Raw genomic sequence first — 144,179 nt, forward strand, 5'->3', positions numbered from 1 at the left:
AAGGATAGTTTATTTGATTATCATGCGGGTACACACTAAACAGTAGATGGTTAAATTCGAACCCTATAGGGGGTTGGTACAGTAGCAGGAGTAGCACGAAGGAGTACTAATGAGAACATTAATTGTGCTCATAGCCTAAAAGGGATGGTCCGGGCTGAAAATATTCATATCTGAATAAATAAAGTAAACTTTAGAAGCAAAGCGCTGAAAATGTCATCAAAATTGGAGAACAAATAAGGTTATTGAATTTCAAAGTTTGTGAAAACTGTTATATGAACATCGTCATGAATATTCATTAGGTGGGCTGATGATGTCACATCCCCACTTTCCTTTGTCTTATGTTATTGTATGAAATGATTAATGTTTCATTTTTTTCATACATGTGTAAATCATGTGTCTCCATTATGACAAAATAAGTTGCCGCAGTAAATAACGAATGCACTTAATCAGTTTTAAATCCAATTGTTTGAGTTCATGGTAGAAAAATGTTGATTTAAATCTAACTTCATATACTACAATACAAAATAACAAGTGGGGATATGACATCATCAGCCCACCTAATGAATATTCATAAAGACATGCCTAGAACTATAATGTGTTTTCCGATTTTCATTTTTACACAGCAAACACTGTGGTGTTAACTGATGTACATAGAGGACCACAGCAGTTATTTTACACCGGTGTTAAATTTGTGGTGTTAGTTTTACACCTATAAGTGTTATTACAACACCAATGGCTGTTACATTTACACTCTTTGGTGTTATGTTCAATCTCTATAGGGTGTTATTTTAACACCTCAGGGTGTGGTCCTCTATTAACACCAATTGGTGTCAGTTTTAACACCACAGTTTTTACAGGGTACGTCTGGGTCGTAATAGGATAAATATCTTTTCAATCCATGCATAACAGAATCTTACTCCTACTCGGATCGCACGTCGGAAGGAGGCTCGGAAGCTGTGGGTAGTCTGAGTAGCCCCTTTCAAATCTTTTGTTTGTGGTTAGCTAATCACAGATGAGAACCACATAGTCCATTAGCTTTCAATTCGCAGATCATGCTAATGGGAAATAAAGGTTTCATCTTTATCAAGGTGTAGATTAAGAAAATCTTTATAATGATCTTGTATGCACCTCCCACTGCCTAATACTTAGTTTGGCCTTCGGGAAGTATAGATTTCATTTTTTTTTGTTCTTCTTCTACAGGGTAATACTTTCGCCTCATCCTTACTCGTCGTTGATTTCTTGTAATATTGTATAATTCGTGATGTATTGTTATATTTGTGCTCCTCATCTTACTTGACACCCTCAGGGAAACATAATTACGACATTACGGTTAATGGGTATTGCTCCACATCTCACTAGGATTCTTCAAAAGAGAGAAAAAAATTGTAAAATTGGGGAAAGAAAGAACAGAATAAAAGAGATTATTTTAGTATCTAAAAAAATGAAATGTTGTTGTCAAATTATTATTTTTAATTTGTTTAAGATATGAAATTATTTTAGGAAAAATGACACCTAAAATATTTTTCAGCTCCTGATGGCAAAGCAATGGGATGAAGTGGCATGACATACTCATTTGTTTGATATCAAAGTCGTCGTGATAGCACAAATAATATCTTATGAGATACAGTCAATTTTGTGATGTTTGGCAAGTGTATACTTTTCTTTGAATTTCCTGGGTGAATGTAAACTTCTGGCCTCAACTGCATGTGAATACGTATGTGGTTCAGAGACGTTACAACAACCGGAAGAACAGAATGATGATGTCCCCTCCCCCCTTTTCTTAACCCTCTTGTACTCCACATCGACATCGTTTAAAAAAAAGCTCAGATTTTCGCGGTTTCAATATTTTCCGATATCATATAAATACCAATGATACCCATCACCAAGCACAATAGTTCGAACTTTACGCATAAGGTATCTCTTGAATAGCTGAGGGCGTTTTTTTTATATTGTTATAAAGGTATAACAAGCGTGTATACTTATCAAAATTGCTGGTCAAATTATGCATTATACTTCTTTCGTGACATGAAAAATTAGTTATAATTGATTCTTGCTTTTTTATAAACCAACCTCATCTCAAAATTTTGACCGGTCGACTGAAGCAAGTGTGTGCATAATGCCCAAGCAACATGATATACACGATACCTCTTTTATGCGTGGTGAAAATAGAAAATTGTGGTGTTTATTCTCTTGTGTTTTATGAACCAACCTCATCTCAAAGTCATGACCGGTCAATGGAATTACTCATTTATACCAGTCAATACCAAAATTTTCTGTACGCTAAATGAATGGCCAGTGATGTGTTAGATGTTAGTAATCAATTCATTTAATTAGGATCTGTATCCTCAAATTACAATTTAAAGTACGATCCACAAACTATCGATATGTGTACACGCATTTATCTAAATTTTCTAAAATCATCTCATCTAGGAGGCTTACATTATAGCCGATGTATTCTAGTACGCTGGTTTTAAAACCAAACAGTGTATGTAGGGTTAAGTGACCATTATGATTTTGAACAAGTTTGTCTGAGGGTTTGGTAGCGTCTTCTTTACTCACGTTATGTCCAGATATGAGCCTGGTGAGTTGATCAGTCACATACTTTAGTATAGGCATGTAGTAGGTCCATGGCCTATATGAGACCGCAATCACACGTCCCCAATTCAGAAAGTAATGATAAGTGAGTCTCCGATTGTGTGGGAGAGGGTGTGTGGGTGGATGTGTGTGAGAGAGGGGTTTCTGGTTTGCGTGTGTGTTTATGTGTGAGGGTGTGCGAGAGGGTGGTGTGTATTAATGATGAGGGGTGTGATCATAATTGATTCGTAATGTTACTTGAAACCTCTCGTTAATAAGATTGCCCTGAACTTGATTTCTGGACTTCATGTGGGAAATGGGTGGGTAAGGAAATAAGAACTAATCATGGCCAGCATTATTTTTATTATTACCCCTATTCCATATATTCCATTTATATTACCTCAAGAAAATAGCATTTAAAAAAGGTTCGTTTCCAGAAGAAATTATGAAAATATATTTGAAAAGAATGAAGATGTTCGTTCGGGTTACATTTCCATTTTAAGGTGCCGATATTGCTTCCTCAGATTACATACTGTAAGTGTTAATCCTCGAGCCATGTCCATGTTGGGCATTTGCACGTCTCCTCGACTTGTGCCATGAATAGAACTGGACGGCGGTCAAAGTCACCGTAACAGGCCGTGTCCGGTAACATACATGAATTCAGGCGTCTCGCGAGGGAGGGCACGATAGGCGGGAAAATTCTAGCATAAATCGATAGGGCACTGGAGAAGCAGGCGATGCACGTCGACACCGTGTGGACGCGTCCCAGGAGCTTAACCGGTCTCTCGGTTTCAGACCTTGATAAAAACTCGCAAAAACCTCGGAATCTATCATGGCCGGAAATGTCAGCTGATTTAGAATGAAGCCAGGAATTTTCGATAAGTTGAAATTTACCTTGAAAGTACACTGTACCTTGAAAAACAAATTTTACAGAAGGAAAAAAAAAGATTTTACAGAAAGAAATAACCAAATCATTCTGTAAATTGTTATAAGGAAAGATTTTCTAAAATTTTACATAACAAGTCTGTTTTTAAAAGGGGGAAACAGTCTTATTACAATAAATTGTTTAAAGTTACATACACCAAATACCAATTTTCTGTTATTTCACACAAATGCATGAAAGATTACACAGTGCAGTAAGCTTACGGGTGTTCTCGAGACTCTGCTGCAGGTATTTTTGTTTTTTTAGGTAGAAATTTTCAAACAGTGTATACAGTGGTTTCTCCAAGGTTAAGGCAGTTTTACCCACACTGATCGAGTATAGTGCCATAGTGGCAGACTGCTCATGAAATCTAGAAACATACCTTCTTTCTCCTGTTTAAACATTCTACTCGGCACTATACGAATCGAGAGATATTTAACGGATTTAGAATATAATATCATCACCATAAATATGCTTCAAGATCGGGATTTTAAAACTGAGATAAGAATCCCTTATAATGCTCAGAGGAATCTCCCTTCTCCATCCCCCTCTCTCTCTACCCCCCCCCCCATAGCGGGGGGGGGGGATGGGGGGATGCATCCCCCCAGAATTTTAGGTGGGGGGGATGGTGTGTACAATCATCCCCCCCAGGTTTCTGTGGGGGAAGAAGCAAAACTATACAGTAATAAAGCAATGAATGCTAGTTAAAATCAATCAATAATAATAGCAGTAATAATCACAACGTACAGCAATGACAAACATGATCAAAATTGGACTTTTATTCAGAGTCAATCATCTTATATGCATTTACAACTTGCAAGTTTTAAGTAATAACAACTGTCTTGTGTCGTCATATACATTTAAGGATCGTTATTCAGAGTTTCACCAAGTACATTTCCTTATAATAATTATGTATTTGCAAAGGAGATAAGTTCAAAATATTTCATTACAGATTTAAGAAAGTGTCGCTTAATCACTCCCTTTCAGAGCAATTGCTTTCATAACACATTAACACTGTTCAAACGAATTAATAAGAAATTACCTATACACATACACTGACCCTTTTCCCTGCTGGCCATGTCCTCAACCCCTACTTTGCAAAGAAAAGGTGAATATTTTCAGTCTCTAAGGAGCGAATTAGTAAATGAATGATTTTGGAATGAAAGTGCAAATTTTGCATGGCCTCAAGTGATATCCGAGGTTTTTTTCACTCAATATTTTTGGCGCAATGTATTTTGGAATTACTTATACCAGTGATTTCTGTACGTGCGCAGTCTTCTAGGTTTGAAGGTTATAAACTGTTACATTTCCTTACCTATGTTTTTATCATAATCATCATAACAAGGTACATAATAAGAAATGAATCGAAATTATAACAAGTTACTATCTATACAGTTTACTTCCGACAACCCGGTGAGGTTTATTTCATTTCCATACTTAATTCAATCAAGCCTTTGTAATCATGGTAATTTTAAACAGAGTGTGTTTATCATTTTAGTGTCCGCATATCTGCACGTGGATAAGAAATATAATGTTGAGCTTTTTTTATTTTACCCCTATTACTATAATTGTAATTGATATTTTTTTAGTTATTTGGCTGTTTATTTGCTTATTCCTTTAGTTGTTGATTCATTCGTTTGATCATTAACAATATCCCTACTTTTAAAAGAGTATACTACTATACTAGTAAAATAAGGAATACTAGTTATTCTAGATCATGTTTAGCAGGACTGTCATGACCAAGATGATAACTAGACATCCGACAAATGACATTTCTCTTATAATCATCTTTACTCATTGTCATTAATCAAACAAAAGATTACTGCCATGAAAAATGTGCAAGGAAGTTTGTTTATTACTGGATGCCCTGTTTATTGCTGAAAGCAAAGTGATTAAAAGACACACGAGATAATCCATGAGGCAGATCGTGTTATTTTGTTATCTTTAACTCGTCTGCTTTGGCCCATGATATTTTGTTTTTATCGAGTACGTTATCTCCTTCATTCTTTATATTTATATATTATATATATATATATATATATATATATATATATATATATATATATATATATATATATATATATATATATATATATATGTATATATATATATATATATATATATATAATATATATAATATATATAATATAAATACATATATATATATATATATAAATATATATATACATATATATATATATATATATACATATATATATATATATATAGTAAATAGTGGTAGTAAAATACGAGCTGTGATTGGCTGGATTGGTACCACGTGACCTCCCTTCAAAAAGTTATATTGTACATATGTACAATATAACTTTCGATTTTTGGATGGCAAAACCCGTGTTAAATGAATGGGGAGAATATCGATTAATTTGTTTTCAATCGATATATTTGTATATCGATTTCCCAAAGTAGCATTTTTATAATTTCCGATAGCAGATAGAAATACAAATTTACGTGGTTTAACCCCTTGCAGCAGACGACAAATTGAACATCGTGTTCAATTGGAATTTCACAAATATAAGGTAAGAAGAACGTATGCCATCTAGATCTAGACTATGGTGTTTAAATCAATGATGGGGGCTTAGATTGAGGGATCTATTTACTATAATAAATAGTGAACTTCTATCATACAATATTACTGGACTATATGAACTCCAAATATAAAATTATCCCTCGTGCAAGCCTATTTCACCTCGGCCTTCGGCCTCGGTGAAATAAACCTGCACTCGGGATAATTTTATATTTGTCGTACATATAATCCAGTATATTGTACAATAGATTGTACACTATTTATATAATATATATATATATATATATATATATATATATATATATATATATATATATATATATATATATATATATATAAAGTATGACCCAGCTAGGGATCATGCATCCCCCCAGGTCTAAGGACCTGTCTACGCCACTGCCCCCTTCACTCACTCTCTCACTTTCAACCAAGATCATTCCCACAAATATATACACCTTTTTACCAAAGAATGTTTTACGTCTTCATGGCCGAAACATGCATCTTCTACCATGTTTACGACTGCTGAGGCCTTCCTTTTTCCTTATAGACAATGCTTCCAATTTAGCAGACATTGATGGAAAAGGTGGAAGAGAAAACGGAAAATCGGATACCTGCGGGAATCTCCCTACCTCTCCATCCCTAGAATTCAAAATCAGTGACCAAACATGTTCTCATTACCAAATATGTAGAAACATCCGCAAAGTATGTTAGCAATCTCTAACAAGTATGTTGTCAGACACAGACTAACAAATGTGTTTAAGAGTAGACCTATAATCATAAATATGTTTACAACTGTCATATTTGATAATCATAGCGCGTCCTGAATGATTCCTCTTTAATGTTGGAATCCCATTTGTTGTCCAGTTTATTGTATTGTCTTGTTGTTTCATTGTCCAACTTAATGATAATATGCAACATTTTGTATGTTCAGCGCTGCATACTATACTACCCCGGCTTTAGCACGGCTACTCTGATCGGGCGCATCAAGCCTTCAGGGAATTCCTTCTTACCACGTACCCATTTACTACACCTGGGTGGAGAGTGGCAAATGTAGAAAAACGTCTTGCAAAGGACGTGAGTGCTGCGGTGGGATATGAACCCCGGACCTTGTGGTTCAAAGTCCGGAGACTTATCCACTGAACACTTCTAAATAGAACTTCTAATGGAAATTCGTTTTGTTTACATGCAAACATACAAATTACAACACATAAAGAAAATATACATAATCAAGAAGAAACAAAAAAAAAGTATTGACGTGCACATAATAAATATTCATTCTTGTACATAAGTTGATTAAAAATGTATAACGAGATCATTATCGAAATAAGAACAATAAATAGTCATATTCAGTATCAAATTTTGGATCATGTCAGAACTGTTAAATGAGTAAAAGTATTCGGTCATTCAATTTATTTTCTTTTTGTATTACTTGAATCCTAATAATTCAAATATAAATTCACAACTCTACTTTGACCATTACCCATGTTGTCGATGAAATTATCATTATTATTATTATTGTAGTTGCGGTATACTTAAATTACTACTACTGCTACTACTACTACTACTACTACCATTAATATTATCATTGATATTACTAATACTTAAATTACTACTACTATACTGCCACTACCACTGCTACTACTATTAGTAGTAGTACTATAGTTGCGGTATACCATTAATATTATCATTGATATTACTAATACTTAAATTACTACTAGTACTACTACTACCACTACCACTACCACTACTACTACTAGTAGTAGTAGTACTATAGTTGCGGTAAACCATTAATATTATCATTAATATTACTACTACTACTACTACTACTATCATACTCTTTACATTTGTGGCGTTTTTATTGCATTTACATGTATAAGGAGACCTAGATGGCAATATTGAAGGATAAGAGTAATTCTATAATTTAGTGACTCGTTCTCTATTCTAATGGTTCAGAAGTCGAACTAAGTAATTAATAAAAGAATTTCCGGTAAGGCTTGTTATTGCCTTAACCACCGACGTTAACTGATTCACATCTTCTTCCACTACGAGGCAGTTTGTGTTTCCTGTTTAATGGATGGGAGTGATCGCCGACTATTACTAGGTCCTTGTCAACAACCTTTCCTTTTCATCTATGAAAGGTAATTGGTAACCGGTTAATAATTATTCACCCCTCCCCTTTTGCACTAATCGTATTACATAAAGGCGACAAAAGTAAAAGGTCAAGTCCACCTCAGAAAAAATGTTGATTTGAATCAATAGAGAAAGATCAGAGAAGCATAATGCTGAAAATTTCATCAAAATTGGGTGAAAACTAAGAAAGTTGTGACATTTTAAACTTTCGCTTATTTTTCACAAAATAGTTATACGCACAATTTAGTCACATGCAAATGAGAGAATCGATGATGTCCCTCACTCACTATTTTGTTTTTTATTGTTTGAATTATACAAAATATCAATTTTTACAGATTTGACAATAAGAACAACTTGACTGAACCATAAAATGTTAAACAATGGTAATTCCACATGTTCAGGGCAAAATAAAACTTTGTTTCACAGGACAATGAGGAGAAAATTGAAATATTTCATATTTCATATAATAAAATACAAAAGAATAGTGAGTGAGTGATGTCATCAGTTCCCATTTGCATACTGACCAGGATGTGCATATAACTATTTTGTAAAATAAAGCGAATATTGAAAATGTCACAACTTTCTTATTTACCACCCGATTTTGATGAAATTTTCAGTGTTGTGCCTGTTGGATTTTTCTATTTTTATTCAAATCAACTTTTTGTTGGTATGGACTTTTCCTTTAAAATCTATTAATTGGTCATGATCTTCATGGCATATCGAGACACTCTGCGTCATAAAAAAACAAGGTGGGAGGGGCGATTGTGTCAGCATACGTCGTGTGCAAAACTAATGTGCAAACAATCACGTAAATAATTTAATTTGAATCCATTTATTGATTCCAAACCAACATATCCTAAAGATATGAGATCCTTGAGTGACTCCTCCAGACTCCCGTCTTTGTTCGCCATAATACCCCCATTCACGTATTCCACAATTTGGGGGTGTATTGAATTTATCCCGAAACAAGTGTTTACCCTATAACGATTTCCATAATCAGATTTTTTTTTAACGCATGATAGGTTTGATCAGTGCATGAGAAAGGGTAAAATAAACACGAATGAATAAACTTCACAAATATCCTGGATACCTCTGTAAGTTTTAATGATTTTGGCAATAGACTTCACAAATATATAAATATTTGCTCCTTAGAATAATAAATTTTCTAACATCTATTCTTATATTTACTTTTAGAACAATCTATAAAAAACGAGCCAACGAACACCTCGTCTCAACCATCAAAGCTATCATTCTTTATTATTTTTTCTAGTCGCTCTTGCTTAAAATACACTGACGATTCGTTGGTTCTTAATCATAGTAAGTAGAACAAATAAAGACAAATATTGATGAAGGCTACACTAAAATCCATCAAATAATAAGAAAGTTATATGATGTTTTAAAAAGTTTTTAATTTCTGACATCTTATGCGATCAGCTTCCCCATATACTGTAATATAAATTCATTTTTTCTAATGGAATGTGCAGAATACAATAATAAACTTAAAGGAGTGGATGAAAAAAGATGAGTCTGATGATATTTTCCAGCACAAAATAAAATCACCATCAATTTCTTTTGAAAAAAATGACATTTTTGGAGGATAGTTCGCCTGTGACGTCACAAAAGAGAGTTATGCAAACTTTATTACTGCTGTCTTTTCAATTTTTTTTATCAAACCTTAACCAACATATTCTGTAATTTCAATGATAATAATGATAATGATAATAATAATAATGATAATAATAATGATAATACTTATAATAATACTATACTAATGATAATAATAAGGCGCCTTAAAGGTATTGTTTAACTTGGTGAGCAGCTGATTTAAAAAATTCTCAAACCAAGATGAAACATGTGTACAAGTGCATGTATTGGAACTAATAAACCCCCAAAACAACCATTATTGAAAATGAAAAGCTAAAACTACAATGCAAACCCCGATTTTGTAAATAGGCGTCTAAATAGTACACATAAGTGTATGGAATGAAATTCAGATGGTGTTTCCGGTCACTTTATATTTCAATTTTTGAAGCACTAAATAATTATTTTCGAACGCAATTTTTTCTGGGCTTCATTGTTGTAACATATCACAGACAGAGGTGACAAGTGTGACCTTCCAGCTCAGATTTTTAAAAAGTAAAACCAATTAATGTTAACCAATCACTTTAATATACAGATATTTTTAAGCGCTCATCCTCCAAAGGAGGAGGGGCGGGGATGCTAAACGGATTTTCGTTGGAAAGATGAATATTTTTCAACGACAAACTCGGTCTGTACTCTGTGATCACCTTTTTATATTTAAATATCTATGAAAGGGTTTCCTCAGTTCATGTTAGAACTCTGAAGAAACTGACAGGAAAATGATTGAAATGTTGATTTGATAGAATGACTCCCAAAGGAGATTGAAGTCTTTGGAAATGCCTCGATTGGCCCTTGTATGAGCTAGAATATCATAAAATACTACAAAATGATCGATAGCACAAGTGTCATTGATCATCTAAAATATAATGATATCGAATATAATCATGAATAAAACATCACATCACTCACTCTGCGAAGGTCAGAGAAATTTGTCTCTAGACGTGCGCGTGCTATGTATAACGATGTAAAAGTATGGCTTGATGAATGGATCTGTCTTCCAGTAACAAACAAATCAAATTAATAATCTGCTGAGAAAGTTTGACGACCGCGTCCTCTGCACGTAGTATAGCCTATAGCCCATGGCCTTGTGAAAACTGATATAGGAATTACAATTGATGAGAAAACGTGCATGCTTTGGGAACACCTTTCTCTCCTTTTCTTTGTATTGTTTACTATATTGTATATTGTCTAAAGGCGTATCCCGCCACAAGCCTTAGCTTTTAGGGTATACGCCTTCTTTATATCCATCCATATCAATTATTTTATCAATTATAAATGTTTGCGACTAGACTTTAACAAAGTAACTTTCTATAAGACTGTTCAAAGGAAGCTCATTTTCACATCTTTGACAATAAATGATATGGTCATAGTAATTTTTTTTTTCCAAGTACAACTCAATCAAAACACATATTTAACAAATACTTCCACTAATCAAATTTAAGAAAACAAAACTCAACTCTATTTCCATTAGTATAATTTTATGCCCAATGTGTGTGTCTTCTTTGACTTGCTTTGAATTGCCCCGTATACTCGGACGGGAGTTTTCGCAATCGCAACGGGGACAGATTCTGCAACATAGAAAATCTATTGTCAAAAGCCCGTCATGAGAAAACAGCCACTGTCGAAAATCGGTGAATCAAAACAGACGGACTTGTCGGACGATTTATTCGACAAGTCCCATTTTATTATCCGACAGTTACCATAGGAACAGTGCCTCTCAGCCAATCAAAATCATGGAAAGATGTCAGATCTGACAACTTGTCGGATGAAAATATTGATGAAACGGTCCCCAGGACTGTGGACAAGCGACATATAATTTGCATTTTTTTTGTCATTTCTGAATCTTCCAACGATCAGCTTTCCCGGTACACCAATTTTCGACAAAGACCTGGCAGTTAATCTTTGGGATTTGGCGGGCACTTTTGATAGATTTGTTATGTTGTTGTAGAACCCTTCCCCGTTGCTATTGAAAATCTCACTAATGTATCTGTTATAGATTTTTAAAGTCTAGACCTAATCGTCGTATTTTTTTTAAATATTTATTTAGGTAATATTTTTCTTATTGTGCATGCTCGTTATTGTTACTACAGTGGGTCTAAACCAGGTCTAAACTATTTAACATGTTTAATGTGTGGTAGAGAGGGTGCTGAAATCTTGTCAAATGAATGACTTCAAAATTGGGAAACGGGTCATCACCAGTGATTGAAATCTACTATCATGACTATATAAACAGGGGGCAAAAGAATTATGGCCTATTCCATTTGTAAAGCCTACGCGATTGGAGCCCCCCCCCCCGAAAAAAAAAGAAAAAAAGAAAGAAAAGAGGAACAGAGTGAGGTTCATTCGCTCTCACAGATCCTCCACTGGGTATAAGGGAATTCAAGTCCCTCTGATGGCGTCAATTCTGCCATTTAGCGCCAAAGTCAAAGTAAACGCGAGTTCTCGTTAAAGGTATTGTTTAACTTTGTGAGCAGCCGATTTAAAAAATTCTCAAACCAAGATGAAACATGTGTACAAGTGCATGCATTAGAACTAATAAACCCTGAAAACAACCATTATTGAGAATGAAAAGCTAAAACTACAAGGCAAGCACCGATTTTGTAAACAGGTGTCTTATAGACGCCTAAATAGTACACATAAGTGAATGGGATGAAATTAAGATGGTGTTTCCGGTCACTTTATATTTCAATTTTTGAAGCATTGAATAATGATTTTCGAACGCAATTTTTCTGGGCTTCATTTTTGTAACATATCACAGACACAGGTGACAAGTGTTAAGTTCTAGCTCAGATGTTTTAAAAGTCAAACCAATGTTAACCAATCACTTTAATTGTAACTGCAGCTTGCCCAATAGCAAACATCTTCCAAATAAACCAAAGCGATCGTGAACACTAGCGGGTAGCCTTGGCCTGTGAGTCGCAAAAAAATACGTCTTTGTATCCTTATCTTCTCGCGTTATTTCTGCGAATTCCTGAGCATTCTTCCTCTTCAAAGTGAAGATAGAAGTGTCACAATTCAAGAACTCTTTCTTCAATGAAGCCTTGTTGACAGTAACATGATAACTCTTCAGCCCTTCATTCGATGACCGTCCCATTTTTCAGCAGAGGAGAGGTTCGGAAATCGAGATATAAACTAGATCTTTACACTTTACACCAATGTCGATAAACTGAGTATTGTTTCTATTGAGGGTTTCTCTTCCTTGTCAGAGAAATTGGTCAAGGCTATGACAATTCAGAGCTGCTTCTTTTTCTGCCATTGTTTAAACCTAAAGGTTGTAAATGACACTTCAAATTGAAATAAGATCTGCGGTTGTTTCAAAAGGATAACTCATGACTTTACGAGGATTTGATTTTGAAGTTCCAAACGAGATACGAACAAGTTTTCTTGAATCAAAATGGGGCTCTCTTAAACCCTTTATTTTTAATTCAAGGCAATCAATGCATTGACTCTTGTTTAAACTATACGTGATGATGTAATGTGCATCATTGGTCAGCTTCTTAAACCCATTAGAACCGGGTATTTGGACCCATCTCACAACCGTGGGATCTATTTTTTTTAGCAAGTCAAAATTAATTGGGTTTAACCAGTAAAATTAATCATAAGGATAGATTAATTAATTTTGATCAAAATGCAATGTGCATTTATCGGATTTGTACATAAATTAACATTATTGAACAAGTTTGTGTCTGACAGGCACTTAAATTTTGTTTGATTTCGTAACTGCGTTCCCGGGTGTTGCCAAATTTGTCTTGAAAATAGCGCGAGATTTGTAAGTTAAAAAAAATCAGCACCTCGGAAAAATCCGCGCTGGGATTTATTATGAAACATGTCCAGGAGAGTGTTTCATGAAAGGACTTGTCAGACGTTTTATCCGACAAGTCCCATTTTATCCGACAGTTACTATAGTAACAGTGCCTCTCAGCCAATCAGAATCAAGGAAAGATGTCAGATTTAACAACTTGTCGAATGAAAATATTGATGAAACGCCCCCCAGGAGGCCAATTTCGCCCCGGGTCTTTTAAGGTTAAAGAGTGGATGCGATTCAGACACCGTAATTGCGTTGTTTGCCGGCGTTCGTATAACATAGAATCAAAGGTTGACGAAAAACTTCATTGCCATTTATTGATGTCTGCCGCAAACAAAGCAAAATCTCTAGTAACAATGCTGCAGTAACTGAAAATTGTATGTTTTCGTAGAAAAATCGTGTACAGTCTGTTGTGTTTTAATCTTCCATTGAGTGTGGGCGTTGCCCGGGGTTAAAATCTGATAATGACCGAGCGATCTTCATCCAATGCGGAGTATCGTTTGCGCGTCAACTACGCAATGGTGACATTAAACCCCAGATGGTGTTACTTCATAATGAAATAATCAGACTTGTATTCCAAGAAACCAAAGAGTACAAGAAAATACAAAGAGTGAAAAAGTTAGTAAAAATATGTATCACACGCACACACACGTCCTCACAATTACACACTAAGAAATAAAGGTTCAAAATTGAACCCCGAAAGGTTGATGCAAAATCAGCTCCCTATGGGTTCAAAAATTTAACCCCTGATTTGGGGTTCAAAGATTGAACCCTGCGATAGGGGTTCATTCTTTGCACCCTGCGGGTACAAAGCTGCACCGCTAGGGGTTCAATTTAAAATTTAGGGTGCAGTTTTGAACCCGTAGGGTGCAAAAATGAACCCCAACCGCAGGGGTTCAATTTTTGAACCCATAGGGTGCTGGTTTTGCATCAACCTTTCGGGGTTCAATTTTGAACCTTTATTTCTTAGTGTGTACCCCCACTTTTATAGTTATGTAAGCATAAACATATGCACACACCTTCACATACGCAACCCCACGTCGACAAAGTATCGGTCGATATTATTTCTCGAAGCACAGCATAAATGCCTTTGTGTGCTCTGTCTTCTTATTAGTTATAATTCTGTATAAAACTCCAAAATATCATTCGAGCATTTTATTGCCTCCGCTGGCTTGGTCATATAATATTGGACATAAATACATGTTTCCCTTTGTTTTTATTCTCAAACGTTATGAGAGTTCTCGTTACTAGCCCTTCCTTATCATAAAAAAAATGTTTATGAAGTATCAATACGACAAAATATTGAACAAGTTGAGGCTCTGTCGGTCTTTTCCGAAATTAGCCCATGTCTGTCACAATGCACTGTAAAACTGTGGTGCTGATACCAGTTGGTTTCTATAGAGGACCACACCCAGAGGTGTTAAAACTACACCCTAGAGATTGAACATAGCACCAAAGAGTGTAAATGTAACAACCAAAGGTGTTGTAATAACGCCAACAGGTGTTAACTAACACTGTCAATATAACACCGGAGTGAAATAACTGGTGTGGTGCCCGGTTAACACCACAGTTTTTGCTACGTGGGGGATAAATTTCTTCGTGCTTTTGTACACCGAACTGTTGTTAGCAATGAACACAATGAGAGAGAAAAAATCTGACTATCTGCATGTCATTCATTAATACAATAGTAATATCGACATCATGGTCATGGTCAATGCAGAGTTGTGGATTTTTTATATGTGAAATATGCTTCAAGTAATAAATAAATAAATAAAATAAAATTACCTGATACTTTTACTCATTTAACAGTTCTAGAATGATGATAATGATAATTACACCGAATATGCCTACTTGTTGTTCTCAATTTAACAATGATCTCGTTATACTCTTTTAATCGTCTTATGATATGTATAAGAATGAATGTATTGCGTGCATGTCAATATTCTGTATTGATTTTGTCTCTCCTTGATTATGCATATTTGTAATTTGAATGTTTGCATTTAAACAAAATGAATTTCCATTAAGTTGGATAATAAAACATTATGTTGTTACCAAGCCTTGATTATACGGAGAAGCAAGGATCAACAAACTTTACTGTAGATGACTGCATTATTTACAGCAGGTGAGATGCAAGCTTGCTCCGGGTGACCCGGTGTTTGTTTTCAGAATTGATATTTGTCCTGTTTATCTGTGATTCAGCTTTCAGTAAAATAACACAATTCTAAAGGATAACAAAATCAGAGCATGCCGCCTACAACCATGGAGAAGTCAATCAGCTGTTGTGATATTGGCCCCGTTGATAATAAAATATCAGGTTTTATTTTCTATTTTGTTTTGATTTGTTCTGGGTTTTTTTTTTTTGGGGGGGTGTTTCTACTATTCGCTTTTGATCGGTCAGATCTATGCCTGCACACTAGATCTATTTGGCCATCCGTGTTTTAATGTTGTTGAATTTTTATCTGTCGTAATGATATACATTAATAACATCCATTGGTGGCGTCATGATATTTTGATATATAGGTGGAAGATGCACACCTGGAGGTGATGTCTTTTTTCAGCTCAGATGACAGGGTATCAAGGAAGATTTACAAAATACAAGCATCGAATGAGACTTTTATTTATTTTCCTTTCCTTTTCTACCTCTTTTACTCATTTCGTTTACTTTTGCATTACGTGTACAAGTTTCACAAATTCAGATTTTCCCTATACATGCTATAATAAGCACGATAAGAGTACGAAACTTGTTTGTGAAGTTTTCATCTCTATTGCGTGTTTTATTTTCTTTCAAACATTCTAAACATTCTTGTCTCATGTGCAAAACAAATAAAACAAAAAATAAAAAACAAACAAATACAATCAAAAAAATAAATAAATGATTAAAAAATGAATCACCTGATGATTTATGTAACTGCGCAGGCTAAGAAAAGAATATCAAAACGTATTGACTCGACGACCGTCAAAACAAATTTTCTTGAATTTATGGACATGCTACATATAATAAAATGTCATTGGACTAATCCTATCAATGCGACATGTATGAAAAAATAATAATTTCTTCAATGAAAATTTGTTTGTAAGAGAAGAGTACAATATGACTTTCTTGTTTACAAGCCGATTAATATTGAATACTTAAGCATCTTATAGCCTATACTTACAATTCATGCAACCTTTTCGCCCCAAGTGAGCAGGGTCAGAATATTTATTTTTACTTTTGTTTCTCTCTCCCATATTTTATTCATTTTATTTCTTTAGGCTTTTTCTTTTATATATAATTTGGTGATTTATTCGTAAAGAAAGAGTACGACATGCACGCAACAATGATGTGCATATTAAATACACACTGTTATAAATAATTTAGACAACGCTGTTTACTGTGAATCGCACTGTAGTTATTTGAACAGTTTAAAAAAGTGTGTAAAATCTTAAACAACCTTGCTTAAATTATTCATAATTGAATATTTGAATTTCTTGTTTAAGATTTAAAAAACTTGTTCAAAATGTTTAAACAGCTACTGTGCGATTCACATAACAGCGTTGTTATTAACAGTGCAGGCAAAAAGTGGGTTATTTCTTATTATTGATGAGACAACAATTCTATTGAACAGATATAATGATATTATGTTTTGTTATGTTTATTATGTTTGTTTAATAAGACATGTATTTCACACGGCAACAAATACATGTATATTACAGGAGGTTGCATTAACAAGATAGGTACATTTCCAAACTTTCGCGTTATATGTTCATTGTTCAATATTCTTAACAGATGTATGACACAAAACGACACAATCGTTAGCATTGGAAATGAAAGTGCCTGTTGATTAATTTCAAAATGAAACTGACGAACAAAAGTAAAGAATAGGGAATTCGATAAATTAGCTTAGCCAAGAATATTATCGGATCAATAAAAATCTATAGATTCGTCAGAAGCATGCAGGTCTAAGAAATTATTGTTAAGGCTGAAGTAAAACCATTGTCAACCGTTTAGACTGACTTTGGATGGATCTAAAGTTACATTTGATCTTTGCACATCATGGCAATCGATACAGAATTGAGTCAGGTGTACGAGGATATCATTTCAGTGGCGTATCTGTGGAATTATACACCTAAGGGATCACACAGCGAAACCGTCTCCACGCCGACCTAATATAGTATTATTTTTTGTAATAGTTAGTTCAAATCATATACAATACCCCAATGCTCAATGATTAATGAAATTGAATGAAAGTCAACACATAAAATAGAAAGGACTTACGTTATATACCATTTTTTTATTGAGAGGTTTTTTATTTGTCAACAACTTCAATTCATATCCAAAATAAAATACATAAACAAATAAGATATCATCTCTTTACAAAGTAGTATATAGAATCGAAAACTCATCATTTAACACTTTTCATTTTCTTCTCTCTTTTTTTCTTGAGTGCCGGCTAGAGTAAAACCTAATAAACTCAACGTATACTCGAATTTTTTTTTTCTAGTGTCAAATATTCACAACGAAAAAAGAGATTTTCCAAATACATAGAACTAAAACATTAATAAAACCTCGTCGAATTGAATCCATTAACACTATTTCCATACTTATGGCATACTATCGGGTGTTTTGGGTTGATTTAGGCTTACTTTGTGTGGCTGTAGTGAACAGCTCTGTGATGTACTGCTCCTTTATATTGCTGCCATCAATAAATGGAGGTGCCGTGGCCAAGTGGTCTAAGGCGCCTTGACCAGACTTTAAGTTTGGGGCTCGATTCCCCGGCCACGGCACCCATGGTCGTGAGAAAGGCATTTAATCGACAGTGCTATTTTATCCTACATTAAGATAAATGGAAATCTTATATTAATTCTTGGTTGCTACGTATGTACTTGTTTGAAAAAATAACAAAAAATAAATAAATGAAAACATGCAAAAAATGAAAGTGGATATATTTGATTAAGGTTGAAATGCCTTTTTAGGGGCGGGGCTTTGCTTTGAAGATCTTTGTTGAACTCTCTGAAAATGTGTTCATACGTATATCCCTTGCCACCTCCTATGCGACATTGTATATCAACCACTGAAATAATTATCTAACTCCATATTCATATCATAATTGGGCCGTATTCCACAAGGTCGTATTTGAATTTCAAATCAAATTTGATCTATATCATGTATATTGGATCCATGTAATTAAAGATATATTTCATTTTCACAGTGAATACAGCACGGTGGATTTTAGCTTCATGAGGATCACAATATGGGATGATATCTTGCCAATTATCAAAGTTCTTGAAATGGTTGTTTGCATTTCCTTGTCTGTGTATTTTCTTGAAATCCATGTTGATTACTTTAAAATGGTAAAAAATGCAAGTTATAAAACGGAGTGAAAAAGCATGGTTCTGCACTCCTTTCCGATGAACAGTGCAAACTTTTGATAGATGCACATTTTATTAATGAAGACATGTGACAATAATCATGATAATAGAGAAAGTGGTTATCGAAAACATAGCTTGATATAGAATCTAAGAATCGGAAAAAGCTTACTAATAAATGAAATTGATTAAACGTTAACTATGCATGCTGTATTGATATAATTGTATTATTTGATTTTTAAAGCAAAAGTAGGCGTGCATGTATTGCTAGGTTTTATATCTGTCATTAATTATATTTTTCATCTTATTTATCATTCATGGCGAGCTATTCCGATATTCTTTCCTTTTATTAGCTTTATTCATTACATCTGGTTTGTTGATCCTCGATATTTTTATAATTAAGTGATTGCTGTCAGCTCTCGACAAAAGAGCCTACTTAGTTGCATACTTTCATAATTTATTCCATTATTGGGCCTGTTTCAAAATCGAAAAATGTATCCTTATCCAGAAAAAAATTATGAAAGCACAATATCTGGGACGAAAAACGCTGCAGTAAAGGACTCGAAAGGACTCGGAAACTCTTAAGAATCAAAAGACTTAAAACAGGCATTCAATGTTCTTAAACACGTCATATGATATTTCTTTGATTTCGAGATGAAACAAAGGAAGAGCCTTTATTAAAAACATGGAATATATCAGCATGATCAGAGGGATTTTGTAACTTTCTGAGAAAGGGTATATAATTACAAGTGCTGCCGGCAATTCTTCGCGTTACAAGGCTTGTACAGATATCATAAACCACATGTTGAAAAATTACCCGTCCACTGCGTGAAATGTGAAGATTTGATCGATTGAATGTCCATTATTTATTTTTAAGACATTTTCAGAAAGGCAAAAGTTATATTTTCATGGTGTGTCTATGAACTTTCATGCATATAGGCCTCCTGCAAGCACGATGGCTCTTAAATCAGTTAATCTCAGAATCACATTGAATGAAAAGATATACATTTGAATGATTTATCCCAATTGATGTTTAAAAGCCAGGTTTATTCATATTAGTTATGAAATTAAACAACCAACTCACTACGTGAGCATTTAAAGGTATTATGTCCTCTCCCATTTTTTTCTTTCTGTCGTTTGTCTTTATTTCTTCCTTCATTTCTTTTTATCTGTCTTTCTCCTTTTCTTAGTTTTTCCCCCTTTCATCTTTCTTTATTTCACCACACAGGTTTTTAAACAATATTATTTCGTCCTTTTTGCTGTGATACGCTGCTTATTTATCATTGTTACTTATTTTAGCCTGTCAAAACAGATGACTTTCATTGTGTCAGGTATTTTATTCTATTTTATGTGGGGAAGGGGGGGAAGGAATACAGAGTTGGGATCTGTTTCATCCCCTCCTTCATCTTCCTATATCGACACTGCCGCAGCCACACCAGCTACTAAGCCGTCTCCACACGATAAAACTGTTACCGTTTTTTCTAATAACGCGGGTTATAATAAGAATATCAATATAAAAATCATGGTTCGATTCGTCGATAGGAACCTGTTTTGTGGGGTCTGAATGGGGCATTATTATATATATATAAAAAATAGCATGCCATGCATGTGTAGATACACAGCATAAACTGTGGTGTTAACCGATGTACATAGAGCACCACACAAGTTATTTTACACCGGTGTTAAATTGGTGGTGTTAGTTTTACACCTATAGGTGTTATTACCACACCTTTGGTTGTTACATTTACACTCTATGGTGTTATGTTCAATCTTTAGGGTGTAATTTTAACACCTCAGGGTGTGGTCCTCTATTAACACCAATTCAGGGTGTAAGTTTTAACACCACAGTTTTTTACATTGTAGGAGCACGGTTTCCTTGGTGTGAATATGACATTATTATTAAAAAAAAATTAACGTAATTATAATTATGCATACCATTGGTTGGTTTGAATTAGTGGCTTCGTTGGTGTAACTGTGCCTTCAGACCTGTTGACTGGCAGGCTAATGTGTCTGCAATTTAAACTTTATTGGAGCAGGTATTGAAGTGCCTCTTCTTGTTTCAGTAGAGGATTTCTCTTTTTATCTGTTAGCCAATCAGAGATCTTGCTCGGCTCAATTGCATTTATATCCACGCCATCTAATTTCGGCGAAACGCCATGTTCACACGTAAACAAGGTTCGTTGGAAACCCTGAAGTAGTGCTATATCTGATGAACGCAAATTGGTTACTTTCCACTGTTCGTGTTCGCGCACCCTTATTAGTTCATTTAAATAATCATGTCTGATCTCCTAACTGTCTGAGGAGATAGAAATGGAAGAAAGGGGGCATAAAATGGTGCTAATATCGAATTGTTATATACCACTTAATATTTACTTTGTGTTTCTATGCGCTTTAGGATAAACTCGATTGGGGAAGGGGAAGGTTTAAAGCCAAATCCATGATGAATCCGTGCAATGCTAATAAACACCACACCCAAATGCATTTTCCAGAAGATCTCTCCTTTTCCTCTCAAATCATACTTACAGCGAACTCAAAGATTTGATTTCATCAATACATTCTGAAGCAGGTTTAGTCAAAATTTAAACTCCTATACCTTTAAAGCTAAACGATAAATAATGCAGATTGCGCCAAAGGTCCCTCGAAACGCACGATGGGTATGCCTGCCACAAACAAGGTAAAAATATTGAAATGGAATATACGGTACTTTTGAAAACAAGATTTGCCCTGGAGATGTCAGAGAGTCGGTATAACCACAGCACCTGTACGGTGATCAGATATTATGACGTGGGTTGAAATGTTCATGTAAACTAAAACGACCTGTTTTCCTTGATCTTCACTTGGTCGCCACGAATTATGATGATGCATTTTGAGTATTTTCTTCTTTTTTTCAAATCTGACCCAAGTCCAAACAGCTACCCTTATATCTCTAATTTTTATGCAATAGGTAACCTTAGAAAGTGGAAGAAAAAGGCGTGATAATAGAAATGGGGTCGCTGGAGAAACAATGCCATAAAGATGATGGAGAGGGCAAGAAATGGGAGAAAACAAAGGCTCCACATTGATCCTGATATTGTGCTAATTATGGTCTATTCAATTTGTTTTTGTACTCATGTTTATGATATTCAAAACTACCAACGAACCACTTATTCTTTTGTTTAAAGGGGAAGTTCACCCTGAAGAAAAGTTTGTAGTAAAAATAGCTGGAAAAAAATGATATAAAAAATATTGGTGAGGGTTTGAGGAAAATCCGTTAGAGATCAAGAAAAATCAAAATTTTAAGTTTTGGATTTGCGACGTCACAAACGAGCAGCTGTCCCATATAACAATAAGTATTTAGTTTTGAATTTGATTTTCTTTTCTTTTACAGAAAATTGATCATACATTAACCAACATAAATAAATGATAACGGTTTCACATATCTTGAGGTGTTGATTATAATCCCCAAGTTATGATAGTCCAGTATTCAATCCAAGTTGGTTGGCGAAGGTTCCGTAAATTAAAGTTCACAATGATGGAGACGATGAAACCGATGTCGAAGCAGAATGAATAATAAGAGTCACTGTAATGAGTTGAAATGTCCGTGAAGACGATGTTGATGATGATTAACAGTCAATTTCAGCAATCCATGGGTTGAAAACCGTTCATTAAAACAGGTTGATGATCTCGATGAGAACTGAGAATTCCTCTTTCAAAGTAACTGCAAAAGTTCATTGATGGCGTGCAAATAATTCCACAGAAGATAATATTCGAGGTGGAAATAAAGTCTGCCGTGACACAAAGTCTGGCGTGAAACTCTAAGTTCTGATCTGATATGATATGATGTGTTAGGATGAAGAAACTGCCAGCTTCACTATTCTGGAAGTTTCTAGTATTCACTATTCTGCATGGAAGCTTCTGGTATTGTCTTTAAAAAGAACATTCCCCTTCTTTCAGGAGCAATCACATTCTAGAAGACTCTTGAATGACCTCAGTAAAATTAACAATTGTAAACAAAATAGCTAATCCTATTGTTCATTTCCACTACAACTAGGAATCTCTTTGTGTTGCAGTCTATTGTCTACATTCCACAAATAACAGAGATTACTCAGCCTATTAAATAGACATGCATAACAAAGCCTTATACCATAGAGCCTTACTGATTCTAGAATATTATTAATCATTTTATGCTATGAATATCCTTAAAGGGGAAATAACTAAATGAATGAATGTAATTGCTCTTACAATTTTACTTATAGATAACAATTGTCCTCTGTAGGAAATTCCTTTCACATCGGGTTTTGGCAAAAATACAAATATTATGCTCATATACAGAATTAAATAGACTTACAGTATACCAATGGAATTGCATGCAAAATGCCGTATACGTTATTTCCAAACACATAAGTATACGATTTGTCATTCAGTTCAAAGAATGGAATTGATAGAGCTTAAAAGAGTATCAATTGGTAGGTAATTCCAAGTCCAGCCCGAAAACTAAGGTTGGTGGAGGGGGGGGGGTGGAACGAGTATTGAGAAGGGGGGGGGGGGGATTTAAGGGCGAAGAAGTATGATAAAATGGGGGTTTAAGACCGTTTCATTGTAAGTAAAGTGCAATTCAACAGCCTATCTGATAACTGTACTATTAAACACATGCTGAGAACTTGGGACGAATGATTGCCTATGCTCTGTTAGCATGGTTAATACGGGAGACACAGAGGCTGACACCAGACCTATTGAAGTTATACTGTTCAATTCAATCAATTCATTTATTTTCTCTTTCAATCTTTTTACATTGACAATGATAGTTCAATATACATATTTACAAAATATAACATTCAAATGATTTTTATAATACAATAATACTATGAAATCGACAGAGAGGAGACCAACTAAAAAGCAGAGCTTGTAGGGTGAAGGCCCCCTTTCATAAGTACATTTTATGAATAAAAAATAAGATAAAATAGAGAATAAACAATTTCTCTATATATAATCAATAAAAAATAAACAAATAAAAATAAATGAATAATAATGAAAATAAATGAATAAGTATACACTGTATACAGAAATCATAAAACGATTAAACATATATACAAGGAGGAATTAATGAACATATTTATATGTTAAGTTCTGAATTACATTTCTTTTTTAAGAAACGATAATCTAATATGAATTCAGAAGATATTTTTTAAGTTTTCCTTTGAAATTTTGTATTGAATTACATTGTATAATATACAATCATAGGCGGCGGAAGCGGGGGGGACAGGGGGGACGTGTCCCCCCCTAAATTTGGGGAGGGGGGGATGGCCCCCCCTAAATTTTTAGTTGATGACCTTTTTTTTTTTTTTTTTTTTGCTTGTCAATTTATTTTCCTACGCCCTCCCTGAAATTTTTGGGTTGAGAATCTTTTTTTTTTTTGCTTGTCAAAAAAATTTTGGTTGTCCCCTCCTAAAATTTTTTGCTTCCGCCGCCAATGTATACAATATATATATACATTATTATATAATAATTAATAATTTACTGTTATAAATGATAGCAGTGTTGAGGGTGAGATGGATCTTTTAAGATAGTTTGAACTTTAGGACAATTATTTTCTGGGAAATTATCCGTGGACGTTCGATCCTTTCTTTGTTCGATTTCGTAATTTATCAGGTTGCTATACAAAAGCATACTACATGAACATTACAACTGACTGGAAAATAGACTTGTTAAACATGGACAAAATCGACTTATCGAAACGGAGTTATTTGAGTAACGTTGGCGAATAAAAAATAGTCTTTGATTTGTCGTCTTTTGAATCGATATTGTGCATGTATACATTTCAGTCAAGAGCGTTCGTGATTGTGGTACCAAGGTCTTTGTAATCTTTGACCTGGTCAATGGGCTTCCCGTGTATTTCGAGTGGCATGCGTTGATGGTAATATTTCTTTTGTTTTTCTAACATTTAAAAACAAGTGATGTGAGTCACACCATTTAACAAAATCTGATACTACAGAAAAGTAGCAGTTTGCGTCCACGGAAAGAAACCTAGATATTTCAGTATTATCAGCGTACTTGTAAGCAAACATATATGTGCTAATGCAGTCGCTTGTGTATATTGAGAACAGAGCTGGTGACGGAACATATCCTTGGGGTACCCCGACATTAATTGATCTAACACCTGATTTAATCTGACCAACTTTATCACCTTGTGGTCGCGTCACATGGGAGTGACTTTTTTAATTATTTACCAAATAAGGAATACGTAAAACTGATGAATATAGTTATTAAACGATTTAATCAAATCTCTTCAATCTTTCTTTTGTTTGTACATGAAAATTTACTTGCATAAAGGTTTTAAACTCTAATGAATCTAAGTGAACATCTGTTTGTTTCAACAGATATTTCAACATGAGTTTTTCGAAACATTTCATAATACTGCATGGTTAACGCAATCAGTCTATAATCATTCATATCAACCGGGTTCTTGACTTTTGGAATAGCACTTTCAAAATGTTATCAATCATTTCACACCCGATCATGAATAGAAAACACAAATAAGTCATCAGAAACCATTAAAAAATGAAGTTCATGCATTTTATGTTTTTGTTTTGTATTCATGATCGGTCATGTGAAATGATTTGTCCATTGATATCCAAAAGTTAGAGTGAAAACATTTTCAAATTTCTGAGAAAATGACATTTCCTTGAGGTTTTACCATTCTCTCTGTAAGAATGCTGCTACTCGCATGACGCCACAAATCAAATGATTAGAATTCTTATAGTTTTTTAATTCTTTGATGGATTTACGCACTTACGGATGCAAACAGGAGGTAAAACGGAAAAAAGTTCTTGCCATTTGTTAAAAACGCTATGCATCTTTTTTTGTATTCATTGTATAGATATTATGTGTTTCATAAGCTCCATTGAACATCTGTCCACTGTGATTTCATTCGCGCAAAAAGTTTTGAGCTGCGCAAAAAGTTTTGAGCTGCACAAATTTTTTTTTTTTTTTGGGGGATGAACAAAGGTGGTTAGGTTTGAAACCATAGTTTTTGTAAAAACCTCCTTTGTGAATTCGGGCCTTACTGTCCACCGTGTTCGATGTAAATCCACAACATATACGAGCAACAAATGTTCCATCTCCGTTATCATCCGTTAAACGTCCGCTGTTTTGGTCACATACTTCGTTTGCCTTAAAGTGGACATCAATGCTTAATCTCCGCAACACAATGAAAATCATAGCATATTAAATTTCTCAATGTTGTATTTGCATGATGTGGAGTCATGAAATAAAGATTCTGAATTGGTTTGATATGGAATTACAATTTTTCTCACTCGTCTGAGTGGTTGAATTTGTTTATCCATATTATTTTTATCAGAAAGCAATACCCTGGTAGTTTCACCAATATTTGCCAGTTGCCAATACTTGTTAATTGTTTCATCATTTAAATGCGAAACATCGTAGACCTAGGTCTTTTTTCAGCTAAAAATCGAATCAGTGTGGTAGGGTTATTAACGTTACTTAAGTTTAAGAATGAATTTGGAAACAAAGCACGTACCAAAATCGTGTCTGGAATTGTATAATAATTCTTGACAGCTTTTAAAAATCTGCCGCCTACCACAAATGCAACCGCGAACACATTCATGAGGCTTTTGTGAATCTCTTTTTCGTCATTAAAAAGTGATTGAATACAGACGTTGCATGGCAGAATATGTCTTTTCAGTTTATATCATGTTCGTTCGCCAAAATTATCATCATACTAATCATCATCGCCACCATCATTATCACCACCACTATAATCAACTGCATCTTCATCATCACTATTCTCATCATTATTATCACCATCATCACCAGTAACACCTTAGACACCATCATCATCATCACTATTATCATCACCATCATCATCACCATCATCACTATCATCATCGTCATCAGCATCATCACCATGACCATCAACATCACCATTACCATCACCATCACTACCACCATCGAAACCATCGTCATCACCTTTCTCATCTTCATCATCGTCATCATTTTCGTCATCGTCATCATCATTATCATCATCATCATCATCACTATCATTATCATCGTCATAAGCATCATCACCATGATCATCAACATCACCATCATCATCAGCAGCAGCAACAGCAGCATTTTTCTGTACAATTAAGGGCTAGACACGTTTATAACTTGTACACAAGATGACGGCTAAGTATTATCATGATTATGGTATTCCATTGTTCTAGTCTCCTAAAGAGCGACAGATGAGTGAATCGTCAGCTGCAGATTTTATAACGCATTGGTGTGTTTCCGCCCAACAAAATTACAATGGCAATTAATTTTAATGTGTTATTCTGTTGAAATTCACAAACCACCATCATGACCATTTTTTACAAATATAAAGATGAGAGAAGAATCTGGAGAAAATAAGAAACTTTATTCCCGATATAACATTCTTTTTTTTTTCTTTGCTTGTTTTGCTTATACCTCTTTTGAGGGGAAGGACGATGCGCTCGAGCACATTGCGGTCCCGTAGCGGTATAGGTCACATCGAATAATCGGTCAAGTAAATCAGATATGTTCTCTGTGGATTCAAGGTTCCTGAGCTTGCTCGGGTAAAAAATAATTGTGGCACATCGTGGCGCATGGGCAAAACAATTAATTATGTATATATTTTTTTTTCTTCTATGCATTCTCTTTTTTTTTATATTTATCTATGTACGTTTAGGGAAAAAAAGAAGCCTAACTTTTATTCCCTTCTATACTTCTCTCCTTTTAAATGTAAAGTATAAATTTGATTATCTTATTGCTGCAAAGCGTGATGAGTAGGCAGCACTCTCAAAAGTCAAAAGTTTATTTTTGTTATCCAAATTATATAAAGCTGTTACTGTTTCTTGTGAATCAGTTTTGAGTACCCAATTAAAAAAATATATATACGAAAGACGTGAGCAAGCCAGAACCTTGACCCTCGGGTCAGTATGTCTTTAAAAAAATATTTTCAGCTTGCGCTTTGCACTCTCATCATCATGTTTAGAGAAACAAATTATCCTCAATAAGCTACCCTCTTTATAAGTAATAAACGTGGATCCCATTACCCCCACCCTTCGTTGCTGGCACCCCTACCACTATTGTGCCTTTTAACATAAAACTCTGGCTAAGGCGCAATTTTGTATCACGGACTTCCCCCCCCCAAAAAAAAAAAAAAATAAATAATAAAAATTAAAAAAAAGCAGAACTCGAATATAGATATTCAAAATAATTTTATCCAGTCGAATTTGAAAAGCATTTTTAATCCTGAAAAACCAAGGGAATGTGTATAAAATATTTTTTTTTAAAGATGAAGAAAATAACTACACTGATAAAAATCATGACGCTCTGTGCTCTAAATATAAAGGCCTAATGTGTTTCTCCCTCTGGCGGTGGAATTAAGGAACAGTTGGAAGTAAAAAATTTACTAGTATCTGGACACCTAATATTCTACTTCTACTACTTTTTTGTAATTCTTGTTTTATTATGATCCTTTTCATCAAAATATACATAACAAAACATTCATGAAATAATGGATCACATATACAAGTTAAGATGACATTGGCATATAAAATAACATGTCTAATATACAAAAATAGTATAAGAATTAAAAAACATATATGTTTGTTTACAACAACAACAACAACAAATCAGGCACTTGGCCATAACAAAAAATAAACACAACCAAAACAGCTTCTGCTTATCGCCTCTTTAAAGTATTCAGAATGATAGCCCACTTGCCATCATGTTTTTCTAATTTGCTTTTCCTTTGTGCTATGGTATGCTCAACAGTTTCAAATGATAAAAGAAAGTTACAAAATGGGGGTTTCGTTTCGTCACATCGACATCTAAAAATATATTGTTTACCTGACAGGAGCAGAAAGTTCAATATAAATATATTTCTGGGAATTTGGGGCTTACTGATACCAAAAAGAACATATCTTTCTGAGAGGAAATCAGGAAGATCTAGTGAAGCAAAAAGTGTACCAACATTATTCCAAAATTGGTCTACTACTACTACTACGACTACGACTATACTATTTACAAGGACAGTGCGTGCACACGGGCAGGGGATTTGTTTTTAATTAAAGAACTATACCGACGCTAAAGTTCAAGTTTAATTTTTCATTTCCATCATGGAAATTATAAAACAAATGCAAATCAAACATATTTCATATACACATATAAACAATAAAGAAACGCTAATAAAGTAACCCAATTGATCTAAATAATAATTGGTGTATCTGTAAACTGTTGTTAATCAATATTTGCTTATTTTCTTCAATTCTAATTTGGAAGCTGACTAATGAGCGTCATACATATTTTCATTATATTGCAGTATCAGTGCAGCCCTTTTCAACGTTAATTATGTCTCTGTTAGACGAAACTTTTAATAAAGGTCAGATCTATTTAACCGATCGGTAATCATAATGATTTGAGGGAAACGGAAAAAGAATAATATATTGATACAACCTTGACCATCAGGATAATTAAGTTATATATTTGCTTCAGATTTGATTGCTCAAAATTATTAAAGGATGCATGTTGCAGATAAAGGAATTCGTGCAGGTTGTAAACCAGCCGCCATCCTAACCTCTATAATAAAGTATATTTGGGATTGACAGGATTCCAGAGATAAACATATGATTGGCGGGCAAAAGCGTACCTAGGATTTTCCACAGGGGGGGGGGCAAAATCGTCCGGCAAAAAAATTTGAGATGCCAAAAAAAAGGGGGAGGGGCCTTCACCTATAAGGACATTTCGCACCAGAAAAAAAATTGACAACTAAAAAAAAAAAGTTTTCAACTTAAAAGGAGGGGGTCACTGGCTCCTCAGGAATCAGTTGTGACTTGTCAGGGGGGGGGGCAGGGATAGGTCCTTTGCATGGGTGGTGACTCGTCCGTAGGTACGTTAGAGTTGGCGGGGTAGTGGGGTAAGGAGTCGGAAATCATGAGGGGCTTGAGTCTGCGCTGATCCGGTGCACTCGCTATTGGCCCGAATCTGCAAGAGAGCGAAGTAAACTTAAAATTTCACATTTCCTTGAAAAAAAACCTGAACTCTGTTATAGATTTGGCAATTCCGAATAAAAAAAATCTGCCAAACGTTCAAAAAGTGGTCGATAACAATTATAATGTTGGACAACATATGATACAGATCTTAAATGATTGAACAAACCATTTTCCTTTTAAATGGAGTCTACAGGCACATCCCCCCCCCCCCCGTATTCCTTAACGGTCGAACTGCACTATTGACCTTGGCTTTACGAATGCAAGATCGAAAGCTAACTTGCCTGGCCCAATAAAATGATATACCAAGATCTGAAATCAATTTCGCGCTTGGCTGTCTTTATTGCGTGAAAAAAAAGACACCGATAAGAGAAAGTATCCTTATTGGTTTTTAAAGTGAATGGGTCAATTGAAAACGTATTTTAGAGGTAAGCCTATTCCGTAAATCTAGATTACTTAGGGGAATGGAGGGGAAATGGATTTCAGTGTGGCAAGAGTGACAGCGAAAGTAGAAAAGGCAATTACTGATGCATAGGCATCAGATATAAATACATATATAAAAGGTTGGCCTGTTGAATAACTTAGAACCGTTTCGCTATTAGTCTCCTGAGCAGAAATACACGTGAAAAAACCCCGATAAATCACAGACATAACTTCACCCTTTATAGATTTAGATAGGACTCTAAAAATTCTAATTCACACTTCAATATTAAAATTATACTTTATCAAACGATGAACACGACAAATGGAGGAAGAGAGGAAGAGGAAGAAAAGAAGGAGGGAAAAGAAGAAGAAAGGGACAAAAAAGGACAAGGATGAGGAGCCTCGAGAGTGAGGAGGAGGAGAATGAGACGAAGAAGAAGAAGAAAATAGAATGAGAAAGAAGACGAATAAGAATTACGTCCCATGCTGAATTGAAGATAAAAAAATCGCTACTATATTTGAAGAACATGAAGGGCCTAATTCGCTGAATTACTTGGGTACTTAGGTATGTAAAATGTTTGAAATAGTATAGTTTTTTTTTTTTTTGGGGGGGAAGTTTGTAAACTGTAGGTATAATGACACAAATACGGAGCTATATATAGGGACAGTTAGTCGACCCCTTTGTTTTTTAAAATAAATCTATAGGCCTATAGAGAATCGAACTTTTTTGTTGCGTGTACAAACGTGATTCACTTGCATCAGCTCTCGGTGCAAAATCGGCAGGTTTGGTCTTTGAGCAGCACCCCCCCCCCCTTATTCTGGCTGCATTTGTGACGACACAATAATATCGCGCAAAACATGCATTACGTCATAATCATAGAAACAGTTTGACCCGTATAAAGGACAGACTAGACAAGATCAAAAGAAGGTTCTAAACATGTAAGTTTAAAAGGTATTTTCATATTGTTTTTTCCACATCAACTTGATAAATGGGTGTACCATTATTTATAGATTTCACGAGTCCTAGTTCCAGGATCTACAGTAGATGTGAAGTGACTGGTTTTGACTTTTGCCACTGCTATTGCCAGTTACCTCGAGCGAAGTTCGTGCAGGCTCCACTCATCTTCACTAGCTACCGCTATCACTGGCACTGCACTATACCCGATCGAGTTCACGGTCTCGAAGTTTGGCGAGGTGGAGCGTACGGTAGTGTAGGCTAGCTAGCGGTAGTGAAGTGGAGTGGAGCCTGCACGAACTTCGCTCGAGGTAGACTTTACTAGAGTTAGACTCTCGATCTCTCTAACTCTGAGTTACTTATAAGTCTAAGTTTCCAAACAATGAAATGGATGTTTAATTTCGATTGTCCAGACACGCAACAAGTGGGTACCGTACTCTGAGTCTGTGAGTACGGTACGGTATATGCCTTTATATGGGGCTGGCAGGACTTAATTTCTTAAATACAAATGAAAGACGAATGTAGGCCTACATCATGTAGATCTACCACCAGTACTGTAGGATGGGGGGTCGGGTGTCCGGACACTTTATCTTTTTGAAGCCTTCTTTTTTGTCTGTGGATTACACTAAAAATATGAATCCATTACTTGTAATCATTTTCTATTTTGTTCTTTATAATATTTCCTAACATTTTGTACTAAAAACTAATGAAACTTCGGTGGTAAATTTTTCCAAATGACATTCTAAAATTGATCGTCCGGACACACAACCCGTCCGGATACACAACAACAGTACTGGGTATACTAGACTAGAGGTTGTAGACCTAGATCTAGGCCTAGATCCGATGTAAATAGATCTAGATATAGTCTACTATTTAAAGTGACATGTTTTTTTTTTACTTTCTCGATAAACTTTATCTTAAATTATTTTTCATGGGCCTTGCCCTTATTCTTGTCTTTGCCTGTTGATAGCAGTAGAGTCTAACTTAGCGGCCTAGATCTTAGTCTAATATTTCTGACATTATTACTTTCTTTAGGGGTCTAGAAGAACCTAAGCTATGACTAGGTCGACATGTAGATCTAGATATGATAGACCTTCATGTAGATCTAGAATGGATTTTTTTTTAATTCTAGACTCTAGGCCTAACAGTTTGATCTAGGCCAAGAACTAAAATTTAAAAAAACTGTCCCAATTTAACTTCATTCTTAACATAGATCTTACTAATTCTAACATAGATCTAGATCTACAGCCGTATAATAAGTCTACGTCCGATCACTTAATCCTAAGACTAGATCTAGGCATAGATCTAGTCAAGTTAGATCTTGGTTTTTCTTGAGAACTCGAAATAAAGCAAACAAAATCTGAATATTGGTGAACATTAGACTGGGGAGCATTTCATCAACATTTTTCTTCTGACAAGTTGTCAGACTTTTCCATGACATTATTTTGCTCCAGCTGCAATTTCTCAAATGGAAAATATGCACTTATTTAGCCAGACCTAAACCCAACATCCACATCTGATTGAACTTATCCTTATCTTTTATTCATAATAATAATAATGAAACGTTTTGTATAGCGCAAAATACATAAGCAAACTGCATGTCTCTAAGCGCTTTTTACAAAAGGAGTGGAGATGAAGGGGAGAGCACCGGGTTCTTACATTGATTGTTTACAAAATGGTAAATAAATGTGTTTTCAAGCTATTTCTCAACTGGTCGTATGGTTGTATATTTCTAAGATATTCAGGCAGATTATTCCATAAAATAGCAGCTACTCGTTACAATCCTAAATCTAACCCTCTGCCTTCTGAGATATTTAAGACCGGAGCAAATGTCAGCAAAGGCAGATGTCATGTCACTGACGGGGTCGTAATAAAAAAATATATATATATATAAAAAAATAAAACTTTTTTTTTTACGATTTATAAAATAATTTTTAAACCTCAAAGAGTACGATGTCAGTTTTACAGTCTATTTGTAATATGTTATGCTTGTGCAACACTTCCGTTTTATAATTCATTCAAGTACTACTATGTTTTTGAGGTTATTTTAAATAGTGTTTCTTTCCCTGTCAAAAGAGTGAGCACAACACTCAGATATACATATGTTTGTTGAAATGAGAATATTCTTAATATGGATAGATGTGCACAATTAAACTGGAAAAAGAGAGGAAAAGGACAAAGAGATGGAGAAAGGGAGAAAGGGAGAATAAAGGGGGAAAGAGAAAGCTGGGAGGGAAATATGAAAAAAGAAGTAGTGTTGAGAAAAAAGTGTTTTAATTAGTTAGAAGAAAATAGTACACCACTTTATAAATAAAAGTATGAAAACAAAAACATCTAAAATCACATCCATGCAAATTTACAACACACAAGCGTATGGGGTGCTTTAAAAGGCACGTTTTATAACGTGTTTTAAAACACACTGCTTAAAACGTGCCAACCCTGGTCACTGAGCAGTCAAAACTGATGATTGTCCTTGATGATTGGCAGAGCAGCAGTTCCTATGGTATGTGCATGTATGGTAACTGTTGAATAAAATGTCCGGCAAGTCTTTTCACGAATCGCTCCCCACATACATGTATGAAGCATAGAGATTAAAGTGTAGTAAACTGTTAAAAAAAACCTGATTTTACAGAAAAAAAATTTGCAGAAAGCAATAAAAGAATCATTGTGTAAATTCATAGAACAGGAATCTTTCTACAATTTAACAGAACAGTTATGTTTAACAAGGGGAAAGGGTGTTAAATTTGTAAGATTCAATACACCAAATACCAATTTCCTGCAAATTTACATGATATGTACATGTATAACGCAATCTGGTAAGATTGCAGGTGTTCTCGAGACTCTGCTGCAGGAACTTCTTTTATTTTAAGGATACATTTTCTAACAGTGTACCTGTCAGGCATTGGCCTTGGCAACTAGCACAGTAGCAGTTTCTTTAAAACCTTAATGAGTAAAACTGTGTTTGACTTTTTCAATACCTTTAATATTTGAATTTGTATATTCTTTACTTTTCAGATCTGGCAAAGCCATTCTGAAAATCGAGGGTAGAGGCAAGGGCTAGTCAAGCCATTGTCGACATGGCAAGCGGTCAACGCCTCTCTGTCATGTCCATGATGAATATGGGCCAGCTGACTGAAAGCGTGAACAAAACGTTTCGTTTTGGTCAGAGGTGGGGAGAGGCTAAGGCCTTTGCAGCGGACAAACCTAAGACGGCTCTTTTTCTCCTTGCAGTCTTTGTAACATTCAGCATCCCTATTACCTCATTTATCATCGTCATTGGCTCATCACTGTTTGTCGGATTGACAATGCTACTCTGGATTCAAGGTAAATTATTAAGTTTAAGAGGTCATCTGACCATGTTCTGCGTATCGTACACGTCAAAGACGAAGTGAAAATATCGATTCTAATTTCACCAAAATCCATGAATGATAGTTAAACAACAAACGAAACATTGTGATGAAATAGACATCTACAAAATTAAAGATCTTTGATGCGATTGTAGATCCCTAATTGGTAGTGTTTTTATAACATTGTATGTAAATGAACACTTTGGACATGTCTTTGATCATAGCTTTTATTGTCATCTTGCAATTCTCTTGCAAAAAAATTGATCAATTAACAATCCTGACATAATCACTATTGAAAAATGTTTTGTGGTTGTTTTTTTTTCTCACTTTGTTCGTAAATTTCATGTATCCATGGTCGTAAAGAAATCTTTAACACTTGGAATTAATTTTGATCTCTTTTAATACATGTTTGCAAGTATTTTAACGCTCAGTCCTGGATCATGTGGATGAAGGAATAGTGTAAGATACTGTCTAGTTGAATATTGAATTGTAGTGAAAAAACGTGTTCACTGTAACGAAGACCCCGATGTCTGAGTATTTGAGAATAGCCATGCACTGCGATTTTAATGAGATTTTATACCTTCATTCATGCCAATAACTTCTGAGAGGGCCTCTTTCAAATTGTTGCTAGATTCAAAATTTGAGGGACCCCCCCCCCCCCCGACATCGCAACTCATGAGAATAGGAATATATAATTTTATTTCAATAAACTTTTCTGATCTCTTTGTTTTCAGGGGCTATTCTGACCACTGCCACTGCACTTCTCCTCCCAACACTGGGATTCTGTGCCCTTATTGCTGCTGGGGTGACCGTCGTCATCCATGGTTCAAGATACATTTTGGAATTCCTACTCTCAGTTTGGCAGTTCATTTACAGCGTCGTCTTCCCGTACATTGTCGCTACGCTTGGGGGACTCACTAACCTTTGGGGAAAGCCAAGAATCAGTGTAAGATTAGGTTCATTTACTTAGATTTTTTAAACATCTATTACATTAAGAAAATATATTTATATGTTTATACATTTTATTGAGTTTAAATGATACCATAAAATAAATATGGATCCACTTTCATGCTATTTACAAAATATGTACAGTGTATACAACCACATATCTACAAAGAAGAAGAGATAGAAAGAAAAGAAGAGGCAGAAAAAGAGGAAGAAGGGGAAAACGAAAAAAGGCAACAAAGGCAGCTATGATCGGATCATACGTAACATAAATATAACATTAATCACACGTTCATCCATTGTGACATCATACTCAGAGCGTAAATTTGCGCAGATCATGATGCGCACAACCATAACTGAGGAACGTCCATTAATAAAAAAATGTATAGAATAAATAAATAGATGAATAGATTTATAAGTAAAAGAAATGAAATAAGTAATCAATTACTAACTGAATGAATGAATAATGAATGAATAAATAAACAAATAAATACATTAATGAAAATGAATAAATGAGTAAAGAAACGAACAAATATCATGATACATTTCAATGATGTAGCTTTTCAATAATAGGCATGTTTTTTTTTTAAATAAGTACATTGATGATAACGACGGTTTTGTTTGTCATTATACGCATTATCGACTACGTGTCTATGAACTAGCTAACCTATTTTCCAGCATGTTGAGTGCCCATTACTCTTGAAACCCGTGTTTGCTTACAAAGATTTAGACTACTTTAAGTCTAGCATGCTTTCTACATTTTCTACGATATCGTATTGCAATTCTCCAGGCTCCTCAACAAATTGATAGACATTCGCTTCTTGTCTTAACTTCATTTTAAAGCAAACCCGAGAGTCAAAATGTAGTTTAATACGTATATGGGATTATTGCTGACGATATGGTAATATGACCCCCATGATGTAGGCATTCTTAACTGTTAAAAAAAGAGTAAAACAATGAATGGAGTGAAGTTTAAATATGAAAAGTAATGATCAGGGGTCCGTTTCATAAAAACTTGTTATAACAACATATTTACAATAACAGTTATAAGCTATTGAAATCCTTCGATCTGATTGGCTGATAGTAAATTTGTTAGAGAAATCTTTATGAAACGGGACCCTGCATAAAATGCAGTGATCGAAACAAATATTGAAGTGTTTTAGAAAAAATAAGAATAAAGTAAAACGGTGAAAGTGGTTAGTTTGGGACATGTGGGTAATGATCTGAAGAAACCTTGTATAAAAATATAATTGTAAAAGACTAAAAGTTAATGATAAGATAAATGATTAAAGGAATTCTTGTTGGGGGTAATGATCTGAATAAATTGTGAATTATATAAAAATAAGACGATGAAATTTGTGAATTTGGGAAATGAACAAAATGTTTTTCAGGATAGAGAAATCTTAGGGGAATAAATCAGATCAAATATGCAGACATCACTTGGCCCTATCCTCATTCGTTAAAAGCCATTCCTAAACAAGAAAGAGTTATTCTATACATGTATGTCATCGTCAACATCATTTTTTCATTGTGGTTGCTATTTTGGCCTGTATGTCATTCTGATGTCATTACAAAAGGCCAAAAGGTACACATGCAGTTGAGGCCAAAAGTTTTTTTGAATTCAGTAAAATTTGCTTTCCAAACATCGTAAAAGTTAGTACTAGTATATCTTCAGAAATATAAGTACTACCAGGAGGAATTTGGTATCAAATAAAGAACGTATGAAGCTTTCTCACATGAATGGGATACCGTTGGGATTAAAGTATGTTTTAGGTGGAATTTTGTTTGAAGAAAAAAAGGAATATTCGTGCCAAATGTATATTTTCAAACATCGTTTCATAAAAGTATATGAATGTAAAATCTATGATTCATATTGCATTTTCTACATGTAACATGATATGTCACCACTGAACAAAAAAAAGTGTAATCTGAAATGTTTGTGTTGAGAAGTAACTAGCATAAATATGAAATGTTTTTGTTCTTGTTTTTATTTTCATTTTGTCTAAAACATGAAGATTGTTTGGGAAAAATGACACCTAAATATTTTTCAGATCCTGTTGACAAAGCAATTTGATAAAGGGACATGACAGACATACTCATTTGTTTGATATTAAATTTGTCATGATAGCACAGATATTTTATACACTAAAAGGGCCAATTTAGCACTTAAAGTTCAAATTTAAACTAGAAAATCAGCACTCGTAGTGCAGTCACTATACAAGCACTTTAAGTGCTAAATTAGCACTTCATATTTTTACAGTGTAAGAAACAGTAAATTTTATAATGTTTGGCAAGTCTTAAATTTCCTAGGTGTATGTAAACTTCTGGGCTCAACTGTACATGTTAATTTTCAAACATTGTTTCTGAATAGCCCATTTGATGTGTAGTTTATGTTTCTATCATGTGTGCCCCCCCCCCCTTCCAGGAGCTTCAGAATGAGGACTAGGACAGACAGCACCCGGAAGGATCAGGCCACATTCACACTCATCATCCTACACCCATTATTTCATCGAGTTATCTTTACGATGTGAACCGAGGTCACTCAACGCATATTGGAGAGGGCAGCACAGGCTCTCTTCACACTTCAACATCCCTTCAAGCAAATCCATCACCACGACAGCTCAGAGAATACATGCATACTACCTCTCGTCAAGACAGAAACCCCTTTCTCACCGATTCACTCATGAGGCTTCGACGCGAAAGTACGAGTCCAACCCCTGCCCACACTGAGGACCCCTTTCAATCCCATTCTCGTTATCTCGCCAATATGAACGCAACAGAGAACAGAAGTCAAAGCGATTTTGATGACTATTCACGACTGAAGTCCAACGCATCAAATATCGATACCTGTTCATCAGTGCTGCTTGGTAACGATTCCCGTGTGAACACGCTATCTATCCAGCGGGACACAGAACAGTTTCCATTTCCACTTATTTTGCTTCTATGTGTTGCTTTGGCTGTTGTATCCTTTCACTTTGCTCTGCCTTTCTTATATGTAATTGCATGGTTATCTGAGCCCTAAAGACTGACTTTTTTTGATTGATTTTGATGAGTAGACCTCGAGGTTGCATTGCTATCTACACCTATAGAATATTATCGTAGTCTCCCACATATGTAGGCCTATCAGAATGATCAATTTTCATAATAACATATGACGTTTCTGTTTTGTTTTTTACACTCTTTAACGCAACATTATTCAGTATTCTTTCCGGGTGCGCTGAAATTGGAAGTCAGATGTCGATCTGCATCTTCAGATTTTGTATATAGATGTACATGCTACGCCATAAGCTCTTTGCCCATGTCTATATATTTGAGAACATAAAAAAAATCGTTATCATTCTACTGGAGGCAATTAAGCTCTCTATTACAAAATGAATATTGATTAATTACTCGCAACTCCTTATGACAAATCGATTTCCTGATTTCTATATATATTTATCAAAATATATATGTCACGTAACCCACTGTCTCGAACTACCTCATTTTCTTATTTGTTACAAATTTTGAATGAAAAGGATAATGATTATCGATGCCCTTGTTCGAAGATCGTCTACTTTATGAACTTAAGCTTGTTTATCTTTGCCATGTTTGTAGTTTTGGCCTTTATTTGGAAATAGAGTTAAATAAAACTTTGCTGAAATTTTGACATTAAAGGTTTAATTCATCTCATGAAATGCTATAGATTGTTTTTTTTATTTCGTTGAATAAACTTTGATACTGTAATGGAATTGCTTATATGGCTTGTAACGAACTGAAAAGTTTAATAACAAATGGAAAAAATTGCAAACTAGATCTAGAAATTTAAAGAAAAGAAAGCATAAAAAATGTCACATTTGTGATATCATTGTGATGTAGGATAAGAAAAACTCACAATTTTCTTGAAAACACAGCATCACTAAAATGGCCTTTATTCAAAGATGATTGTTCATTCGTACATACATGTAATAGATACAAAGTAAAGTAACATTTGACCTGAAAGTATATGGATTTAATGGATAAAAACAATCAGACAAACAAAGCACTGATAATTTGATCGAAATCGGACAACAAATAACAAAGTTATTAAAAAAAAAGTTATAGCATAATAAAGATTTGCATTATTCCAGTGAAACATTTCCAGACATGTCTTCATGCATATTCAATGATCAAATTCATCATGCCGTATCCCCATTTTTTCTTTTGTATTTTATCATATAAAACTAGGTTTATTCAAATTTGTTCTTTCAAGAACTGAACAAATTGGATTGACAACTGATTTTAGTGCATTTGCTGCACCTTATTACCTTATAGAGGAGACACATTATTCACACATGTATGAAAAAAATAAACAATTATAATTTCATGTAATAACATAAGAGAAAGGCAAGTGGGGATGTGACATTGTCAGACCACCTAATGAATATTCATGATGACGAGCATTTAACTATTTTCACTCAATGCTAAACTTCAAAATTTCAATAACTTTGTTTGTGATCCGATTTTGATGAAATTTTTAGCATTTTGCTCTGTGAATTGTACTCTATCTATTTAGATATAAATATTTTCAGCCCGGAGTACCCCTTCAACAGTAATAAATGCCAGAGTGGCATGAGGTTCAGAGTTCATGAAAGAGAAATTCTTCTACATGTATATTGCCCGTATGCATGTAGATTAACCCTCAGAATTAGAAAAGTTCTAGCTTCGTGATACCTTGGATGATGTCTCGCAGAACCTTGCGATGACGCTTGGCACCACCCTTGCGAGACCCTTTCCTCCCTTTCCGTGACCTGAACATCTTGATGAACAAGTATGCTTTATATATTATATTTTTCTTGAGGCAAAGTCTGGGAAAACGGGCTAACGAGAAATAAAAAGTAAAATCTGATTTTAAGTACATGACAAATATTTTCTGTCCTTTCCGCTTAATCTAGTCACCAAGTGGCCAATTTGAAATTCACATCTCCGCCTTGGTTTTTTGTTGTTGTTGATACATTAAACTTTCTTGTCCGATTTCTTTTAAACTTTCTCCATTCCCTTTCTCTTAACTTTCCCCCTTCGCACATATGTTTCATTACCTTAATAGATTGTATTCCCCTCAGTTTTATGTACCTCACTATGTATATGCGTCCCCCTGCAATACGAGTTCCCTGAAGGAAAACTTCGTAAATGATAGTAGAGTTTTACTATAGGTCATGAACGTCACAAGGAGATGATTAGATCAGTGCCACGATGATTAGATCAGTGACGTCACGACAGTCGTGCGCTTTTTCTCCACGATTCAAAACCAAAAGTTTTCCTTGTTCCATTACTCAGAAATTAGACGCGACATGATATTCAACCAACATCTGTAAAGTCATTACATGCGTTCGATTTCTTCAGTTGAATCAAACCTTTTCATACCTGGCCAACATTCACGAGGGGAATTTTTTCATCTCATCGACAAGGGGGAATGAATGAAGATCGAGGTCACCCCCCTCCAGCTCCCCGAGGTACATGTAGAATATAGTGTAAAACACAGGGTTTTTTTTTTTTTTTACTTTTTTTAATATTCATGATTTCATTTCATTTATTACCACAAAATTAAAATATATACAAAGCAACATACAAATACATTTTAAAATAGCGGTGGACCAAATGAAAGCTCATCAGGCTTGTTTGGATGGCCCAAAATAACATTCATAAGTGCACATAGTACGTAATACATAAAACATAATACTAGTACATACATACATTGCTAATTGATAATGCCGTTGCATATTTTGTTTTACCCAAATCGTGTCGCAGAGTGTGAGATTGAGTAAAACTTAAACAAGATTCAGTGACGAGGTCAATGAGACAAGTCAGACAAGTATGACAAACAAAACGGACAACTTTGGTAACTTTGCCATAACCGTAATTTACATCACAATGGAAAGTTAACACACTCGGGAATACATACATATCATCGGCTTTTTTATCTCTTTTTTTTACCAAATTTATATCGTTATCAACTACTTTTGCCAAAAATAACGACAGTTATCGCAAGTTTTTAAAGGTCATGTTGATAGGGTTTCTTGATTTGAATGGCATAATGTAATAAAGCGAACTGCTAAAATGCCAACATTTTATTGCTATTGATTTTATTTTGATCTCTGCTTATTTTTTTTTTCTTATTTTTCATCTTTTTTGAGGGGGAGTGGTATTTTTTCGTTGTTTAAATTCTTCTGTTCTTCATCTGTCCTTCCACCCACTACATCTACTAAGTCCGTAATCCGATAGTCCATATTTCCCTTTTCTTCTTTTATGTTTCACTCGTTTTCCGGCCTACTTTCTTCTTCTCCTTCCTCTTCTTCCTTTTTCTTCTCCTTTCTTCTTCTTTTTTCTTCTTATTCTTCATTTTCTTTTTATTCTTCTTCTTTTTCTTCTTTTTTTTCTTCTTCTTCGTCATCTTCTTTTTCTTCTTCTTTTTCTTGTAAAATGATTTTAATGAAATATTTCATGTCACTATATAAATCAGCGCTCGCTTTGCATGTTCGATGAAATGCATATCTTGCTCAATATGCTGATATGGAGCTTAAAATATCAACTTTTGAAGTCAATATACAATACAAATTTCAGCTCGGACTTCGAGCTTTCATTATTTGATTTTATTTACAAATTTATTTTCAAAAAAGTGTTCTGTAAAATGTCCGTTCTATTGTCCGAGTATCAACATTTACAGCTCTCGCTGCACGCTCGTATCATTTTATTTGTGAAAAAGCTATTCTCTTCGTGTACTAGTATTCTATAAACATGATAAAGTTATCAAAATATCACTTTTCAGGTTTGATTGCGGAGCCTAGTGTTGCGCGCTCGCATTTTGATTGGTGAAATATTTATACCTCTAGTAATTTCATAACAAACTACTTAAAATCCACTTTTTATGACAGTTTTTTAAGTTTAAGTTTCAAAAATTTCGGCTCTTTGCGCTCGCATTATTTTAAATCTTAAGTTTCCATGCTTTAATATATACATGTTTTGCGGTCTCATTATGATTATAGATTGATAAATAAGATTTTTTTTATGAATTCCTAATTACTAAATTGTCCCTCTTTTCAGAAAGTAATATTGACACGTTTTATCTCCCACTTAGGAAGAGGAAACAATCCATATCTTCTTCACAATTTTCCTGCACAGTGCTAAAATTTGCCCTTTTCAGATCGGAATATCAAATGTTTTCAGCTCGCGCTTCGCGATCGCATTATTGATTTTCATGATAAAACATGCATTTGGAATGCCCAGATTCTAGGTCTTATTCTAAAACCATAGTATGAAATATGCACCCGCATGTTTATTGATGTGTGCAGTTTGTTCTTTATTTTAAAAAAATGCTTGAATTATCAAGTTTCAGATCAGAACATCAATATGTTCTGCTTGCGCTTCGCGCTGGCATTACCAATGTATAGGAGAATGCCTTACTGCTAATCCCCTTCATGATTTACAAAATATGAATAGAGTGTCCCGTTTTTTGGTCTAATTCTTTTTTTTTTTCGCTTGCATTGTTTAGTCATATTACTTATCCTATTCCTGATAAAAAAAACATATAAAATATCAAATTTTTTGGGTCGGAATGTCAAAAATGTTCAGCTTGCACTTCGCGATCGCATTATTCGATTGTTGAAATGTGTATCGCCTTCTTGGCTAATTGCAAAGTTCTTCTTCTATCAGGCCAGAATGAAATTTCATAGTTACGCATCTTGTTCAAGATCACAAACATTACCCAGAATGTATAATTTTCAGAAAAAAATAATACATGAAATTTCTAAAAAATTAAGCACGCGCTTCGCGCTCGCACTATTTAAATATGTGATTTGTGTTGTTTTATAAGAATATAGCTAAAGTGACTAGAGGTCTATCCCTTCAACGAAAAAAAAAGAAATCATCTTTGAGCGGCCGATCGGGGAAAAGATAAATATTTTCTCCCCCCCCCCCCCCTATTGGCAAAAGCTGGATCCGCCTCTGCAAGTCAAGTCAAGTGAACTTTAGTGGTATACATTAGGGTTATTATTGTTCGGCTATTTTAGAGAATGTCTTTCAAAGTGTCATTAGGAAATTTGAACATGTTATTCACCTATTAATGACTGCTTTACATTTTCGTCATGTACTCGTGATTTCCCTGGATATGTTGAACTAACCGCATTACGTCAAACAGGATGTAATAACATGTTTTTTTCTAAATTTTGTTGAATATTTTTCGGAGAGACTTAAGACCCAGGCTTCAAACATACACAGTAAAACAAAATTATACAAAGCTGTTTACTATATGAACCTTACAGTAATTGTTTAAAGAGTTTAAATAAGTGTTTAAATCTTAAGCAACAAAGTTTAATTTTCAATATCTAATCTTCAATAAATTAAACATGATTGTATGAACGGTTAAACAAATACTGTATGGTTCATATAGTGAACAGCGTTGTATAAAATTTTAAACAGCGTTTTTTTTTCTGTGTAATGTTTTTTTTTTGCAACCACGAAATATCATATTGTGCAAGACACATTGAGCCGTTTACTACTTTATCTTCGGCTTTCGGAAATCGCCATTACCAAGAGCAATAGCTTTGGCATTATCATTTCGCGTATGTCGTTTGGAATATCGTCATCACAAACAGTCCTCTCTTTCCTCTGCCCCTCCCTCTTTCTTTCTCAACTCTCCCCGTTTACCCCCCCCCCTCCTTTTTTGTATTATTCCATTGTCTACAACTTATTTTGGGAATTAAATAATTAAGTTGGAATGCATTTTGATAAATGCAATTGCGGGCACCTGTTGTTTTTTTTTAGATAGAATTTTTTTAATGGACAAAGGGTAGGGAAAGAAAGGAAGGAAGAAGAATATACGATAGAGGTGCATGGTCCATGTAATACCTCATCCATGTTTCCCCTACGGCGGCCGTACGGGAGTCGAAAACTGCCGTTTTAACATATTCAGCTACATATAGGTGGTTTGAATAAAAACTCAATAGAACGGATGTTTTCGACACGCCGTACGGCCGCCTTAGTGGAAATGTGACTGAAGTATAACTCGAGTCGTCTTACCACCCTCTCCACCACTCGATTTTTTTCTTATTTTATTTTTTTACGAAAGCTGGCGCTAAAGTCTAAAGGAACACGGTTTGAAAATATGCAGCAGCGTATACTGTGCACATGCAGGCCCGTTTTACTCGTTTCATATTTTCTTTGTCGTTTGAGTTGTCCGTCGACTTAATGATAAAACATGTCTAAATTCCATACCCCAATTAATGGCAATAGTGACAATAATAATAACACCAGCAACAACAACAACGGGTCGTGTGGTCCAGTGGTTAGAGCATTGGACTCATAATCGCAAGGTTATGAGTTCGAATCCCAACTCTGCCATTGTCTCCACTTTAATAAAAAAGGCCCGAGAGTGATATATGTCGTCTATAACGTCAGCCATTATGACTGATTTACCTAGACGTAAGATGTTTCATAGGTAATTGGTTATATACCAGCTTGGCGTTTACCAGCAAAATGCTGTCCTGCCGAGTTCCTACGGGAGTTACCACAAACAGAAACAGAATAATAATAATAATAATAATTGAAAGAAAGTCCCGAGACTGGTTTGTGTACGTGGTATTTTGTTTTATTCCAAGAAAAACAGCATCGCTGCAGAGACATAAATAATAAAAGTATATTGTAAATACATATTGATAAAATAAAATCATATGACCCATGTACAACATTTATTCCATGTGATAATTTCCAATTATTTCAATAAATAGTTTATACAATATGGTGATTATAAGTCTCAATGTAACATTTCTTTATTCTTGCTTCACACATGAGGTTGATAAAAATATACATATATATCCCCGGGGGGGGGGGGGACTTCCATTCACGAGTGGATGCCATGCGCGACCATGGGGTCTCGAAAAGCACCCGTAACACGTAATTTCCATATTCTGAAAATGCACCCCTTAACAAGTATTGGCGTGTGAAACCCTACCCTTAACAAGTATTGGAAACAAAACGATACTCTTGGCAAATATTCCCTGAAATGAACCCCTAAACAAGTACAGGAATGTTTTATTGTTACGGGTCCTTCGGTCGTCGGCTTTACCTTATTTGGTTTAGTACGACCCCACCTTCTACACCTCGCGCAAATCGGACTCTAAACACGTAGTCATGGTAGTGTTGGGGCAAAAGGACATCCTTTATAAAACATTTTAATTTTGTTTTATCATCCCCGCAAATTCGACCTTAAACACGTAATTTTCCTAGCGAAATAGATACCCTTTTTCATTACTTTTGTGTTTTTGACACCCTTATCACGTTACGTACGTAACGTGCCCTATCGTGAAAAGGACATCCTTTTTACGTGTTTTTTTTTGGTCGCGCATGGTATCCACTCGTCAATGTAAGTGCCCCCCCCCCCGGGCATCACCTCCATCATCATAATCATCGATATCATCTCTCTTTCATCACCAACAGCAGCATCACCAGAATCATTTATCAACACCTGACCAATTACTGCCATGACCATCATTATCACCAGCATCAATATCATCATAATCAGGGTTACCATAATCATAAATCACGGGGGGGGGCACTTCCATTGACGAGTGGATACCATGCGCAACCATGGGGTCTCGAATAGCACCCTACTAAAACGTATTTTCCATATACTGAAAATGCAACCCTTAACAAGTATTGGCGTGTAAAACCCTCCCCTTAACAAGTATTGGAAACAAATCGATTCTATTGGCAAGTATTCCCTGAATTGAACACCTAAACAAGTACAGCGATATTTCAATTAGACGTCGATCGGTTGTCGGTTTTACCTTTACCTACATTATTGGGTTAAGTACAGCCCCACTCGCGCAAATCGTACTCTAAACACGAAGTGTTGACTCTTGGGGCATTATACCCTCTCAGATTTGACCCTAAACACGTAGCTTTCCATTTCGAAAAAGACATCCTTTTTACGTGTTTTTTTTTTTGGGGGGGGGGGTCGCGCATGGTATCCACTCGTCAATGTAAGTGGCCCCCGGGCGTAAATCATCGCCATCACAAACACAGCCTGTATTACCTTTATCGACATCTTCATCACAAGCACAATCAGTAGTAACCCCACAACCGTCATCATCAGCATGATGATTACCATCGCCATTCAGTTATCATCGTCACCGTTATCACCATTATTATCATCAACACCATCAACATTATCATCACCAACATCATCTTCTTCATCACCATCATCTTCATCAGCATCATCATCACCACCATCATCATCAATCATCATCATCATCACCACCACCACCACCACCATCATCATCATCATTATCATCATCATCATTATCATCATCATCGTCAACATCATCATTCCCATAAGCATCTCCTTTTTCTCATATTTCCAAAAAATTTAGATTAAAAGCTTGTACCGTGTGTATTCTTCTCATAACCAAAATCATTTTCAAGCTAAAGAGGATATATCACAACAGTAATTTAAAATCAACAACTTTGATTCGTAATGCAGAAAAAAATTAGTGCTTTTTAATTTCCGTCTTTACAAAGAGGGACATGTACTGAATATACAAACATAAATATAAAGTAATGCTGGAAGAAAATAATAAGGCGCCATCACATGGCCGAGGTTGCATAGGCATCATGTCAACTCATACAAAAGTCATAACTAAGGTTTGTATATAAAAAGGGGAAAGCAATGTAGTACCGTTTTCCGTAGTACTTTCCAAATGATTGTAAAAGTTACGAACTTAAAGATTGTAAAAAGCGAAAATAGAAAACGGAAATGCAATGATTATATTTACAATTTCAGCACATTTTACCTAGAATCAATGTAATGATAAAGGAAATGTTGACATGTTTTGAAGAAAGGGGTTTCACTTTCTTCCCACAAACAAAATTTTAAAAAAAAGAAAAAGAATGGTAGATGAAGATGTTATCTAAAACAAAAAAGGAAACGTTTTTTAAAAAAAAAGAAGAAAAATAGTATAACTGAATAATCTGCCTTGAGCAGAGATTCAAAGAAAAAAAGGGGGAAAAAACGATATTTTTTTAAAGACCATCATCTTTATAATTTCCTTTTCTTTTGAATTAAGGCACATGGTGATTGTATAAAGTACTATATACATGGAACATAGATACATCAGTGATTGAAAATCTGCCTAAAAAAACTACAGAAATTCAAAACACAAATTCAGCATATCATAATTTTTCATCAACAATTGGAATACATCTGAAAGGGAAGACAATAGTATTTCATGTGAAAATAATGCTTGTTTTGCATCACCAAGTTTTGAACACATTTGAATATTTGAATAACTTACACCCAAATTTTAATTCAAATACATATCAGGAATTCTCATAAAAATACAGTTATGGAAAGTCAGAAATACGATTTTTGTCAGTAATTATTTTCCGAGTATCAAGGCTTAAATATATTCTTCATAATGCTTTCAATATTTAACTTCAATAACTTAAAATTTGTGTCATCTCAATTAGCATAATATTATCTTTACAAACAGGAAATTCATTGTGATTATCCAACTTACAACAAATAAACAAGGCTTGTTCGAAAAGAAAAATTCCATTACTTTAAAGTTCCCAATTCAATCAAATTCTTTATCAGTCTGTATCTATCTGACTGTCCAAACTGACAGAAATCACAAAATGTACCACTCAGTACAATACTGCCAATTTAATCTGAACATGAATCTCTTTTTGCAGTGTAATAAACATCTTTTTCTCAACTAGTCTGAACTCACCAACCCTCATCAACATTAAGATCAAAATGATATTTGGATCATTCAGACATCATAAAAAAAGCACCATTGATATGGAATGATTATGCAGCATCAAAGGAATGTACACAGATTGTGGAATGCTCATGAAATAGTGAACAAATACTTTTTTTCTCCGATTGTAGCTGCTAGAGAAGAATTCTAGATTTCTTCTATTATAAGTGTATGCTCTATACACTCAAAGAATAATGATGAATGCAGTGTGTAATATACAGGAAATTTGACTATTAATAAAGTCGATTCTAATGGGACGAGAAATCTTTCCGACTTAGATAAAATCTGACTCACAAGAGGTAAACTATTTTTGCATATTGATACAAAATATGGTTTAAAAAAAAATGCTTCGGTTTGGGCAAAAGATTGATATAGTTATTTAAACATGTACATGAACTCTACAATTTACAACCAATTAGAACAAATATTTTTTTTATGAAACCATAGTACATGTACGTTTAAAAGGACAAGTAGGTAAACGAGCACCAATGCTGTAATCCTTGATGCACAACATGTTTACTTAAAATTTTGTGGAAACTTGGGTCAACTTGCCACTGTACAGAAATATAAAGCAATCATTAATAATGCACTAATTGGATTGCTTCAGTCGCTGCTGGTACTAGATTACAATCACGTAAATGACAATGACGGGTGAAGGCTGGATGCCTGAAGCACGAGACTGCATACATCATTGTCGGCTACATGTATGCATGTGTGAATTCACCATAAGTAACAAAATAAAAGATCCTTTGCTCTTTAGAAAGCCGGTATTAATCGACTCTCATTCACAAATCTCAATGGTGCGCTATTTCAATCAGAAAAATGTGAAGTTTCTTTACGTAAAAGGAAATGAAAGCTCTATTTGTGCAAAGTTGAACATTCCTGAGACAACTAAGATATAAAAAAAATCATCAAAAGAAAATAACGATACCCATCGTCACATGAAAGAGTATATAAAAATAAAAGTACATCTATGAAATTGAAAATCATACATTCATGTTGGTTGAAAAATTGATTTAAAAACCCTTCAGTACCTCAATAGGGTGAGAATAGGCAATACTGAAACAAAGATTTGAGAACAGTACAAGTATGTAAATAATTTCTGACGGTTTGTATGGCAGAAAACGCATTCCAGGTAATCAATCAAAACACTGCTTACATGTAGCACCATGCTTAACACTGTATATAACATCAATATTAACTTCCAAGGTTCAAACTACAATATATGGTGAAAATTCCTCAATATTGATGATAGAATTATCAAAATTATTATCCATTTTAGGTTTCATGTAACATGACCAAATATATTCAAACCAAATATTGTCTGCATTTCCTCCACAAATGGGAATAGATATTGACAAAGAATTTGACATTAATAGAAATCTGAAGGAGTAGTGACCTTTCAGCTCTCAGCCAATATGTAGTGCAAAGTATCTGATGTACCCATATGATACTGTATGAAACATTTCAAAATGACAAGAGGTATACCAAGATGCAGCACAAGATGAAAGCTGGGATAGGTAGATCAAGGTGGAGGATTACATCAATTCCAGAGAGAGCATGTTTGAAATAAGATTGGAATGCACATATTTTGTGAATAAGGTCAATTCATCCACGGACCTACAACATCGGGAGCATTTTATGGCCACCACCTGTTTCCAGCTGTCAAAATGCTGTCACACAGTTAACTTTCTCTTAACGCTTTTTTTACGACGAGCGCCTGGGGCGTTTGTTCACGTAATCCCTTCTCAGACCATGACAGTTACCACTCGATCTCTGGCCCTCTTTCGACCAGATACAGTCGTGTAAGCTCGATCGATGCAATCAGGGAAAGTCCCTGCATCACCTATAATGCAATGCGCAATTTATTTCCAGTTTTCAATACATTATTTCACACTGTCAATATTGTGCAATTGTCGTTTGATCATCAGATAAAATTTTGCCAATCCTGTGGGATTTTACCCTCAAATGAAAATCAACTTCTGACAGATGGTATGCAAGAAAGATGCATTTTCAACATTTTTCCGCACATTTCTTGTCTAACTTTTACTGTTTTTTTGCTGTAGATATTCTGATCTGCACGGTGATGTCAATGCATTATGTGAGCGGTCGTTAGCGATGTACCTAAAAATACTTTTATACACGCCGGTTTTCTTGTTTCTGCAATCGTTTTCATAGCGCTAACGTTCGCTGCTGTGTAGGAGCAGCGCACAATTGATTTCCGTTGTCCATCAGTGACAGCGTGTTTTACTACCGCCTTGATGGGCGTCAGCTGCCAGCACTCTGTTTATAAAGGGAATAGCGGTGATGGTCTTAGGCCCCAAGGATCGTTCAGTTGTTATAGGTCCATGAATCATCAGTCCAATTCCGACAGAAGAAACAAACTGACTATTCATAACAAGCTATTAACAACAATGATCATGAAAACCTCACATATCAAATTGAGTCAACTTTCACTGAAATACAAAATTTGCTCACAACTCTTGCAATATTGTGATCTTATTCCCTCTGTCAAGTTGCATCACAATATATTTCTCAAAGTCGACCATGATACAGTAAGATCATAGCTTCAGCTAAGTGAAAACTAGCACCAATAGGGATGCTAGAATTAGCTGTAACTCCTCAAAAACCAGAAAGACATGACACCTGTGAGACTGTAGCCTTTGCATACCGAGGTCAGGCCAATCCCATATTTAGATATAACTCCTGATGAGGCAGTATTAAAGGAAGAGATAATCAAAGCAGGTCTTGAGATGATTACATTGTTATTTTGGTATTGGACTCAATGACCAGCTGCCCCTTCATCGCTTGAATCATCCATGCTCTTGCGCTTCACGGACTGCACAGGCGTCCTCTGTCTGAACTGGTACCTCACTGTGCTTGAGGGCGTGCTCTTCATGCTGCTACACTGTGGAATGCTCCTACTTCTACTGCTCACGGGGCTTGCCCCGACCCTCCGAGCTTTGACTTTCTGCTGACATAACCTCCCGCTAGCGCTGATGGTGTATGCTACCTGATTGTTTGACTTCGCCGACGATGAGGATGTCGATGATGAAAGGGAGGTTGATAGAGGTAGGAAGCAGTTGGTGGAGCCGGCCATATCCCCAGATGTCATCGAACAGGGTTTTGATGATGACGATGGAGCCGATCTTCTTGTTTTTACCGAGACGGACTGGCTCTCGTCTAAAACAACCCACGAGGCCGAGGATCTTGTAGAGACGGGGTCTTTGTTGTTCTTTGGAAGAACCTCTTTACTTGGTTTTTCTGCAATGAAGATTAAGAATAAGAATGGGGTTCTTCAATATTTTATAACAAACAAAAAAAATAGGGAAGGGAGGTAAAAACAGAATAAGCAAAAAGATGGGTGGGAGCTACGAAAGAGGTTCTCCTACCCCAAGAAAACTCTTATCCTGCAATGTAATTTGTTGCAGAAGAAGGGTTTCAAACCAATTTCTCCACCACCATCAGCATGCATCAACAAAAGCGAACTAAAATGATAAATGAATTCATATTTCAGAGATGTGTGATTGGCAAGGCTTGGTGGCAAAAGAAGTCAAAACGATCACGAAGCTTACCAAAGATCTGTGGATCAATATCTGACTCGCTGATATCGATAGGATGGACATCGACACCCAACAATGGCTCATCATCTTCAGGGAATTCATGAGTCGGCGTGGAGACACGGTCACTACGATCATCATGTAAACTATACTCTGCCGCATTGGGCTTACTGTGGATCAAAGAAATGAAAACATTTAAAGAAACTTTTTCATTGTGTGAGAGCCAATCTATTGAAAGTTCAATGTACAGTATGTAAAGTTTTGTTATCTGAAAAAGAAAATCCCATCCCAGGACCGTAACACCAAACTTTCAGTTTTCTGGATTTTTTTTTTTTTTTTTTTTTTTTGGGGGAGAATCTCATCACATCCGGATAACAACTACAGGGTTCCAAGCTTTTCAAGAAAACAAAAAGTCCCTGAATTCTCCCTGATGAAGTTTTAAAATTCCCTGATAATTATTTAAGCCCATTTCCCATTTCGCATGTTTTCGAAGATGTTGCAGTGAATTTATGCATTTTCAGTACAAAAACAATAATTCAAAACCAATTAACAAGTACTATCAGGCACCGTACCCACCACAACTACATGTAGTCATTCAATGGATGTTGTTTTGATATGCAACAAAATATAAGAGTCTGACTGACTACCATGCTTTTGAGTTTTGGGCTGATCAAAATTCCCTGAGTTTCCTTCATTTGAGGCATTTTCCCCTGATTCGAGGTAATTTTTTTTACAAAATTCCCTGATTTTTCCCTGACTGGAAAGAAGTATAATAATTTTCCCTGATGGGCTGGGAACCCTGAATTAATTACAGTATAGTAAAGAAGAATATCACAATTGTGAAATCTAGCACAACAAACTCATATTCCCTCTCTCATGACTGAAAAGTGTTTTTTTAATCCTATCCCTATCACGGGCCAATCTGACTTGCCCTAAATTTGCGGCTGGGACATTTGGGCCTGTCACGTCAGCTATATGTTTGACGGCTGCACTGCCATGGGCAGTGCTAGCTAGATGAAAACTCATCTGTGATTGCTCACTTGCTTGAAGAATACAATTAATGCTGTATCAGCACATACCATTCAGATAACTCATTTTAATTTTCAACTAAAATGTTTTCCTAAATGATACATATTAACACAATGTTGGCACAATGACTTACATTTGACCTCTTGACTTTCTTGATGGTGACATGAGCAGGAAAGCATCCATGCCATCTTTGCTAGATGGCATCGGGTCGATCCTGCTTGCATTAGACGGATCCTCATCGTCATCCTCCACACACAGCATAGTCCTGAGAGTCTGGTGATCCATTACGTCCAACTTGCTGACCGCTAGGAAGAGGTCCTCTGAGAAGCGCTGCTTGACCGCTGCCAAGGTCACCTCACGGTGGTCTTTGACCGGATCGTCTAGGAAGCTGGTGGTCAAAGGTCATAGAGAAAATGAACCAATCACTGACAAACATTTTACTCTGTAATTCCATATCATTATCAAAACTGTAATGGCAGCTGGCCAACAGCTCTTGTACAGCTCTTTTTTTTAATATAGAAAGGACTAAAATTAAAACAGGTGCCACAATACCAGGGTCTTTTTTTAAGATGCAGCATATAGGCTCCACTTTTACGAGATAGAGTCCTTGGACTAGTCTTTTTAGCTTTTTTTAATTTGTAAATGAAAAAGAAATGAGAATATTCAAAATTTGGCTTCTGTCTTTTAATGTTTGTTATCTAAAAACCAGTTAATGCAATACAAAAACCGGCTGTAAAATATATGAGACTTACCATTTGTTATGAAGGTGTAGTGTGCATTGTACTAGATCGCAGATCTCAAAACCGGTGTGTTCAACTAGAGGAGTTGGCCAAGAAAAATCTAGAAAGAGAGAAATAAGCAAATTATAAATGTATGATGAAATTTCCTTTCATGCAGGACTAAAAACTGGCCAGTTGCAATTCATCCATATACAAACAGAACATTGACTAAAAGAAAAAAAAAATACTGAAAATTGAACATGAATCTTTATAGGCCTGAATTCACAAGAATGCTTTAGAATCTGTGGATTGAAACCAATGGCCCGAATTCACAAAGGTGGTTTTGAAAACCCATGGTCGAATCCATGGTTCGGTTTATGCAGATTTCCTGTATAAATTACGCTTATTTTACCGCATATCGGGAGCATGTATAAAAAATGACCAATGCTGATGCGCGCTATTGTCACAGTCCGTCAAATTTACGCCTGTTACCATGGTTAGATACGCTATTTTATTAACGAGTCCACTGTTTGAAGAGTGGACTCATTATTCAAAACAGTGGACTCATTAATAAAATAGCATGGATAACCACAGCAACAGGCGTCAAATTGGCGCACTGTGGCAAAAGCACGCATCAGCATTGGAATTTTTCAACATACGCGGTAAAATACGCATAATTTATACAGGAAATCTGCATAAACCATGGACTCAACCGTGGGTTTTCAAAACAACCTTTGTGAATTCAGGCCTTTGCGTACACATAAAGTTCTTGTATCATTCACCACATAGATTAAAAGAGTTCAATAATGGACGTGATTTTCTGTCGGGTGGGGGGGGGGGTTAGAAAAGCCCACTTTCTTACCTGTTCCTAGCATAAGCCTTGAAAGGAACAGAGAGCAGGCAGCTATCTGGGCCCTGGAGTACTGCCCAAAGTCTGCATGGAGTAATGACAGCTCGCTGATGTACAAAGCTAAGTATTCCATCTTGCTATCGGCCGATACAACTTGGCAGAACAGATGAAGGTAGTCTAATACTGTCAGTTCCTGTGTATGGATGAAACGTTCCATCATACGAATGGTCAATGGCATTTTATATTAATAATTATATTTATATCTGGCCATTTCCTTCATGTGGAAATGGCATTTTACAGTGTTGAAACTAGTACACCTGAAAATCAATTGTATTCAAACAGTACTCGATTATCAGACATATTAAACATCTAGTTATATGTACACTCAGCAAGAAGTGTTTGATAATTGCAAAATCTATTGAACAGTACACGCTTTGACACTGCCTGTAGTGACATGTCTGTTACACAGAATTGCCCATATCACTCTTGCTCAAGTTCAGCATTTCATTCAAAAAAAAGTTGTCAGATCTGACCACGTTCCCTGATTTTGATTGGCTGAGAAGCATTGTAACTACGCTAACTGTCAAATAAAATTGGACTGGCGAGATAATTCCTTTCCTAAAATATTCCCTAGATGTAATTGACCTCATAAAATTTTAAATATAGGCACATGACAATAAATACAAAATCATTCTAATTCATGCCTTCCCTCCATCTAACTCATCAATATACTGGTTCATTTCCATTTCTATGTGGCGGAGTCTAATTAACATTTTTTTTTACCCTAGGAACATTATTTTCAACACATCAGGGGACCTTTTCATCAACATTTTTGTCCGACAAGTTGTCAGATCTGACATCTTTCCTTGATTCTGATTGGCTGAGAGGCACTGTTACTATAGTAACTGTCAGATAAAATGGACTTGTCGGATAAAACGTCCGACAAGTCCTTTCATGAAACGCTCCCCAGGTTTCAACTTTGCATTAAGCATTTTTTGGAAGGTAATAGAAACAACATGAAAATGAAGAAATATGAAAGGCCTGAAATGGTGCGCTTTAGAAGGTAAGTCTACAGATCCAGTCACATAGATACAGTGTATATGAATCACTTATAGTGTGCCAACTTTCCCTTACCCTAAGATTGCCTTTGAGTGTTGCCACCACATCTCCAAGCATGCGAACCACATCCTCATACTTGTAGGTACCGTCTGTCAGCCATGCTGCCTCACGGATTGTTATGATGTCATCTTCTAGCAGTCTGTAATAAAGTTGGGTATGAGATTCCATTTTTAGGGAGCTTACAATATCTGTGACACTTTTTGAACAAGATTCATGTATTAATCCAGAGAATACCAGGGGGCCGTTTCATAAAGCTATTTGTAAGTTAAGAACGACTGGTGAACCTTTTTACGAGGTAAACAATCACCAATGAACATTAATGGTGAATTTCATTTAGTACAAGAAAGGATCACCAGTCGTTCTTAAAGTCGCTCTTAACTTACGAAGAGCTTTATGAAACACCCGCCAAGACCACTTGCATAAAAGTGGCTATTAAGGTAAATTTGCCACCCAATGGTAAATACCATGGTAACGGTGATCAACAGCCAATCAAAATCAAGGATACAATGCAAGTTATATTACTGGATGGTAAAGTTACCACAATGGTAATATTTATGCAACAGGGCCCTGATGCAAAATTTAATCCACCTCATCTCAACTTTTTGTTACTTTTTACACTGTAATTTCTAAATATCTTGTGGAAGAATATTAGAAGCTATATTCAAACTCAAAAGTTCAGGGTGTTGCAAAAAAACTATTTGCAATTCATTACAAACCTCATTTTTTAAAAGTATGAAATCAATATGTTCTTCCATTAGCAGGAACAGAGAGAGCAATCAATTGCAAATTCTCTGACTTTTGACTGGTTTTGAGATTTGAAATTGATTGCATGTTTCCTTGCAACACCCCCTTTTTAGATTGAGAGGTGGATAAAGCAAACTAAAAAAAAGGAAGCAAAATCACCATCAAAATGTTACCTTGAGCAAATGACCATGCATGTGATGCCGACTAGCTGTAGAGTTGACCGAGAGATATTCCTAGCCATTAGGTAACGGTCAACTAACTGGACAGCGCTGTGAATGGTCAAGCATGAGTAATCCTTCATACTACCAACCTCGACTAACCAGTCAACCAAGATGTATCTGTAAAGAGGGGAAAAAAATCTCAATTTTAAATGTCAGTCATTATTGAAATAAAGATTTTGATGACAATTTTAGTCCTGAAAGATTTTAATCTACTTGTTGAGGTGTGTTGTTTGTGAATATCACAACCACCTAGGGAACAAATTTCATTTCAAAGCAATCTTTATTGTTTAACATTTTTCCTGAAAATAACACAAGCAGGAACTGCGATAATTATGATCCTGTGATTTCACCTTGCTGAACTCCGTCTCCAATTATGTTGACTACTGGGGTTCACAAAATCAACACAAGAAGTTTCCTTTTGTTTAAATGGCTTAAATAATTTGATTTTTATTTCAGACACAACAAGCACTTGGCATTTAGATCCCAATATAAGATTTGTTGATGGAAGACTAATGCGTAGCAAGTAAACCAATTAGCATGACCTGACCAAAGCAGTAACGCACTAGTAAGTCAATACCACAATAACTGGCAATAAATGAATGTAGCTGCAGTAAACACTATTTTAATGAGAAAGGCAGTAATACCAAGGTTAATTGTCACCATATCATCCTAGATCTGGTACAGTTACATAAACTGAACTTTGTCTTAGGTGATCATTTCATTGGACTCTGAAAATATTTTGAAATAGCGTCAACTGGAATTTATCAGTAAGTGTGATTCTAGTCACATCATTGTGAAGCACCCCATGTTGCAGACTATCTTTACCTCATTGCAGTATTGAGTCCATTTTGAGATCTGAGTATTGTGTTCACTTTAGTCGGCCGTGATTCTTTTACGAAGCCCCTCATCGCTTCCCTGGCATGGGCCTGTGACACGCCTCCTAACTTGCCTTTGGCGTATTCTGAATACAAACGCAGCTGTGGGGAAATATATAGTAGACAATAAGAGAAATGAAGTTAAGAATATAATGGCTAGATACATGCCATACCATTCCCCTTGTACTTAATTTGCCTATGATACAATTTCTCCGTGCACGCTGAAATTCTTTTTTTTCTCAATCATTATTATGAGTAGTTTCCAATGGCTGAGCCCACATGATAGCAAATCAGTCTATATTCATACTGTCATTGTTAGTTTTGTTTTAAAGTAAAAATGTCACTTGTAGTACAATAACTGATCATAAATTGAATCATATATCCAGCAGACAGGATTGAACCATGTGATCGTGATTAATACTCAATTATACTTCCATAGTTTGTAAGTGAGCACATTATTTTCATCTGAATTCAGGAATCTAATTGTATGACATCCAATCATACTCACTTTAGCTTCTAAACAGCCCTGAGATGCAAATTCCCTGAGTTGGCGTAGAATTTTCAGACTAGTTGCATGGTCATTAGTCTGAAATAATAGGAAAGAATAGGAGACAAAATTATACACATACATTGTCTGTACATGAAACCAGAGTAAAACAAAATAGAAATATCTTGAAATTTAAACTGCAATAAATGATGGCATTTGGGTGATAACAGGTTCTATGATCATCCAGCTCATACTTTCAACAAATTTTCGAAAAGGAGATTTCAACATAGTTGAAACAAACTTGTTTTACACTGCTACTATGAATCAATGATATACCACATGTATGGCCCCAAAACACAGACATCAGTCACTTTACCCAAGTCTCACTCAATATGGTCCACAGGAAAGGATTATAAAAATGTTGATTCCCCCCTCCTTAAAAACAAAGGTCCCTCTTAGCTGCATTCATATTTCATATCTTGGTCAATAGCTGAGAAAATATCTTGTCTGACCTTATTTTCCTTCAGACCAACTCGAAAACCAAATAAAAGATGTCGTCTGATCTTGAACTCCACCATGAAGACCATGATCAGCTGATCAAAATGGTGGAGGATATTCACAAGATCGTAACAATACAACTATTATACTTCCAAAAGTGACATCCTTCAATGCTCTTTTGCATTTCAACTTACACTTTCAGTGAGATTGTTTTTCCAATATTCATATTTGGCTGCCACACTTCCAGCATCTGCTGCCTTCTTCAACCATTCCCTCGCTTCAGACTGGTGCCCATTTTTCTTCTTTGTACTCAGATCCATATCCTGGTAAAAGGATTTTGAGAAATATACACACAATTACATAATTTTTTTCAAAGACAAAATTTGGTTCTTTTCAATAGATGGAATTGTGTCGTAAAAGTATCTCAAAGTGATAAGAAATTGTTTAATATGATGAAAAAGAATGTGTGTATGCTCTATTATGATATACGACTCATTGTAACAACCATTACAAATAAACTCAATTTTTTTTGCTGTTCAGGGAACAATTCTATTTTTCATATTTGATAAGCATTTGTGATAAAAAACTTTCACCTATGGCCTATGTTTTGTACAGTTATAGGTAATTTTTCTTTTACACATTTTGAAGTCATAAAAACCTGTGGAGCAAATTGTGATTAAAACTAAATGCATGCAAAACCTGCAACAAAACAAAACAGAGTAATAATACTCCCACTCTCGTCAGCCCTGAGTTACCATTCCTGGTGGAGGACTTCAGGAAATGGAACTACACATGTACAAGGTACTCCTGCCTGGCATGGTTTCAGGACTTTCAGGCCATGGGACATGATAAAGAAGTATTTTATCAGAGAATGAGTTTCAAGAGTTCCTACATACCTCAACAAACGAATGAAGTTTGGCTAGACAGAATAGTACTGATCGGTCAGCTTCCTGAAAATAATAAAGAGATAAAATAATTGGGTTACAAAAATAAACAGACAGCTTTAATAATCTAAATCATCCATATAACTATTTGATTGACAGCAAATCACCATTCTTTGGCATAGATCTCCATTGTTGTACATTCACTTTGCAAAAAAAAATAATAATCATACAATAATAGAGTACTAAAGCCTGTGCACATGTAAACTGAATGCCGAATAAGTACACAGGTCAAGACACTTTCTGCTTTAATACCAAGATGTGACAGTAGTATTACATTGGCAGGTTCTCTTTATGTGTAATATTATATGTAGATGAAAAGAAGTTTGAATGGCACTGCTGGCCACAACGACTACATGTATATGATTCAGGATGTTTTCTCTTGGGTTTGCTGCTTATCAAGATGTATGTCTTTTTCCTAAAATGAATAATTCTTAATTTATTACTTAAAGGTGAAGTCCACCTAAAAAAAAATGTTGATTTTGAATCAATAGAAAAAAATCAGACAAGCACAATGCTGAAAATTTCATCAAATTTGGATGTAAAATAAGAAAGTTATGACATTTCAAAGTTTCGCTTATTTTTAACAAATTAGTTACTTGAACGAGCCAGTTACATCCAAATGAGAGAGTCAATGATGTCACTCACTCGTGAACTATTTTATTGTTGCTTATTGTTTGAATTATACAATATTTCATTTTTTACGAATGTGATGATTAGGACCTCCTTGCCTGAAACACAAAATGTTAAAATAATGGAATTCCACGTGTTCAGGGAGGAATGAAACTTCATTTCACATGACAACGACGAGAAAATAAAAATATTTCATATTTCATATAATAAAATAAAAAAGAAATAGTGAGTGAGTGATGTCATCAGTTCCCTCATTTGCATACCGACCGAGATGTGCAACTGTTTTGTGAAATGAAGCGAAACTTAAAAATGTCATAACTTTCTTATTTTAAATTTTAAACACTTAAAATTTGTTGAATTTTCTTTAACCTTGACACCTTGCTGCAAACTGAGGTTTACTGTTTCTTTTCATATTATTTTGGCTTGAACAAATATTGATTCTGTTTTTGTGTACGCAACAGATTTGCTTTATTTAAATTTCAATCACTTGACTTTTTCGTCAACTTCACAACTCATTTTCTGCTTTTGTTCCTTGTTGTTCGTTTAGCCCTATTTGTTGGTTTCTGTATTTTGATTCAAACATAATACTAGAAAGTTGACTTATTGCTATTTCCATAATTTGCATTTGGCATTTTAATTTAATTTATGTTTTATCTCTCCCCATTGTATAATTTTACTATCTCTGTTAATTTTTTTGCTTGTAAATTGAACATTTTCAGCCTGCGAGCTGCCTGTTTGATTTTTGTGTCAATAAACCAATTCAATTGAATTCAATTTTACAACCGATTTTGATGAAATTTTCAGTGTTATGCTTGTTGATTTTTTCTCTTTTTATTCAAATCAAGTTTTTGGTGGGGTGGACTTGTCCTTTAAGAATCAAAGTGATAATTTATGCCGAGTCGTGGTCTAAGGTAATTACCAAGAAAAAAAAGTATTTGTAACTCGAGTAATAAAGATTTTCACATATGCATTTGAGCAGTAGCAAACAAGAGTGTTTGTTTCAGATGCTCTTAAGATTTTCATTTGCAATATAAAATCTTACCTTTGACTCGTTAGAAATGTCCTTCATACATTGAAAGACCCTAGCTTTGCAGCATGTTCCACAATTGCTCCAGGGGGGACGGATGAGTAACCACGTGAAGGGACTATTACAAGGAGCTAATTTTTCAGCCTTGGTGAAGTACTGGGCGGCTCTGCTTCCATCCTTACATAGGTCAGACTCCACTGGAATGAAGATAAGAAATTATTAAAAGTTGATGATTCCGAATCAACTGATTTTAAAAGCTAACAGAAAAATTTGCTGCTAACTGGTGCTCATGAATAGTTACGTTGGCTAGTACGTTGGCTAGTAATTTTTTTTTTATATAAATAACAAGGATCCTAATTAAAACATTATAATGCACATCATTTTGCTCAAGCATTAGCATTACACATACCTCTGAAACAGTACATAAAGAGTAGTGTGATAAGAACTGTTCCAAATATATCCTGTGGATGCAATGTCCTTGATAATGTGCAATATTTGTATTTACCTTAATGTAGTTTATACTGGCAAGCATACACTGTTTTCATGAAAAGTGGGTCACAGCGGGCAGAAAAAAAAGAATCGTTAATTTATAATAGGGCATTTTCATTTAAGTTCTTGTTCTGAAGCTATGAAAGGAGCGTCATTGAATGTGATTGCATCTACATGTACTATAAACATAACCAGAAGCTAAAAACAAAGTGAATCTTATTACAGGTAAATTTACATCTACAGATTCAAACTATGTTTTACTTTTCAAGTGAATAGTCATTAAAAAGCTCATGTCCTCACTTACCTCCTTCACTATACAAATATGCAACACCCAGTTTGATCAGTGCCTCAATGTTTCCTAATGCAGCCGCCCTGTCATAGGGGTAGGGATAGTCAAACCACATATACGATCAATGAGATGAATCCATAACACCAAACACAAGTACATCAAATGAAGTATTTAACAACTACAGTTATGTATTTCTTCAACTGAAAGTAAAGGAAAAGGCATGATTTCATACAAGTGACAGACAAAAAAATATAAAGCGCAACAAAATGTGGGATTCAGCAAGCTTCAGCTCCAAATTCTCCAAATACCAAAGATGACATTGTAAATGATTGAATTTGACTTGATTAGAAGTAAAGGATAAAGCACTTGGGCTTGTTCAGAAATCATTTACTTTTTGCTAAACATTTTCCACAGTAAAGTACATTTACTTCTCATTTCATCCAAGCTATGTTTCTTTTTATGTTGTTTCAAAAGTATAGACTGAACAGACTGTAGTGAGTCAGTGTCAAACTATTTTGAAATTTGAATAAAATATATTTCTTTTGGAAATATATAGTCCATCAAAGAGCCTTCATTCTTATTTCTTTCCAAATGTTCCTTAGCATGTCTCGTGGAAAAATCTGTGATCGACTGCTTGAGAGCAACCAATGTGTGTCCAAACAGTTGAGTTTGTTAAAAAAAAATGTGCTCGGGGTTGATAAAAATATATGTGGGTAAAGCAACCGAAGTTTAGTTAGAACTCTAGACATTTTAAACATTTTTCATGCTGTATCAAAATTAGAAGTCCTTTCATGAAATAACAACTGTAATGCAAACACAAGTCCAATAATACATTCCTCTTTTTCTGTCTAGTCTACTGGCACACATTATTGGTTATCAATGATTATTACCTTGATTAGTCACTAGAATAATTTGAGTCATTTGAATGCAACTCACAATGCTTTGATGATGTGCATTATGCAATCAATTATAAAAATCAACTACATGTACATACATGCTCAAACTTTGCATTCCTTGGCCCATACCATTGTGTGATCAGTATAATAATAATAATAGGCATATATATAGCGCCATCTATCTAGAAATATTCTATTCCAAGGCGCGTTGTTATTATTATTACCTCGGCTTTAGCTCAAGCTGCCTTTCAGCGCTCATGCATTCAAGGAATTAATCCTGCCGGGTACCCATTCACCTCACCTGGGTTGAGTGCAGCACAATGTGGATAAATTTCTTGCTGAAGGAATTTACGCCATGGCTAGGATTTGAACCCACGACACTCTGTTTCAAAGTGAGAAGACTGATCCACTGGGCCACAACACTCCACAAGTACATGTATACTATGATACACTGAACACAGGCCTGATTGTAAGAAAAAAGAAATCCTACCTGTTGAAGCATTCCATTTCAGTTGAGTTGGTTGGCCACCTTCCGACTACACTTGCATTGGCCCATATCCTTGGGGTAGAATCTAGCAGCCATTTGAATTGTTTGCTTATCTGTAATTGTCAACAACAAAGTAGAAATCAACTCTTGAACTTTTACATTTTACACCAACACTCCCATTCTGTTACTAATTCTATTAATGAATGGAATATGAATGGCAAAACATTGGACTGAATTTTTCACTGGGTATGCATTGAAATAGCCAAAATTTATTTCCAATCATTTTAAATTATTTGTGTCAGACCAGATACTATATTTTGCACTCATTTTAGAGCAAGAATGTGGAAAAACTGATTGGCAGATTATGAATCAGTTGACTCATTTGATTTCTAAATCATGCAAAATACTATAACACTCAAATGTCTCACTGTTAAGAATCTGTGGTCTAATTGGCGAGACTGCATTATTCAATTTAGTAATGGGTCCAACAGGGGCCCTTTGCATAAAACTTTTGCCATAAAAAACTGTGGCAAATAAACAAAAAATCTGGCAAAAAATTTGCCAAAGTTTTTTTTATGGCAAAAGTCTTTTATATGCAACGGGCCCCAGATGTATAAAATTATACAAAAATGTTTTTATAGCCTATTTGGCCTGCCTTCTCAAGCCCTTCTAAAAGTCACAAGTAACTTTTCCAGTATTTTTCTCATGAAACTCGAACCTGATCACACAGAGATACATTTACCCACTTACCACTCATATTATGCATTTGTTTTTGTATAAAAAAAAGTACCAGTATTTTTCATGCTCTCCCATGTCCCAAGTAAGTACATGTGAAGAGAACAAAAGAGAAAAGAAGGCAGTTTCCTTTCAAAGAGATTAATCTGAAAATCAGACAATCCTAATTGATACTTACTCTATACATATTCTGGAGATCACACATTGGTAAGAATTTCAGTAGGTAAATGAGGAGTTCATCTGGGAGATCGGTGAGCATGGTTTTTGGCAGCTTGCTGTTGCTCCTGAGAACCCGTACATGGAGACTGGTTGACCTCGACGATGATGGTGATTGTTTGGCCATTTCAGATGATGACCTTGAAGGCAAGGTACATGTACGGCTACAAGTATCTACAAATTACATTAAAAAAAAGAATTATTCATTTGCTAACAGCTAATGCATGGATTTGATTATGAAATCAATGAATTCTAGTATAGATCACTCATCACGATTAACCCTATCTTAACTGGGCTACTTCAGACCAGTATATACATGTACATATACCGACTACTGAGGGGGGTCAATTTGACCCCCCCTAAGATCTCGCGTATTTGCACCTGTGTAGAGCCGGATGTAAACTACAAAACTGTATGGTAGAATTTTTAAGAAATTAATTCTTTGTATTTGTAATTAATTAATTATGCAAATAAGCATATGAAATTTACCATAAATTTAGTTTTTTGTTTATGTTTTTGCCTTTAACTCAATTTATATACATGTAGCTAGTAGAATGCTATTTTTTGTACAGAGTATCAATTATTACATTTCTAACAAAAATCTACAAAAAAAATGCAAAAATATAATTAAGTTCTTATGTTACAAGTGAAGTTTGCATAGTTACATCTGCAAAGCTCAGAATATGCAGACAAAATTGAAATAAAATTGCACCTGTCTTCATAAAATCTGTGGTAGACTAATTTTTGCAGTTATAGACAGCACATCTAACTCTGTCACCCATAATTAGGAAGAAAATTTATGTTAATACTAGACTCTGGAACAAATATGCCGACGCGTTTACTGGAAGTTAGCAAAATGTTGGCTGCAAGCGTCGATCGTATTTTGATACACTATGGAAATTATATACTTTATCGTCGGCTGCTTGCATTCGCATGGCATGGTCGCATCCGGACAATAGCGGCGCTATTGTATTAGTATTGCTCCCTTTTTGATCCCATGGCATGATCCTTAAATCTATTTGCAATAAGGTCTATAAATTTATCAAGACAACACGATCACGATCAGATTCTGTCATTTCTGAATTTAAATTTAACTTTGTAGATCATGTAGTTTGTCAAAGATCAGTAGAGGCGCTGGTCCAAAAATTGGGATTGTCCCAGAAAACAGGATATCCTCATAAACCAAGACAAATCATGTCTTGATAAATTGAGACTGTCCTTGTTTATGGGGACGTTTTTTTTCACTTCCCCCTACGGGACAAAGACAGCAATTACGGAAATTGAGAGTGCTAAAATAAAAATAGATTCAGTGACCTCAATTCCCCCCCCCCCCCCCCCCCCCCGTTTACCGTCTATTTTTCATGACTTACCGTCTTCCAATAATCTTGTTATGAAACCTGATATGTTTACATTGACTAGCACACTTGATAATGTTGGTGTCGGCACTTGACAGGTGAATGAACATTCCTAGATTTCTTGTGTGAAGAAATCCTTATAAACTGAGACAGTCCGTGTAAACTGGGACGATCCCAATTTTCTGACGTGACCAGCGCCTCTACTAGATCTAGGCCTACTGAAAAGCTGAAGATAGTCTTAAAATCGGCTTTGCTTTGCCCTTGGCTAGCTTTGGGTCCCCCATCATAACTCATTTCTTTACTTAGTAGGAGGGGTGTGCATGCTGCCAACACAAACGACGAAGAAAAAAATAAGCCTGGACGGGTGGCAGCAGCGGATATGGATGGACGACCGCAACACTAGCCAATGAATTAACGGTCAACGGCTCAACGCTCAGCCAGAAGCTTCGGCGTGCCCTCCCACCTACGACTGCATCAAGCGGCTTTCAATTTTCAAAATAGGACTAGGAGTTAGTCTTGACTAACTCTGACTATAAAAGTTTGAAGATTTCGACGGATCTTGAAATAAAACATTCAACTTCAAATCATATATGAAAATAATATATGTGTTTATCTTACCCCTCATCTTTTAGAAGACAAAGTACTGCACTCAGGAAGAGAAAAGGCACTATAATTTGTATGAATATTTACACATATCGCAGCAGGTACAGTTGAGTGGCCGGCCGTGGATGCATCATTCATTCATTCAAGTTTAGCGCGTTGGCTTGCATTGAAAATACACATGCCAGCCGTTTGTGTTTACGTCCGTTATGAGCGTCGTAGCTCATGATTGGCTGAAAGATTTGCGCTCGGTAGAAGTATCCGCCCACTAATGAGGTCAACGGAAATGAATGACCTTTCACATTTACGACTACGTGACGTCATCGTATATGTTTTCGTGCTACGTTGATTTCTGCTACGAAGTCAAGGAAGAATCGAAATAAATTCACCTCCAAGTAAATGTTATTTCATTACCGAGGCTTTAGCAAACTGAAATTGATGCGATCGTGAGAAGCAGGATTTGTGACATTCGAGATGGGAGGGACAGACTCCAAGCTGAATTTTAGGAAAGCAGTCGTCCAGTTGACAACAAAAACACAGGTAAACGAGAATCGGCCAACACAACACTCATGCACTTCACTGCACATGTTCAACACAACTCAGCTCACACAGCTGGTAGATCACATTAGACTTAGAGAGAGCTACCGCTACGCCGAAACGTAAAAATGCACATCTGATGGAGGTCTAATAACCCTGGAGCTACATCCATGGTCTAACTTAGAAACTTAGAATTAAATTTGTAAAGATATATAGGGTTGGATGTCAAGCCAGGTATAAGTTAGACAGCTGGCAGGCGTATGTTTTGATGAGTTTTTAAACATTTTTCTTAATCTTATTTTCTAAATTTCTCCTCGTAGACGTAGTTGTACACAGACGGCTCGCTATATAGGAATAGGATGGGGGGTCGGGTGTCCGGACACTTTATATTTTTTAAGCCTTCTTTTTTATGTCTTTGGATTACACTAAAAATATGAATTCAATAGTTGCAATCATCTTCTATTTTGTTCTCTATAATATTTTCTAACATTTTGTATGGTCAGTTCCCCCATGTCTGCGCGGTCTCCCAAGTCTGCGCACCCGCATATCTGCGTGATTCTAGTAAAAGAATATACGCAACGAACACAAACTTTGCACATTCAATGCATAGACAGGTATTCATAAAAAAATCCGACTCAAAATGGTGGAAAAATAATGAATTCAGGGCATTTCATGTGACGGTCTCAAAATGCAGCCTTTTGTCATAAAAATTCGCGAATCGTGTGCAAAGTGAATGAGTGCGCAGACATGGGGTACCATTTTTTTTTCAATCTGAAAATGAATGCCCAAGGTTTTATCCAAGAAAATCATATATTTCTTTCAAATTTTTATGATATATTTGGCACACTAACTCATTACGATGTAAGGAACATTATCAACTTAAGATATTGTGAAATAAGAAGAAATTCATGTTAAATCTTAACTCAAATTTTTAGGTGCGCAGACTTGGGGCCCACCATCATACTAAAAATTGATGAAACTTTGCTTGTATTTTTTTACAAATTAAATTGCTGAAAAGTCTGCAAATCCGTCTCTGTAATAATATCTCTGGAATGTTTCACTTTGTAAATAAGATGTTCTTGTGTGATGCAGCAAAAAATAATTATTGTTTTCCGAGAAATATCAGGGGCCACGGAACTGGGGGGTCTTCAGCCCCCCCCCCCCACTTTTTTACAAAACCGTGTACGAAAACATAAAAATGACCATTACATGTATGCTAGTGATTTTTAACATGTTCAGCCCCCCCCCCTTTAAAACCGTTCCGCGGCCCCTGAATATCACATGTTGCAATGAGTTACAATAGCCCCCTAACTCTTATACATTTTCATTGTATTTTCCAAGGAAGTTAACAAAATGCAAAGATAAAATAATTTCCAGAATACCTTTTATCTCTATATCTTGTCTTGCGCACAGAGATATATACGTATGCGCCGTTCTTAGCTTTACGCATCATTATAGCTCTGATGTCATGTACCTCATTAAAGGAAAACTGTCTGAGGCTTATATGCACAATATCGTGATCGTGCAGCCCTTCAAAGAATCCATCCTCATTTTTTTTAATGTAAAAATCTTAGCATGGTTAGTAACAATGTCAATTACAATTATTTTTGTAAAAAGAAAATTAAATAATGAATATGATTATTTCTCTAGTCCTTTATGTTTGCTTTGTTCCTATTATATGACAGCCTGTCGAGGCAGGAGATGATGCCTTCTGGGACCAGTTTTGGGCCGACAGTGTTACCAGCGTGACCGATGTCTTTGCTCTCATCCCAGCCGCTGAGATAAGAGCACTCAGAGAGGAATCACCATCTAATCTGGCCACTCTCTGCTACAAGGTATATCTCTGAGCTTAGTCTCTGAACACAGCAGGGAGAATGGGGGTAATTAAGGCCTCGGGGTAAATAAGGCATCGGGTAAATAAGACCCCCAATAGCTCACTGCTTATTAAGTTTACCAGTGTCGAATGGATTGCTGTTTGTGTGATACTTGAGACAGATCCTTTGATAGCACATATCATGAGCATAAAACAATATGTCTAGGCCCAATGCACATGGCCAGGAGGAGAACAAACCTATTGATCAGCACGTCAAAATCAGCATTTTGAAAGTAGCATCCTGACTTTAGATAGGCGAGTACTGCATCCACCCAGTTCAATGTGATTGACATCTATATTTACTTTAGTAACTGTAAGGCATTATTGTACAAACAAGTACTCTTGTAGTATGCACTGCTTTCCCTCTTTTTTCTGACTGGAAGCCTACATGTATGAACTTAACATGCCCGATTCGGACAAATGAGCCCCCCAAATTAAACCCTAATTGACACTGTATGGTTACATCAGATTAAACAGTAAACTGCATTGTAGACATCTCCACACTTGCTTATAATATATGTACACCAAAATTGTTCATATCCAATAGAATGTGCTTGTTGTAGAAACATGATAATATATTAAACTTCGACAGTTGAACATACAATCCGACAATCAATTTTTTTTTAATAAAATTTATTGGATAAGGTTAATAAATAAATCCTTAAAATGGGGGCCTTAGGAAAATGATTCAAATTTAATCTGTGATTGTTACTAGTAAATGTTCAGTGATTGTACATTTAAATGTATTATTAAACTAACAGAACTATTTTCACATTGAATATATAGCAACACACAATGAAGAACAATAAATATATCAAGTAATAGACAAGCGATGAGATGACCACAGGTTCATGTATAAAATACCATGAAGAACAACACTGAATTAGTGATTATATTGTTAGTACACTGTAAGTACAGGGCCCTGTTGTACAAAGAGTTACGATTGATCCGATCAATTGTAACTCTTTGTACACCAGGGCCCAGGTATCTCTGGGTAAAATGGAAATTAATATGAGGTTCTCTACTCACTAGATCATTTGTAATGCTACCCATCAGATAATACCAGCTATTTTGCCAATGTGAAAGCCAATTTCTTGTAATATCTCTGAAAGAAAATATCTTTGGAGGTACTTGTTGAGACTACAACACCTTTCACAGGAATTCTCCAAGGTGTAGGGTTTCATTGCAGTGTAATAAGCAATTGATAAGTTCTTCAAGTGTGAGGCAAGATAGGCCCATAGGCTTATTTATATGCATGTACTTTGTGTAGTAGACTTGTTTGCTCATAACGAACATTATCTGAAAGTTCAGTTGGGTGTGAACATGTTTATTAAATATTCTTTAATACGCCTGCATAAAGGTACATGTACATGAATACAGGAATGATCATGTGGGTTTAGAAGCACTTGATAATTTTCATTAATTTTAATACCATTTCTATTGTAGGCTGTCGAGAAGCTAGTATCAGCTGCAGAGTCGGGATGCTCCGCCCCTAGAGACCAGCAGGTGGTACTCAATGCAGCCCGCCTCCTCACCCGCATCCTGCCGTACATCTTTGAGGATCCTGATTGGAGGGGATTCTTCTGGTCTACCTTGCCTGGCCAATCAGTGAGTTTCTTTCATATCGAGCTGTGCCTAATCAACTTTCTGGTACAGGAAGCTGACCGACAATTAGGTTCAAGATATTTTATTGATTGCGTTAAAATTCCAAATGGTCAATTTACAGAGTGTCAATCAGATGTCTTGCACCATTTGCTAATAAATGAATGCTGTGGGATTTCTGGAAGGCCTTTGTAAAAAAAATATTTCAACTTAAAGAGGTGCATGGCATGTTTCCTTCAATTTCTACCCTCTAAAGAAAAAAAAAGTTTTCTTTATTACATGTTAATTACGTTAAATTAAAATTCTGTCTTCTGCAAATCTCATGAAGCAATGGCATGGTACTATAAAAAACATGCTGCATGTATTGCAAAAAAAAAAAAGAAATCCAATTATGAGAAAATATGAAATCAGTGACAATTCAGATTGAATCGCTTGAAACTGCAACTTCCAAGCATGTCAATTGATATATTTTCCTTAATGCCTTTAATCATTTCATATGAAGAAAAGATGAATGTTGTGCTTTCCTTTTTGTAAAACGCCAACTTTGTATTCTAACGACAATCATACCTGTACCATTTCTTATGAAGGAACAGTGTACATCTCGAGATATTGTAAATCTTTTCTTTTGTGTGAATGTATTGGTTTCATTTCGGATTAACTTCCTAAAATTTAATATTTAAATGTATTATTATCCTATCTTCTTCCTTCAAAATGTAAAAGTATACTTTGCTCCCTCTTACATGTATCTTTAAATTTGACTCCACTCTGGTATGTAAGCATGGCATTTTTTCAATATACTAAGAATGGATTCATTGACTTTAATCTTAATACTATCTTCTTTTGTTTTCTTCATGGTACTTTTTTCTTTCTGATGATTAGGCAAACATGGATGGGGTGGATGACTTTGTAAGTTTGCTGTGTGCTCTTTCCCTTCCCCTACTAACTTGTAGGTTTGCTTCAGACAATGACATGTAGGCCCAAAGTCACAAAGGTACTTTTTAAAACCATCGGTTGAACCCATGGTTTATACAGATTTTCTGTATAAATTACACTTTTTACTGTGCAGGGGAAGGCGGGGTAAGTTGAGCATAGGGGCAAGTTGAGCCACCAGCCCCAGGCCAATAATGAATGAGTCAGAAATTGTGGTGGTGTCATGTATTGAAGACCCATAGCATAACCTCTAACCCCACCACATTGTTTTCAACTTTGAAACAAAAAGTAGTTTTTTAGAGGGAAAAATATGAATTTCAGCCAAAAAAGTAAAAAAGAGTGTGAAATAGATAAGTGCTTTATAAACACACACGTCTTTAAATATAATAAAGACATGATAACAACATTATTAGTCCAGGTATGGATCTTCATTCTTGTCATAGTCTTTTATATGATGGATGCATAATAAATGTGTGGATACAAAATTATCGCACTAAGTTCGGACTGGGTAAGTTGAGCCAAACAGCATGGGGCAAGTTGAGCCATGGTAATTCTTATGGTAATGTATCTTGAAAAACAAACAAACCATAAAAATCGATTGAAATGCTGGCTGAAAGGAGCAAATTTACATGACTGCTCTTTTCCTTTTAAAGGATGTTAGTATTTATAGAGAATTAGCAAGTGAAAAGACTTTAAACAAAAAATTGACATGCTGGTTCTCCCCTCATACATTTTGTACATAGTTTTTGTGGCTCAACTTACCCCAGAAGGTGGCTCAAACTTACCCATATATGGGGCAAGTTGAGCCATTTGACATCGTTTTTTTCAAAGGTCACGATGACTTTCAGTGTTGGGATAGAAAGTTATATATAGGTGGAAAATATTTCAGAAGAATCAAATTTCAAGGCAAGGTACTTATTTCGACAAGATTATTAATCATATCAATTCTAACATGCAAAAACCAAAAACTGTCACAACTTACCCCGCCTTCCCCTATATTAAAATTTGTCCAATGCTGATGCGTGCTTTTGTCACAGTGCACCAAAACGATGCCACCTGTTGTCAGGATTAAATATGCTATTTCATTCATGAGTTCACTGTTTGAAGAGCGGACTCGTTAATTCAAAACAGTGGACTCGTTAATAAAATAGTGTACTTAACAATTGCAACATGCATCAATTTGGCACACTGTGAAAAAAGCATGCATCATCATTCGAATTTTTTTAAATACATGGTAAATAATCATAATTTATACAGGAAATCTGCATAAACCATGGGTTCAACCGATAGATTTAAAAATCACCTTTGTGAATTTGGGCCTTTATCGTCTGCACTGGGCTTGTTTTTCCCCTCACGATCCATCCCAAGTGCTCAAATTTTGCTCCAAATACAGGCTGTTCACATGCTCTACTTAGTTTCTTACATTGAAAGTCACATTGGGTATGTTCCCCTTCTTTTCCTGTCTTTGCTTTTAGATATAGTATTGTTTATTTCAAAGGGATAATTCATTGCCAACCCTAGTGGATGAGAGAAAAAAAATTGAATTTACCTCTCTTGAGAGAGAGAGGTAACTTTGAGGGTTGCACAATCAGTGCAGTGTGGAGGAAAAGTGTGCAGTGGATGGAGCGCAGTGAGAGTGGAGGGGGAAAAGAATCTTGAAGGGCCAGCATCTGGAAGCAAAAACCTGAAAGAAAATTGGGATGATGGATGAGTACTTTAGGCTGCACAATGAAGGCAAACCCTAAGTGTATCGCACGTTGAGATACATGTACATTGTAGTTAGCCCATAAGTTAGGCGCAGGCTGCAGTTGTTGTCTTTGCTATTATAAGCTGAACGCAAGAGATACCGCTGATCTGGCGAAGACTACACATTTGTGGATGCGAAGCATCCACCGCCTATACACTCCCGTCTTGCTTTGGATGTTGTTTTTTTATTATCGACTTTGAAATGACGCCAGTTTTTCGTACGAAAAATTTTCATGCATGAGAAGAAATAATCGGACCAATTAGAAATACGTTGGAAAGAAGAAGGTAATGCATATAAAAACCATGTGACATGACGTCACTTTCTTCATCCACAATGGCGAGTACACGCGAGAAACTTCTGCGAGAGTTTGGATTTTGCTGCCGATAAACTTCACATTCCTAGTGGAAAATTCCGAGGCCTTTATGAATCTGCCATTCGTAGCATTATTGATGACGGGAGGGATGTGGAAAAAGCAAACTCTACCAGGCAATCCCTCTGTGTAACAATAATATCTTCGCTTAATGATCTCGAGTCGTTGGCACACGACAGCAATACAGGTACCGGTACGGATCCTGATACCACAACACTTAAAACGACAAGATGAATACATGAATATTGATTGGGCAGATGGGAGCGTATAGGCGATGGATGCTTTGCATCCACAAATGTGTAGTCTTTGCCAGATCAGCTGTACATTATCTCTTGCGTTCATCATAACAGCAAAGACAATAACTGCAGCCTCAGCCTAGATTATAGGCTATGGGAATGGGATAGTGAAAACCAGTGGATATTGACTCTTTTATTCACACAAGTAAATTGACAGTGAATTATCTCCACTCCACTTTAAACCAACAAAAATAACGATGAAAACTATTTTTTATGCAACTGTTGAAATTACATTGTAGGCATGAAACAGTCATGACCCGTTTTCTCCTTCAGTGTGCATTTAAACTTGAAATGGACAGTCGAGCACTGCTGTTGACTTCTGAACATGTTCAACTTCAGGGTTCCGATGTGATGTGCCTTGTAGATCATGGATGTTTTCCTTTGCCAGATCGGGAAATTCCCTGGTCAGATTCTGGATGATCAAAGGGGGTTGATGTTCTATACAGTGCGGAACACACAGCAGTGCAGCATGCAAACTTGGTGGAATGGGCTGAAAAGTACCACTGAACATTGTATTCAAAACTGCTGAAACAAGACCAATGAAATTTTTATAGAAGTTAGAACATGACATGAGCATCCTATTTCCACGCATTAATTGAGAATAATATTCAATTTTGGAATTAATTCAGCCCTTTATCACTTGGGGGACACGCTGTTTTGTATACGTGCTAGGGAAATTTTAAAAACCTCTTTCCAGTTGCAAGACATCCTTTGAAGTTTATTTTCCAGATAATGCAGTGAACAGATTATGTAGGCTTTAGATGTAGTGTGCTTTATAGTTTTTTTTTTTACACAGTGCAATGAGTGCATTACATTGTTATATGCACAGTACATGTAGGTCTAGATATCTATAGATGTGTGTTTTTATCTGTGTGTTCCTGAAAATTTGTACTAACTTTGATATTAGACTAGATGTGTGCAATTTCCCAACAAAACATCCTTGCTGGGAGTACAAAACTTTGTACATGGCGTACATGTATCTCAAATAAATAAAGGCTTCAGAGAATATTGCCGATTTTCTCTTGTTTTTTTTTTCTTCAAATGACATGCCACTCCTTTTTGTCTCACCTGCGAAGCAAAGTGAGACTATAGGCGCCGCTTTTCCGACGGCGGCGGCGGCGTCAACATCAAATCTTAACCTGAGGTTAAGTTTTTGAAATGACATCATAACTTAGAAAGTATGTGGACCTAGTTAATAAAACTTGGCCATAAGGTTAATCAAGTATTACTGAACATCCCATTAGAGTTTCATGTCACATGACCAAGGTCAAAGGTCATTTAGGGTCAATGAACTTAGACCATGTTGGAGGAATCAACATCGAAATCTTAACCTGAGGTTAAGTTTTTGAAATGTCATCATAACTTAGAAAATATATGGACCTAGTTCATGAAACTTGGACATAAGGTTAATCAAGTATCACTGAACATCCTGCATGAGTTTCACGTCACATGACCAAGGTCAAAGGTCATTTAGGGTCAATGAACTTTGGCCGAATTGGGGATATCTGTTGAATTCCCATCATAACTTTGAAAGTTATGGATCTGATTCATGAAACTTGGACATAATAGTAATCAAGCATCACTGAACATCCTGCATGAGTTTCACGTCACATGACCAAGGTCAAAGGTCATTTAGGGTCAATGAACTTTGGCCGAATTGGGGATATCTGTTGAATTCCCATCATAACTTTGAAAGTTTATGGATCTGATTCATGAAACTTGGACATAATAGTAATCAAGCATCACTGAACATTTTGTGCAAGTTTCAGGTCACATGATCAAGGTCAAAGGTCATTTAGGGTCAATGAACTTTGGCCGAATTGGGGATATCTGTTGAATTCCCATCATAACTTTGAAAGTTTATGGATCTGATTCATGAAACTTGGACATAATAGTAATCAAGCATCACTGAACATTTTGTGCAAGTTTCAGGTCTCATGATTAAGGTCAAAGGTCATTTAGGGTCAATGAACTTTGGCCGAATCGGGGGTATCTGTTGAATTACCATCATAACTTTGAAAGTTTATTGGTCTAGTTCATTAAACTTGGACATTAGAGTAATCAAGTATCACTGAACATCCTGTGCATGTTTCAGGTCACATGTCCAAGGTCAAAGGTCATGTAAGGTCAATGAACTTGGGCCATGTTGGGGTTTTTTGTTGAATAACCATCATATCTCTGTAAGTTTATTGGTCTAGTTCATAAAAAGAGGACATAAGAGTAACCATGTATCACTGAACATCTTGTGCGAGTTAGAGTAGTATGCAAAGTCAGCACTGCTGCTATATTGAACCGCGTGATGCAGGTGAGACGGCCAGAGGCATTCCACTTGTTTATTCTTTTAAGTGAAATGTAAAGTGTTTATTGTATGATTGAAATGGAAATGTTGATATTTAATAACCCTACAATTTTCATGACAGCAAACACAAACTCATCACAATTGACCATAAATTTGGTATTCAAAGAGCTCTACATGTACAATGTGCATGAAGGACTTTCCTCTCTCAAAAAGGAAGACCCATACCAGCACTACTCAATTTCCATACCCTTTACGCCTTTTTGGCTTGTACCACAAGGATGGAGGATGACTCGTCGGTAACCCTTCATCGAAAGCCCCCCCCCCCCCCCCCCCCTGACATTTCCCGAAAGGGTGTGTTGGGACTTTAATTTTTAAATAAGTGATTCTGGTTCGTTTCACCAAGTTTCAAATTTACAGTAATCGTCAAAAAGCCATTTCAAAGATGCTATCGTCCTGATCAGTTTATTACCACTTGGTCTACAGCCATTTGGTCTAATTTAGAAACTTGGTCTACATGTAATAACCAGTTGGTCTAGTTATCGTTTCGCCCAATAGACCTATTTGGTCTGATTGTTATTTGGTTTCATTGCTGTATGGTCTATTCATCCAATTCCCACCCTTTTGGTACAAGCCCTAGCCAAGGGATGTTTGGATTTTTTAGTGTCTTAAAAAAAAAGTAAGTAATAATAATGATAATGATTAGACTTATACCGCACCAAATCCACTCTGTAGAGTGCTCAAGGCGCTTTCTAGAAAATTATAAAGAAATTAAGAAGAATTGAGGAGAAATGTGTTAAGGTATTGTTTACACTGTATATGTTTTAAAGGTCAATTAGGTAGATACATACATGTAAGAAATTCACATTTTCTTTTTTATTTGGAAGCCAACAAGCCATTTTAAAAAAAAATCAAGATTTTTTACCTTTTAGATGCACAATTAGATAGCGAAATTTGCTCAACCTTACTAGAAATTTAAGGCCTGCTTGTTCTGTATTAAGCTACAAAATAATTAACATAGTTGTACATGTACTTGTATTTGCTTTGTGTGCACAGTGAATTAATTTAATCTATTTCTTTTTTGTGTTTGTACACGACTGAAACTTTACAATATGCCTTTCACAGGGTACCTCAACAGAATTTTATTTCTATAAATTATAATTAGAGAACATTCATTGTGAAAAAAAAGTTGAACTACACTTATTTAATTAAAATTGTTGTTGCTACATGTATCAGGCTTTTGTTTTGATGTGATACATTGTTATACATGTCTTTTTTCTTTTTTTGGGTGGGGGGGTTCCTTCATGAAAAAAAACAGGGAAAAACAATATCATAATCTGAATTGCAGGGGTTCCTTTCCTGTTTTTTGGTAAAAACATTGGTTAAAAAAAAGGGAGGGGGGGGCTTTTTTTACATCTTATGAGGGTAAATTGGGAATTTAGGGGCATTATTTCTGTAAACCCCCATTTTATTTTTACATCGTAACTGTGCATTATATTACCTTCTTATTTATTAATGAAGTTATCACAGCTGCTTAGTGATGTTGATCTCCATTTGCCCAAAGAAAACTACCTGACACGGGTTTGTACAGAGTGAACTCCTACTTTTGAGGTTTTCAGTTTGCAGTCCATAGATTACTATGACAATTAACCAAGTGTTCAGTATTTGTCCTTATTTTAGGAACGGATGTGATGTCAGACTGAACATTCATGATTTTTTAATACTCATTTTGTTATCTTTTCCTGTACTTACTGAAAAAAATGCACATCTGTACTCAGTCACTATTTCATTCTATTTATATGCTGTCTCTGTTTCAGTGCAATTAAAAAAGAAAAATTGAAGCTTACAGTAATCCAAAAGTATACTGATCATATAACTTTGCAATGTTCTTGTAAGGAAGGAAAACTTTTCTCATCTCCTGTGGATGGTGAAAACAATTCAATGAGATTTAGTGCCTGTGCATGAAAGGGGAAGTTCACCCTGACAAAAGTTTATGGTAAAAATAGCAGAAAAAAAGAAATATACATGTACATGTACATGTAAATAATGCTGAAGGTTTGAGAAAAATCCATCAAAGAATTAAAAAGTTATTTAGTTTAATTATTTGATTTGTGACGTCAGATGCGAGCAGCTTTTCTACATATCGAATGGTAAAAAAGTAATAGCTGCCATTTTCTCAAAAAAATTGAAAATGGATTTTTCTGTACCTTCAATATATCAATTTAGAGAAATTATTTCACACCCATTTCCAAAAAGAAGACAATAATACCTGTAAAGTCATCACATCAAAAAAGTGGAATTTATGTATGTTATATCACATAAGAAATGGGGCAGCTGCTTGTTTATGACGTCACAAATATCCCAAACTTAAAATTATAACTTTCTTAATCTTTATTGGATTTTTCTCAAACCTTCACCAATTCCTTTTAAAATGATTTTTCTGCTATTTTTACAACAAATTTTTCTTCGGGGTGAACTTCTCCTTCAATGGGTACCTTATACCATTCATGATTGATGCTGCGAGTGCAGGCACATCACATTATTTTTCTAATTTGTTTTAAGAGCTGAGTGATTTTCTTAAAACTTCAAAAAAGAGTTACTGTCTGAAGTTCTACTAGAACAATTGAAGAGTCACCATGATTGAGTGTGTTATTTTCAGTCTTTAGTGATGCACTTGTACTAGTAGTTTGCTATAGAAAGCGCTGTAGAATGCTCCCTTTCTTTTGCAGTTTACATACGTGTAGATGCACAATGTAGTGTAGATTTAGAAGAAAAAAAATCTGTGACCAGCCCACTTTCCTATCACCCCCCCCCCCCTCCTCTACCAGACACTATCACGCTCTCCACCTTACACTCCTTAGCCTTAATACATGTTTGACACAATGTCACACTAACAAAATTATGTTTTGTATGAAATTATAACATTGTCTTAATTCCTATTTAAGATTAAATGATTATTGTCAAGACTTTGAAATGAGTACTGTATTAAGTTTCTCACAGAGAATAACTATCAAAGGTTATAATGCTTTATGTAATGTACATGTACATGTAATACTGATATTTCCAGACTCTACTTTTTCTCATCAAGAAGTTTTCTTGAATGACATGTGAGATGTGTTGGATTTGAATCGTTAGATTAATTTTGTACATAGAAATCAGGAATAAGTCTTCTTTTATCCAATTCTCTCAGTTTCGTTAGTTACTAAAAAATACTGGATTCACTTACAAAAATGTGCAGGCTTTGCCATTTAAGTACCAGTCCTGTAGCAAGGGGCTTCAAGTAGATGGCTCTATCCCTTGGCTTAAAAATTTAACATGGAAGAAAAAGGTCATCAGTCAAAATTTTGGGGTATTTAGTAGCCAAGAACTCTACCTACTACTGGGTAATATCTTGCTTTGGAAAGTTTGGTGGTCCAATCAAATCCCTCGAAATCCCCAGGCTACGGGCTTGAGTACATATATCGACGAGATAATCCAGACAATTTTGTACTTTTGTTTATCAAATATTGATTATGTACCATTGATATATTGTCTTGCAGGACGATTTATGAATTACAGTAAATTTATGTAAACAATTGTTTATCTAGATTGTACATGTAGTACACTTTATGTCCAATTATAACAAAAATTGTTAAAAATGTTTCTCTCATGTACAAAGCCAGTCAAAAAGATATCTTTGGATAACACTTTCCATCATATCTTGTTTGTTTGATAGAGCGATGAAGAATCGTTACCCCTGGCCCAGTCTCTCCTTGCAGCCCTGTCAGACCTTCTCTTCTGCCCTGACTTCACCGTGGTCGCTGCCAAGAAAACCGGACCAGTAAGTACATGCTAGGACCTGTCGAGATGGCTGCGGCGCACCACCCATTGGCCTCAGCAGACAGGCCAAAATTCGCAATTCCTTATGGGGAAAAGTCGACACCTGTTGCGTGCGCTACAAGTGCATCCATGCGATAATGCTGCGCTGGCCACCGGGGCTCGGCCGGATTGCATAAAATTATGTTGTTTACCAAGGTCCAGGAGGTGGGAGAGAAATTTGTGGCATATTTCTTTGTGAAATTAAGACCGTTTTCGGTTATTTCTTCCCGTTTTTGCCATATGGTTTTCATTTTTGAAGCATCACAGTCGCATTATTACAGTACACTACACTAGCACTGTGCGCTGCATGTGCCTGCTGGCAATATCGACCTTGTAGTTAGAAATTGGCCTGTCTGCATCATCTGATAGATTGTTAATCCGCTGAATTGATCTAAATTTGTGTACTTATTTTAAGTCAATTGCAGTAAATGAGCTGGATTTTTTTGTGACTTGTTATCAGAGAGACCCGAAGGCCCAAATTTTTATGAGACAATTCCTGTTTCCATCCAATCAAAATTCGAATATGACAAATCTTTCCCAATTCTTCTCAAATTATCTGAGTGGTATTTTCAATCAAAATGAGAATGTGGCAATTTCTTCTTCTATACTTGCTTTTCGAGCATATATCATGCCACAGTGTGTTGTGCTCCACTACTCTGTAAGAAATTAGTCTTGCTATAGAATCAGCAAAATTATCCTGAAGTTTGATATTTACAAGAATGCAGTGGGGTGGGCATGTATATACACTAGCAACCCCACACTTAGTTTCCCATAAATTGTTACGATACAAGAGATAAGCCCTAAATAGTCCCGAGTAAGTTTTAATTCAAATTTTGTTTTTACAGTGTTCATTCTCACTATTGGAAGGGAGGAAGGGTAGTGGATCTGGAACCATGGCTTTGACAGGTGGAAAAGTTCTTTTTTGTAACTTTATTTATTTGTTTTTTTTTTCTCTGTAAATAGGAGAAGCCTGATGACCCTCAGTCAATAGACAGCTGTGAGTACATTTGGGATGCAGGGGTGGGGTGTGCCACCGCCCCACCCCACTTTGCTCACCTGGATCAGAATCGGACTGAGATCCTTAAGCTTCTCCTTACCTGCTTCTCAGAAACAATGTACCTTGCTCCGGCCAGTAAGTAATCTTCATCAAATTGGCATTATAAACTATTTGGGGTTGTTGCAGTAAAACATTTGCGATTAATTGCAAACTTATATTGCAATTTCACAATTAGTTTATGAGTATAGAAAATTGGTATGAATTTTCTGTTTCTCTTACCCACTTTTTATAATGCTATCAAGTATGCTTTAACGTATACCCCCCCCCCCCCCCCCCCCCCCCCCGGAAATGCAAACTACTAGGACAAAACCCCTCACTTTTCTGACAATATTTATTTACAAGCTAGAATTATTTTTTTTTTCCAATGTAGAGTACAAGTTAATTGAAATGCCCTCCTTTTTTCAAAGAAGTGTACATCTTTGCGAACATGCTAAAATTAAATGTGCATTTTGTAATGATCATGTGTACACAATGTTACCATTGAGAGTTAATCATTCAGGTCTGCATATGTGCATGTTTGCCCTTGGTCTTGACTATCAGATATCTTTTATTCATAATGATGGTAAACAGCCTGGATTTGAAATGATACCATGCATGAAGTACTCCTTGAACCATGACTTGTGATGGTAGTGTAGTGTTGCTCCCAGACATAATTTCCTGGTCGAGAGCTAATGAGTATGGGCTCCTAGAGATTCACAGACATAATTTCCTGGTCGAGAGCTAATGAGTATGGGCTCCTAGAGATTCACAGACATAATTTCCTGTAAATGGTAGTTTTTGTTGTTGTACTTGTATGTAGTGGGTAAAAGGTGATATTATTATATTTTATTCAAAGAACTTGTTCGGTCTTGCTCTAGACATCATTTCCTGTATATTCATGGATAACTTTGGCTCATAAATTCTGCCATTCATGCTATCCTAGTAATGTATTACTCAATGATAAGTCAAAGTCAAGTTTGCCATGGAAATAGCACTTAAACCCTGGGGAAAATCAATTTTAATGAAAAGAGAGTGTTGATAGGAACATTTTCCCCCCAATTCCATTGAAATAATAAATGAAAATTTATAAAAGGTCGAAATGAAATTTCTCAGTTTACATGTAATTTCTATATGGTGATCCTCAAATTTGAGTTGCTCTTTCAAAGTAATAACTTTATATTAGTACAATACTCAATTAGAGTGGTTTGTACACAATATGGTATATCTTCCCCCGTTGTCACTCAATGTGCAGCTGTGTCTTTACGTGTACATGTATTACCTCAAGATAGTATTCGAAAATGTATTTGATACAAAAAATGCTCCAAATACATGTATGTTCACAAAATTTCCCGAAAAAGAAAAGCAGCATCTCTAGAAAATTTGTATAATGTATGTATAAAGCACAGTGACAGACTACCAAACCTGCCATTTTGAAGAAAGGGTGAATGAAAAATATGTGGTATCATGCAGGGGCTGAATTCATTTCAATTCTAGGTATAGGTAACAATGTATCATCATCGGTATGATTATCATTTCTATTTTTGTGTGTTTCAGGTGATGCACACAGTCTGCCCAATCAGTGGATTAGTTTCTTCTGTTCATCAGATAACAGGTATATAAAGCAGAGTTCAGATTAAAAATGTCTTCTTACATGTACAATGTACATCAAAGGGCAAGGGATATACCAGGGGAGGGGGGGGGGCAGCATTGGGATCAATTGGATTTTCATGATTTGTCTCCATATTTTTCATTGGAGTTTTTTACCCATTCTGTCCCAAACTTCCTTGTCCCTGATTATTTTGAAAATGTTCAATTTTGATACTTCATAATTTATTAATGACCTAATTTAATAATTTAAGATGACTCGATTTAGTAATGGATTCATCTTTCCCAGACCTTCTGTTGTTGTTTTTGTAGATGTTAAACATGTGTTATGACATGTGTCTACATGTATATGATCCTGTCAGGTATGAATTGCTGTTCATTTATCTACTTATTTCAAAAATACCCATGTTGGTTTTCCTTCCAACTTACGTTAGCGTAATCTAATCTGAGTGAAATATTAATCATATATATGCTGATCTGAGTGAAATAATAATCATATATATGTTTCTCATCTTCTTTCAGACATGCCCTCCCCCTGTTCACCTCGATGTTGAACATAGCGTGTGCCTACGATCCAGTGGGCTACGGGATGCCGTACAACCATCTGCTCTTCTCAGATACAAGGGAACCTCTGGTAGAGATCGCTGCACAGATCCTGGTAGTCACCCTTGACCATGCTAACCCTCACAATGTGGCATCATCGGTTGATGGAGCCGAAGAAGTCCATGAGGTAGGACTGTAACTATAATCCACTTTTATTAAGTGCTTAAAGGAGAAATATATTGATTATGAATATGGCCTTATTATGTATCAGTGGAAAGGTCATGATGTGGGGATTATCAGTGGGTCATTAAAAAATAACGAAAGTAATACATACGGTGGAAATCGCCAATTAAAAAGCGCTAAAATGCCTCTGAAATACACCTCCCATTGGTCTCTGAATCGACTCGAATTTGATGACGTGTATGAGTGTTTGAAAGACGTGATTGGCTCTCCCACGTCAAGCTCGGCTTGCATGCAAAACCTGTTGTGAGGGGTATGTTTTCTCCACACTGTCACTGAATACTTCGATCACGAAATGAAAGAAAATCCAGAAGTTTATCTAGATTTTGGATTTTCAAATTTATGATTTTGAAACAAACAAATGAATATATCCGAATCTGAAGGCAAATCAACTCAGCGAATAGCAGCAGACGATATTCACGGACGATAAACTTCATGTGGCTGGGATAAATTGTCACTCGTTCTGTTAGATATAATTTCTATATAATTATTTAAACAAAATTACGAAACTCGTCATCAAAAAACCCAAATTTTGCGGATGTAATTGAGCGTGTTTGAAGCATTCAGAGAGAGAACTTTAAACTATCAATTAAGTGAGTTTCATCGGTCTCCATGATAAATGATGATATACACCATCGTGTTCTTCTTATTTTCCCCTTTAATTTGATATATAATTCTTCATTTTTATGATTTTCAATATATTTCTACTTTAATACATCACAGCAGTACTTCTAAAACAGAATATCAGGGGCCCGTAACAAAAAACTTAGCAATAATGGTAGAACATTTTTCTATGATTTTTATACGACATGTTACATGTACTTTTTTCCACTCCCAGTGGGACATATTCTAGCTAATCAAATTCAAATTACCTACATACAGGGTTTTTTTTTGCTTTCATCAGGAGTGTAACTTGCAGCTGTTGCTACTCGTCTCACTGCATTTTTTTGTCAAAGAGCCAAGTAACTATTATTCTCGGTATTATATTACAGGGTGTGTTGCCAGAGAACTTGTTTGTTAACTACCTATCCCGTATTCACCGAGAAGAAGACTTTCATTTCATTCTGAAAGGCATCACAAGACTCCTGAACAACCCACTCATCCAGGTGAGGAAAGCAATATTTTAACCCTATTATGATTGGCCATTTCCGAGTTGATAGTATACAAATAATGAATGTTTATGAGTGCAATGGACAGAATAATTTATGAGGTGAAAGATGAAATGATCCATTTACGCTGAGTTGAAAGGATTATTTCATCTTTCACCGAATGAAGTATTCTGTCCATTGCACGAATGAAAAAACATTCATTATTTGGTTTATATGACACCTAAAAATCTTTTCTTTTTTTTTCCATATGAAGTACATGAATTTCGATGCAAAACATGCTCATGCAGTGCGAGTTCAGTCTGTTGCAGTGATTGTTACGTCATTACAACACGCACACTGTTGGTGCATGAGCTGCAGTCTTGGTGCGCGAGTGCAATGGACAAAATCGTATGAATCCAAAATTGCACGATGAATGGATCCAAAATTGCACGGTTGATGACGTCATTGCAAAATTGGCTGAATGAACGATATCAAACAACCAATCAAATCACAGGGATCTATCTAGGTGTCATGTAAAGGAAATTGATGGGAGGGGTTGCCATGATATCTCTGCTTCTGATCTTGGCTGTCATTGGTGCGACTGTGCTGAAGTTTGGCAAGGTCACTCCTTATGCCTTTCTTTTAAAAGATTTTTTTTTTTTCATTTCATATGATTTGAAAAAATTAAACATCCAGTTTAATGTGAGATTTTAAAATGTTTATGCAGATGCCATCTTTACAGGTTATTTTGATTATGCAGTGAAAAGTGTTTAAAAAACTCCTAACCAGGAATAATAATTATACTTTTCCCTATAGACCTACCTTCCAGGGTCCACGAAGAAGATAGCCTTTCATCAGGAGCTACTGGTTCTCTTCTGGAAAATGTGCGATCACAACAAGAAGTTCCTCTTCTATGTTTTGAAGAGCAGCGATGTCTTGGAGGTTCTTGTTCCAATCCTGTACCATCTCAACGATGCCAGAGCTGACCAGTGTAAGTTAACACCCATCTCTACACCGATTGGGTCATTTCAAATGTGGTGTTTGGTGCCTGTGTGGAGTATGAATGAAGAAACCTTATCCCGCTCCCAACACCAGATTTTGGTTTACAATATTGATACCGATCACATCATTCATAGCTTAGCACCTAGTGAGGTCAAAAGCACCAGTTTCATTTCCAATTTGATGCATTGACTGATCTAAATTTAAAATCCACCGAATGTGAGCAAACCTCAGCGAAGTGGACAGAACTTGCTGTTTTTTAGCCATTTTCCAAAGGGGCTACAAAACGTCTATAAAAGCGGGACAAAAGGCCTACAAAAAAGCAAGTTTCTCTCTGTGACCCTAGACTAGATGTTAACACTAATCTCAATATCACACTTTATTGGGTTTGTTTTACCTTTTCTGTACACATAGAGGTACACAACATTATTTACATTATTATTAATCTGCTTTTACAACTCAAATTGGCAATATTTAGAGATTTTCTTTTAAAATGCATGTACAGTTGAATAGAAAATCTCTAAATATTGCCATATGGATAGCTATAAAAATAGATCATAACTGCAATATTTTTTTTTACTTTCCTTGTTCTTATATGCATTTTTATTATTTTAATTTGTTGCAAATATAGAGAGCATGATGATTTGTAATTCATGATTTCAAATTTAATATATTGATGAAATGATTATTCTTACAGCTCGTGTTGGTCTGATGCACATTGGTGTTTTCATCCTGCTGCTCCTCAGTGGGGAAAGAAACTTTGGTGTTCGTCTGAATAAGCCCTACAGTGTACGCGTTCCCATGGACATTCCAGTATTCACAGGCACTCATGCTGATTTCCTTATCATTGTAAGCAAGACCAAACTCTTCCCTTTTCTTACTCTGTACTCCAATGAATAATGTATGTTTTTAAGACACTGGCAATGTCATTTTGATTTTGAAAAAAAAAAACAATGTCTTATATCTTGCATGCTCATTCATTTTTTTTTCCACACATTTTTTTTTAAAGAAAAAGTTTTACTTATTCTGAGGCTTTTGCGTTAACTGTTCGAGCACTGGTAACAATTTATTCACTATTTTGACTTTGATTTTCAAATAAATATTTGTCTCTATATTAGAAAGAGAAATGTTAAGGTCATTTTGTGTCCTGTTTGATTGGAATCGTACGGATCCATACCTTAATCATGTTGCCTGACTTGACGTTTGGCACCAAACCATGGTGTAAAGCAGCCACCAAATCAGGGTTCTGTTTCATAAAGACCTTTTAAGGCGACCGCACACCTTACGACTGGTCTGCGACCCGATTTCAGAATACAATGTAGTAAAAATTGATGCTAATATCGAAACATGGAATATCTTACTGTGTCATGTTCTAAATCATTGTACGAATACCTATGTTCAAATCTAAGACTGTGCTATCATCCTTAGAATAAAAGCGAATTTAATATCTAGTCGTAATGACGTCATAGCAGTCGTACGATTGGCTACGATTTGAAACTAATTTGGCCTTTACTCCAGAATAAAGGCTTGCACTCTTTCAAAATGGTTATATTAGTATTCTTAAATTGATTTTAACCTCAAATAAAATGATATGTTCCATTCACATTTTCAGAAAATGAGCAAAATGCGATTTGTTCCAAAATCGGATCGCGAACAGTCGTAAGGTGTGCGGTGGCCTTTAGAGAAACAAATGCACAATTTCTATGACAAGTTTAAGATCAGCCAATCAAATTGAAGGATTTCAGTAGCTTTTATCTGTTTTTTGAAAATTTTTATCGTAATAAGATCCCATCATATTCTTTTGTGCTGTATTTCTTCCGTGATATTATGTGATTCTCGCTCCCTCTTCATCCATTTAATGACTAGAATGAAATCCATAGTATGTTTCTAAAAAAAAAAAGCATTTGTGAGTATAAGGGGATATTCTGATGTGTAAACAGTAGAGCAGATAAAAATATCCCCTTTTGCTCTAGGTTTTTTTTTCAACATCCGTTGTTTGATATTGCTTACAAACAACCTTTCTGTACAACAACTTGGTATGCCTGTAAGGTACACTATTTATCATCTTTTAAAAAAATCTTATATCTATAATACCCAGGTATTCCATAAGATTATTACATCTGGCCACCAGAGATTACAACCTCTCTATGACTGCCTACTCACCATCATTGTTAATGGTAAGATTTTTTGTTTTAAATCATATTTTATTTCTTCCTCATATCACATGTCAAAATAAATATAACATGACATCATTAACATAATTGTTTCAAGTTTACGCATAAACCTTTTAACATGGTAAGAAAAGGAATATATATGAATTTCAAATGTAAACTTAGAATCAATCTGCTCACATTTCTTTAAAAACTTATAATCACAAAGGGATTAATACAGAACAGAATCTGGGTACAACAACAACAGCAAAAATCTCTATTAGCTGAATTACGGAAATACACTTATAATCTGTATATGAAACTCAAGTTATACAAGATTCCTTTTTTTTCCTCCCTCGTCTCCCATAATCTTCAATCAAACTGATTAATGAGGAAGTCATATTAATAAAAAAAAAAAGACCAAACATACACACAAGATTGGTTTACGTTTCAAGCTTTGATCTATGCAATCATTTCAGTACAGAAAATTTCAACCAATCAGAATCAACGTCTTATATTTAAAAGTTTCTGTTGCACAATCATAAAGGATAGCAAGCAGCAAACCCCAAATAAAGCTACTTTGTAATTTTCAATTGATTTTTTTACCCTGCACTAAAGTGTCAGTACTTGAGAAGTGTATAACTTATTGTTTGTCTTGATCAATAGTCACCAGCTTAAAGCTCATTTGGGGATCTGTGTAGCTTGCAAGTCTATTTATGAACTTGGAGCTCATTCATGGGAGATTAGGAAACTAATTGTTTGGTATTTCTTTTGATGGTTTAGTGTGAGTCATCATTGCGCCAGTGTAGGCCATGCATTGGGTTAATAATGGGCAATAGCAAAGAACCGGTTTGATGCAAACAGTAGGGTATGAACTTTGGAGGATTGAGGCTTGAAATATGGGGGATAAATTGCTTGTTTTGAGGTTTGACTCGACCAATAGTTTGATCCATTATTGATTTTTCACATCTTTTCAGGTTATCCAGCCTTTCCCCTGGCTTTTAAGTCCCATGACATGTTAGGAAGTTGTAAATGCTATCTGTATGTTATTTTTGAAAATTATATTTCATTAATTGATTTTTTTTCTTATAGAATCTTCTAAAAATGAGTTGAGCAGAGGTATTAAACTGATATATTTGTCTTCATTAGACAGAAGTAATAAAAAAGTCTCACATTTTGTGACTTTATATTTAATCACTCATACATGTAGATTTATATATAAAACAAAAATGCTAATTGTGAAAACGAACTCAAATTGAGTTTCAACAGAATGTATTTATACATAATATGTGCCAAATGATTTTGGTAGACAATTTGTCATTGTTGCATTGCATTCTGGCCAGGTGTAGGGTCTTTTTACAAAGCAATATTAATAATAATACACAGTCCTACTTATGCCTGTCTGTGGTGGCAATCTTCATTGTCGCCGTTTTTCAGCTTAGATTACATGATTTAACAAATTTTGGTTTATGTCACTGTACCAGTTTTATACATCTACGATACGGGGGAAAAGCAAAACAAACGTACCATGGATCAAGAGAATTTGATTGAGCCACAAGTTAAATGATTGCATTATTTGTTTGTTTTTCTTTCCTCCAGTGTCTCCCTATCTGAAGAGTTTATCAATGGTGTCAGCAAATAAGATGCTTCATCTTCTGGAAGCCTTCTCCACCCCTTGGTTTCTCTTCTCAAGCCCATCAAACCATCATCTGGTTTTCTTCCTTCTTGAAATCTTCAACAACATCATCCAATATCAGTTTGATGGTAAGAGTGAACAATCAAACGTCCCACTGTGGAAAGTCACACATAATTAGGTATAATGAATGATAGACATTCTAGTAATGTGGTTTCCTTCTTGAAATCTTCAATGACATCATCCATGTATGGAAAGCCAAAGAAGGCATTGTAGACGTCCAGTTTGTCAGGATTTTATGCATCTTTCCCAAAGGGTACAGGAATTATATTTTGCTGGTTTATCCATCAGCATTAACTTGTTAACATAAATTTGACAGAACTAATCAACAGATGTTTATTTATTTTTTTTATAGATTTTATGAAACTTTTTAGCAGGTCCAATCAAGATGACGTTAAACTCAAGAGATAAGAAGGTCATGAGGTCATATTTCAAGGTCACTGGTCAGTGAAACTGTATGGAAATATTTTGTGAATGCAATATTTGATACCCATTGGATTTTCTTATCTGAACTCTTAGTCAATAATATATTTTTTTTCATCCCAGGTAACTCCAACTTGGTGTACACCATCATCCGGAAGCGCACGGTGTTCCATCAATTGGCCAACCTCCCTTCGGATCAAGCCTCTATCTCCAAGGCCCTGGCTAAGAGGAGTAAGAAGCTTAGCCCTAGTCCAGCCATGGACTACCCTGACGCTGCTTCGATGGAGGGATCCATGCAGGCTGCGGACGCTGAGCCAGGAACACTCAAAGCCACACTTCTGGCAACACCAGGTACAATAGGGGGTGGTGGGAATCCTTGACTTCTCCAGCCAAGGGTTGCTTTCACCCAAGTCAAGGAGAGCAGTTGCCTTGAGCTCCCACCTCATTTGTCCTGCATTTCTTGCAATGCTGGTAGTACCAACTACCAAATTGCCTTTCCTCCTAAGGGCTAATACATGTAGTGAGGACTGACACCAACAAGGATTAATCCTATGCAAGATCTATATGTTAACCCAAACTTGAAAGCTTAAACTTTTCCCTAATCCTTATCGTTTAGAAATTATATCGAATATGATATGGAACATTTCCATGTTTAATCCTTCCTCTTTCTATGAATGATGATACCAGGGGGTGGGGAATAGAGGCACGGAGGAGCAATGTACATGCACTCAAATTTCTTTCAGATGAGGGTGTTTGTTATCATTCAAACTCACACTCATTTTAAGGTCATTTTCATTCAAAATCTACCACTGTTACCATGAGTAATTACTTTAGTATTACAGTTGAAATATTGAACTGAAAATCTTTGAATGTGTGCAACGGAAACATTCCACACAGATGTCAAAATAACCTACTCAAATTTGGTAGAATTCAAAATTCATAAATTTCCCAACTACCCTTTCCAATATTTTTAAGTAATGCAATCAGGAGAAAAATTAATTCAATAGAAAGAAAAATAGAGCTACGTTTTTTAGCTCACCAGCCAAACTTTGTAGCATTGTATTACAATTTGCATTGGACCCTATGGCCCGTATTCTGAAGTCGGGTTTAAGTTAAACTCAGGTTTACAGTTGTGGTTTAAGTATGGATAGCCAATTGTTACATAAATCACTAATGGTAGAGATATCATATTTCAGCTCATTTGGCTTTTCAAATCATTCATAATTGTCTAGGAAGTATATATATATATGATTGTCTTCACCATCGATGAATCGGGAAAGAGCACAGTAAACATAAGAAACATACAACTTGATAAAAAAAAAATTGACACTTTTGGCTTCCCATAATTTTAGCACAGAGTTAGACCATGGTCTAAGTTAAACCTGACTTCAGAATACGGGCCTATGAGGTATTTCCAGTGCTCTTTTGGGCATTTGGGGCCAGATTCACCCACGCCCTCGTGCAATTCCTTCCCTGAATGCCATTCAATGTCTCCTTGCTATTAGGTGTGTCTATGATGACGGAGACATCCAAGGTCATGCCGGGTGAGGCAGCAGCGGCAGCAGCAGCTAGCATGGAGAACAGCAATGCAGAGGCACTCTCAGGGGGTGGCGGTGACAACATGGCCCAGAGTGTGAGTTACAATGTAGCTAGGCCATCTTTTATCTGTTTACTTTTTGGTTTTAAAGTTTATCCCCAGCTTTAGAAGTGAAATGAATTTTGATCTGAAGTTAGTGAAGTATAGTATCATGCTGTCTGCTGTAATTCTATGACCTCAATTGCCCAAATTCACAAAGGTGGTTTTGAAAACCATTGGTTGAACACATGGTTTATATAGATTTGCTGTATAAATTATTTTTGATTTACCATTTATATTTAAAAAATGTCCAATCCTGTTGCTCGCTTTTGTCAAAGTATGCCAAATTGATGCCTGTTGCCATGGTTGAGCACTCTATATTTTTAAAATAAGTTCACTGTTTTGAATGAATGAATCCACTGTTTTAAACAGTGGACTCATGAATAAGATAGTGTGCTTAACCTTGTTTTCCTTCTGCAAGAAATTTACTCATGTTGTCTTGCACTCAACCCAAGCATTGCAAGTTTGGTCTTCAAAGTTGCGCAAGACATGAAAGACAAATGTCATGAATGACAAACGATGCAATTTTTTAATGTTGCAAATTTATCACGAAAAATTTGATTTTGAAATGTGTTTTTGTTCCTTGATTTGATATTTTCTTTATTATAGATCCAGACAGCCGTTTCCCCTCAGAGCGATACTGAGAGTCACACCTCAGAATCAAGCAGGGTACCACCCCAGGATGGCCAAGCACGACCTGGTTTCAACAGTGAGGATTTCCGGCCGGCTGCACTGCAGAGGACGGGATCAACATCATCAAGCGCTGCTGCAAGCATAGCGGGAGAGTGGAGACCTACTCCAGAATGGGTGAGGAAGTTGATGATGGTGATGGCGGTGGTGGTGATGTTGATGGTGGTGGTGGTGGTAATGATGGTGGTGGTGGTAGTGATGATGAGGATGATGATGAACATTAATGGTGAATATCATTTCTATGATATTTCTATGGACAGGCTTGTAATACATGTTTTTTATTGGGAATTTAATTCAATGGAAAGCTAACTTGCCATCTTTATATAGACATGTGGTCTTTCTATAGAGGCGGTAAAAAAAGTAGCTTTGAAAGCATTTTATATGTGGAGCATTTTGTCTGTATCTGTTCATTAGGTTCAGTCTTGGAAGCAGAAGCTACCGCTTCAAACCATCATGCGGCTTCTTCAGGTCCTAGTCCCACAGGTTGAGAAGATCTGCATTGACAAGTAAGTATTGTACATTTATTGTCATTAGATCATTTGTAGTTTTGAGATTAAAGCTAAGTAATTGCAGTGAGCAATAATTTCCAGAGGTGGGCTTCAAAACCCTGAATAATAGTTATCAAATTCATACAAAGTTGGGGTTTGCCGTTAAAAGGGCAATTACCCCCAATAAACAAATGTCCACCATTTGCTTGTTTAAATTTTTAAGAGGTATTCAACCTTCATGGTCTGCCATTTTGTTAATGTGAATAAATAATCAAAATGACTTACCGGTACCTCTGTTGAAAATCTAATTCCTTCCCATTATATCCACGATAATGCAAGTTTTTTTTTCATGAAATATTACAGAGGACTAACGGACGAGAGCGAGATCTTGAAGTTCTTGCAGCACGGGACCCTGGTGGGACTGCTGCCTGTCCCTCATCCTATACTCATCAGGAAATACCAGGCTAACAGTGGTACTACCCTCTGGTTCAGGACCTACATGTGGGGAGTCATTTATCTCAGGTAGGTCATCACATTGTTGGGTTGCTTTCCTGTGAGTCTCAAAACGAACCCTTCCCAACCTCCACACCCCAGCCTCCCCTAACCACCCAAGCCCCTTCCATTTGTTTCCTTGTATGTGTCCATGTGTTACATAAACATGTGGGAAGTCTCTTTAACATTTATTCACAGAGCTGTTCCCAACCACCCTGCGCCCCACCCCTCCCCCTCAGCTTTCCCCTAGACCCACCTCCCAAGTCCCTCCATTTATTTCCTTCACATGTCCTGTATTACATAAATATGTGGGTTAGGGTAATAAGAATCTGCTGCATTCTTATTCATAAGCTCTTCCCAACCAACCCCCCCCCCAATATTCTTCTCATTTCTCCTACTACTGTATGTTCTTTGTTCTCTCTACCCTTCCTCCCCTTCTCTCTTTCTCTATCTTTCTTCCTTTTCTTTGAATAGAGTAACGTTTTTTCATCAGGGGTTCTTATGAAGTAAGGCTAGTCTGAATTAAGAACAAGCCTAACACTGAAATATAATAAAAATCAGATTTTAAAAAAGTATGAAGTTAAAATGAGATGACCCTCTTTAATGGCAAGACAGGTCTTACATCGTTTTCATCTTTTGATGTAAGGGTATTGGTAATAGCAGGATTGATGTTAGTTACATATATTTATTCTAGTAGTGATGATTGCCTGAGCAAGCCCATTGAACAAAGAGTTGCGTTTAAACACAGACTTTAACCCTAAGGGGCTGATTTAGCCCTTGACAGTTTTCGTGATAAATTTGCTACAAATATTTTTTGACCACGTCGTTTTGCTGACTTTTTACTTTCAAGTCTCGAGCAACTTTTGAAACCAAAATTGCGACCCCTGGGTAAGCGGTTTTGAAATTACGCGACATTTCGTAAGTGCATGCAGACCCAAAATTGTTCAAAAACATGAATTCATATACAAATTCAATGGAAATAGTGTGTTCAGCCAAAATTCATAAAAGTATCATTATTTTTCCTTTACTGATTCAAATCAATGAATTCCATCTTGTTTATGGTCAAAACAAAGTCCATGACAGTTTACATTGGAAAAAAAGGCAAAAAACAAGGAAAATACATAAGAAAATTAAAAAACAATAGAATAAATAAGAAAATGAATGAGATGATGAAATAAAAAAAAGACATTTGATCACATCTCTATGAAGAGTCTGTGTACCAAAATTTAGCATTTAAGGGGCATTATTTAGTAAATTAGAGCAAACTTTTGATTTTACGCATAAACTAGCATAATTAATTAGCAATTAGATTTTTTGCAGAATTTGATCTTACAGTTTTGTAGATTATGCCATGTGTAACGCACGTGCCAATTTTCATCCAGGATCGCACGATAGACGGCAGAGACCATAGGCGTCGAAATAGCCCCGTCTATTTAGGGTTAAAGATTCAAATGCTACTTAAAATCAGGCGCAAGTCTCAAATGCGATCTAATGATTGGCACAGTTACATTTAAAGTTTCTCATTTGATTACTACCCCAAAGTCAAACGCACCTGTATGTGCTATGATGATCATCTTAGATACATTTGATTTAGATTTGATTGTGTCTAAATAATCGAACACAAGTCCCAAATGCACTCTGATGACGATAGACCCATATTTAATAACGTCTATGAAACGTAATACGTTTGATCGCAACTCTTCCAACAATTGAGGCCTGCCTCCCTAATCTTCCCTTGAAACTTGATTCAGTCTCACCCTCGGTTTTCGGTATCCTATTTATTTCCTTTTGTCTATACACCATTCCTAGATGGACAAAGAAGCAAAAGAAGAGTAAAGTGCCCTATTGCACACGTCGTCGAAGGCAGGGATACCATTTTGATTATCTTTATACAACAAAAGATATCCCACCAACAAGGTTGCTTTGATGTCATGTAGAAATGGCTGAAACACCCGTGATTGAAAATTCTTTCCTGAATTTTTTTATTTTGAACTCAAAATGATGGCACAAGTGCTTGTATGCTCATCAAAATTTAGATTGATATACATGTATGTATTGTTCAAATACATACTTACTAATTTGAAATTGTCTACATGTACATGTATTAAAATTATGACAGAATCTAGTTATGAATATTCTGTTGCCTAAAAAATATATTTAAAAAAATACAAAAGTGTGATTCAAGATTCACATTGTTGGATGATGGCCAGCTCTTGTTGATTTGAAATGAATAAAATTTCCATTTCATTTCAAGCTTCTACTCAAAGCAATTTATGTTTGGTAAATAAAAAGTATCTCATGACAATTAAAATGTCAATGTCATTAATATAATATTAGTTCTACACAAAGTTTTTTTTTTCTTCTTTTTTGGTTGCACAACTCGTAGGTGCACTTGGGTGTCTGTTATCTTGATTTTGTCTTTTGGAAGGTATTGGGATCTCATTTTGATTGGATTCTTTTGACTTTGTGTTTTTCCAATCAGAATCTTATTTTCTTGCATGTATTAGACAAATATATTTTTATGTTAATTCTGCTCTACCTATTTAGATCTTGAACAACCTCATCTCTTTCATCAACAGTACCTAGTTTCATTTTTTTTTATTCGGGTTTCTGGAGTGATTTTTAAAAATGAAGTTTCAGACAAATTCAGGAATGTTTATAAAGGGGGTTCCATTTTCCGCCTTCAAACTCACACTCTGATTCACGGCATTAGGATATTTCATTACATACATGTATGTGTTAAATTGATCAAATTATTAATTCTTTATATTACTATTGCTTCATGGATACTCCTTTATTGATATTTTTTTCTGAAATTCTATAATCCCCCCTCCCCTCTGTGTTATCCCTTCATAAATCTCACTCATACCCCATTGTCCCCCTATCCACTTGTATCACCCCTAATCCCCCTCCCCTCCTCACTCTCCCCAGCTAATATAAAAGTATGAAAAATATACATGTTTGACATAGAACAAATGTGAATACATGTTCATATTCTGCCTTACTTTGTTATTGTCAAAAGGAAGCAAGTGACTTTTTGTCAACCAAAGTTAAGTTGTTGTTTTTTTTTAGGGGGGTCAACTTTTCTTTTACTTGCTTCCTTTTGTCTAGAGTAGAACAGTATTTAACCCCCTACGAAAGAAAAATCAATGTGTCTATTTTTTTTTTAGAAAGATAGTTTATGTTAGTGTTTATAATTTTAGTTATTTTGGATTATTAAAATAAAGTGGAATATGAATAAATTGACACTTAAACAGTAAAATGAATATAAATGTACTTAAATCAAATACTGAATCTCCTGGGGTGAGATTTTGATGTTGAATATCTCAGATTGATTCTATGAATTTATTTGTAGAATACCTTTGAGATGACATTCTATAATATAATGTTCTCCCATTCCCTTCTGTGATCAAATCGTCCCTACACACATTCTATGGGAATTACAGAATTCAAAAGTCATTTGGTTGAACTCCGTGAGAATCAGGATTCAGGATTATAGCAATGACCTTTTGCACCTTAGAGGCTCAGCCATCTTTCCAAAACAAATTTATGTTTGTAGGAAAAATATGTGATGTCACTCATAAATGCTACGTAATTTGTACCTGTACAAACGCACAGTAGTATCTGGAAAACGTTTTGGTAAAAATTGCGAGTATCCAAACAGTAAATTATGACTTTCTTTTGTTTGTGTAGTATGTACACTTACAGATTACAGGTTTCAATTCTGTTTTCTCCTTCTTCCTCCTCCTCTTTGAGACTTGAAGCATAATTTGAGCATTGTGCAATATGCATAGATGCATGCAGTTTCTTCATATTTTAATGCCATTAGCTTACAAAAACTGATAAACTGCATATTCTTCTCACCACATGGTTCTGTTTATGAATGCCCTTATAAGCTTCAGTATGACATTCAGAACTCTAAGTTATGATTGATTTTATGTACAACTGGTGAACCTAACCGAGTCATGTCAGAGTTTTGTGTTCTGGAATCCGCCAGTGTTGGGCCGGTCAGAATCCGGTATCCCAATAAATGAATTCACGAATGGGAAAGTACAAAGAATTTACAGATTATACAATACTGATTTCATTTTTTAAACAAACATTCATTGTTCTCTTTGTTAGTAGCTAAGCTACGAGAGGCCTACATGTATAGAGTCTGCCGCCCTCTACAGTATATGCATCTCGTAGCTTAGCATGTACTTTTATTAATCTTTTATTCACTGCCTGCATGTTAGATTTCAAAGACTAACTGATATGAATCTTTTTATTTCATTCCAACATTAAAGGTCTACGAATCAATTTATTCTATTCCATCCTTCTAATTTCAGCACATTATTCAGCATGTCATATCATCAGTTTTGAAAGAAGAATGCAGATAACTTATTTCCATCATATTAATATAATCCATGTTCTAAGTTTATCATTTCATTTTACCCTTGTTTTGTAACACTTTCTCTTTTACTTTTCAAAAGTTTTTCCATATCAGTTCATAAAATGCTACATCAACTTTTTTGACACTTCCTTTCTCACTTCATTCTTTGTCATTTCTTCTTTCAATCATTCTCCCTCATCCCATTTTCTCTGATGGTGTTTGCCTCTCTCTCTCTCTCTCTCTTGCTATTTTTCTTTGTCATTCCCCCTTCATTCTTCCCTCTCTCCATCGCTTTCTTTCATGCTCAAACTCTTCACCCTGTTTCCCCAGCTTTCAGCTCCGAGAGTGTCTCTTTCTCCCTCTCTCGCTCTGTGTCTCATGTCATATATACAGAACTTCATAGTAAAGTATTAAACAATCAGTCAATAGTCTCTGGGCTGAAATAGCCTATGCTGAGCTGTGCAGTGGACAGGTATATTGGACTGCAATTTATGAAAATTCTTTAATAATCAACATATAAGAAGTGGTTGCCATGGTAACTATGTGCGGTCATAAGCTCTCCATATTCCTTATGTTTGACTTTGATCTTTCAAGGATTCATTGAACTGCTTTCTGATCCATTTGTGATGCTGGAAAAGTAAGCTTTAAAATTAAGCAAACTGATTTATGTTGGCTTTTATTTTAGTTTAACATTATTTGACTTGGTGCACACCAAATACATGTTGTTCTGCTTGTTTGAATCTCTCTGTCTCTCAGTGTTCTCTGTCTGCCTCCGTATCTCTCCTCTTTTAATCTCATTTTCTTGTCTCGATAACTACCCTCTTCTGTGGTAAATACATTTCTTAAAACCATATGGCCCTGGCAAGCATTTCATCAATCAACCGCATCTCACAAGAAAAAATCTAATACTTTTTTGTATATGTGATAACTAACAACCATATTTCTTTCCATTTCATCTTTAACAGAACCAATCCTTCAAAGTTTGAGCTATCAACAATCTCAATATATAGCAACATGTAAATGAGGCATTCTTTTTTCTTTTATTGAAATAATGCCTGTTCTTTTTTTTATTCTTTGAAATCTTGTTTTTGATCATTTCATTCCATCTTGACAAATATTGTAAAGACTGAAACTTAATGACAATGTTTTGTACATGTGCACTAATTGCATGTACAGGATTCAGTGAATGCAGTAAATACTATACAGTGAAGTGAACAGGGAAAGAAAAGACAGAATGAAGTAGAAAAGATATGAAGTATGATTTTCAAAAGCCGGTTTTATCCAGCAAATACTTTGAGTTATGTATACTTTATGATATATAAGATGTAACATAGGTGGTACATGTAGTAACCCATTCACACAGCATGGCATGCACATTAACAACCACCTCCTATTTCCTCTTTGATTGAAATCAGAAACGCATGCAGTCTAAACAGGGCCTCACCATTGCATGACACCGTCTATCACAGATTTTAAGTCCATTCACACACCCCTGAATTTATGAGGAATATGTATACGTGGCGTATCTGAGTGACAAGTGTTCTTTGTATTTCTACAGGAATTTGGAACCACCCATCTGGTACGATACAGCAGTGAGGCTGTTTGAAGTGCAGAGAATCAACGACAGCTAGTCACAGGTTGCTGCAGACTTCTTCCGCATAATAAGCTCACCGGTATTGTGTTTTTGTTGTTAGTTTTATAATAGTCATTATCCATTAACCTCCTGTTTTATCCCCTACAGACTAACTCGAAGTGGTGTTAACAATTTCCACAGAGATACATTTATCTTCACATTTGTGTTGGTTAACTACTAGAAGCTAACACTTTTTTTTCTCACAGTTTTGTTGTGTATTATCAAGTGTTTTTGTATGAGTGCACTTTGCTTCACATCACTAAAGGTGTTGGATATGGTGTTGGGTGCTAAGGCAAAACAAACACCAGCTATTACACTCAACATAGAGCAAGGCTGGTGTTAATAAGATTAAATGCCTTATGAAGTGACTATTAGTCAGGTTGTTGTACAGAGTAAAGCCTATCTAAGAAAATAATCTTTACTTTAAGAAAATATAAAGTTTATTTTCAAAGTTCTAAATTTATAAAAATCAAAGTAATATCTTGTAAAGATATAATTTCGAATGAATTTTTACTTTAAAAAAATGGAAATGGATGTACTAGACTCAAAAGATACAGTTTCTGAAATGTCATGGCAAGCTTCTTACATTACAAATGTGTAGGATGCTGAATTAGCTATGCAGGGTGCCCAGCCAATCAGGGAAAATTATTTTACTTTTTCCCTGTCAGTGAAAAATCAGGGACTTTGATAAAATATACCTCAAAATATACCTTTTGACTCTCAAAATATACCTCAAATTGGGAAAGTGCCACAAATGAGGGAAAAATCAGGTCATTTTGATCGGCCCAAAAGTTGAAAGCACGGTAGTCAGTCAGACTCTGTTATATTTTGTTGCATATCAAAATAGCATCCATTGAATGACTGGTTATGTAGTACTAATTAGTTTTACATTATTGTTTTTATACTGAAAATACTTGAAAAGCTGGGAACCCTGGCTATAGCCCCTCTCAATCATTTTAATAATGTCAAGACATTCTGTTGTTAAGCCTCAACATGAGCAATGGATTCATTTTGGGTGAATCTGTATGTACTTTATGTATTTCATCTGTTTGCATCATTGGGGGTGTTCATGCACAAGAGAAAACAAAATTTAGATCATGGTCCAAATGTACATTATAATTTTTCTCGACCATTCACAGTTGACAACCATTCACAGTTGACAACAAAAAAAATCGCAAGAAAGAATTCTTGGAAACTTGCATGACCAGAGATACTTGTAACCTTGATTTGAAGAGCTGTATCGACCTGTGTACAGTATGCAGGGACAAAGGAATCATTTGTTCATAAATATTTGCTGTGCATTGTGGGATAGGAAAATATCAAATCAAAATCAAGGATTCTTATGTGTATACACAACACTTCTTGAATTTGTATTCTGTCCACACATGCAAAAAAAAAATTTAATTGGATTTTCAAATTTCTTTTTTTTTTTCCATGTGTGTGAACACCATTATTGATAAATATCTAAATAAGCCTTTCTCCATCCCTCAAATTCCTGAATGTCAATTTTCCGCTTCCATTAACATTGTTTCTTTTTAAGAGAAGTTCATTCTCCGAAAAATGTCCATCATTCATGAAAATCGTGTCTCAACCATCCATTGATCCACAGCCCTACACCCATGAAAGACGACATCAATTAACAAGCTACGATTTACCCTAGATGCATCTGCACTTTAGGCCATCAATTCCCTGATTTGAACATTAAAACGGATTACTGATAACAGAATAAGGATGTTAAGAGACTCATTTGCATATTAAAGCCAAGCATTACTGGTCACCAATTGCGGATGCAGCGCAATGACTATTCATGGTCGCCATAATGCTGCATAGAGTAATTACGCTGCTGGTCAAGCTGGTTGAGACAATGTGACATTTTCAGGGAATGGCCTTATAAGAACTCAATATTTTTGTGTGATCTCTATTTTTTTTTAGTGCCATTTTGTTACCATATTTTTTTCAATGCCATTTTGTTGATAACCATTGTTCAATTTAATTGACCGTCTTTTAATTGGGGTGTAAATTGAAAGGAAATGTATTTGCCTTTTCTTAACTTTCTGTTAATCCTTCATTAACACACTCAGAGAAAATCTGAAATTTGTTTTTATATAAGGGTTAATATAAATGCAACTAACCTGTTCATATTTCTATGTTTATTATAATCCAATCAAAATGAGTAATATATATATATATATTTATTTTGATTTTGCTTTCTCCAACAGGAACTTGGATCCACCGATTTGGTACGACACTGATGTGAAACTCTTCGAGATTCAGCGGGTGTAATATATTGCTAACAGAGTATATAGATCTAGGCTTGTATCCATGGTCCCTAAATAGTACACCACTTGGTTTAAATATGCATTTGGTCCAATAGCAATTCGGTCATAAGCCCACCTGATCTAAGTCCCATTTGGTGTAACTACCATTGGCCTAATGCCCACGTGGTCTTGGTCTAATGCCCACTTGGTGGAATGTGCCCATTTGGTCTAGTGACAGTTGGTCTAATGCCCATTTGATCTGATGCCATATGGTCCAATCCCATTTCATGCATACCTAACCATTTGCTCTAGGTTTTTATTTCCCTTTCTCAAAATTTAGGTGATGCCTATTTTGTCAGGTACAAACTTTCTGTCTAAATTGATTTCACATATGAAGTTGTAAAATAAATGGGGAACAACCAAGGCAATGAGACTGTCTTAATAAATATAATGCAACCATAAGATAAATTATTATTAGGAGGAATGGATACTGGACCAAGTGATGTTGGACCAGATGGCAATTTGACTAAAGTGTGAGTACATGTAGACCAAATGGGTTCAGTCAATATGGAGCTAAACCAGGGAATTAAAATCAACCGATCAATGTCAAGTTGATGTTACTCTCTTCCCGAGACAAGCCTCTCCTTTAATACCTAAAAGCATAACTTCATGAACAACTTAATGATGCAGCCACTGGTATGTTCTACGTGTATTGCCTAATGTCGAGCGTGCCACTACCAGCTCATCACGTGGTTCAGGTTTGGGAAATTGATTTTCAAAAAATCTTAACATGTTCTTTCTTGTGCAAAGCTAGATTGCTCCTTTTAGCCTATATTTCAGCCTTCTGATCAACTCTAAATGACATCCTTGCATAATTTATTTATAGAAAAAGATGTCTGTATATATTGATTTCATCTCAAATACAATTATCACACAATGGGCATGCATTTCATTATGCAAGTATGTAGGAGTGGCAATGATATATGATGGAGGGGGGGGGGCACCAAAGTTCACTATCCCAAATCATATTGAAAGGTCAGAGTGGAATAGATAACGTTATACGAGGGAGTAAAGCAAGCGAGCTGATGGATATTTTGAAACAATAATGGACAGTCGTCAGTGCATGAGTGTGGTATTTTGGCTTAATTTAGATTTTTGTTTTTAAGCTACAAAAAATTCAATGATAGATTATCCCCCTGCCCCCCCCCCCTAAAAAAAAGAGAACATATTGAAATGCGCTATTTATATACTTCACATCTATTTGGCTTTCAGGTGAATGCACTAAGAATAACGTCATGTATTAGTAAAATGTCTACCAGCATCTTCAACTGTTCATTGTACATATACATGTATATGTATTTAAAAAAATATTGTATATAAAATATGTTTTTTGGTCAAAGTACAGGGATTTTACTTTGTAGTACATACATATTTTACACCTGCTTGAAGTGGGACAGGTGTCACAAAAGAAAATGAGCTATTCTCAAAGCCACTTGTCAGTAACAGTGCTCATGCATTATTTAAAGAGTAATAAGAAAAGGACACCGTAAAGAAAGAGGCTCAGTTAGTATTGGAAATTGATTTTGTTTTGTGTGCACAGTTTGTCAGAGACTTACTATTACAATCAGTTGTAAGATTGATTGTATCTTTGATGTCACAGGGCCTACTAGGTCCTTCATGTCACTTAGGATGTGCCATTCTGGGGTGGGTTTCACAAAGATTCAAGTGTGACTTCTAAATCGCACATAAAGTAAAAGAAGAGTGTTGTATATCATAATGCATGATAACTTGATACATATGATACAACATTGGAATACCTCCCCCCCCCCCCCCTTTACTCCAGCATTGAACAAATATAACATGGACTTTGAATGATGGCTGGTGATATGGTGCTATAATACATTTCAAGGAAGACATTTCCAGTTGCTTCACCAATGTTGAACTTGGCGAATGACTTGCCTTAATCCAGCTTCACAATGTATAATCCTCTTTGATCAAAATTGTGTTAATATACGATAAGCACCTTGACTGATCACATCTACAGTGTACATGAACCTTATATAGGTAGAAAAGAGTAATACAAATATTCTTATAATTATTCAAGCTTATTCTTGCATCCCAAATAAAGGCTGAACCAGTTTAGGATTTTCAAAGATCTCCTTCCCAACAGAATGCAATGCCCAGGAGTCAATTGCTCTGACATCACTTTTGACTAGAAACCAATTCTGCCTTTTCTGATACAGTAAACCATAGGGAGCTCCCAAGTATTACAACACCAGTCCTGATTTTCATATAACCAATGCAATGATAATTCATGAATGCATGTAAAGATCAATTTCACAGATTTCTAAGATTCTACACTTTTCTGATTGATAGTGTTCTTTATTCAGAAACCTTTTCTGCTTTTGATGTATGAAAATACTTTCAGGCTTTGGGAACTTTGTAAATGAAGTATTGATAACATTCTGGCACTATGCCAAAACAAACTAATCAAAACTAAGATTGAAATAACTGAAAATAATTCCTTTTTTTTAACATGTGGTTATGTTGGGTTACAGTCTTATATTTTGTGGTGATATATGAAACATTAACTTCCCCAAAAATTATCTATATGTGCAGGTTGTCCACATACATGTAGACAAGTTCTTGTAATACATGTTTCGACTGGGGAAAAATATATTCAAAAGAAACCAAACTTGTGGTCTGTTATAGACAGATGGTACTTCTTTGCAGACAGCTCCATTTCCTTAAAAAATACATACCTTTTTGCACAAATTATCAGTGTATGCATGTATATTTTAAGATACCGGTAATATACCTTGACGTTTCTTTTTCTACTGGGGGCCTGGGCATTAAAGCCTACTGTCTCTTGGCAAGTACATGTAGGTTGATAAACATTTCACCAAAGAGAACTTAAAATGATAATTTTAAAGCCTATTTGGTTGACTTTTGAGTGATGTCATGCAAGCATTTTTTTCTTTCAACTGAATCATGTCAGCCCAATCTCTTTAATCGTAAAATTTGTGACTCTGCAATGCCGTTTCTTATGAAATACACTTGTTTTCACATGCCAAATGTAATTATTGAAGTAATGAATTTGATTGTATCAAATATGAGAGTGGATCCTCACTATTTATTTGGAATTGGTTTAAATTATTACATGTTGCATCCAATGCCTTCTGTATTACAAACAGAGCACATCATTTTTCATTTGATTGATTTTTCATTTGGGAAACCTGATTGTGCAATTCGTAGTCTTTATTTTTGAATCCTTGTAATCATTTTACCCAATTCAAATAAAAGGCCATTAACATATACAATTTGATTGAGAATATGTCTTTAAATGGAAAATGACTATTACATGCATATAAAGACACTCTTTTACATGAACTTTGACTGAATAAATTTGTAATTTCTTCGAATCAGTCTTGACTCAGGCATCATCAAAATGATAAGTAGACTAGAAGCACAATTTCTTCTGAAAATGTGATTTATTATCCATTTACATGCATGCGTCTCCAAGTAATGTAGAGATGTAATCTGTTTTAGCGGTATAAAAAGAGAATTGCTGTTGTGCAAGTACCATGCAAAGTGGTTGTTGCCCAAGAAGTATTCAGTATAATTGTTTATTGCTCTATGAAGTACCTACATGTAAGTGGTGATGTCCCCCCCCCCTCCAAAAAAAAAATAATAAAGTAATAAATGAATAAATTAGAAAAGAAATGGTAATAATAATGATATTAATAATTGTTTCCATGTCGTTTTTTATGTCACATTTATGTGGAGCATTATGGAAAGACCTTCACAACCAGGTCCACAACTCATATTTGATGGGAATACATAGCTCCACAGAGGCCCAAGATATGGCCGTACAAATTTGCCTCTTCCATACATGTACCGGTATTGGTAGGAAAAAGTCTGGCTCCAAACAGTTACAAACCAGGCCAGTACTCACTGATCTCATAGGGCCTATTCCTTGCAATGGGCAACTGCGAATTCAATTATTTGGTCAGTGGATTTTTTTTTATCATACTCTGCTGAAAAATGGTCATGAAAATGATGAAACGCACCAAAGAAAATTACTGCCACATTCTATGTTTTGTTCTCATAATTATTGGAAGATATGACCCTCTACAATCTGTACATAACCTTGGAATGACTATTTCCTTGTGACATGGTGGAGACCTGTAGTTGAGATATAGCTGCTTCACTTTACTTCCTTTATTATTGGCCAGAATAACTTCATATGCATGCCAAGTTCTCCAGACAAAGGGGTTCTAGAAAAGGAAAATGCAAAGTAGAAAAACATACTTTGTTTAATGTGCCAGATTGATTTATCATAGTAAAGGTTATTATCATTGTCTTATAAACAAATGTAAAGCTAGGATCACAATTGTATTTTATTCCCAAGGTATATGACATTCCACTATATGTATATAGGCTGAGAGTGCTCGTGTCAAACAAATTAAAAGATATTATTTCTTCATTATACTTTTTAATGATAAATGTTGATCTATGCGTTATTTCGTCGAGTTTTAACGATACAAAAGGGAGATTAAGTTATGTTAGGGTTGTATTTTTAATATTTATTTTTAGTCTAAACACATTTAGGAAACTCCTTTCGTGCTGTGATTTGGTTGCTGCTTAGGTCTGCTGTATATATTTTGTATGCTAGTTTATAAAGTATTTATTCCCAATACGGTACAGCTTATGGGTTTTTACAGGTAACACTTGATAATTTGTCTTTGCTTAATTAACTATTGAACGGCTTCTGTCATCATGTTTTGTTGTGTTTATTTGCATGTGGCTATGGAATGCTATGAATTAACCAGGTGCAATACTTTTGTTCCAAATTTTCTGTCTAATAGTTGTACTGTTTCTGTTTTGTTGATGTGGTCATTACTAAGCTCAAATTCTGCCTGTAAGTAGAGTAATATCAATTTAGATTATATACTATAAACATATATATAATTTGTTTTTTAATTTCTTGTTAGAAAAAGAACAACTTCATTTTAAGGGTAGGCTTTGGTAAAACACTGTAAAGTGGATCTGTGAAAGCACTGCACTCCAAATGGAAGAGATCTAGTAAGTGGTACTATGCACCCTCCCCCTACTCCTTTTAGCTCTTTGATTGATCTAATTGAGCAAACGTTTTTTATCATCTGTTTTCTTTTTTGGATTAAAAATGTCTGCTTTTTATATTTTCATCTTGGATATGAGGGAAATAAAGAATGGAATTTTATTTCATCTTATGATGAAAATATTCCCTTAAACATGGATCAAATGATCTTTGTGCAATCTAAATGGCATATTTTTTTAGTACTTACAGTGTATTTTCATTTGTTTTGTTTTCTAAAACATGTCATTCCTATTCAATACATAAGCAGTGCTGACTGTATAAGTATTCCCTTCTACCATTACAGTAATACAAATATAAATACAAACATTTCTTTAATAGTACATGAATTATAAAGATAACTTCAAAATGGAATTGCTATTTGTAGACTCGATTGGAATTCAAATCCCATGTTAATTGAAAAAGAAAATACTTACCAGGGTACACTAGTTTACCATACTGAATTAATTTCTATTATGTTTATTTTAGATTCACTCTGTGTCATGAAAACCATGTTGTCCTCTTCTGTATGTACATGTATAAGGGTGCATGTGCAGTTGTATTATATTACACCAATTTATTTGTTTACAGAAACAAGTTACATTGTATGATACATCATCCATGTTTGAAATAAGTGACTGTCTTATAATTAATGTCATTGTTGCGGTGGTCATGTAGACACTTGATATTGAAAGGTGAAGATCATTAGAATTTAATTGACTATTAAAACATTGGAAATAACAAATTGATATCAGCTGTGAATGATGATTTAAATGGTACGTTTTCCTGGTCTTTATTCTCATTTTAAACTTTTATTTGATAAGTTATGATTTAAACTAAGAATTGCGAATTTGTGCAAAATGCCACTGGAAACTCAACATTTGAAGTTTGTTTCAACTGTTGGCCATACTGTCTAGCATATTAAGCCACTTTTTGTATTTATGTGATAGTAAGGGCCATTTGGTAATTCTTTCAGTTGTTCACACTCTTGGATAGTACAGTGATGTAAGTACTGGGTAGTTGTTAATGATGATGATGAAGGTGTCATGGTGATGATGCTGCTGGTTTTGGTGGTGGTGATGATGATGATGATGATGATGGTGATGATGATCATGATCATGGTGGTGGTGGTGGTAATGAAAGTAATGGTATTGTTAGTGATCATGATGGTGGTGATGACGATGATGATAATGGTTATGGTGGTGATGATGCTGGTGGTGGTGGTAGTGATGATGATGATGATGATGATGATGAAGGTGATGATCGTCATGATGGTGGTGGTGGTGTTGATTATGATGATGATGGTGGTGATGATGGTGAAGCTCAAGGTGGTGGTGATGATGATGGTAATGGTGAGGAGGATGAGGATGGTCATGGTGGTGGTGATGATGATGGTTGGTGATGTCGAAAAAGAAGAGGTAAGAATGCGGCAAGGCGAGTTACCATTAAAAAAAATGATTTTTCATAACAATCTAGATGAATCCAATCTATTAAAAGATTCAATTAACAATAGGCGGAGCAAAAATAGAAGAAAAAAGGAAGGAAAAGAGAGGAGAAAAAAGAAGAGAAGGAAGACGAGTGAATGAAATAAGATGAGAGCAAGACTTGGAAAAAATATATAAAATTTTCGCTCGCATTGCCACTTACGTGATGTACTGATTTACATATCTTGTTCAATATGGAGCTTGAATATCAAGTTTGGAGGTCATAGCGCTGCCATGCTTGCATTTTGATTGGCGAATTATGTATGACTCAATATTGATTATATAACAAACTACTTAAAATCCCCTTTTCATGACAGTTTATCAAAAAAAGAATTGGCTCTCGATTTGCGCTCGCATTAATGGTTAAAAATATACTAACTGATTACTGATATATCCTATTCATAATGATAAAAGTGCTTGAAATCTAAAGCTGAAATTGACCCCTTTTTCCAGATTGGAATATCAAATTTCTTAAGCTCGCGCTTCGTGCTCGCTTTTATTTTTATGATAAAAGATGTATTTAGAATGCCTAGATTCTAGGTCTAAATCTGAAACACGCGCGCGTTTGTTTATTCAGTTATCCAGTTTCAGGTATAAAAACAAATTCTGCTCGCAATTTGTGCTCGAATTATTAATATTAATATAGGAAGATCCCGTCTTACTCATCCTTTTCATGATTTTCAAAACATGAATAGAGTGTCCCGTTCTAGGTCTAAATCTCGAATTTTCCGCTCGCATCAATTGTTTAGTTAATAGCTATCCTGTTCACGATTAAAACAAATGATTGAAATTTTCAATTTTTATGTAGAAATGTTATTTTTTTCAGCTCGTGCTCGCATTATTTTATTGTCATATTGCCTCTCCGGTTACCGATGATAACCCCGCGAGATATAATGATATTCTCATTAAAGGGATGTTCCAGGCTGGAGACATTAATAGCTCAATAAATAGAGTAAAATTCACAAAGCAACGTGCTGAGAATTTGATCAAAATCGGATGACAAATTCATTGAATTTTAAAAATGTGCATTATTCCGGTGAAACAGTTCTAGGCATGTCTTTATGAATATTCATTAGGTGGGCTGATGATGTCATATCCCCACCTGTTCTTTTGTATTTTATTATATGAAATAAGGTTTATTCAAACATTTTCTACCAAGAACTAAAACAATTGGATTGACAACTGATTGAGCCGTGCATTAGTTATTTATTGCCATGCAACTTATTTCATCATAATGGAGACACATCATTTACACATGCTTGAAAAATGGACTATTTATGATTTCATGTAATACTAGTAACATTAGGAAAAAGGAAAGTGGGGATGTGACATCATCAGCCCACCTCATCATGACGAGGTGCATATAACTGTTTTCACAAAATATTGATAAATTTTAATATTCAATAACTTCATTATTTGCTATCTGATTTTGATGACATTTTCAGCATTTTGCTCTGTGAAATTTACTCTATTTATTTAGATATAGATATCTTCAGCCCGGACCATCCCTTTAAATTGGCATTTCCAACAATGCACATTTAATCCCTTTATAATATATGTTGTTGATGTCAGGGGCGAAGGGGAGTGCACATTTTCCCGAGGAAAAATTTGACAAGCCAAAAAAGAGTGGGGTAACCAAAAATTTGGGGAATTTCGTCCACGAAAAAATTTGACAAGCCAAACAAAAGTCTTCACTTTCAAAAGGTGGAGGGACACACTTCTGTTTTAACGGCATTTCATATTACAAATTTTAATTGTGCCTCTCAGTCGGCCCGTGCCTCCCCCAATGATTTTAACATTAAGTTCTGATTACAGATTACAAACTTTTGACTGATTGATTGATTGATTGATAGATTGATTGATTGATTGATTGATATATTGATTGATTGATTGATTGATAGATTGATTGATTGATTGATTGACTGATTGATTAATTGATTGTTTGATTGATTGATTGATCGATTGATTGATTGATTGATTGATTGATTGATTGATCGATCGATTGATTGATTGACTGACTGATTTATTGATTGATTGATTGATCGATCGATCGATCGATCGATTTATTGATTGATTGATTGATTGATCGACTGATTTTATTCGTCAAGAATATCACAGGAGATTGCAATAAAATTGAAGAATACCTTGACAGGATAGCCCATGAAAGCCAAAAGGCTTATTTTCAATGGGGTCCTATACAGTGCGTATCAAAAAAAAAAACGGGACAGATTTGAAAAGTCTATAAAATTTTAGTTTCAAATTATTATTTCTATATTTTGGTGTTAATAGTTGCTCTAAGGTCTGGTCTTTCAAATGCTATTAAAAAAAATTAGTTTCGTTCATGCTTGAGCGAACACGGGACGTTTTTGTTGGGGGTTCAAAAAGAGGCTTGCGCCAGAATTGCAGAATATGAGCAATATGATGATCGGACTTCTGGCTTATTAGCAGACTTCCTCTTAACCTTTTCATTATCTTTGCCATAATTTTCAAATCATGCGGTCAAAATGCATTTTCAGATCTATTTATTTGCTTGAATTATTCTGTTATTTCTTTTTAATATGCTCTCTGTTAGGTTTGAATATTCCTTCTTCAAGCTAAAATTATTTTTTTTTCAACCGAATTATGGGAGAGCATGGATTTTTTTATTCAAATCCTTTCATTATGTGCTACAAAGATTATGGTGCCTTTTGAACAAAGCCATACAGATGGGTGGGCGCTCGGGTTGCTCCCCCCCCCCCCCCCCAATTAAAAAAATCATGACCTAAAAAGTGGACAGGAAATAAAAGGAAAGATAGAAAGTAAAATATGATATTATTTTCTGAATATTATGTCAAAATCTATCACAAAATTTGATATTGTAATTAAAAAAGTGGGAATATTTGCGTGCTCACTTCGCTCGCTCACAACTTTTTACCCCGGATCTGCCATATCTAGCTCCTTCAAAATTGACTCAATACACCATTGTCATTGAAAGACATGAATCCCTTCCTGTGTTTCCTGTCAAGCAATTAAACTTGGTCAAGGAATTAATGACCCATTGAAAAATAGATTCATGTCTTTTAAAGGTACATGTACATTACATTGTTTGTTTCACATAATAAAACGATTTTAATAATCACAAGTTTTCCCAATTAATCATTCAAAACTTCTTGCTTGGGTTGACCAAAAAAAATCTTCTTTTCTCAGTTACTTATGAAGGAAAATTAAAAAGGTAAGAGAAGATTAAATGAAAAAACGAAATAATTCAATTAAATAAATAACTTTGTAAATGAAATTTGAGAGCATAATTTGAAAATTGTGGCACAGATAATGAAAAGGTCAAGAGGAAGTCTCCTGATTAGCAAGAAGTCTGATCATTGTATTACACATATTCTGCAATTCTGGCGCAAGCCTCTTTTTGAACCCCCAACAAAAATGTCCCGTGTTCGCTCAAGCATGAATAAAATTTATTTTTTTAAATTGCATTTCAAAGATAAGACCTTAGAGCATCTATTAACACCAAAATATAGACATCATTATTTGAAACAAAAATTTTATAGACTTTTCAAATCTGTCCCGTTTTTTTGATACGCACTGTAGTTAGTATACATCTAAAACCTATATTATAACAAAAAATATAAACTACGACAAGTACTGGTATGCGGTATAAAAAAATAGATATCCATCAGTCAAATAATTTGCGAACATCTGAAGCAATCAACAGTCTTCCCAATATATGAAACAAGATTATATTTTAACATACCCTACATTATCTACAATACTAGAAACCAACTGTACAAAATGTGTGATTTTACTGGTAATACTGTTCTCGAGTAGCTTCCTGTTTTAGGTGATTCTTTAATTCACTCTTAAATTGAGAAAAAAATTAACAGCTTCTACTTGATTAGGAAGAGCATTCCAAGATTGGATGTCATTAAATTAAAAAGTGTTCCCTATATGTCCTTCACGTTTTGGTAATACAAAATTAAAATTACTTTGTGTGGGACATGAATGTATTGTGTAAAAATTATTTTCTGCAATTGATATGTACGTTTATTTATATATATGTATTGGGTGTCCCACTCATCAAGCTTTTGCTTTTAGGGGCACCCTAATCATTTAATCTATACTGTACATTCAAGTATGATTTTGTTTTGTATATATTTTGCTTTGTATATTGATTTTTTAAATGATTGAATAAAATGAATTGATTGATTGACTATTTCGAGTATCGTACTTATGGATGTTTGATACACGGGTGAAATTATTTGCTGCTATATAATGATTTAATGTATCCGATTAGAATATTTTATGCACGTGGTGTAATACTAATTGTTGTGATCTGTGATCTACATGAATGAATCCTGCCTTTTCAAGTTCATTTCGTCCGACATGTGCTCTTGGTCCTAAAAGGACAAGTCCACCCAAACAAAAAGTTGATTTGAAAAAAAGGTGAAAAATCCAACAAGCAAAACACTGAATATTTCATCAAAATCGAATGTAAAAAAAAAAAAAAAATTATGACATTTTAAAGTTTCGCTTAATTTCACAAAGCACATCCTGGTCGGTATGCAAATTGACAGACTGATGACGTCACCCACTCACTATTTCTTTTGTATTTTATTATATGAAATATGAAATATTCTAATTTTCTCCTCCTTGTCAAGTGAAACAAAGTTTTATTTCTCCCTGAATATGTGGAATTACCATTTTTTTAACAGTTTCAGGTTGAGTCGAGTTGGTCCTTATTGTCAAATTTGTAAAAATTGAAATATTGTATTATTCAAGTAATAAAAAAAAACAAAAGAAGTATTGAGTGATGGACATCATCGACTCTCTCATTTGCATATTGCTGAGTTGTGCATATCACTGTTTTGTGAAAAATAAGCGAAACTGAAAAATGTCATTACTTTCTTATTTTACATCCGATTTCGATAAAATTTGCAACGTTATGGTTGTTTGATTTTTCTCTATCGATTCAAATCAACAATTTTCTGGGGTGGACTTGACCTCAAAACATTTGTGTATCTTACAATTTTATTTTGAATTCTTCTTAACTTTTTCTTATCCGTAACACCCAGACTATACCGTACCAAGCCGCATTTATAGCATAGTCGAATAGACATTGTATTACAGCAAAGCATAAAATACGTCTATAGACTTCATATTCAAACAGGTTTGATATCTATACAAAAATTTTAAGCGTGAATTTGCCTTTTGGGCGATTGAGTCTATAACCCGTCCATGATAGGTTACTTGTTAAATTAATTCCCAAATATTTTACTGAATCTTTTCTGTCAATTACCTAATTACTATACGAAGCTTAGACTTCGTTTCGAACAAAATAAAAAATTTCCGTTTTCCGAACGTGTAAACTAAGCTTGTTATCAGACATCCATTCGATACAATTTGCCAAAACTGCACTAAGTTTTTGATCAATTATCTTGGGATTTGTATCTGAATATAGCAAGACACTATCACCAACATATAGAATTAATTTAGATTCGTTAATACAAGTAGACATATCATTGATGTAAGGCATAAAAGAATTGGGCCTAAAAATGCTTCCTTGAGGGACTCCGCATTTAATAGGCAGTGAATCAGAAAACCGTCTGCATGGTAACTACTTGATAGGATCTAAACAATGTCACACATGCAGAGTCTACCCATACTTGTAATTTCTTTAAAAGTATATTATGATTTACAGTATCAAAGGCTTTTTGTATAAGTCTAGGAGAACCATTCCAACCACGCGCCCATGTGAAATTTCATTCCTGATAAAATCTGTTAATGTATTAAACAAGTTTCAGTGGAATATCCGTTACGAAAGCCGAAATGACATTCGTATATTAGCTTGCTTTCTTGAAAGTATTTCTCCACTTGAGCATGAACAGATTTTTCCAAAATTTTCGAATACAAAGCCCCATCTTTTAAAAATCTTCCAGGTATCATAATAGACCAGTACTTTTTTTTTTATTTTTTTCAACCTATTAGTTCATCTAAAATAACTTGTTTGTAACAGGGGAAAAATGAAAACTACCTTTTGAAATACCCTTTTCTTCATAGAACTTTTGAAATTTGTCACTTTCTACATGAAATTTGCATGCATCTACTGGTAATTTACAAACTAACTTGTCGGCCACAGTCGTAAAAAACGATTAAACTCATTTGCAATTTTAGCCTTATCGTGGCTTAATTCACCTTGCACATTAATAACCGTTTTTTGACTGGTACTGTATATACTACTTTCGGGAATGCCGGTCCTTTGATCTTGCACCGAACTTGGGGTTCTCTGTGTCCTCCTCTCCAAGATTGTTGATCGCAGACGGAGCGGCTTGTCGAGAGAAGTGTCCCAGTCTGATGTCCTTCTCTTTAGCGTTTCTTGTTCTTAGTTCTAGAAAGCTTCTTGCGTAGGATGCATACCTTTCTGTTGATGTTGTTCAAAGTGATGTGGCAATCCTTAGGGGTGCATTGATTCCGAAGCTAATCCTTAAGGGTTTCGATGTCTTTCGTTAACGTATCTACATGAGATGCAGCGGTGTCAGTTCATATATTCCTTAATGTGTATAGGATGTATCCTCAAGTGTCTGTTGCCATTTCTTAGAGTACACTTGGTTGATGTTAAATGTGCGAGATTTGTTGATTATTAGACCTCTTGGAGTTATATCTTCCTCCTTATACCTTGATAAGTACTGGATGTGAAGGCGATTTTTCATCAACGATGTATACTTCCACTCTAGTTGAAATTGGAGCCGTGAAAGTAGATGTTGATTTCCGTATACATGGTATATGTCCGCTGAAGATTTATATATAGAGAGAGAGAGAGGGGAGAGGGAGAGGGGGAGAGAGAGTGTGTGTGTGTGTGTATTTTAGACTCTCGAATACAACGAAACTTGAATTGGGAAAGTTTTGGATTATAGTAGACCTTAGATGAATGGTCATCGTATCTTGAAAATCACCCCACTCCCTGTCCCTGACAAATTACAAAGGGCAGAACAAAATGATTTTATAAACAGGGAATTGTGAAGAGAAACACCCAGGTAAACAGGAGATTAAAGATTAACATATTTTATTTCTAATTCGATCATATTCGTTTTCCCCAAAACGATTGATTATACTTTAGTAATTATACTTTAGTAATATTACAGGTAAAATATAGATTAATATTAGCGAGGACATATTGGGAGAGATTGACTAGGCCTTATCCAACGGTTTAAAAGTATTTTTTATCGGTGAAAATGGGGATAGACTGCATATTTGCTAGAATTAACAATTGCAGACTCAATACATCCCTTCATGCCTATGACACCCCATCCCCTCCCTTCCCGGTCCGACTGTACATTGTTTTTAATATTTTTTTTCTGAGTTTACCAGACGCTGTATGCTGATGTCATTGTTTGGAGAGGATTTTATTTATCATATTTATTCACCAACATGGACAGATGAATAAAAACTTCGATGATGCAAAGATAAAGCAAACATAGAAAGAAGACATGATTCTGCAGTTGTCTCTGTTTATGATTATAGCTGATGGTTATTAAGAAATCAATTTTCGTTTTGCGTTCGTGTGGAACATGTAGGCCGAATCACTTTGTCTTCTAATGTATAAAGACAGGAAGGGGAAGATGTTGATAATGGATAAAAGTGTATGTTTGGTTGATTGTCAATTTATTTTGGTTTACCTCTTAACCATTTCATAGAAATTGTTAATTTATGCGTTATCGAGACAAGCGACAAACTCCATGATGGTTGTAAATGGGATGATATCTATAAGAGCTGGGGGTTTGAGATCGTGATACACCACTCTGCTTCAAGCTGGAAACTCCAAGCAAGATATTTCTTCAGTCTAACATCTATAGGGTCTCATCATGATGATTTCGAAGATAACCATCGCCTTGTTTTTGCTCATCGGTGTTCAAGACTTTGTGCTAAGCACACCTGCCGGTAAGCAAAGTATAGGGGCCGGTGCGGTCATGGGGGATTATTATTTTATTTCTTTACCATGCACTGGTAGAATACTACACTCTAAAAAATGAAGTGCTAATTCAGCTCTTAAAGAGCGTGTATAGTGACTGCACTTCGGAGTGCTGATTTGTCTAGTTCAAATTTGAACGAGAAAAATCAGCACTCCGAAGTGCAGTCACTATACACGCTCTTTAAGAGCTGAATTAGCACTTCAATTTTTAGAGTGAAATAATAATAAAATCAGAGACAACACATGGATTCGGCTTATTATATAAACGTTTGATGATGACGAGGATGATGATGATGACGAGGATGATGATGATGATGATGATGATGATGATGATGATGTTGATGATGCTGCTGATGATGATGATGACGATGATGATGACAATGAGGAGGAGGAGGATGGTAATGATGGGTTCTTATATAGCGCGCCTGTATCCGACTCCTAGGCGCTCATGGCGCTTGCTCAAAAATAGGAAATGTCTCAAAAGTTCCAATGTATGTCTTTTAACAGTACTTAGAAACATCATTCAATTAGTATTACAACAGTTATGCTATTCTTGCAATGATGTTTTTCAGAGTGGACACTGAGGGAATGGTTAAAGTGATCAATTCACTTTGTTCTGATTGAAAAGAAATCTCATTTTTGTTAATAAACATGGGCTTAACATTAGGCTTACAGTGGATAGTGTAAAAATACCATTCCAAAAGTTCCAAAGTATCATGTCTGCAGGAATTTTTTTTTTACTTTGGAGTCGTTAAACAAAATTGAAAATAATTGGGGGTTGGTTTTCAATGACTTATACATCGAATCTGTGTACAACAACACGATTAACAGATGAACATGCAGTATTGTAATCAAATGTTGTTGGAACTGCTAACGAGTAATAGTAACTGGCCATTTAATCTATTTTCTTTTTTATCACTTGAAGAATGATAATTCACTTATAAATTCACAACTCTACTTTGACCATTAATCATTAATTTGAAACAGATCTCTGAGTAATAATTATCTGTCCTTGTTTGGTCACTATAGCGTACCTAAGCGGGGGAAGGGGAACAGGCAGACTGCCCCCTGACAAGTCGGAACCCATGCAAGGGACGTATCCCTGCCCCCTAACGAGTCACAATTGATTCCTGTCGAGCCACAAGTGGCCCCCTCTTTTGAACTTGAAGACCCCCTTTTTTTGCTTGTCAATATTTTTTTGGTGCGAAACGTCTTTTATTTGCGGTTGAAGACCTCTTTTTTTATTCACTTGTCAATGTTTTTTCTGGTACGAAATCCTTTACTTGTGGATGAAGACCTATTTTGCTTGTCAAATTTTTCGGCGGACGAATTTGCTCCCCCCCCCCCTTCCTGGCTACGCCACTGGTCACACTCGTATAGTTGAAACTTAGACCGGTCATACAAGTATTAATTAAAAAAATTATTCACTTTTTTTACAGAGAATGAAGTGATGATAAATGAAAATGTCAATACTGGCATGTTAGATGAAGACGGGGATGAAGAAGATATATCATTACCAACACTTCACGGAAAAGATAATTTCAGTTCATTATTTGTTTTCTTTACTTAAATTCGTAGCTATTTCTTACATGTCACTGAAACTCTATTAAAAGAAAAGCGACCTATATTTCTAGCACTAAGGTTTTTTTTGCAATTGCTGAAATGTTCCCGCCGCGATCCTACTTTTTAATGCACAACAGCGGACCCTTTTCTCCCCAACCCCTTATCTCCGGGCCCGTTCATTTCATAATGCCTAATTTAAGTATAAAAAAGCGATTTCTTTTATTTGTATTTTGTTTGGTCACATTCTAATGGTTGAAACTCATCCCGCTTATTACGAGAGTATGATGATATTCTTGCCACTATGATGCCTTTATATTATAACCAATACATGCATTTCTTTTCTCTTTTATTCTTACAGTCAATTAAAGGATGATAAGTAAAAAATAGATGTAAAGGCATGCATCGAGGAAGGCATCGAGAAACAAATATGATGAGAAAAGTGGTCCATCTCATTTAATGTTTTTTCCTTACTCAAATCCGTAACAATATGCGCCATTTTTCTCTAACTTGTTGTTGTTATCATCATCATCATCATTTTTACTTACACTGTTTTTACCCAATTTGAATGTTATTTTATTATGTCCTTGTTATGCCACACTTGTATCATGTGTATGATTGGAACTTAGCGTTTACCAGCGTTATTAGAGAAGGGTTGAATTTCTGCCTCTTTGATCCCTGTAACCGGTACAAAAATGTCTTTTCGTTTTCTTTTTTTTTCAGAGAATGAAGTGATAAGTGAAAATAACAGCCTTTTACACATACTAATGGGAATGGGTAATTTCATTTCATTTATTTTTTTTTCTTTACTTTAATTTGTAGCTATCTCTAACTTGTAACCATGGTCACAGAAACTCCGGAAAAGAAAATAGACCTATAGTTTTAAGCACTAATATTGTTTTGAGATATCCTTTAGCTTGACATAATGTTCGAATGTAAAACCCCGGTATTCATTATATAATAATTATAAATATTACTAATATCATCATAATCATCATCATCATCGTCGTCGTCGTCATCATTACTTATGCTGCGTTTTCCCCATTAAAACCCAATCACACAGTTGAAGCCTGCGAAGTTCCACAGATTAATTATTGTTTCAGATCCCATGTCACAAAACAAAAGTCACACTTGGTAATCGTGCATTTGCACTTGCTGCCCCAAAATTATGGAATAGCCTGCCAATTCAAATAAGAAGCTCTCTATCATTGTCTCTCTTCAAATCAAAATTTAAAACATAGCTCTTTAGTTAAGAAAATTATGCTGTGTAGACAAGAGCTCTGAACAAGCGCAACTGAATATATCCATATATATATATATATGTAAGCTGCGCTATATCCATTATTATTAGTAGTATCATTATTATTATTATCATTATCACTTTCCTCAAGTGGCTGCACCTGTTATTTATACACACCTTTCTAAATTTTTCAACTTATCTTTTCATTCAGGCAAACAACCAGATGAGTGGACGCCAGCTAAGGTTATCCCAGTTAAGGGTGGTGAGAGATTAGACTTGAATAATTATAGGCCCATCTCCATAATACCTGTTGTTATGAAGCTTATGGAAAGGGCAGTGCACAGTTAATTACAAGAATACGTAATAGAAAATAATATTCTCTCCCCAAATCAATCTGGCTTTCGTAAAGGTCATAGTACCCACATTGTTTTAACTTATTTCTCTGATGTTATTTAAAGACAAATGGACAAAGGCAAAATGACAGGGGCAGTCTTGGACCTGCACAAGGCATTCGATTCAGTAGATCGTAAAAATTCTGATAGAAGAACTACGTAAATATGGTATACATGGAAAAGAAAGACATTGGTTTATGGAATACTTAACTAATCGGAAACCAAAAGTGATATTAGGAAAATATTAATCTGATTGGGGTACCACTGTGTAATGTGTACCACAAGGCGCCAATTTGGGCCCGTTATTAATCACTATTATGGTAAATGACCTTCCAAATGTGGTATTCAAATGCCAGGTGATGCTATACGCAGACGATGTTGTTCTGTTTTTTAGTAGTCAACGCAGTGATGAATTTTTATATAAAACAAGTATATGAATGGGTAAAAGAGAATCTCACATTGAATACAAAGAAAACTGAATTTATGTTATTTGGTTCACAAATGAAATTGACTAAACTTGAGAAAAATATTTCCATTAGACTTAACCAACAACAAAATTTACAGGTCAACACTTACAGATACATAGGGGTTTTGCTAGATCCAACATTAAATTGGAAAGAACATGTGACAAAATCAAGTAAAAAAAATAGGATCGAGGATAGCATTACTTGGTCGTTCGAGAAGATACTTACCTCTGAAAGGATTAAAACTCCTTGCTAATGCATTGATTTTACCTTTGTTGAATACTGTAATAATGCCTGGTCAAGTTGTGCCCAGAACACAAAAGATATCATGATTAAACAACACAAAAAATGGCCAGGGTAATTTTGGGTGCCAATTTAAGAACTCCTACCCAACCTAATTTAAACAAACTGAAATAGGTTCCCATCGAAAATAGATGGAAATATTTTAGATATAAATTGATTTTTTTCTGTTTTTCTTAATCAAAATCCAGCCTATTTGTTAAATATCTTTTAAAAATCTGAAACTGTACATATAGCATTCGTAATCGTAATGCACAAAGCACAGGTATGATTTTGCCCAGAGTTCGAAAAGAAATGGGCAAACAAAGTTTTTCTTTTGCCGGTGCATTCATATGAAACAATCTACCAAATTTTTTTAAGAAATGCCCAATCCGAATCCTCATTTAGTTTTTATTTTGGAGTTATAATAGTCTTAATTTATAAACTGGTTCTTTGTTTTTATTTTCATTACAGTTTGTTCGTTACAACTTACATTGTACACTTTTATACCCATGTTTGTTATATATTTGTATTTTTGTTGTAGGGCCTCCAAAGACAACAGTATATCAATTACTGATGGAGCCACCCTACTAAAAAGACTTATAAATGAATGAATAAAATAAATAAGTTATTATTATTATTATTATCATCATCATTAATATTATTATTATTATCATTATTATCTATATGTCCTTGTTATGTCACACTTGTATAGTTGGAACTTAGACAGTCTATTCCAGTACCCTTTATTTTTAATTTTTATCCCTTTTATGTTTATATAATGACAGTATATAAATCTCTTTATTTTTCATCCCCCCTTTTTTTTAAAGACAATAGAGTACTCAATAACAATGCTGCCATGTTAGATGAAGATGTATCTTATCTACCAACTCTTTACTGAAAGGATAATTTCATTTCATTATCTGTTTTCTTTTCATAAATTCGTCAACATGTCACCGAATTTCTACAAAAGAAGAGACCTATATTTTTTAGCACTCAGGTTGTTTTATATATCCTAGCTGAAATATTCCCGCCTCGATCCTACTTTTTAATGCACAACAGCGGACTCCCCCACCCCTTATCTCCGGGCCTGTTCATTTCATAATGCTTAATTTCAGCATTTTTTTTATCTGTTCTTGTTTGGTCACACTCTAATAGCTGAAACTTGTACCGCTAAATACGAGAATATGATTATATTCTTACCACTTTGATCCCTTTGAGCCTCCCCCCACTTTTGGCTCAGCCCCCCCCCCCCCCCCCCCCCCCCACTTTGAAGACCGTTCCGCGGTCCTTGTTTGATCCCTTTATATCATAACCACTAACTATCCCCCCTTTTTGTTTTTACAGAGAATAAAGAGATGGTAAATGAAAATGTCAATGTTGACATGTTAAATGAAGATTATTATTTACCAACACTGTACAGACAAGGTAATTTCAGTTCATAATTTGATTTCTTTATGTAAATTCGTAGCTATCTCTAACATGTCACCGAAATTCTACAAAAATAAGAGACCTAACATTTTAAAGCACTAAGTTTTTTTTTTGGATATCCTAGCTGAAACGTTCTCGTCTCTCCTACTTTTTAATGCACAAACGTGGAATATTTTCTCCCCCACCCCCTTTCCCCGGGCCCGTTCACATTTATGTGATATTTTTTAATGTATTCTTATTTGGTCATACTCGTACATGTATAGTTGCATCGCTTGCATCTCCGATCCTTTTGCTTATAACCAGTATTTTTTTTTTACAGAGAGTGAAGTGATGGTGAATGAAAATGTCAATACTGGCATGTTAGATGAAGATGATATATCATTCCCATTTGATTTCGGAAAAGGTAATTTCATTTCATTTTTTGTTTTCTTTACTTGAATTCATATAGCTATTTCTTACATGTCACTGAAACTCTAAAAAAAGAAAAGAGACCTAACATTTTTAAGCGCTAAGTTTTTTTTTATATCCTTGTGAAATATTCTCGCCTCGCCTACTTTTTAATGCACAACAGCAGAATATTTTCTCCCCCCACCCCCTTTCCCCGGGCCCGTTCACATTTATGTGATATTTTTTTAATGTATTCTTATTTGGTCATACTCGTATAGTTGCATCGCTTGCATCTTCGATCCTTTTGCTTATAACCAGTTTTTTTTTTACAGAGAGTGAAGTGATGGTGAATGAAAATGCCAATACTGGCATGTTAGATGAAGATGATATACCATTCCCATTTGATTTCGGAAAAGGTAATTTCATTTCATTTTTTGTTTTCTTTACTTGAATTCATATAGCTATTTCTTACATGTCACTGAAACTCTAAAAAAAGAAAAGAGACCTAACATTTTTAAGCGCTAAGTTTTTTTTTTTATATCCTTGTGAAATATTCTCGCCTCTCCTACTTTTTAATGCACAACAGCAGAATATTTTCTCCCCCACCCCCTTTCCCCGGGCCCGTTCACATTTATGTGATATTTTTTTAATGTATTCTTATTTGGTCATACTCGTATAGTTGCATCGCTTCCATCTTCGATCCTTTTGCTTATAACCAGTATTTTTTTACAGAGAGTGAAGTGATGGTGAATGAAAATGTCAATGCTGGCATGTTAGATGAAGATGATATATCATTCCCATTTGATTTCGGAAAAGGTAATTTCATTTCATTTTTTGTTTTCTTTACTTGAATTCATATAGCTATTTCTTACATGTCACTGAAACTCTAAAAAAAGAAGAGACCTATCATTTTAAAGCACTAAGTTTTTGGGGTTTTTTGGGGGGGATATCCTAGCTGAAACGTTCCCGTCTCTCCTACTTTTTAATGCACAAACGTGGAATATTTTCTCCCCCACCCCCTTTCCCCGGGCCCGTTCACATTTATGTGATATTTTTTAATGTATTCTTATTTGGTCATACTCGTATAGTTGCATCTTCGATCCTTTTGCCTATAACCAGTATTTTTTTTACAGAGAGTGAAGTGATGGTGAATGAAAATGTCAATACTGGCATGTTAGATGAAGATGATATATCATTCCCATTTGATTTCGGAAAAGGTAATTTCATTTCATTTTTTGTTTTCTTTACTTGAATTCATATAGCTATTTCTTACATGTCACTGAAACTCTAAAAAAAAGAAGAGACCTAACGTTTTTAAGCGCTAAGTTTTTTTTATATCCTTGTGAAATATTCTCGCCTCTCCTACTTTTTAATGCACAACAGCAAAATATATCTCCCCCACCCCCTATCTCCGTGCCAGTTCATTTCATAATGCTTGATTTCAGTATTAAAAATATGCAATTTCTTTTATCTGTTCTTGTTTGGTCACACTCTAATATTTGAAACTTATACTGCTTATTACGAGAGTATGATGATATTCTTTTCTCTTTTATTTCATTACAGACAATGAAGCGATGATAAAAGAAAATGGCAATTATCTAAAAAGTTCACTTAAGGGAAAAGGAAAGTTCATTTCGTTTATTTGCTTTCATTAATGAAAGGTCAAGTCCACCCCAGAAAAATGCATTTGAATTGAATAAAAAGAAAAAAAGATTCAAACTAACATAGTGCTGAAAATTTCATCAAAATCGGATGTAAAATAAGAAGGTTATATGACATTTTAAATTTTCGCTCATTTTTCACAAAACAGTGATATGCACAACTGGGAGAGTCAGTCGAGGATGTCCATCACTCATTTTATTTTATTGTTTGAATTATATAACCTTTCATTTTTTGTAGATTTGACATAAGGACTAACTTGGCTCAACCATATAATATTAAACAATATCAATTCCGCATGTTCAGGGAGGAATTAATCGTTGCATCACTTGACTATGAGGAGAAAATTAGAATAGTTCATATACTGAAATAAAAAAGAAATAGTGATTGGATGGCGTCATAGTCTCCTTATTTGCATACCAGCCAAGATGTGCATATTTATAAAGGCCTGGTCACACCGCCCGAGCGTTGTTGAAGCGGTCGTGGAGCAGAGAGAACAAAAATCATCACCGCTCGCTACCGTTCACTACCGTTTAACCAAGGTTGGCCTCCGTTAAGGCAACGCCGAATACGCACGGCCACCGCTGATGGTCCCTCCTACCGCTCCGAAAGTTTTGAGTTGCTCAAAATATCGTGAGCGGTGAGGAGCGGACAATTTTCCGCTCCAGTAAAGTTGACTACCGCTCTAAAAACGCACAGTCAAAGTTTGGCACCGCTAGACGAAATTTCGTGAACGCTTGGGTCCGCTAGGCCAACGCAGAAATCTTGACCGTTGGACAACCGCTGCTTCGCCAGCGCTACCCGGCCGGTGATTAAACGGTTCACAAACTTTGGTGGAGCGGTTGTAAGCGTTTTCCAAGCCGCGGACCCGGGGTTGCTGGAACTGTACATTCATCCATTCATTGTTAAATAATAGCAATGAAGGGACGTACTTTTGTCTACCAGAGTAATTGTGGCGAGTACAATGAGTAGCTGCATTAGGGGGGGGGGGGGCACTTACATTGACAAGTGGATACCATGTGCGACCAAAAAAAAAAACACGTAAAAAGAATGTCTTTTTCAAGATAGGGCACGTTACGTACGTAACGTGATAAGGGTGTCAAAAACGCAAAAATAAAGAAAAAAAAGTATCTATTTCGCTAGGAAAATTACGTGTTTAGGGTCAAATTTGCGGGGATGATAAAACAAAATTAAAATATTTATAAAGGATGTCCTTTTTGCCCCAACACTACGTGTTTTAGAATCCGATTTGCCCGAAGTGTAGAAGGTGGGGTCGTACTAAACCAAAATACATAAAAGGTAAAACCGACGACCGAAGGACCCGTGACATAACAATAAAACATTCCTAGTTGTTGAGGGGTTCATTTCAGGGAATATTTGCCAAGAGTATCGTTTTGTTTCCAATACTTGTTAAGGGTAGGGTTTCACACGTCATATGGAAATTACGTGTTTAGGGTGCTTTTCGAGATCCCATGGTCGCGCATGGTATCTATCCGTCAATGGAAGTGCCCCACCCCCTTCCCCGGGAGCTGCATAAATAGTACACTCTCTTTGTCATCGTGATCATAGTGTTAAACCCCGTCGAGTCGACGCCCGTATATGCGCAGAACTCCGCTCTATCAACGCTCGAGTCACCGTTAAACCAACGCTCGCGACCGCTCGCCACCGTTAAACCAACGCTAAAACTACCCTGGCTTCAGCGGTGCACCGCTAAGGCAATGTCCATGTTTTCGATTTTTCCCCAATTTGTTAGGGGTGACGAGCGTTGTCGAAATTCGACCCTCTCTCCCTACCGCTCCACGACCGCTCCAACAACGCTCGGGCGGTGTGACCAGGCCTTAACTGTTTTGTGAAATTAAGCGAAATTCAAACCATCATAATCTTCCTTATTTTACATCCAATTTTGATTAAAATTTTCAGTGTTATGCTTGTTGGATTTTTCTCTTTTTAATCAAATCAACATTTTGTTGGGGTGGACTTGTCTTTTAAGTTCGTTTATATCTCTAATATGTCATCGAAAATCTGCAAAAAGAAAAGAGACCATTTTTTTTCATTTCATTAATTTCCACAAAATCAAAATATTATACAAATACGTTTTAAAGTAGTGGTGAGCCAAATGAAAGCTCATTCAGGCTTGTTTGGATGGCCAAAAATAGCATTCGTAAGCGTACGTAGTACTTATAAAACATAAGAGGTACATACTCATAAAAATACAAATGGCATAAGATAGGACAGAAAAGAAGAAGGAAATAGACAGTGCGGCTAAGATTATTTTTCAAGAGTAAGGGATTGCTGCATGTAAAGTAAATGCCGTTTGTAATTAAGATTGAAGTTTACATGTCTTTGCTGACGGGAGGATAAAATTTACACCTATTTCGTGCATTATGGGAATGAATAGATTGATTAGATATGAAATAATTCAAAAGTGACAGTGCTATATTCCAATGACAACATTTGTTCACGAATGAACCAGTTTGTAAAAAAAATAATATCATGGATTGAAAGAATATTCATTTTGGAAAATAGAGGGGAAGAAGGATGTAAATGATGAGAATGAGTTATAACTCTTAGTGCCCTTTTTGTAGACGAAATATACGAATATAATTATTTTGATGAAAAAAACACACTGTGGAACAATAACTTAAATGAGAAAATATTAAAGAATGATACAATAAATTACGAACGTTTCGAAGCAAAAATGATGATTTTCTAAGAATTCAGATATTTCTAGATATGGTACCACATTCCCAGACCGCTTATTATCAATAATAACCCATAAGAACTTAGTACTGGGATATCATTTATCTTAAAATAACGTTCGAGTGGGAAAGCCTGCGAACAACAGCAACAAACAGTTGGTATTATTATTTTATCATTATTATTATTATTGTTATTATCATTACTGTTATTATTATCATCATCATCATCATTATTACTTACTGCGTTTTTTCCCATTTAAATGTTATTTTGTATATGTTTTTGTTATGTCACACTTGCATTTGATAATTAGACAGCTTGTACAAGTATTATGAGAGTTGGGGTGAATTCCTGCCTCCTTGATCCCTTTATCATAACCAGTGTATAATTTTTTTTAAACAGACAATGAAGTGATGGTAAATGAAAACGGCAATGTAGACATGAGAAAGGAATCCTAGGTAACAAAGTCATTAAAGGTCGTTGGCAGGTGAGCAATATGGAAATGTAACATTATTCGTGATTTATGAAAAAGACTGAATCCGATACGGTTTCTTCAATAATTATATTTTGTATTCGAGATGCTATTAATTGAAGGTATAACACATCGTGGAGTTAGGGTTCGGAACCGGGAGAAGGGGGTGAGGGGGGGGGGGTGCCTGTAAATATGTTTTGACCTGTAGATGATTCCATCGGCGATAACATTACACATATCTTAATTTACTTCTTTATTTCATTGTTGTATTTGTCAAACATAAATAAAAAGAGAAAATTTCATCAAAATTTCAGTAAAATAATAAAGTTATATGACATTTTTAAGTTTCGCTTTATTTCGCAAAATAGTCATAATTATGCACATCCCGGTCGGTATGCAAATGAGGGAACTAATGGCATCACTCACTCACAATTTATTTTGTATTTTATTGTATGAAATGTTCTAATTTTCTCCTCATTGTCCTGTGGAACAAAGTTCTATTTCTTCCTGAACATGTGGAATTATACCGATGTGTAACGCTTTATGGTTAAATAATGTTGGTCCTTATTTTCAAATCTGTAAAAATAGAAATGTATAATTCAAACAATTAAAAAAAACAAAAGAAATAGTGAGTGAGGGACATCACCAATCCCCTCATTGGCATGTGACTAATTGTCATAACTTTCTTATTCTTCGTCCGATTTTAATGAAATTTTCAGCATTATGCTTGTCTGATTATTCCCTATTGATTTTAAGTCAACATTTTCCTTGGGCAGACTTGACCTTCAACACGTCAAAAATGCTGAATAAAGTTCTGCATATAATCCCAATGTGACCAAGTACAAATAACTTAATATATCTGTCATGTTGTTTTTCCACTTACAGATTGGCGGTAGCAATCAATGAATGAGAATCCAGTCACCTAGTGTCTCAAACGCTCGGCAGTGATCTAATTTTTGCTTTTAACTTCTTTTTGATTCTTCTGTGACGGATAACGTTTCTGCTTGGTTTGGTGCGAGAATTAATTATGCGTGTTTCTGAATAACTTTTCAAGTCCTTTAGTCCTATCTCTTCATAACTGGACTAAATTATAGAAATAAAATTTTAGTTCTAATCGAATTGAAATCCTTTCCTGGCCAATACATTCCAGGATGACGACAAGAATTAGATACTGAAATGACAAATCTGAACTCTCTTATTATAGGATTTATAATAGTTTCTTTTTACAAATCTCTCTTCACCGCGAGATGTGGTATTCAGCCGTATATCTATCGTCATATTATGAACATCAACATTTGATATAATCGTCAAGCCACTAGTAGGCTAGATGGAATATAGAAAATATATTGTGTACGCCTAGGATTTTATTAATAATATGGTTTTCTGGAGTCGTGTGCTTATCATGATTATCTTCAACATTTGTATTTAATCGCCAATAAAAGGATATATAGAAAATATATTATGTACGTCTTGGGTATTATAGATGATTATGGTTTTTGGGAGTCGTATGCTTATTCTTTTCTGATGAATTTTAATCCTGGTTAATAAATTCAAATATCTTCTGAATTGTTTTGTTTGTATTGTCTGGTTTCTCTCAAGTGCAAGTTTTCGCACCCGCACAATAAACTGAGACGCTGTTTATCTTTTTTCTATGATTATACAACGCTGTTTAATATATCTTACAGTAGTTATTCAAACAGTTTAAACATGGTTACTGTTTAGATTTTAAACATGAAAGTTTATTTGATATTTTATTATCGTAGATTAAGCACGGTTGTTTAAACTGTTAAACGATTACTTTAAACAGCGTTATATAAAGAATAAAGGTCGGGTCCACCCCAGAAAAATGTTACTTGTGATCAATAGAGAAAAATCAAACAAACATAACTCTGAAAATTTTATCAAAATTGGATGTAAAATGAAAAAGTTTGACAATTTAAAATTTCGCTTATTTTTCACAAAACAGTTAATCCACAACTCAGTGACATGCAAACTAGAGAGCCGATGATATCCCCCATTCACTATTTCTTTTGTTTTTCATTGTTTGAATAATTACATTATATCGATTTCTACAAATTTGACAATAAGGACCAACTTGGCTGAACCATAAAATGTTAAAACAATGGTAATATCATATGTTCAGGAAGGAATGATAGAACAACAGTGAGAAAATTGGAATTTTTCATATTTCATATAATAAATACAAAAGAAATAGTGATGTCATCAGTCCCCTCATTTGCTTACCGACCAGGATGTGAATAAAACTGATTTGTGAAATTCGGCGAAACTTAAAAATGTCATAACTTTCTTAATATGCTTGTTGGATTTTACTCTTTTTATTAATCAACTTTTTGTTGTGTGTGGACTTGTCCTTCCAAACGGTGTTTTTACTGTGCGTCACAGCAGTTAACTTTTTGGTATAACTCTCTCATTCTATCTCTCTTCACCCCTCTATTTTGCCCTGCCCCCAACCGCCCCCATCCCCCTCTCTATCTCTCTCTGTCATCGGTTTCCCCATATTTATGTACATACAATATCACAGATCATAGATTGTGATGGCGCTATTCCATCGATATCCGTTATTATAACGAGTGTTTATGCATGATTGTAAAAATGAAATAAAATTAAAAAAAATTTTTTTTTAATGACGAGGGAACGAGTTAAGACTCGATGAAACGAGTTAGTAAATCTAGGGAACTGATTAGGAAAACAAGCAAAAACAAACAAACAAAAAGCATGTCATGTCACCTTAGGGGCCCCATACACTCTAAAAAAAATCAAGTAAAATTGCCAAATGATTGGGTAAAAAGGGAATATGCATGTTTGCTGGGTATTTTCCCCCACTATTGGGCAAAATGCATGTTTTAAGGGTCAATTCAACATTGCGTAAAATTTACAAAATATATAAAGTATATTTTTACCCAACAAACATACCCATTTTATCCAATAGTGGGAAATTTCTTTTTATAAGTGTATATGAATCTCTATCTCCGTGGTTAATACTGCGCTTTGCGAATACACAATAAGGAATCTTGCTCCAAAAGAGACCAAAATAATTCATGTTCCTCAAAATCTGTTTAAAAATTGGCTTCGATTTGATATGACATTTAGATGCATGGCCCTGGAAAGCGGGGTGCTTAATCAGCACCCCCAAGATTTTCCTTAGGGTGTTGCATGTAGCACCCCATAGGCAGCACCCCTACACTGTAAAAACTGTGGTGTTAAAACTGACACTAATTTGTGTTAATAGAGGAACACACCCTGAGGTGTTAAAATAACACCCTATAGACTGAACATAACACCAGAGAGTGTAAATGTAACAACCATAGGTGTTTTAATAACACCTATTTAACACCGGTGTAAAATAACTGGTGTGGTCCTCTATGTACATCGATTAACACCACAGTTTTGCTGTGTAGAAATTCTGGTTGGTTTAAAATATATGTAAGCGAAATGACATTTTAACGAACCATTTTTTGGGGGTCAAATTTGTTGGGAAAGAAATAACCTTTATTTTGCAGTGAAACCCTCTTTTTTCTGCTTGTCAAATTTACACAAGCACAACCGGTAAAAAAGTCGTTCCAACGGCCCTGGTTAGATTGGTATTTGAAAGAGACGAGTGTGACATATTATGGCAATGTTGTTACGTCAATCCAATTTTAATAATTCAATTTCAGTACAAATTCAAACATTTTGACTGTTAACAGTCTAGTTTTGACAAAAACATCAAGCACGAAAATTGCATCTGGAATAATACAAGCTTTAAAACATAAATACAAATTGAGCCTATATACATGTACAAGCAAAATACCGACTGTTTCAAACAAAATGTTCTGTCTCACACGTTTCGAAACATGAATTTTGTGTCATTTCAATTGTAGCACAATTCCAAAGTGTGTCTGTAAAATCATTATGAAAAATTATTTATAACACAGATTTGTTCAATTTTAATATATGGTTTTATTTCAATTGAGAATTCTCCTTTATATAGTGGCTTGAATTTAACACATATCTGCCGCTGCACGAATTACTTTTATTTTCCCAAGCACTGGTGCTTAACTTCTTTTTACCTTGCTGGAAATCTATGATCAATCGTTTATACTACCATGGACCTGTGACACCCTCTAAGTGGAGAGGACAAGGTAATTTGGAAATTCTGTCTCACATTTATTCAAGTGCAGGGATCAAATTATCGCTATCTGATACAATAATAATCTCTTCGATACCACTTCAGCTATTAAAAAAACAACAACAACGAGCGGGTTGAAATTAATCCATTTGAATCGTGCAAGTTACTATATCGGGTTAGAATAATTTTTACATAATGAATTTCAAATTGTTTCTAAATCCATAGAATTTACAATAACACCGATGATTTCAAATGAATTCTCTTGAATTATATAATATAAATAAATTTGATTGAAAATGTACGGTAATAAAAATATCAAATGATCGTTATCCAATATCATTAAAATCCCTGTAAAGTCATTAAAAATGAAAACAGGGATTTTCAGAATCCATCTACCTGAACAGTAAAACATTTGGGTTTGACACTGAATGTGAATCATTTGCGATAAAGATTAAATAATTTTATAGGCAACGATTATTTCAACAATGCTACTGATTGTTAAAGGAATGATTCATTTAAATTGTAATCTTAGAATAACTACTCGAATAATCATCAAAATTATACCTTTACTCTCAATTTAAAGTGGCCTTATTGCAAATACAAGTTAGAACTAAATTGGTAAATTGCAGCATATTTACTTCTTACTTAGTACATGTGTACATGAGATATTCACAACAAAATAACTATTTGATTCGCAGCTGTTGAGACATATAACTGACGAATTGAAAATACTGATTTCATAAAAATTTCACAATACACCGTAAATTTCATACCCTACGCGAATTTTGATACTTTCTTATTCGGAACTGATCAAACTGAAAGTCTAGAACACATTCAGTCGTAAAAACAAGTACTAAAATACAAAATAAATTGGTGAATCATTATAAGAATAAAGAATTTACAATTTTTAATGAAAGATAAATCATGCAATGCTGAAAGTACTTTCCACAATGCTTCCTTCGGTGGAAATAATATAGAATATTAATTCGTGTTTAACAATTCTTCATCAAAATAAGAAAAATATCATTATATAAAAATGTGTCTTAGAGCACAATTTTGCGTCGGTCGGACATTTCACGTCGAAGATTGGGAATCTGGGGGCGGTTCAAAGTGACCGCCCCCACACAAAACAAAAAACAGCTCTAAAAAGCCACATTAAAATAGCATTAAAGTACTGTTTTATCTGTTATCTATATGTATTTTTGTTATTGCATATCATTATTATTTCTTTAAGGTGTCTGTCAGTGGCCCAATCCGCCTATCTACGTATAGGACCGCGAAAACGCTGTTGAGTGTTTACATTATGATTCAAACAGTTGTTATTTAAACAGTTGAAACCGGTATTTAACATCAAACTTTGGTTTTTAATATTTAATTCTCAATAAATTAAGCATGGTTGTTTAACCTATTAAACAACCATGCTTAATTGAAACTGTTAAACAACTATCGTAAGGTTAGGGTAAATAGCATTGTATAGAATTTTAAACAGTGTATTATCATGATTATACTGTGGTGTGCCTGTATATTTTGTTCGGAGTTTGATCCCAAACAGACACCTAATATCATTCAATTCACGTTCAAAGATTACCAAAATGTGTCATATTTTCAAGTTGTAATTGACTTAAAATATGGAGTCAAGTGCTAATAAAAATCATTTACTGATGTTCCAAAGTAAATCCAGTAAATTGGGTGTAAAAACGAGGCATTATACTCTCCTATATAGGAATATCAACACACACAGCAAAAACTGTGGTGTTAACCGGTGTACATAGAGGACCATACCAGTTATTTTACACCGGTGTTAAATTGGTGGTGTTAGTTTTACACCTACAGGTGTTATTGCAACACCTTTTGTTGTTACATTTACACTCTTTGGTGTTATGTTCAATCTCTAGAGTGTTATTTTAACACCTCAGGGTGTGGTCCTCTATTAACACCAATTGGTGTCAGTTTTAACACCACAGTTCTTACAGTGTTGCAGTAAGGATAGTAAGGTCATAAATCTTCATTAATCCTTAACATGCAACATTAGTTTGTATTGAAAAATCATAGATTTTCTCTATATTTTTAACAGTCTTTTAGAAAAAAATGGAAAATCCCTGCTTGGTATAAATAAATGGAATTCTGTCCACATAATTATACATACACCATCAAAGAAATATGACGTCATGGGATCAAAATGGTAAAATCTCTAACAAGATTTGTGGTACTTCAAAAATTTTCCCAAATGACGTGCATGTTGGCTAATATCTCTATTGAGTAAGACAAAGATAAGCCAGGTCAACAAAATAAAGTCTTCCAGTACTGATTAACAAATTAAATTGTTAACTATTGAAATTTAAATTCTGAAGAAAATGCAAAACGAATGACCGATTACGAGATTTGCAGTGATTTGTATCATGGTAATACGTATGCAACAAATCAAAGGACATGTTCACCCCAACAAAAAGTTGATTTGAATAAAAAGAAAAAAAAATCCAACAAGCATAACATTGAAAATGTCATCAAAATCGGATGTAAATAAGAAAGTTATGACATTTTAAAGTTTTGCTTAATTTCACAAAACAGTTATGCACATCCTGGCTGCAAATGAGGAGACTATGGCGTCATCCACTCACTATTTCTTTTGTGTTTTATTATATGAAATATTCTAATTTTCTCCTCATTGTCAAGTGATCATGGGGTGGACTTGACCTTTAACCTTCTTTTCCGAACATTTATTTTTCTCGTTTCAATCCTTGCTAAGAATATTGAATATATTCAATATAAGTATAAGTAAAAACTGACAAGCTTGTTCGCTTCCATCCCTCGCTTGCGTAAGGCCTTAATTTGTTCTCCAGCATTTTTAAATACCCTTTAATTCCCTTAAGGGAATTGGTTAACATTGGTTTGACTTTTAAAAAATCTGAGCTAGAAGGTCACACTTGTCACCTGTGTCTGTGTTATGTTCCACAAATGAAGCCCAGAAAAAATTGCGTTCGAAAATGATTATTTAGTGCTTCGAAACTTGAATTATAAAGTGACCGGAAACACCAACTTAATTTCATCCCATACACTTATGTGAACTATTTAGGTGTCTATAAGACGCATATTTACAAAATCGGGGTTTGCCTTGTAGTTTTAGCTTTTCATTCTCAATAATGGTTATTTTCATGGTTTATTAGTTCTAATACATGCACTTGTACACATCTTGGTTTGAGAATTTTTTAAATCGGCTGCTCACAAAGTTAAACAATAACTTTAAGGGAAATGTTCTCACATACTGCTATGACGTACTCAAGGAGATTTAGATGTAATTATGGAAAATCATACAAAATTGAATGGCAAAAAATTAGTTTTTTCGATTTATAGTACTTGGACAATTATTGCAATTAAGGAAACATATTTTTGCTCGGATAATCCCGAACATATTCAGACAGTGATTCCGGAAAAACCGTCCTGTAGTCTAAGAATTCTTCCAAACACTGCAACGTGATTGGATCATAACTGTAATAGAGTTTGTTGACAAATATATGCGGTTGGCTTGACAAATAAGGCAGATAACCGGCTCCGATCACGCAAACAGCTCGAACGTACTTGCCGACGCACGGTGCATAGTAATCAGAATTCGTCCATCGGATGAATCGAACATTCGATGCCCAGGTTGAGTTCGGATACCCACCTGGAACCCCCGGATACCGGTTTAATGTAACCCACAGATGTTCATCCGGGCTGAGTGAATCCTTTAGATAAACTATTATGTCATTTGCTTTTTTATCTGTAAGGAGATGTACAACATACTCCTTTGTTGCAGCATAGTACGCATTCCCAAAGTACATTTTGGCATTGTGAGGTGGATCGGGTTTTTCAATATTGGTTCGAATGACTTCACCCCGGATAACCTCATGTTTGAATTTAGTCCTACCAATAAACCATTGAGTCTGCTCTGGGAAAATACCCGGTATATCGTTGAGACCATTGTACGCTTTCATCTGTCTGACAATTTCGAGATTGGTTTTGAGCGGGAAATCCTGTCCACAAAGATTGATCACATATTTCCATTCGTGCTTCACGAGGTCTCTCATGCAGTTGACATCGGCCTGCACTCGGCTAAATCCGGCGTACTGTACATTCTCAAGTTTGGAAGCGACGAATACATTATCGAAACAGGCGGCAAGATTACGAATGGCTTGGTGAAAAGCCGGTCGAGATTTGGTATCGATATGGATACAGTAGAAATTCTGTGGCTGGTAAATAACTCGGAGGAGACGTTCAATTTGGGCCGCTTCCTTGTGCCCAACGATAATATACGCAAGAGGGTACTCCGATTCTTCAACCGATAGCGCTCTGAGCGGATATCGGCGATGTCGTCTGTATAACGGACAATCCTTGGTCCAATTCACCACCTCTTCGTCACAAGGGACCTTCACTTCTTCCCGTCGGATTGTCTCGTATGCCTGACGTATGATTGTCTGATTATTATGAACAATGCCAGAACAATTGACATCGTAGTGTTTATGATATCCGGGTGAGTTGTATAAAGAGTTCCAAGTGCCTGATTTGAAGGTGGATTGCAATTCTGGGCTTGGAACTCGTCCACAACCCGCGTCTTGACAGCTTACACCGTTCTCCGTATCATCACGAAGAGCTTGATGCCGTACGACAGATTGTTCGTCAAAGCACTTTTTATCGGTTTCGGAGGCATTTTGCTCGGGGTTAAGAAATCCGAAAGATATAATGAAATATAGGACACAACAGACCCCGAACAGACTCGCTAACTTACGAATAGATAGTTTGCAAGCTCGTCTTTTCCCTCCCATCGTGGTTCTGTCAGTAAAAGCACGAATGCCGGTCGAATAGGATTGGTCCAATGTTTGTTCCTTGGGAAACGCTTTCAATGTCAGAAGTCTTGAGGCCGACTGCGCAGTAAGTCGTTAGTAGTAAAGTTTAGTTCATCTATCATTTCCGCTCTTCGGGTGTACGGCATTTCTTGTCGTCTGTAGATACTGTAAAATTAAATAAGATAAATCATTATGAGAATCTGATATATGGAAGACTCCACTTATCACATGTATTATATAACCTTATACATCTTATGTTATTTATATTATTACTCATTCTACATAAGGCCTGATTCACTACTTTACTGAAAAACCCATTTGTAGTTGGCTACATTCAGTGTTAAGACCACAAACTGCGGTGTGAGATATATATACCCCCATAGTGTACACATTGGAAATTCAATTTATCCCAGGGGGGCGGGGGTCACTTACATTGACGAGTGGATACCATGCGCGACCAGAAAAACACGTAAAAGGGATTTCTTTTTTACGATTGGGCACGTTACGTACGTAACGTGATAAGGGTGTCAAAAACACAAAAATAATGGAAAAAGGGTATCTATTTCGCTAAGAAAATTACGTGCTTAGGGTCGAATTTGCGGGGATGATAAAACAGAATTAAAATGTTTTATAAAGGATGTCCTTTTGCCCCAACACTTCATGTTTAGAGTTGGATTTGCGCGAGGTGTAGAAGGTGGGGTCGTACTAAACCAAATAAATAAGGTAAAGCCGACGACCGAAGGACCCGTATCAATAAAGCATTCCTGTACTTGTTTAGGGGTTCATTTCAGGGAATATTTGCCAATAGTATCGTTTTGTTTCCAATACTTGTTAAGGGTAGGGTTTCACGCGCCAATACTTGTTAAGGGGTGCATTTCAGAATATGGAAATTACGCGTTTAGGGTGCTTTTCGAGACCCCATGTTCGCGCATGGTATCCACTCATGAATGGAAGTGGCCCCCCCGGGCAAATAACACTATAATTGCATGGGTTTAAAGAGTTTGGTATCTAACTATGTTTTACGGTGCTTCAGTTAAAACGATCAGTTTTTTAACCAAAACGAGCGGTTTGAGTACGACGACATGCTTTCACACCGTGGTTACCCAATGTGGTCGCTGGGTGCGGTCTCTGCGACCGTATCTTGGTGTGAAAGCAGTATCAGTTAACATTGACATGTCTCACGGAACCTTGCATTCCATACAAGTGAAGCCTAACTTCTTGTTTAGTCTGCGAGTTAAACTTGCGCTTTATCCCACCCCATGGTTTTGCAGCGAGCGAGTACACTCTAAGACAATTCTAGAATAATTCCTTGTCTTTGTCCCGTGTTAGCCTTAATGTTCTCCAGATAAGCAGGAAAAATGTTTTATACATCAAGGAACTCGTTCAGGTTTCTTTGATAACATATCAGCATATGGGGTTCTTGATGGTATAAATGAATGGGTTCGTCACACCTTTAACATGATTAATAATGCTATATAGGCTCATCATTGCCCTGCATGGGAAGCGGAGGTGCTGGGGCTGCTGTGGTTATATTCCATAGTCTCACGCCCTAGAAATATGGTTGGTATGCTAAAAGGGTAGAGATGTTAGCGAAACGCCTTTTTCTTTTCAAATTTAAACTAGCAACAAAAAATCGTTCCCGGGGCCCCGTGCAGGTTACTGCTATATATTTTTCATACGTTTTAGTATATCATGTTCAAGTGAGTGCGTAATTCTGAACTCGTTTGCTTGAAGCGCTTAGTAACACTATGTATGAAGTGCTATATTAATACAATTATATTATTCATTATAATTTGGTTGATCCTTCTATTTTGAACTCCATGCACATCCTTCCATGTGACCGCTTTGTGGCCTACATTTTGAGGATATATGACTCAAAACGTTCATTTAAAGTTTCTCCATTTTTATTTTATACATAGGCCCAATTGTGCTACTAAAAAGCCCTTGAAAACTGATTCTTAGATAATTTTTGCTTATTGCATGTCCCGTTAGCCCGCGAAGAACCATCCCTCCCCGCCCCCGACCCCTGCCAAAAAATCAGCTGTATTTCATCTTGTATGAAAAGTGTGTCCTTATTTGTGGTAATAACCTCGTTTGTGCTTGTCAGAAGATTTAAGAGACAATTACGTCATTTTTGTGCAAGTGAAGACATTTTCTATATCTCCTGTTTATAAATCTCCTGTTTATAAATACATTTTTATAAATTTGTATTTGTAAACAATGTCCGAAGAAATAGACTAACTACATTGTACAGTGTTGTAGGCATATGTCCCTCATCATTTCTGAGTCCGCCCCTGGCTGTCACCTTGAAAAAAATATGAATGAATGATATAAAGTCTATATTGAGCCCCATGAATTTTCATCAAAACCAGAAAAGTCATTGATAACGTAGTTTTTCTTTCAATGACAGAATAAATGACTAAGAATATGTTGAGAGATCCGTTAGCATTTGCATGGTATTGCTATAACCAGGACATACATGCTAGAACGTAAACACCATTGAACTGAATTTTTAGTAAGATATTCATAAATATTGTGAACATATTAAGTAAAGTTCAAAACTCCAAAGTACATCATTATCTCGTTAGTTGGGGTGGCAATAAAAATCGCCCTGTGGATTTAAAAGTGACATATTCAAGCCTGGGACCCATCATGAGTCGCTTTCCGACAATATAGGAAATATGAATAATTATATGACTTTGCAGGAATTCAGGTCATTACAATTTTCTTTCATTTTAGAGAGAGCACTAACGCACATATGGGGGGGGGGCTTTGTAATAAAAATGTTAATTTTTTCGCTCGCTCGCAACTTCTTATTAGTTTCATGCGATACGCCATGTCGAGCACCCCCAAAATTTTTGGCTCATTACGCCACTGAGATAGGGTATGTAACTTCGTCAATAATTTGGTCGACAAGTATACGGTCGACCATTGTATCCATGCTTGGAGGTATGGGTCGATGTTTTCTTCCCTGAAAATCTGACATGTCTGAGAAGCAAAAGTTTGAGGAATGTATGATGTTGACGAGTTGGTGATGAAAAATCAAGAAAGCGCCGAAATTAAAGACATGTCCATGGTTGACGGAAAATCCTTAGAACGAAAGTAGGCCCTAATAAATAAAGGAGGGGAATTATATGTTCTTAAACTATGTACTGTATAGAAAAAGATACAAGAACCCTTTCAGACAAGAGCTTGGTGGATTATCTATTAGAATTTATAGAGTATGATAAGACGTTAGAAGGAATTCGTTTGAATTGCATGGATGCTTTTTTAATGAACACGTCTTTGTTAAAATAAAGTATTCATTGAAATTCTAACTTAATTTATGCTCCTCAGAAAATGTATGTTTAATTGAATAAAAAAAATATTCGAGCATTTGATAAGTTTTCATATTGCAACAGGGGAGTGAGGAGGGGTAAAGAGGGAAAAGATAAGAGAGAGAGTGAGAGGGAGGTAGGGATAGAAAATATGTCGGAAACATTGACTAAATATAATGTTGAAAATGAATGAAGGAAAGAAAATAATGAAGAGTGTATTAATCGTAAACATAAAGGAACGAAAGAAAGAAAAAGACAGAAAGAAAAAAGAATGAATGAATGAATAAAAGAATGAATGAATTTAACTCATCATGTCTCATGATTCAGTTCCGTTTTCCCTAAACTGGTCAAGCACGGGATGGTAGGAGGATGCGAAGTAGGTGGGTGGGGTTTCACACTAAATGCTCAATATAGCCATGATAATGTGTCACTGCAGTTTACTTCCTCAGCAACTGAAAGACCTGGGGCCTACAGGTATAATCGTAACACTAAATCTACATTTTGTTGTACTTTTGTTGTATCAGCATTTTATATTTTTCTTATTATAATTGTACACAATAATTGTGTCCCTTTTGTACACAATTAGCCCCTAGACATATCTACTGATAACAAACTTTCGTGGAAATATTATATTGAAAATATTTGTAAAGCGATTTCACGCAACATTGGCATAATAAATAAACTGAAATTTCATTTTCCACCACGAAAACTATTAATGCTTTTAATATACCATATTTGAATTACGGCATTCTTGTTTGGGGGCAATACCCACCAAGTTTTTATTAAACAGACTTCATTTATTGCAAAAGAAGTCTCTCCGTAAAATCAACCATTCTTCATTTCTTTCACACACAGACCCATTGTTTGCTGAAAACAAGCTGCTAGAAATAAATGATCTACATGTATATCTGTTTCACCATGGACCTGGTTTCACTTAGGCCAATTTATGTATAAATATAATAACAATTTACTTCCTCATGCACGTATTTGATTCAATGTTCCCTCAAAATCGTTCAATTCATCATTACCCTATATACGAGACAGTCTAACGAGTTTCATTTATCTCTTTTAAGAAGACGGTTAGCTAAAAAAAAAAATTATGTATGATTGCCCGAGATTCTGGAAACCCAGTTAGTGAAGATATCATTAAAAGCCCATCCCTCTATTTTTTTTAAATGAAACTTAAAAATGATTTTCTGAAACGTAACGGCAATTGTAATCAAATTCGTGTGATTGCTTACAACGTGGTGCATATTTTTTCCACCATGAGAGTAAATTAAACGTGGAAGTTGGAATGATTATTACTGTTGCAGATTAGATATACATGGTTTTCAAACTTGGAAGAAATAAATTATGTGGTTGGGCGAATGACAATTCAAAACGTCTTTCTATGAAGACACCTTCCTTGAATAGATGCTGGTAGGATCAAATGGGACAGAAATTCTTTAACATGTTTAATGGGCTTGATATTGGACCGAATACAAACAATATCACTGTTATTCCTTTGAATGAATTCATTTCTATTTTATCGTATCATCTCATTTTCCAAATGCCTCTCCACAAGGGCACACATTGAGATAGTTCCCAGTTTGTTTGCTTGCTGTTGTTGTTTGGTGGGGATAATTTCACTCAAATAGAAAATGTAGGCTTATCAAACTTGTTTATCTCCAGTCGGAATAATATAAGATTGAGATAAACACCGACATTTATTACACGTGTATATACCCATCAAGCCTTTAAGTTTGAACTCTGCAAAATGACTATATACAATCACACTGCGGGCTGAAAATGAATACAGTTACTTTATATAGATTAATAGAGTAGTCAAAATACTGTACAAATTAACATGAGAAAACGTAGATTGTGGAGTATATTATGCAAATAGAACATGTTTGATTGCAATGAGCAGTGCATGCATAAGAGCAGAACGAAATGTTGAGTAATTAACCATCAAGTTTCTTAATATCCTCATACATGTCATATTTGAATCCCCATTTCTGTGAATTACACCATTAAATTTACTAATACATGACTGTACTTCCAACTTTATTTTGTACTACATTATCTTCTGTTTTAAGGCGTATTTGGGCATTATTCAGTGGAATGGACATATACGCATTCCTAATGGTCATATGTAGTAATCATTAATAAAGCGAAATTCTAAACGGTCAGGCGTCATGCAGCCCTGGGTGAAGAAAACATCCGCAAACGAGAAGGTTTTGAGAGCTAGACAAAAGGATAAAAACATGAAAGCGACAAAGAAGGATGTGACATGATATATTGGCCCTATAGACAAACAAACGAGTGGAAATAAACAACTTTCACACATTAATACATTACCTGAAGGCACCTGGAAGAAGCTGGCAATCGACCCAGTATACAGTGTCACTGATCTTCAATCCGTTAATCATTTATAGGAGTCTAAACATTGACGTCGAATCATAACCTGCCAACGGCCCATTTTCATATTCTGCATGTATTTCCTCGTCTGATAATGGAGTATTTCCTCGGTAGGGCTGCTAGTCGATCCATATTGCCTTACAATAATTGTGCATTATTGTCGAATGCCGGTATCTGGACAGTATAGGAGCTTAAAAGTGAACCAACTGAACTGAAAGCGATCGAACCCCGTTGGTATATTGCAATTGTTGACTAAAGTACCATAGCCAATATAGACACAGCAAACTTAGGGTGAATTAATTGGTCGGGCGCACGGCTCTCACACTGGTCTATTTATCATCCTTTCAGTTTCGTTGCTCTATACAGTCAAAGTTGAAATGTGGATTTTTAAAAGCTCGAAGTCCACAAAAACAAGGGCACAGACAGACACTCTCTATATACACCTAATTGCCAGCTATCTATTACTAGCACGTAGCCCTCATTCATGCAGTGCGGTATGAAACGGGAAGGGAAGATCCCTGGATTCGATTCGATCAGAGCATATCCTGTTCAATACACCACTCGCTGGTCTGCACTAATCATCAGATACGAATTCCGAAATCATGTCTCTCTTGAATATGGGTTGCTTGTACGCCGTCACCCATGAACAAGCATCGATACAAGAGCAAGCTTCTCTCCGCGCGCACTGCAGCATGCACTCAGGCTGCTGGCGGGAAAATATTAATTTCAGGATAAACATTAACGCTGTCAGCGAGAAACCGAAGAGTGTGTTGGTTGCGGAAACCAAACCGTCCATCAAAACGGAATCAAATATCTAATGGAGACGTCACTTCCTTATAGCGACCAAGCTTTCTTTAGTATCAATATCATTTCTTTGCGCATGCACAGAATGACACATAGACAGATATATACATTCTTTAACAAATGAAGAAAAAAACATTACGATTTCTGCGTTGCATAAATCATAAACAAGTAATGTATTCGAAGCGCCATGGCGTCATGCGTATGCCAAAGAGCTTGGCAAGTCATCCACATATGTTACAAAGATTGTAATCACATTTTAGATCATTAGGCATGGGTGACAGACACACTGTAGTTTTATTTTAATCATAAGCTCGGTAAGCAGTGAGTCCCCATATGTTGGTATAGAATTATATTGATTCCACCGAACGAAACTTGTGCGTTAATGCAGTCTTTGGCATCAGTGCATGAAAAGCATCTGTTTGCAGCACCACTTAAGGAATCCGGGGCTAAAGGTGTCGAGTATGTTACAACGATGCTTGCTGGTTCATATAGAGCTCCATTTATCATCATGCATGATAATATATGCGTCGGCCTTATGCCAAAAGGGCCTTAACCCGATTTTAGGGGTTCTGAATATTTTATAATAAATTTAACACATTTCATGTAAAACTTAATAACTTAACACGTTTATCGAAATTGGCTTCAAAAGCAAAAAAACGACCACAAACTTTTAATTATTAGAGAGGCCAAAACCTTTAAACGCCATTATCTCGGAATGGCCAAAAGCAGTTAAGGCCCTTTTGGCATAAGGCCGACGATATATGGGTGTGTGTGTGTGCGTGTGTGTGTGAACTATTTCATTCACGGCCAACAAATCTTATAATTCCCCTTTGAACTGAAAAACTTGATATTGCTGCTGCTGCTGCTGATGATGGTGATCATGACGGTGATGATGATGATGATGGTGATGATGATTGATGATGATGATGATGATGATGACATTGATTATGATGATGATGATGATGATGACAGTGATTATGATGATGATGATGATGATGACGACGACGGTGATGATGATGACGGTGATGATGATGATTATGATGACAGTGGTGATGATGCTGATAAAATGATACCAATAGACCTACTTGTGAAATAATAGTGGCAACATCAACATTGATAAACAGCATAATAAAAACATTGATGATAACACTGTCAATATTGTAGTTTGCATACATTAACACAACAGAAGCCGTGGTATTCCGGTAACTATGATTTCACATAGATTTAGTAATATTGGTATAATATTTTGATAAATTGAGAGGGGTGGGGGATTTGGAAAAATGCATAATGTGTTAGGCATTTGGCGTTATTTTCCCAACACCATAGACCTAAATATTCATATAGAGTGCATTTTGAAAATGGTTCGCCAGGGCTACGTCGCCAATTTCACAATCTGCCAGTGAGACCAATGGCGATAAAAATTAATATTCCTTTCATCATTTTGTTTAGGGCGCGCTGAGGAACCAACGCGTGAGTGGTGAAATTAAGAGCAATGTCAAACATAAGACTAACATTTCATCGCAAATATCACTTACCGACAAGCTCGAACGAAACGTTTTAATGTAAAGAGTTATCGATCTACAGTCTCTTTTTGCCGACTGCTAATCACTAATAGTGGTTAGAGTTGACGGTTAGTGTCATAACGCCAGTTATGTCACCCCTTCATAAGAGAGAAAGAAGTAAAACTGATGGGGAATTGGAGGAAACGGTGTATTTATCGAGAAAAAACAATACCTGAAAATTATAATAAAAAAAATAAATTTTCTTCTTTTGTCGCGCTTTATTTCCAGAATCTGTACGTCATTATAAGACGCAGTAGACATGAACATATTTTTCTGTGATTTTGAAAATCAAGTTTTTGTTGTTGAGTATTTTAGCTTTGGAGAAGGTAATGTCAGCTTAAATCATGGCTAGCTCAGGTTAACACATTCTGTTCATGTAGTGTTCGCGATTGACACTAATTGGCAGAGATTGATTTTTCTTTTCAACTAATTCACCTAGTATAACCACTTGGCCTGATTAATTCCCGGCCTCTTATAGGCCATTATCATCTTTTTTCCCCTTCTAATTTCCAGTAATGCTTTGGAATTTCATCCAATATCCGCTAGGCTAACATTGACGTACTAACCAGCTAAAGGACAAAGTCACGGATTGACAAAACAACAAATTGATATATCTATAATGAATTTATCTATAGTCCTTAGAGGGAAGTTTACACTGATAATAAGTTGGTTTTAAGTCAGTTAATTCCTTCAAAAAAGACTGAAGCAGTTTTTATCTGAAGTATGCGTATAGTCATTCATATACTGTAAATTGTCATTTTTTGTTGCTTTGACTCAGTTTAAATACTTTGTTCATGTCATGTTTATCTTGCTATTTCTTTACAAGCTACATAATGTTTTGGGATCTGCGCATGTACAAGGCCTCATGTTTTTTTTTTTTTTGCAGTCACCTGTTTCATTTTCATTTTTACCTTTGCTTGTTAATAATTTTGCATATTTTGTATTATGTATATATGTTTTTTTACCGAAAATGAAATAAATGCGAATTGAACTTAA

The 144,179-nt window shown here is 35.4% G+C and overlaps 4 protein-coding genes across 4 annotated transcripts; 2 read left to right on the top strand and 2 right to left on the bottom strand.

Annotated features, from left to right (window-relative positions):
- The first annotated feature begins 34,350 nt into the window (after window positions 1-34,350).
- On the top strand, window positions 34,351-38,732 carry LOC121423111. The gene is made up of 3 exons (XM_041618402.1): window positions 34,351-34,653; window positions 35,411-35,622; window positions 38,047-38,732. The coding sequence occupies exons 1-3, from the start codon at window positions 34,407-34,409 to the stop codon at window positions 38,065-38,067; spliced, it is 480 nt and encodes a 159-aa protein (XP_041474336.1). The 5' UTR covers window positions 34,351-34,406; the 3' UTR covers window positions 38,068-38,732.
- An 8,375-nt stretch (window positions 38,733-47,107) lies between these two features.
- LOC121422417 (cyclin-F-like) lies at window positions 47,108-66,357 on the bottom strand. The gene is made up of 16 exons (XM_041617448.1): window positions 66,180-66,357; window positions 64,169-64,380; window positions 63,259-63,368; window positions 61,888-61,955; window positions 61,110-61,291; window positions 59,390-59,443; window positions 58,688-58,816; window positions 58,017-58,094; window positions 57,459-57,610; window positions 56,586-56,750; window positions 55,684-55,807; window positions 54,562-54,742; window positions 53,733-53,820; window positions 53,114-53,368; window positions 51,967-52,121; window positions 47,108-51,655 (listed from the first exon to the last, which is right to left on the bottom strand). The coding sequence occupies exons 1-16, from the start codon at window positions 66,184-66,186 to the stop codon at window positions 51,174-51,176; spliced, it is 2,442 nt and encodes an 813-aa protein (XP_041473382.1). The 5' UTR covers window positions 66,187-66,357; the 3' UTR covers window positions 47,108-51,173.
- A 106-nt stretch (window positions 66,358-66,463) lies between these two features.
- LOC121422418 (protein HID1-like) lies at window positions 66,464-106,881 on the top strand. Its single transcript, XM_041617449.1, has 20 exons — window positions 66,464-66,701; window positions 68,384-68,533; window positions 70,018-70,179; window positions 71,053-71,079; window positions 77,334-77,393; window positions 79,528-79,632; window positions 80,634-80,802; window positions 82,261-82,318; window positions 82,834-83,032; window positions 84,087-84,200; window positions 84,999-85,173; window positions 85,879-86,030; window positions 87,280-87,358; window positions 88,931-89,095; window positions 89,571-89,798; window positions 90,953-91,080; window positions 91,693-91,890; window positions 92,188-92,279; window positions 92,625-92,783; window positions 100,978-106,881. The coding sequence occupies exons 1-20, from the start codon at window positions 66,636-66,638 to the stop codon at window positions 101,039-101,041; spliced, it is 2,550 nt and encodes an 849-aa protein (XP_041473383.1). The 5' UTR covers window positions 66,464-66,635; the 3' UTR covers window positions 101,042-106,881.
- A 26,741-nt stretch (window positions 106,882-133,622) lies between these two features.
- LOC121422660 (N-acetyllactosaminide beta-1,6-N-acetylglucosaminyl-transferase-like) lies at window positions 133,623-141,544 on the bottom strand. The gene is made up of 2 exons (XM_041617822.1): window positions 140,758-141,544; window positions 133,623-135,265 (listed from the first exon to the last, which is right to left on the bottom strand). Exon 2 carries the CDS (start codon window positions 135,077-135,079, stop codon window positions 133,652-133,654), a length of 1,428 nt encoding a protein of 475 aa, XP_041473756.1. The 5' UTR covers window positions 135,080-135,265; window positions 140,758-141,544; the 3' UTR covers window positions 133,623-133,651.
- Window positions 141,545-144,179: the final 2,635 nt, after the last annotated feature.

The sequence above is a fragment of the Lytechinus variegatus genome, chromosome 10, assembly GCF_018143015.1.
Source record: "Lytechinus variegatus isolate NC3 chromosome 10, Lvar_3.0, whole genome shotgun sequence".
NCBI lineage: Eukaryota > Metazoa > Echinodermata > Echinoidea > Temnopleuroida > Toxopneustidae > Lytechinus > Lytechinus variegatus.

What these genes read in the sequence shown, in the direction of transcription:
- LOC121422418 (XM_041617449.1), top strand. Translation starts at nt 66,636, where the DNA reads ATGGGAGGGACAGACTCCAAGCTGAATTTTAGGAAAGCAGTCGTCCAG. An exon ending in AATGTACCTTGCTCCGGCCA is followed by an intron (nt 80,803 to 82,260) that starts GTAAGTAATCTT and finishes TGTGTGTTTCAG; the next exon opens with GTGATGCACACAGTCTGCCC. An exon ending in TGAACAACCCACTCATCCAG is followed by an intron (nt 84,201 to 84,998) that starts GTGAGGAAAGCA and finishes TTTTCCCTATAG; the next exon opens with ACCTACCTTCCAGGGTCCAC.
- LOC121422417 (XM_041617448.1), bottom strand. An exon ending in GAAATGGAATGCTTCAACAG is followed by an intron (nt 61,956 to 63,258) that starts GTAGGATTTCTT and finishes CCCCTATGACAG; the next exon opens with GGCGGCTGCATTAGGAAACA. An exon ending in AACTTCATTCGTTTGTTGAG is followed by an intron (nt 58,817 to 59,389) that starts GTATGTAGGAAC and finishes TCCTTTTACCAG; the next exon opens with GATATGGATCTGAGTACAAA.
- LOC121422660 (XM_041617822.1), bottom strand. Translation starts at nt 135,079, where the DNA reads ATGGGAGGGAAAAGACGAGCTTGCAAACTATCTATTCGTAAGTTAGCG.
- LOC121423111 (XM_041618402.1), top strand. Translation starts at nt 34,407, where the DNA reads ATGGCAAGCGGTCAACGCCTCTCTGTCATGTCCATGATGAATATGGGC. An exon ending in AATGCTACTCTGGATTCAAG is followed by an intron (nt 34,654 to 35,410) that starts GTAAATTATTAA and finishes CTTTGTTTTCAG; the next exon opens with GGGCTATTCTGACCACTGCC. An exon ending in GGGGAAAGCCAAGAATCAGT is followed by an intron (nt 35,623 to 38,046) that starts GTAAGATTAGGT and finishes CCCCCCTTCCAG; the next exon opens with GAGCTTCAGAATGAGGACTA.